The sequence below is a fragment of the Aquarana catesbeiana genome, linkage group LG13 (assembly GCF_042186555.1).
Source record: "Aquarana catesbeiana isolate 2022-GZ linkage group LG13, ASM4218655v1, whole genome shotgun sequence".
In the NCBI taxonomy this organism is placed as follows: domain Eukaryota; kingdom Metazoa; phylum Chordata; class Amphibia; order Anura; family Ranidae; genus Aquarana; species Aquarana catesbeiana.
This window is the reverse complement of record NC_133336.1, coordinates 195,396,448-195,517,674: the sequence shown is the minus strand read 5'-3', so window position 1 is coordinate 195,517,674 and position 121,227 is coordinate 195,396,448. Positions and strand designations below refer to the sequence as shown.

The 121,227-nt window shown below is 46.0% G+C and overlaps 1 protein-coding gene across 1 annotated transcript; it reads right to left on the bottom strand.

Moving 5' to 3' along the window:
• Positions 1 to 14,737: 14,737 nt before the first annotated feature.
• On the bottom strand, positions 14,738 to 95,109 carry LOC141117290 (uncharacterized). Its single transcript, XM_073610064.1, has 6 exons — positions 94,969 to 95,109; positions 67,579 to 67,893; positions 66,086 to 66,409; positions 62,334 to 62,480; positions 27,719 to 27,877; positions 14,738 to 15,180 (listed from the first exon to the last, which is right to left on the bottom strand). The coding sequence occupies exons 1-6, from the start codon at positions 95,015 to 95,017 to the stop codon at positions 15,071 to 15,073; spliced, it is 1,104 nt and encodes a 367-aa protein (XP_073466165.1). The 5' UTR covers positions 95,018 to 95,109; the 3' UTR covers positions 14,738 to 15,070.
• Between the last annotated feature and the right edge of the window lie 26,118 nt (positions 95,110 to 121,227).

The window sequence follows — 121,227 nt, the reverse complement described above, 5'->3', positions numbered from 1 at the left end:
GCTAGAGCCCATAGCTGTGTAGTAAAGAAACTCATACGCTTAAGCGGGCATACACATGTATATACAGCAATATATGTGTGTGTATATATCCCCAGAGAGCTCACCACTTACATCAGGGTTCCCAGAGAGCCCCCCTTACATTAGGGTCCCCAGAGAGCCTCCCCCTTAAAATCGGGGTCCCCAGAGAGCCTCCTCCTTGCATCAGGGTCCCCAGAGAGCCTCCTCCTTGCATCAGGGTCCCCAGAGGGCCTCCTCTCCCCTTGGGGACACCTGCAGAGACTCAGAGCTATGGGCCCCAGAATCGGGGCTATAGCCCCAATAGCCACCCCCTAGCGACACCACTGCATAGCAAAGTCCGTCCTGTCACTAGATTTAATTAGAAACCATTTAAACAAAAAGACCCCTGTTGAAGGGTGGTTGATTGAGTCAGGTTTCTAGTCCCACAGAGACAGCTTTAATTGGGATTGTAGCAAAACATAGCTGTCAGTGTGGAGAGATGATTCTAATCCACAGTTAGTGTCCAGTCTAGACATGTGCATTCGTTTTCGTCCGAATGCATTTTCGTCTGAATTTCAGAATCCGAATCCGAAAACCAAAAGATTCGACATAAACAAATATTTTCGTTTTCGTTGCAACAACAGTTCGATATAGATAGGAGATTCGACATGGCGCTGACAATAGCGATCTGTGTCCATCGAACCTGTGGTCGAATGTGCCTAACCTTAACTCTATTAGTCCAAGATTATTCTACATAGAGAGAAAAGATTCGACATAGAGAGAAAAGATTCGACATTACAGAGACAATAGCAAAAAAGGTCGAATGTGCCTAACCTAACTCTATTAGTCCAAGATTATTCGACATAGAGAGAAAAGATTTGTCATGAAGATTCGACGAAGCAGTCGCCGCGAGCGGACATTTACGGTCAAATGCTCCGCCCATAGGCTATAGAAGAATTCTAATGTTTGTAGGTTGACTAATAATAATAATTAATAAATATAATTATTACTAGTGTCATACATTAGAATTCTACTATAGCTTGTAGGCGGAACATTCGACCGGAAATGTACAATTGCGGCGTCGTACAGTTTAGTTGCTTCGTCTTCTTAGAACATTCGACAGACACCATAAGCCTTCAACGACAGATTTGACCTTAATTATTTTGGATTTTCGGACGAATGGATTTTTTAACGAAACAAAATAAATAAAAGTGAATTTCGGGAGTAACTAAATAAATTTATTTTTCGGACGAAAACGAAATTCCAAAACAAAATATTTCAGTGTGCACATGTCTAGTCCAGTCCAGTGCCACAGATATACAGTTTCCCAGAGTGGAATTGCAGGTATTCACAGGGTCTGACTGTTGGAAAAACAATAGCTCAATGACGCTGTTATGAAGCTGGCTAATACTGGCTGAGAGGTGGCAAAGTAAAGGGAGGCAATTAAAGGACCTATGGTCCGCTCACCCGACCATTCATGGAGCGATATAATCGCAGTCCTGTACGATCGTTCTCCGGTCCGGGGGGCTGTATGTGCTGTCCTGTATGCTCCGTTTGTTGAGTGGGGTCCGTGGGGCTCCAGTGAGCAGTTTGTTGTCAGCACTGTGTAAGTGTCAGGTCCTCTGGGCCACCATCCGCTTGTCTCAGCCGAGATAGTCGCCTCTGGCTTCAGGCAATCAACTGCGCATGCACAAGCGCGATGAGATACGTCGTCCACGACACATAGAGCGTCTATGTCGTGATGCCAAATCCGACATGTTTCACCAGTAACTCTGTTTTTTTTTTCCAAGGATAGGAGGGAGGGGCATGAGTTGTGTTTCTATTTATACTGCAGTTAATACCTCCCACTTTCAATTCGGGGGTTGCTATATAAAGAATCACCACTAGATGTCATCTCCCATATAGAACATCACACTATCTTTCTCTTCCACTACACTATTCAGAGGTACTCAATTGTGGGCATACATCTGCAGACACAAATCGATACGTTTTCAGCAAAATTAAAATTAAAAAAAGAACAGATTAACTTAATAAGTATCTCAAATAATAAAGATAAAGAATCAGACCTACACAACGATAGAAAGAGGCAGAAAGGATGGGAAATAGAAAATAAATAAAGAAAATAAAACAAAACAAAAGAAAAGAGCTGAATAGAGGTTATGCAACTATTAATTGCTATGCAGCATTTTCAGCAAACAGTGGCATATATCTCTATGGATTGATTAGGGGTGAAAGACTAGATATGTCTCTCTATATGTTTTATTACTATACTTTACTTTATATACAGCAGCTGCATTCAGTAAGACAAGAGATATTCACATAATGTGACATGCATCCAATGCGGCTCAAAACAATGCAGATAGATTATTCATTCCAAATAGGGCCTAAACTTGCATTATGTAGATTTACTTTAAAGTAGTCAACAAGTATGAAAGTTATGCAATTATTAATTTCAAGATAAGGTAACATAAATTTAGCTAAACCTGAAAAAAACGCATGTTTCATTATAAATTAGTTTAAGCCCAGGGGGGGTGCATATATGGATCTTGAGTAGTCAAATAACAGCTGCCTGAAATGTACAAAGAGATCACATACCTCAGATGTATATCAAATACAAACAATAACTATGAATTGATTAGGGCTGAAAGACTGTATATGTCTCTCTATATTTTTTATTACTATACTTTACTTTATACCCAGCAGCTGTATTCAATAGAACAGAAGATATTCACATAATTTGACATGCATCCAATGTGGCTCAAAACGACGCAGATAGGCTATTCATTCCAAATAGGGCCTAAACTTGCATTATGTAGATTTATTTTAAGTAGTCAACAAGTATGAAAGTTATGCGATTATTCGTTTCAAGATAACATAAATTTAGCTAAACCTGAGAAAAACGCATGTTTCATTATAATTTAGTTTAAGCCCAAGAGGGATGCATATATTGATCTTGAATAGTCGAATAACAGCTGCCTGAAGAATACAAAGAAATCACATACCTCAGATGTATATAAAATACAAAAAATATATATAGATAGGCCCTAATCAATCCAAAAATGGCTGGAGGCTAAATTCTGTGTTTAGGCCTTGAGGCATGAGTGTTTTTAATTGAAAGATCCACATCTTCTCCTTTTGGAGCAGGATCGTGTCAAAATCGCCCCTGCGTGTAGGTCAATTTAGGGTGTAGATCCCTTTGATGTGGATGCCAGCGGTATTGCCATTATGGTGATCTGCGAAGTGTAATGCAAGAGGGGACATGTCCTCTCTTTTTTGTTTGTTATCTTCTTTGACTGCATTTTTGATGCTTCTTAAATGTTCCCCGATGTGAACCCAGAGCTGCCTTTTGGTATTCCCAATGTATTATTTGTGGCATGGACACTCCAGCATATAAATAACCCTGGAGGTTGCGCAATTAATAAAATTCCTAATTTTGAATGAGACACTCCGAGTCGCATCGGTGAACATTGTAGTCCTCTTCACAAATCTGCAGGCATACATTCCCTTAAGGGGGGGGGGGCAAGTCTGATAACCAATCTGTCTTTCTTTTTCTGGTATATTCTGAATGTACATCTTTTAGATTCCTTGCTGTCCTGGCAATCATTTGATGGCGAGGTCCAACAATTTCTTTCAGCATCGGTGATTTTGTCAATAGCCCCCAGTGCTTTTGAAGTATGCCTGTTACCTTTTTTTCACTGTGCCCCATAATTAGTAATAATTCTTAATGGCGTTCGCTTAGATGTTAGTTTTTTGCTTCCATTTGTGAGCCAATTTCTGTGGAGTCGCAGAAACTGGCCCACTGGGATGCCTCTGATTAGGTGATCTGGATGATGATCTGGATGCCTGCAGAAGCGTGTTTGCCGCTGTGGGCTTTCTGTAGGTACAAGTCACCAATCGTGTATCCACACGTGTAATCTGCAGATCAAGGAAGGAAATGTCAGGGCTGGGCTCAGCCCTTCTTTCTCTGAGCTGGCCACTCAGCTGTCGGCTAAATAATTGCCAGCTCCTTTCTCTCCACGGTGACTCAGCTGTTGATGATCTGCTCATCACTCCTGGCTACTTAAAGCCGTCCAGCTCACTTCATCTCTGCCTTCGCCTTTGCTCACATCTCAGAGACTTTCTCCTGTGTTCCTGTTGAAGACTTGCTCGGCTGACGTCCCTTCTGGCTCCTGAACCTGCTTGCTGTACTACTATGTTGATCTCTGGCTCTCTGACATTGGCATTGGCTGACTACCTGATCTGGTTACTAAACTCCGGCTATGTATTGACTACGCTTACTCTGTTTACCTTTTTATTATTAAACAGGTGTGATTAACTGTACTTCTGTCTCGGTCTGATTCATGGTTTCTGACAGTAGGCGAAGGCCATGAATTCAGAAGATGCAGTCAGTCCACTTGTTGGTAATATTTTTTCCAGATTGGATGACCAGGATCACCGCATGGATCAGTTTGCCTTGGCGTTACAAACGCTCCTGAGTTGCACGGCTCACCTGGAATCTTCCACTGTGGCTGCTCCGGTGCAACCTGTGTTGCAGGCCGTCCCTGCTGCTGCTCCAGTCTCTGTGCAGGCACCCGCCTCAGAGTTTTACCTCTAAGACGCATGTCTGGTTCCGCTCTGCTTCCCCAGTGATTTGGGGGCGATCCAGTTCAATGCAGAGGGTTTCTCAACCAGGTTGAGATATACTTTGAGATGCTGCCCCAGGCGTTTCCCACAGACAGAAGCAAAGTAGGTTTCGTGAAGTCTTTGCTTTCTGAGAGAGCCTTGGCCTGGGCAAACCCTCTATGGGAGACGCAAAAACCCGTGGTCCTGAGTTACCCAGAATTTGTGGCTGCCTTCAAAAGGGTATTTGACGTTCCTGCACGCTCAGATTCTGCTGCCAAGAGCCTCATGTCCATCAAACAGAGTACAAGAACTGTTGCCGATTACGCCATTGAATTCCGTACTCTAGCAGCAGAGGTTGCTTGGAACAATGAGGCCCTCATGGCTGCCTTCTCTCATGGTCTCTCGGATAACATCAAGGATGAGATAGCAGCCGTGATATACCCACTGAGCTGGAGAGGTTGATCACATTTGCCATCCTTATTGACTCCAGACTCAGAGAAAGACTCTCTTATAAGGAGAGCTGGCACCAGCTTCCTGTACATTTGTCTCCGAGCTTTGCAGTCCCACACTTGCCTACCTCACCTCCCATGCCCCCTGATACCGAGTCGGTGTGTGAAGATGAACCCATGCACTTGGGCTTCATGCGTCTCTCTGCGGATGAGAGAGCCCTTAGGAGGAGGGAGAGATTGTGCCTTTATTGTAGCCAGGCTGGTCACTTGTCCTACCCGTCCAGGGAACGCCTGAACCTCGAGGTCCTGTCACGGGCAGACCTTAGGTGGCGTTGTTTCGTCTCCAGTTTCCCAGAAAGATAAGCCCCTGCTTTCGGTTACCCTGTCTTGGGCTGAGTCATCCGTCGAGATACAGGCTCTAATTGACTCTGGGGCTGCAGGCCTGTTCATTGATGCTGCCTTTGTATTGAAGCACTCGATTCCGCTGCAGCTGCGTGACACTCCACTTGCCATTGAGGCTCTTGACGGGAGACCTCTACAGCCTGCCCATATGACTCATGAGACTGTTCCGTTGTCCATGGCCGTAGGGGCCCTTCACCATGAGATAATCCAATTCCAAGTTATTTCCTTCACCTCAAGTTTCCGCTGGCTATTGGTTATCCTTGGTTACAGAGGCACAACCCTTCTTTTGATTGGCTCCATGCTGAGGTTCTGTCCTGGTCACCACGGTGCAGTGAGAGATGCTTCCCGAAGGTAGCCAAGGTCCTGCACACCTCTTCACTCTCCTCCCTGCCGGAGGAGTACCGCAATTTTAGCGACGTGTTTGACAAAGGTCAAGCCGGTACTTTGCCTCCACACTGGTCGTATGATTGCGCAATTGACCTTCAACCTGGTGCCATACCCCCTCGTGGCCGGGTTTACCCTTTGTCGGTCTTGGAGGATAAGGCCATGGAGGAGTATGTTGCAGACGCACTTTATCAAGGTTTCTTCCGCAAATCCTCATCTCCTGCTGGGGCTGGTTTCTTTTTTGTGAAGAAGAAGAGTGGTGAGCTGAGACCTTTTATCGATTATAGGGTTCTCGATCGTTTCATGATTAAGAATGCCTATCCCATTCCTTTGATTACGGAGTTATTTGACCGCCTCAAGGGAGCAACGGTTTTCATGAAGCTTGATTTGAGAGGGGCATACAATCTCGTCAGGATTAAGGAGGATGACGAGTGGAAAACTGCGTTTTAATATCAGGTCATTATGAGTATCTTTTGGCCTTTGTAACGCTCCGGCAGTTTTCCAGGATCCTCATATTTTCCAAGTCCCTGGAGAGCCACCACACAGATGTCTGTCGTGTGCTTCAGAGACTAAGAGAGAACAATCTCTATTGTAAATAGGAAAAGTGCGAATATCATTGTGAACAGGTTAAATTCCTGGGCTATGTCATTTCCACTGCTGGTTTTTCGATGGACCCAGAGAAACTTTCAGCGGTCCTACAGTGGTCTTGACCCATGGATTTACATCCTCTGCAGCATTTTCTTGGCTTTGCCAACTATTATCGGAAGTTTATTCGTAACTTCTCGTCTCTGGTCAAGCCCCTGACTGATATGACCAGGAAAGACGGCAACCCACAGAGTTGGTCTCCGGAGTCCATTAAGGCCTTTGAGAGACTCAAGGCTGCCTTTGTTTCTGCTCCTGTGTTGGCACACCCTGATCCTACGTTGCCTTTTATTCTAGAATTTGATATTTCTGAGACTGGAGTTGGCGCCCTTCTGTCTCAATGTCCTAACTCTGAGTGCGCTATGCACCTGGGTGGCTACTTTTCCAAGAAATTGTCACTTGCAGAGTGCAATTACGAGATTGGTGACAGAGAGCTGTTGACGATCATTTTAGCCCTGAAAGAATGGAGACATCTCCTTGAAGGTACCACTGTGCCGGTTCTCATTCTTACTGACCATAAGAATCTCACATTCTTGTCTGAGGCTAAGCGCCTCTCTCCCAGAAGGGCGCGATGGGCTCTTTTCTTGTCGAGTTTTAATTACATTGTCTCATTCTTACCCTGTACTAAGAATGTAAGGTCTGACGCCTTGTCTCGACAATTTTCCTCCACTTCCAAGATGGAGTCGGTTCTGGTTCCTGTGATTCCTCCTGATCGTGTTCTGGCTACGGTTCGCACCAGTCTTACTTCTCCTTTTAGGTGACAAAATTCTTGTTGCTCAGGTCGATGCTCCTCCTGAGGAACCTTGTGACCGCTGCTTTGTTCCCAAGAGTCTCCGTACTGCTGTGCTCCAGACTTACCATTCTCCCAAGGTTGCTGGCCACCCTGGGAAGAATCAACTCTTTTGGGCCATTTCCCAACAATTCTGGTGGCCTAGTCTACGTGCTGATGTAACCGCCTTCATAACTGCCTGTTCTGTGTGTGCTCAGAGTAAGACTCCACAACACCTTCCAGTGGGCCTCCTACAACCCATACCCAATGGAGAGAGACCCTGGACCCACCTGTCTATGGATTTCATTGTGGAGTTACCCAACTCCCAGGGCAACACAGTTATCCTTATGGTGCTTGACCGGTTCTCGAAAATGTTGCATTGTAGTCCACTCAAGAGGTTACCTACTTCAAAGGAACTGGCTTCTATTTTTGCTCGGGAGATCTTCCGCTTACATGGGCTACCCAAGGTGATTGTCTCAGACAGGGGTAGTCAGTTTGTGTCACGGTTCTGGCGAGCCTTTTGTGCACAGTTGAGTATTCAGCTTGCTTTCTCCTCTGCTTATCACCCGCAGTCTAATGGGGCCGCAGAACAAGCCAATCAGTCCTTGGAGCAATTCCTATGTTGCTATATTTCTGACCATCATAACAACTAGTCAGACTTCTTACTGTGGGCGAAGTTTGCACACAATATTGCCTTGAATTCAGCTTCCCGTTTGTCCCCGTTTATGGCGAACTATGGTTTCCAACCTTCTGTGTTGCCTGCCTCGTTTGTTCCACAGAGTATCCCTGCATTAGGAGCATCTCCGTGGCCTTCGTTCCACTTGGGCACAAGTCCAAGAGGCTTTGCGACATGGTAACGATAGGTACAGACTCCATGCTGACCGCAGACGCCTGCCTGCGCCTTCCTACCAGGTTGGGGACAGAGTCTGGCTGTCGTCTCGCAACCTCCAACTTCATGTTCCTTCTTTGAAGTTCGCACCGTGGTTTATTGGGCCTTTCCGTATTCTTCGCAGGATTAACCCAGTGGCTTACACGTTGGACCTTCCTCCTAGTATGCGCATCTCTAATGTGTTTCATGTCTCCTTATTGAAACCTTTGGTCTGCAATCGCTTTACCACCTCGGTGCCACGTCCTCACCCTATACAGGTTGAGAACCATGAGGAGTATGAAGGACAATCCATTGTTGACTCCAGTAAGTTCCGTGTGCGCATACAGTACCTGCTGCATTGGAAGGGGTACGGTCTGGAGGAACGCTCTTGGGTCTCATCCTCGGACGTACCTGCCCCTGTCCTCCTCCGTGATTTCCATAGACGTTTTCCCCTCAAGCCCGGTGGTCCTCCGAGGGGGAGGGGTCGTTGAGGAGGGGGTAATGTCAGGGCTGGGCTTAGCCCTTCCTTCTCTGAGCTGGCTGCTCAGCTGATGGCTAATTGCCAGCTCCTTTCTCTCCACAGTGACTCAGCTGTTCATGATATGCTCATCAGTCCTGGCTACTTAAAGCCGTCCAGCTCACTTCATCTCTGCCTTCGCCTTTGGTCACATTTCAGAGACTTTCTCCTGGGTTCCTATTAAAGACTTGCTCAGCTGACGTCCCTACTGGCTCCTGATCCTGCTTGCTGTACTACTACGTTGATCTCTGGCTCTCTGACATTGGCATTGGCTGACTACTCGATCTGGTTACTGAACTCTGGCTATGTATTGACAACGCTTACTCTGTTTACCTTTTTATTATTAAACAAGTGTGATTAACTGTACTTCTCGGTCTGATTCATGGTTTCTGACACTCTGTGGGACTAGCAATCTGACTCAATCAACCACCCTTCAACAGGTGTTTTTTTGTTTAAATGGTTTCTAATTAAACCTAGTGACAGGACCAGAGGCGTAACTAGAAACCTCAGGGCCCCAGTGCAAGAAATCATGAAGGGCCCCCCCCCCCCCCCCGAAAAGCATGATTTTGATACCAATGCAACCTGTGTCCCCAGTGTAACCTGTGTCCCCAGTGCAGCCGGTGTCCCCAGAGCAGCCTGTGTCCCCAGTGCAGCCGATGTCACCAATGCAACCTGTGTCCCCACTGCAGCCGGTGTCACTAATGCAACCTGTGTCCCCAGTGCAGCCTGTGTCCCCAGTGCAGCTGGTGTCACCAATGCAACCTGTGTCCCCAGTGCAGCCTGTGTCACCAATGCAACCTGTGTCCCCAGTGCAGCCCGTGTCAGCAATGCAACCTGTGTCCCCAGTGCAGCCCGTGTCCCCAGAGCAGCCAGTGTCCCTAGTGCAGCCCATGTCGCCAGTGCAGCCCGTGTCCCCAGTGCAGCCGGTGTCACCAATGCAACCTGTGTCCCCAGTGCAGCCGGTGTCACTAATGCAACCTGTGTCCCCAGTGCAGCCGGTGTCCCCAGTGCAGCCTGTGTCCCCAGTGCAGCCGATGTCACTAATGCAACCTGTGTCCCCAGTGCAGCCGGTGTCACCAATGCAACCTGTGTCCCCAGGGCAGCCGGTTTCACCAATGCAACCTGTGTCCCCAGTGCAGCCGGTGTCACCAATGCAACCTGTGTCCCCAGTGCAGCCGGTGTCACCAATGCAACCTGTGTCCCCAGTGCAGCCTGTGTCCCCAGTGCAACCGGTGTCCCCAGTGCAGCCGGTGTCCCCAGTGCAGCCGGTGTCCCCAGTGCAGCCTGGAGGGGGGGTGGTTGTGCTACTTGAGGGGGGTGGTTGTGGTACTGGAGGGGGGTGGTTGTGGTACTGGAGGGGGTGGTGGTGGTACTGGAAGGGGGTGGTGGTACTGGAGGGGGACCTCTTACTGATCCCATCCCCCCACCACCACCACTGATCTCATCCCTATACCCTCACCCCCATCTCCTGAACCCGTTGGACTGGTTCGTGAAACTCAGGACCGGAAAGGATGCTATGCTACATGTAGCAGGCGGAGGAAAAGGACTTGAACATGTAGTGAGAGATAAAGGAACAGTTGTTCTGGAGGACTTTGGAGAAGAGGCAGTCTGGAAGATCCTGGAAGATGACTCCATCATAAATGAAGAGTGAAAATAGGAACGTTACCTGGGCATGACACTAAATCAACAACCTAAGTAAAGTAATTTGTAGTGTATTCCTCTTGCATACATTATCCATGCTAATTTGCTGGGAAAGATAGATGGCTTGTGTATATTGTATGCATATTTTGTGGTGCTTTGTATGCTGTGAATTGTTTTTCCTAGGTTTTACAAGTGAGTACATCAGTTTTGTTTAGTAAAGCAATTTAATATACAGTACAGTTGTTTTATTTCTTCCTCGGGTTTACCACAAGAACTTTACCCATTTCCCATCCGGGCCAATTCTGGCATTTCTCTCTTACAGTGCCTTGAAAAAGTATTCACACCCCTTGAAATTTTCCACATTTTGTCATGTTACAACCAAAAACGTAAATGTATTTTATTGAGATTTTATGTGATAGACCAACACAAATTGGCACATAATTGTGAAGTGGAAGGAAAATAATAAATGGTTTTCATTTTTTTTACAAACAAATATATGAAAAGTGTGAGGTACATTTGTATTCAGCCCCCCTGAGTCAATACTTTGTAGAACCCCCTTTCATTGCAATTACAGCAGCAAGTCTGTTTTTGGATGTCTCTAGCAGCTTTGCACATCTAGAGGGTGGCATTTTGCCCATTCTTCTTTGCAAATGGCGGTTCTTGCAATTTTTTATGTCTGATGGTATTTCTGCAGCAATTTTTCAAACGCAATTATTTTGGAAAAAATCAATTTTAATGAATGTTTTATGCAAAAAAACACAATTTATAACCCACAATTTATAAAGATGTTGTTATGCTAAGTAAATAGATACCTAGCATGTCATGCTTTAGAATTGGGCACACTCGTGGAATTGCGGAAAAATATGGTACTTAAAATCTCCATATGCAACGCTTTAATTTTTTTTTACAGGTTACCAGTTTAGAGCTACAGAGAAGGTCTAGTGCTAGAATTATTGCTCTCACTATAACGTGATACCTCACATGAGTGGCGCGAACGTTGGTTACATATGTGGGCACGACCTACGTATGCATTCGGTAAATGAGGGTGGGGGTAAACGTGAAATAATTATAACTCACACGGAGGCACCATCCCTGGTAGAAACAAAGTTTTAACAAGACATGGAGTGGGACTTTGCATGTGCTTCAGTGGAGTGTGAATAATAATGTATAACACAATATTTTTTAAAAAAGATGTACAAATACTTTATTTACCATCTTTTTAAAAAATACTGTGTTATAAATTGTTATTCACACTCCACTGAGGCACATGCAAAGTCCCACTCCATGTCTTTCTACCTATGCATTCGCCTCTATGTGCGAGCACGGGGGGGGGGATGGGGGCGCTTTTAAAAAATTTTGTTTAATTGTTGATATTTATTTTATTATTTTTTTATTTTTAAACTGTGTCTTTCATTTTTTTTTTCTTTTGATCACTTTTATTCCTATTACAAGATATGTAAACATCCCTTGTAATAGGAATATGGCATGACAGGTCTTCTTTATGGAGACATCTGGGGTCAATAACATCCTAGATATGTAATCTCCCCTGGAAAGCATGAGATAAAAAAAACAACATCGATCTCTGCTGTCCAGGGGAAAAAAAAATGGCAGTGTTTACATCTGTCAGAGCCAGAAGCGACATCATGATGCCTCCTAGGATCATAGAGATGGCCGGGGACCATCCTGTCCACGGTCAGCTCTATGGTAATCCGGCGCCACTGCCAGATCGGGTCCCTGATTGCACAGGAGAGCCCAGAGAAGAGCCCGATGCCTGTAAAAGCAATCCAGGGGCTAGTCAGCGTCTAGGATGGCTCTTACAAGAGAGGGAAACGCCAGCTGAAAACAAACATATCTGGATAGTGCCTGTAGCTGCAACCATCATCCAGATATCACCACTTCAACCTAAGGACATCATATGACGACCTTGCAGCTGGAAACGGTTAAAAGACGCAAAGTAAAGCAGAGATAAAAGACAAAGAACTTGTTAAAAACAATGATCCTGGTTACCACTTTTTCAGATTTACAGAAAGAAAGGATTCTCACATTCACCCAAAAGGCATTAATTACAATTGTTCCACACGGGTACAAGGTTCCCTCACTACTGCACAAAAATGTGGCCACAGTGCTTGCCCCTCTGGAGAAGGCCCCATACTCCACATATTCTGGGGTTGTCCATGCCTACTCAATTTTTGGTCTCAGGCTCGGGACTTCTGTTTGACCAACATCCCCTGGGGGATGACCCAGCGGCCTTTCCCCTCCACCTGGCCACCCACTCTGTGAAGAGATACAAACGCTCTTTTCTGATCCATCTGCTGAACGTGGCAAAATCCTGCTTTCCTCTCTTATAGAAACAGACAACCCCAACTCCCATTAGAGTGGGGCTTACCAAAATCGGTGAGATCAGCACTACCAAAGAGATTGTTGCCTCCGCAATCTTTCGGGAGGAACAACAGCTTAAGACCTGGCTACGCTGGCATGATTTCACCTTTTCCTCGGAATACAGAACTCTGATGGAGTCCTTGTGAGCAATTGCTCCTCGATACCCCACTTGACATTGGTAACTCTGTTCCAGCCCAGGTGCCCCCCCCCCACTCATTTTCCCCTACTCCCTACCCCTAATTTTTTTTTCTCCTCGAGTCCCCTCTCAGAGGTATTTCTGCTACCCCTGCTCTTTTCCTTCTCTTGTCTCTGGGTGCTTTTCGACTCACCCGTTGGGCCTCTCCTTACTCTCTATTCCCTTTGTTAGTAGCAGTCAGACAGTTGAGTTCTGTTACATACAGGGCCGGGACAAGGGGTGGGCAGGAGGGGAGGCTGCTCAGGGCGCAATGGTTTATTGCAGGGATGTGGGCGCCCTGACCCTAACCCTAAGGGAAGGGCGCAGTTTGTCATCTTAGCCCTGGGTGTTGGATGGCCTTGTCCTGGCACTGGTTACATACAAGCTGAGGTCATACACTGTGATGTTAATGGCACCATTTATACTGCACCTCCCCAGACTCCCGGTCTCTAAAGAGCTCTGCCATCAAGCCGCATGCCTAAACCTGAGATTGCCACTTGAATTTCATCCATTCTCTGCCATATGTGAAGCCACTTCAGTGTAGGATCTCTTGTCCATGATCCCTGGCCTTGAAGTTGTATCGTGTTTGTTTATTTGCTTGTATACCACCGTTTTTTGTCTTGTCGGTCTGTATTGTACTGAAAAACTCTTTAACCACTTGTCGCCTACACTATAGCCGAATGACAGCTACGGCACAGATGGCCAGTTCTGGGAGGACGTCATATGATGGCCTCCCGTGATCGCGCCCGCTGTGGTGTGCTCTGTGATCACAGTGTCTGCCGGACGCTGCTGATCACAGATTGAGGTAAAGAGCCAATCAGCCGCTCTTTACCACATGATCAACTGTGACCAATCACAGCTGATCACGATGTAAACAGAAGCCGGTTATCGGCTTTCATTTCCTTATGCTGATGGCATGAGGAAGGGAGAAGAGAGGCGATAATCAACTTCTGTAAAAGGGACATGCGCACTGATAATCAGGGCACTGATTATCAGTGTCCTGATTATCAGTGCTGCTATCTGTGCCCACCGGTGCTGCCAATTAATGCCCATCAGGGCTGCCAATCAGTACCACCTATCAGTGCTGCCTATAAGTGCTACCTATCAGTACCACCTGTCAGTGCCCATCAGTGCAACCCATCAGTGCCGCCTATCAGTGCAGCTTCATTAGTACCTCCTCATCAGTGCCCACCAGTATAGCCTCATCAGTGCCACCTATTAGTGCTGAAGCATCAGTGCCTTCTCATCAGTGCCACCTCATCAGTGTTGCCTCATGAGTGCCCATTAGTGCCACCAGTGCTGCCTCATCAGTGCCCATAAGTGCAACCTCATCAGCACACATCAGGAAGGGGGTGAAAGTGCCCAGTAGGCAAGTGGTTAAAAAAGGAATTTACAAAAACAATGATCTTATATGACTAATGGTATGTGGTATAGTATGTGGCATCTAGGATCGACGTGTTTTGTAAAGATCCCGCTACTACCATATTAATCTAACTTCCTACTTGGTAATACAATTGTAGGTCACCTGAATATAGTAGCATAATTGCCCAATGCGGTTACATTATCATTTTGGCAATAATTCTTATCTGGAATTCTTAGACAATAATCTCCATCTTCCCAAGGTTCTTGTCTATAAATGACTGCTATGGTGAGACATCTCACACAATAAGCAGATCATAAACTTTTGTGCATTGCTAAAAATAGATAGATTTTGTCTTTAACCACCATTTCCCTACAAGAGTAGAGGAAGGGTGTTGTGATGTTTTCAGGAAGCTAAGTACAGCACCCTGCCAATCCCTCCCACCAGCCATGATCTGCCTACATTGCATAGAGAAGGACAAAGACTCAGTGATGACTTTAAAAGGTATGTAATGAAAGCAAAAAAGTTTTATTTCAAAATGTCATTAGCACGTTGATGAAGGGGGAGGGGAAAACCAACAAAGGCAAAATATTAGCAGATTAAACTTCAGCTTTAAATTTATCTAAACTTGATGCAAAATCTAAAAAAAGCTTTTGTTTTAGGTAAACTTTAGGTTCCTGTTGTTTCTTCACTTTCTATTGTTACAATAAAGAGTATTTAGCTTTGACTATTCGTCCCTAAAATTTGCCCATCTGTGATAAGCCAAAGAAAGCAGGAATGTTAAATTAGCGGAAGTAAAATCCGGGATTTGTATTAGGAGAGAATGCAGCATGGGGGCGGGGAATCGCTTGTAATCAAAGCCCAGCAATGATAGGTCTCCAGCCTTCATTTCAGTATTGTCTTGTTAGTCTTCATGTATTCAAAGACAATTCCACATATCAGGAATATAAGTAGGATGGAGAATACCAGACGGATTATATTTATTGTTCTAAAATCTGTAAAACAAATTGTACAATTATTAAAAAATTGATTAAAAATAAAATTATATATAAAAAAAAATGATAATGCTAGACTGACTGCTGTTTCCTTATACCTATAAATGTTGGATAACACTTAGATTTAAAGTGTACCAGTGCCCAGACTATAAATATTAAAGTTTTTTACAAATCCTTAAAAAGGAACTTCACCCCCCCCCCCCCCACTACAGTTTTTTTCACCCTGCTTCCTTTTCCGTTGACATGGTCACAAACAAACATACTCACCCGGGCTGCAAATCTAGCATTGTCTGGTGTAACCTGCTGCTTCTTGTTATGTAGGGCTATCTTCTCATCTGGCGTCATCCAGAGGCCGAATGTCTCTTCCTGTTTTGGTTATCCTGGAGAATGCGGAATGCAGCATTGACTGACCTGAACCCTCTTGGGTTGTATGTCAATGGTTTTCCAGGAGTCTAAAACGAGGAGTGGGGGTGTAATATTCTCACCTGGGGTAGATATTCTGGGTCCCACAGAAAAGCTACTTTAACCCCTGAATAAAAATATAATATCCAGTTGTGTAATGGGGGGAAAGGGGAGTGGGGGAAGGAAAATGATGGCAAGTGAAGGAACAGGGTGAAGTTGCACGTTAACAAGCAATAAAAGAGCTTCAGCTCTAGCCATCCCTGACCTATGTAGCTACATGTACTGTGAAGTTATTCATCTTCAAAAATCACAACATAGACTTAAAGTGATATTAAAGGCAAGTTTAAAAAAATACTTACCTGCTCTGTGCAGTGGTTTTGCACAGGGCAGCCCTGATGCTCCTCTTTTCAGGTCCCCTCCCTCCTGCCAAGTGCCCCCAGAGAAAGTAGCTGTCAGGCCCCTCCCTCCTGCCATAAACCCGGCTGAGACAGAAAATGCAGTTAAAATCACACCTTTAATGAAATGGCAAAAAATAACAGTTCAGGAACGAAGTCAAAAACTGAAGCCAGGGTTTGGATGTCAGAGCGGGTAACCAGATGAGCCGGGGTCAGGAAGCCAGAAGTCAGCGTAGTAAGGAGCAAAAACAGGAACAGGTATCAAGAGAAGAGTTTGGCAGGCCAAGTCATACACAGGAACACAACAGGAACACACTTGAGATCATATACCATGCAAGGGCAAGGGGGAAATGAGCAAAGCTGTTTAACCACTTCAAGACCGCCGCACGACGATGTGCGTCCAAACTTTGAACGGGGATATCGTTGTTATGGCAGCAGCTAGCTGCCATAACCCTGGTATCCCCGTTTTCGTGCGGCGGCCGGCTTTCAGATAAAAGTGGTCCCTGCGGCAGATTCGCCACGAGATCACTTTTATCGGTGGCGGGAGAGGGCCCCCCCCTCCCGCCGCGATCCGGTGCCCTCCGCCGCTTATCGGAGCCGTCGGTAGCGGCGGAGGCGATCGCGTCCTATCCTGTGGTGTGTCTGGAGACGAGTGAGGCTAAGATGGCACTCACTCGTCTCCATGACACTGCTGGGCGGAAGCGACGTCAAAACGTCACTTCCGTCCACGCCTCTTAAAGACACATTTTTTCAAATGACATTTTTCTAAATGACTTTTTTTTTTTATTGCATTTTAGTGTAAATATGAGATCTGAGGTCTTTTTGACCCCAGATCTCATATTTAAGAGGTCCTGCCATGCTTTTTTCTATTACAAGGGATGTTTACATTCCTTGTAATAGGAATAAAAATGACATCATTTTTTTTTAAAAAACAGTGTAAAAATAAATAAAATATTGTAAAATGAATAATAAAAATAATTTAAAAAATTTTTAAAACCCCCCTTTCTCGACGAGCTCGCGCGCAGAAGCGAACGCATACGCGAGTAGCGCCCGCATATGAAAATGGTGGTCAAACCACACATGTGAGGTATCGCCGCGACCGGTAGAGCGAGAGCAATAATTCTAGCCCTAGACCTCCTCTGTACCGCAAAATTTGCAACCTGTAGAATTTTTTAAACGTCGCCTATGGAGATTTTTGAGGGTAAAAGTTTGACACCATTCCACGAGCGGGCGCAATTTTCAAGCGTGACATGTTGGGTATCAATTTACTTGGCGTAACATTATATTTCACATTATAATAAAACATTGGGCTAACTTTACTGTTGTCTTATTTTTTTATTCAAAAAAGTGAATTTTTTCCAAACAAAGTGCGCTTTTAAGACCGCTGCGCAAATACGGTGCAAAAAAATAGTATTGCAATGACCGCCATTTTATTCTCTAGGGTGTTAGAAGAAAAACTATATATAATGTTTGGGGGTTCTAAGTAATTTTCTACCAGAAAAACCTGTTTTAAACATAAACACCTAAAATCCAAAACGAGGCTGGTCCTTAAGTGGTTAAATAACCAAAAGGGGGTGGCTGTAGGCTGTACTAATGAGGCAGGTAATGGTAACCAGGTGAGTCACTGTGGAAATAAGTGGCTGGTAATTAAAGTCCCAAACCCCCTCATATTTCCTGGTAATTAACCGACAGCTCAGCAGCTTCTGTGCACTGAAAGAAAAGAGCTGCTCGTAAATAGCAGGAGCCCAGCCCTGTCAGTAGCTTGCTCTGGGGACCCCCAAGCAGACTCACTCCCAAGTCGCTGCTGTGCGAGTTCATTCACACACAAAGCTGCGACTCCATCCCACCCCCTTTCTACTCCTATTGGCTGACTGGTTGTGATTGACAGCAGCGGGAGCCATTGGCTGTCTCAGCCAATGAGGAGGGAGAGTCCCCAGACAGCCGAGGCTCTCGTTTACATTGCTGGAACGTGCTGGGACTCAGGTAAGTATTGGGGGGGGGGGGACTGGGGGGCTGATGCACACAAAGGTTTTTTTGTTTTTGTATGCATGAAGGTATAAAACCTTGAGCTTTTAAAACCACTTTAAGTCTGGCTTCAGCCCATTTCCAATAGTATAGAAATTCCTGTTGTGTGTACATTAGAGGACAGACAGGCTGGAAAGTTTCTAATCTCTTTAGAAAGTAAGGGGAGAGGAGCGGAGGTTTATGTACCACTGTGAACTTTGAAGATTAATTTCTTCACAATACCTATAGCTACAGGGATAAATTGGAACTTGTTTGTATTTACTGCTTGTTCAGAATACTTTGAGACATTAACTGGGTACGGGTTCATAGTAAAGTAGAACCTATTGGAAAACCACCTTCAATCCCCCCACCACCACCCCCCATTGACTTTAATGCATTTTGAAAAAATGGCAACATTTTAACAAAATTTCCCAATGTTCGCTACTCGCTAAAATGTTGGGGAAATCAAAATGCTTAATTTTACTCAACCTCACTTATAGTCATCACTTACAGTCATGTAGCAGGGCTATTATCACTGCTGCTACTGCTTAGCTATGTGTGTGTGTGTGTTCAGTGGTGAAGCACCTCTTTACTTTGGTGTTCAGTGGTGAAGGGCCTCTTTACATTGGTGTTCAGTGGTGAAACACCTCTTTACATTGGTGTTCAGTGGTGAAGGGCCTCTTTACATTGGTGTTCAGTGGTGAAGGGCCTCTTTACATTGGTGTTCAGTGGTGAAGGGCCTCTTTACATTGGTGTTCAGTGGGGAAGCACCTCTTTACATTGGTGTTCAGTGGGGAAGCACCTCTTTACATTGGTGTTCAGTGGTGAAGGGCCTCTTTACATTGGTGTTCAGTGGTGAAGGGCCTCTTTACATTGGTGTTCAGTGGTGAAGGGCCTCTTTACATTGGTGTTCAGTGGGGAAGCACCTCTTTACATCAGGGTCATCTTAATAGCATCATGGGCCCCTGGGCAAATTAATGCATTGGGGCCCCCACAAACCTGCACTACCACTCACCAAACACAACCCATTTAAATAAAAGGGTCTGCGCTGCAAGTTCCCCACAACCGGGGGGTGATGCAGCATTTAGAGCAGGGGTGGGCAACATTTGAGAGGTGGAGATCTACTTGAAAATTATAAAAAAAAATAATGTCATTGTAAAAATATAAAGTTAGCCTACCTTAAAAGTTGACTTCAGTGAGCAACTAGTTTCAGGCCTAATTCCATGGCATGGTATAGAGGTCAGTCATAGATAGGGTGGTTGAAAAAAAAGCAGTGCAGCGCTCAAATGTAACCACTAATTATACAAAATAACAAAAAGGTCCCAGAGTGTGAGCGCTGCACTGCTTTTTTATTCAAGCTTGACCTAAGGATTGTTTTATAATGACCTTCAGTGTTCAGCTGCTTTTTGTTAGGATTGGTTTTGCACTGTCTGATTCTCTTTTTTACTATTGATAGGGTGGTGTATAGAGGTCAGTCATAGGTAGGGTGGTGTGTAGATGTAAGTCATAGGTAAGAATGTGTGTAGAGGTCAGTAAAGGTTGTGCAGTGAAAAGAGGCCAGTAGTAGAGTACAGGAGTCAGCAGTTTGTAGGACAGATTATAGGGGTCAAGAGAGCAGTGGATGGTGTCAGTAGGGCAGTGGACAGTGTCATACAGTAGAACAGTGTCAGTTAGTAGGACAGAGTATGATGTCAGTCAGTAAGGCTGTGGATGGTGTCAGTTATTAAGACTGTGGATGGTGTCAGTTAGTAAGACTGTGGATGGTGTCAGTTAGTAAGACTGTGGATGGTGTCAGTTAGTAAGACTGTGGATGGTGTCAGTTAGTAAGACTGTGGATGGTGTCAGTTAGTAAGACTGTGGATGGTGTCAGTTAGTAAGACTGTGGATGGTGTCAGTTAGTAAGACTGTGGATGGTGTCAGTTAGTAAGACTGTGGGTGGTGTCAGTTAGTAAGACTGTGGGTGGTGTCAGTTAGTAAGACTGTGAGTAGTGTCAGTTAGTAAGACTGTGGATGGTGTCAGTTAGTAAGACTGTGGGTGGTGTCAGTTAGTAAGACTGTGGGTGGTGTCAGTTAGTAAGACTGTGGGTAAGACTGTGGATGGTGTCAGTTAGTAAGACTGTGGGTGGTGTCAGTTAGTAAGGCTGTGGTCGGTGTCAGTTAGTAAGGCTGTGGATAGTGAGTTAGTAAGACTGTGGATGGTGTCAGTTAGTAAGACTGTGGGTGGTGTCAGTAAGACTGTCGATGGTGTCAGTAAGACTGTGGGGGGTGTCAGTAAGCTGTGGGTGGTGTCAGTTAGTAAGACTGTGGATGGTGTCAGTTAGTTATGCTGTGGATGGTGACAGTTAGTATAACTGTGGATGGTGACAGTAAGACTGTGGGGGGTGTCAGTAAGTAAGACTGTGAGTAGTGTGAGTTAGTAAGACTGTGGGTGGTGTCAATTAGTAAGACTGTGGGTGGTGTCAGTTAGTAAGACTGTGGATGGTGTTAGTTAGTAAGACTGTGGATGGTGTCAGTTAGTAAGGCTGTGGATGGTGTCAGTTAGTAAGGCTGTGGATGGTGTCAGTTAGTAAGGCTGTGGATGGTGTCAGTTAGTAAGACTGTGGGTGGTGTCAGTTAGTAAGACTGTGGGTGGTGTCAGTTAGTAAGACTGTGGGTGGTGTCAGTTAGTAAGGCTGTGGGTGGTGTCAGTTAGTAAGACTGTGGGTAAGACTGTGGATGGTGTCAGTTAGTAAGACTGTGGACGGTGTCAGTTAGTAAGGCTGCGGATGGTGAGTTAGTAAGACTGTGGGTGGTGTCAGTAAGACTGTGGGGGTGTCAGTTAGTAAGCTGTGGGTGGTGTCAGTTAGTAAGACTGTGGATGGTGTCAGTTAGTTATGCTGTGGATGGTGACAGTTAGTATAACTGTGGATGGTGACAGTTAGTAAGACTGTGGGTGGTGTCAGTTAGTAAGTCTGTGGATGGTGTCAGTTAGTAAGGCTGTGGGTGGTGTCAGTTAGTAAGGCTGTGGATGGTGTCAGTTAGTAAGACTGTGGATGGTGTCAGTTAGTAAGACTGTGGGTGGTGTCAGTTAGTAAGGTTGTGGATGGTGTCAGTTAGTAAGGCTGTGGGTGGTGTCAGTTAGTAAGGCTGTGGGTGGTGTCAGTTAGTAAGGCTGTGGATGGTGTCAGTTAGTAAGGCTGTGGATGGTGTCAGTTAGTAAGACTGTGGATGGTGTCAGTTAGTAAGACTGTGGATGGTGTCAGTTAGTAAGGCTGTGGATGGTGTCAGTTAGTAAGACTGTGGATGTTGTCAGTTAGTAAGACTGTGGATGGTGTCAGTTAGTAAGACTGTGGGTGGTGTCAGTTAGTAAGGCTGTGGATGGTGTCAGTTAGTAAGACTGTGGGTGGTGTCAGTTAGTAAGGCTGTGGGTGGTGTCAGTTAGTAAGGCTGTGGATGGTGTCAGTTAGTAAGACTGTGGATGGTGTCAGTTAGTAAGACTGTGGGTGGTGTCAGTTAGTAAGGTTGTGGATGGTGTCAGTTAGTAAGACTGTGGGTGGTGTCAGTTAGTAAGGCTGTGGGTGGTGTCAGTTAGTAAGGTTGTGGATGGTGTCAGTTAGTAAGACTGTGGGTGGTGTCAGTTAGTAAGACTGTGGGTGGTGTCAGTTAGTAAGGCTGTGGGTGGTGTCAGTTAGTAAGGCTGTGGATGGTGTCAGTTAGTAAGACTGTGGATGGTGTCAGTTAGTAAGACTGTGGATGGTGTCAGTTAGTAAGACTGTGGGTGGTGTCAGTTAGTAAGGCTGTGGATGGTGTCAGTTAGTAAGACTGTGGGTGGTGTCAGTTAGTAAGGCTGTGGGTGGTGTCAGTTAGTAAGGCTGTGGATGGTGTCAGTTAGTAAGACTGTGGATGGTGTCAGTTAGTAAGACTGTGGGTGGTGTCAGTTAGTAAGGCTGTGGATGGTGACAGTAAGTAGGGCAGAGGATGAGGTTAGTTAGTAGAGCAGTTATATGTGTGTACAGGGCTTACAGGAAAGCAGTCATTTTCCTCAAGTGCAGAGAAGGGAACTGCCGAGGACAAAATACTCTTCTTTCTCCAGGCGCTCTGATCCTGGTCAGCCCTCCTCTCTCATCCATCCCATGTAATGTCACACACAAGCGCCTGGGATGGACGAGATAGAAGAGCTGGCCTGGATCAGCGCAGCATACAAGGTAGTTCCTTCCATGCGCTGCTCTGCAATGTGGGAGGAGCGGTCTGGGGGTAGGCAAAGCAGAACCGCCGATCTACCTGTCACCTGGCTGTAATTGATGGGTAGATTACAGTCAATAAGTTGCCGACACTTGATTTAGAGGGTTAAAATAAGTGGTGAGGAGTGTGTGTCCTCTAATTTGCCACATGCTGCACACCATCCATACTTCTAGCACAGCACAGTGTCTGTGTCCACAGGACTTTGGGTGGGGCTGCCAGCGCAGGCACAGCTGGGATTGGCTAGTTCACATGGATTTGGCGCAAACATCATGGGCCTCTTCAGCTGCCTAAAAATATTCACTCCGAATCCTTTCTCTCGATATCTCACTCGCATTTGCATGAGTGAGATATTTCCACAATCAGCAGCAATGTGCACAATCTCCCGTCTTGGGGGCAAGTGGAGGTGGAGCCAGCGAGACAGGCATTCGCCAATAATCAGAGGTGACAGCTTGGAGATGGTAAGCAGAAAGTGCTGCCAGTATCCACTCAGTCAGCCCTGCTACTAAGACGAAAGCATTGGTGTCACTAGGGTTGGTGTCACCTGGTGTGGTAAAAATGGTGTCCCCCCCCTATTTTTGGGCCAGAGGTCAATAAGGCCTAGAGGATAGCAGGTTAGACACTTCCTAATAGCCCTAGGAACAGTAATGGATAATGGCCAACAGGCCCTCTTACCAGACCCAGCGAAACCACAGCAGTGATCCCTCCAGCTGGTTGTTCGCTCACTCTGGGTTGCCCAGGTCCACTCTGGTCAGTAGTGTAGCATGTCTATACCCTGGCAGTGGCTTTGACTTTCTCCCCCTTTGGTGGTGCGGGTACAGCGTGGCTCTCTCTCTGGTGGTGTGGGTACAGCATGGCTCTCTCTCTGGTGGTGCGGGTACAGCGTGGCTCTCTCTCTGGTGGTGCAGGTACAGCGTGGCTCTCTGGTGGTGCAGGTACAGCGTGGCTCTCTGGTGGTGCAGGTACAGCATGGCTCTCTCTCTGGTGGTGCGGGTACAGCGTGACTCTCTGGTGGTGCAGGTACAGCGTGGCTCTCTGGTGGTGCAGGTACAGCGTGGCTCTCTGGTGGTGCAGGTACAGCGTGGCTCTCTGGTGGTGCAGGTACAGCGTGGCTCTCTGGTGGTGCAGGTACAGCGTGGCTCTCTGGTGGTGCAGGTACAGCGTGGCTCTCTGGTGGTGCAGGTACAGCGTGGCTCTCTGGTGGTGCAGGTACAGCGTGGCTCTCTGGTGGTGCAGGTACAGCGTGGCTCTCTGGTGGTGCAGGTACAGCGTGGCTCTCTGGTGGTGCAGGTACAGCGTGGCTCTCTGCTGGTGCGGGTACAGCGTGGCTCTCTGCTGGTGCGGGTACAACGTGGCTCTCTGCTGGTGCGGGTACAGCGTGGCTCTCTGCTGGTGCGGGTACAGCGTGGCTCTCTGCTGGTGCGGGTACAGCGTGGCTCTCTGCTGGTGCGGGTACAGCGTGGCTCTCTGCTGGTGCGGGTACAGCGTGGCTCTCTGGTGGTGCGGGTACAGCGTGGCTCTCTGGTAGTGCAGGTACAGCATGGCTTTCTGGTGGTGCAGGTACAGCGTGGCTCTTTCTCTGGTGGTGCGGGTACAGTGTGGTTCTCTGGTGGTGCAGGTACAGCGTGATGCTCTCTGGTGGTGCAGGTACAGCGTGATGCTCTCTCTGGTGGTGCAGGTACAGCGTGGCTCTCTCTTTGGTGGTGCAGGTACAGCATGGCTCTCTCTCTGGTGGTGCAGGTACAGCATGGCTCTCTCTCTGGTGGTGCAGGTACAGCATGGCTCTCTCTCTGGTGGTGCAGGTACAGCATGGCTCTCTCTCTGGTGGTGCAGGTACAGCATGGCTCTCTCTCTGGTGGTGCAGGTACAGCATGGCTCTCTCTCTGGTGGTGCGGGTACAGCATGGCTCTCTCTCTGGTGGTGCGGGTACAGCATGACTCTCTCTCTGGTGGTGCGGGTACAGCATGGCTCTCTCTCTGGTGGTGCGGGTACAGCATGGCTCTCTGGCGGTGCGGGTACAGCGTGGCTCCTTCTTTGGCTTCCCCCAGCACAGTCCTCTCTTTTTCAGCACTCAATACCTCTGCTTTTTCTGGGTTCCAGGCTCTCTCTCCCCCCCAGCAGAGTACATGCATGCTGGGAGCTGTAGACTGCTGTGGACACACCTGGGGACGCCATCTTCCGGGACTACATTTCCCATGATGCCCCCCCCCCAGTGTCTTCTCATTGGCCCTCTGCTGTGGCCAATGGGGAGAGCGGACAGGAAGGTTTGCGACGTCGCGGCGAACCAATTACATTAGAGCCGCTCTCTCTTCTCCCGTTCAGCTGACAGGGGAAAGGGGAGGGGCCGAGCTGGGGGAGAGAGATACACCAGCAGCCCGCCTCTCCCCTGTCACATCGCTCTGGCAAACAGAGCAGGGGAAAATCGACCCACTGTACCGATGGGGGGGGGGCTTGACGGCACACACTACAGCTTCTTCCTGGTGTCTCCCCTCCCATAGCGACGCTATAGCAGACTCAAGTATCTTGCGTGCACTGTGCAGTGCAGTTACCAACCGTACCACCTGACATCCATACTGTATATTCAGATCGGAGCCGGCCCTGGTGGGGCCCCATGTGCCCTTTGGGCCCCGGGCCAGTGCCCAGGGGTGCCCGCTCGATAAGACGGCCCTGCTTTACATTAGTGTTCAGTGGTGAAGCGCCTCTTTATATTGGTGCTAAAATGGAGTTCCGCTTAAAAAAATTAAAAGTCAGCAGCTACAAATACTGCAGCTGCTGACTTTTAATAATCGGACACTTACCTGTCCCAGGGTCCAGTGATGCGGGGGAATGAAGCCTCGCTCGTCTCCCCCTCCTCTCTGCAGCACTGGCATTTTTACTGTGGGCGCCACGCTGTAGCTTCACAGCCGGGCACGCACTGCGCATCCGTGAGCCGCGCGGCGTGCTGTGAGTGGCCAGGCAATCATCTGGGACCTGTGACTTGTCCCAGATAATTGCCAAGAGGGAGGGGGGAGAGGTGAACTTGCTTCTGGCACCGTGGTGCGCCGGGAGGAAGTGGGAGCTGGGACCCTCTAAAAAGAGGGTATCCGCTCCCCCCCCCAAAAAAATGACATGCCAAATGTGGCATGTCAGGGGGTCACCCTCAGTTAATGCGGAAGTTCCATTTTTGGGTGGAACTCCGCTTTAAGGGGTGAAGAGCCTTCTTACATTGGTGTTCATGTTCAGTGGTGATACACCTCTTGACTTTGGTGTTCATTGGTGAAGGACCTCTTACATTAATGTTCAGTGGTGAACAATCTCTTTACATTGGTGTTCAGTGGTGAACAATCTCTTTACATTGGTGTTCAGTGGTGAAGGACCCCTTACATTAATGTTCAGTGGTAAAGGGCCTCTTTACATTGGTGTTCAGTAGTCCATTGGTACCATTTTGGCTACTCACCTTTTGACTGCAGCCCTGCTTGTATTAGGTGATGTATTTCAACAGCAGGGAGAAGATGCACAAAGAAAATAGAAAAGGAAAGAACCCGCCCCCCACCTCGGGCCCTATAACCTCCGAAATTGTGATAGTAGGTACCCCAGTAAACCCAATTGTAAAAATCACATTTAAGCTTTAAAATGTTAATGTTATTTTATATCATTTAAAACTACAACTTTCATTCTAGTAGATCGACATATAAGCTAAATGATTAGTATTCCTGTCTTACAGTACTGAATTTCTTGGTGCAATTTCCAACCAAGGCATTGTCAGTATGGAGTTTGCATGTTCCTCTTGTGCTTGTATGGATTTCCTCTGGGTTCTCACATTTCCTTCCACACTCTAAAGATGTGCTGGTAGGTTAGTTGGCTGTATATATTGGCCCTAGTGTGTGTGTGGGTGTGTAAAAGGTGCATGTGTGAGATAGGGACCTTAGATTGTAAGCTGCTCAGGGTTAGGGACTGATGTCAATTGAATAGTATGTAAAGTCCTGCAAAAGTTGTTGGCAATATACAGTATCTCACAAAAGTGAGTACACCCCTCACATTTTTGTAAATATTTTATTCTATCTTTTCATGTGATAACACTGAAGAAATTACACTTTGCTACAATGTATAGTGAGTGTACAGCTTGTATAACAGTGTAAATTTGCTGTCCCACTCAACTCACAACCATTAATGTCTAAAAGGCTGGCAACAAAAGTGAGTACACTCCTAAGTGAAAATGTCCAAATTGGGCCCAATTAACCATTTTCACTCCCCGGTGTCATGTGACTCCTTAGTGTTACAAGGTCTCAGGTTTGAATGGGGAGCAGGTGTGTTAAATTTGGTGTTATCGCTCTCACTCTCTCATACTGGTCACTGGAAGTTCATCATGGCACCTCATGGCAAAGAACTCTCTGAGGATCTGACAAAAAAGAATTGTTGCTCTACATAAAGATGGCCTAGGCTATAAGAAGATTGCCAAGACCCTGAAACTGGGCTGCAGCACGGTGGCCAAGACCATACAGCAGTTTAACAGGACAGGTTCCACCCTGAACAGGCCTTGCCATGTTCGACCAAAAAAGTTGAGTGCACATGCTCAGCATCATATCCAGAGGTTGTCTTTGGGAAATAGACATATGAGTGCAGCCAGCATTGCTGCAGAGGTTGAAGGGGTGGGGGGTCAGCCTGTCAGTGCTCAGACCATACGCCGCACACTGCTTCAAATTGGTCTGCATGGCTGTCATCCCAGAAGGAAACCTCTTCTAAAGATAAGGCACAAGAAAGCCCGCAAACAGTTTGCTGAAGACAAGCAGACTAAGGACATGGATTACTGGAACCATCTCATGTGGTCTGATGAGACCAAGATAAACTTATTTGGTTCAGATGGTGTAAAGCGTGTGTGGTGGCAACCAGGTGAGGAGTACAAAGACAAGTGTGTCTTGTCTACAGTCAAGCATGGTGGTGGGAGTGTCATGGTTTGCATGAGTGCTGCCGGCACTGGGGAGCTACAGTTCATTGAGGGAACCATGAATGCCAAAATGTACTGTGACATACTGAAGCAGAGCATGATCCCCTCCCTTCGGAGACTGGGCCGCAGGGAAGTATTCCAACATGATAACGATCCCCCAAACACACCTCCAAGATGACCACTGCCTTGCTAAAGAAGTTGGGGGTAAAGGTGATGGACTGGCCAAGCATGTTTCCAGACCTAAACCCTAGTGAGCATCTGTGGGACATCCTCAAATGGAAGGTGGAGGAGCGCAAGGTCTCTAACATCCACCAGCTCCGTGATATCGTCATGGAGGAGTGGAAGAGGACTCCAGTGGCAACGTGTGAAGCTCTGGTGAACTCCATTCCCAAGAGAGTTAAGGCAGTGCTGGAAAATAATGGTGGCCACACAAAATATTGACACTTTGGGCCCAATTTGAACATTTTCACTTAGGGGTGTACTCACTTTTGTGAGATGCTTTATATACTGTATACCTGTAATAAAAATGAATCCTATAATGATACATTTTAAAAATCTGGAGAACATTAGAAGATGAAACATTATGTTCACTTACTGTTCACTGTGAGTTCATACAGCTGCGAACATGCGTTTCTCTGTCTTATATAATTCACCGCATACAATCCCGAGTCCTCTCTGGTCAGTTTAGTTATAACGAGGTCACCATTAGGTGTAACCTGCAGCCGCTTGTTGAGTTCTTCATTAAAATAAAAACCTAAATTGACCAAATATCAATTGCTGAGGATGAATAGATCATGTATGTGTTTTTTTTAAACTATAAATACAATGTTTAGAAGTATAGAAATGTCAATGTTGAAATCTGGGCCATTAGTTGTGATGGCTGCATTAGTCTTCCTTTTTAGGTCAAGAACATTTTATTTAAGTACAGAAAAATCCCTGTTGATCCTGCCAGAACTACAGAGTCTTTGGAACTTTCTGTACTGAACTGAAATCTCCAATATTATCTGTCTTCTGTGAACTACACGACCCCTCCCCTCTCTATGTAATGGAGACAAGGAGAGGAGGCCTTTGGGGTCTTAAATTGGCCATAGATGGATCGAAATTCAATGGGCTCAGCAGTGACCCTCTGAATTTCAAAGCCACCCCTCCTTACAGTTGAACGGGAATGTTGGAAAAATGTTGTTGATCAGCAGATGCTCCATCTACCTTGCTTATGTGGATGGAGGAACCTGTTGTTTTTTTGTTTATTTGTTTTAGCTCAGCCCGCTTGCTGAACAAAAACAACTAACCTTCTATGGCCAGCTTTAATCACAAGAACAGCCCCTCCAGGGTGACAACACTGGTTCTCCATAGCTACAGTGCAGTGAGTGTTGTCACCCTGGCACAGGATGTGCGTTTCTGGCAGGATCACCAGGTAAAACCGAAAGCTAGAAAAGAAGAAAATGAATGCAGCCGCCAGAGATAAGGACTGACAAGCTGCAATACATTAAATGTATTCTGACAACGGAGAGTCCCACTGTCAGAATATGCAAGCAAAGAGGTGGGGACACCAGTGACATCAGTGTCCAGTGGTGTCTGGGTCTGGTATGGATTTCCTGGGGTACAGTATTACATGCATTTTTTTTCCCGCAAGGTACCCAATTACAATCCATGTGCCACCCAAGTATTTTTTTATTATATGGGTCCTGACCAGATCCCTTGGGCTGGAGAACCCCATTATCTCCTCATTATTACCTCTAATCAGAGTCCACCTGTGTTATAGGAGGAGTTCTTGTAGTTCTCCCATAAAGAGGAATTTGTCTCCCATGGTTGAGAAGTGGGATCTTTCATTCTATGAATAGTGTAGGACCCACTGATAATGGGGGACTTTGATGCAGTAAGTGGGCTTAAGCACTATATGGCCATTATATGGTGTGACCAAATCCCCATATTTTTGCTTAATATGTTCAGGTGCTTTTATTAGCCTTGCAGGATTCAATGTCATTTTTGTATGTGTGCGCTGTAATCTTTTGTTCTGTTGGTATGGTCTTATAGAAGCACCATTTTTAATGTAAAGCATTGTCTGGGTGGGCCCCCCAGGTCTTTGTTTGTCTTTTAGTTTGATTAGGGACACTGACTGGTGACTGTATGTAAAAAAAAAAAAAATGAATTTTTTCTTCATTTTTTTATTACATTTTTTTAATGTTTTTTTTAGATACTGTGACTAGAGCAATATGTATTACCATAGTAACACCGTAGTAGTATATAGCAGTGGTATTATATAGTAGAGCTGACCAGGATTTTTTTTTGCACACTATGATTGCTTATAACAGTGAATATCACTGTTATAAACAACCATTTTTACTGAATGAAATCAGTTTATTCACTGTTTACTATTGTGTGATTAGCTGTGCTTGGCCACAGCTAATTACATGGTACAGATGGGCTGTGATTGGCTCTGTCTGTACCATGTGATTACTGTAACCAATCAAAGAGATGAACACAATAGTATACAATGAATGGCATTAAAGGAAGCCATCCATTGTGTACAATTGTTATGTGATCTGCTGTGAATTGTCACAGCAGTCACATGGTACCGGCAGTGGGCCAGTACAGTCATCTGTCATCCGCTGCAGATCGCACCACAGTTCTGGGGCGGACCTCATATGATGACCACCCCGAACTTGAGCGGGAACTGGTTAATTTATCAACAAATGACATTCATTGCCAGCTTCATGAAAAAATATAAACAGCACACAAACCCTTCTAATGCCCTGTACACACGGTCGGACATTGATCGGACATTCCGACAACAAAATCCATGCATTTTTTCCCGACGGATGTTGGCTCAAACTTGTCTTGCATACACACGGTCACACAAAGTTGTCGGAAAATCCGATCGTTCTGAACGCGGTGACGTAAAACACGTACGTCGGGACTATAAACGGGGGAATAGCCAATAGCTTTAGTTTCTTAATGTATTCTGAGCATGCGTGGCACTTTGTCTGTCGGATTTGTGTACACACGATCGGAATTTAAAGGATCGGATTTTGTTGTCGGAAAATTTTATAGCATGCTCTCAAACTGTGTCGGAAATTCCAATGGAAAAAGTCCAATGGAGCCTACACACGATCGGAATTTCCGACAACACGCTCCAATCGCACATATTCCGTCGGAATGTCCGACCGTGTGTACGGGGCATAACTGTCACTAAATACATAGAAAAAACCTGAATCGCGCTATAAATGACTTAAATGGTGAATATATACCTAATGAAACCACATCAGATTGATGGGGTAAAAAATCCCATCAATGCACTGATTCGTGTAAATACATTTCTGCACAAACACTGGTGAAGTCGACAAAAATTATATACATGTGAATATAAAAAATAATTAATAACAGTGTAGAAAATATAAAGAAAATCTCTCATTGATTATGTGTAAAAGTCCACCCGTGCAAACAGCAGAGGCTGAATAAAGTCCACACAGAAAAGAATCTTCCGTTGTTGATTACCAAAGCAAATTGTGATCCACCACCAGTATGGAAGGGGTTACTCCTTACCAGATAAAAATGATCCCCCATTACAGAGGATCATAGAAGGCATGTCAGCTGTGTTGGTAAATGGAAAATTTGTGCTGAGCTGCTGAACTCCGGCTGTACCTCAGACCATCGTGGGGGCCAGTTCAGTGCCCTACGCATTTCGTGATAGGTACCTATCACGAAACGCGTAGGTCGGAGCAGGACGACGCGCTGACGTCACCTCCAGTCTGTGTGTGTTCTCCAGAGAGACGGGTCTGTCTGTATGTGTTCGGCCGACACAACAGACTTAAGGCTTTACTATCGATTGCTTATGTAAGTGTGTTTTTGTCATTTTTAGAATAAAAGTTAAAAGGTTTTTACACGATTGGAGTTTTTTTAATTTCATTTCATGTTATTACAAACCTGGCACTGAACTGGCCCCCACGATGGTCTGAGGTACAGCCGGAGTTCAGCAGCTCAGCACGAATTTTCCATTTACCAACACAGCTGACATGCCTTCTATGATCCTCTGTAATGGGGGATCATTTTTGTCTGGTAAGGAGTAACCCCTTCCATACTGGTGGTGGATCACAATTTGCTTTGTTAATCAACAACGGAAGATTCTTTTTTGTGTGGACTTTATTCAGCCTCTGCTGTTTGCACGGGTGGACTTTTACACATAATCAATGAGAGATTTTCTTTATATTTTCTACACTGTTATTAATTATTTTTTACATTCACATGTATATAATTTTTGTCGACTTCACCAGTGTTTGTGCAGAAATTTATTGACACGAATCAGTGCATTGATGGGATTTTTTAACCCATCAATCTGATGTGGTTTCATTAGGTATATATTCACCATTTAAGTCATTTATAGCGCGATTCAGGGTTTTTTTTCTATTTATTTGATGTATATGTGTTATATATTTTTTGAATAGCTGCTTTTTTAGTTATAGTTCATGTGGTATCTCTAATTTTTAGCGCGGTTTTAACTTACCGTATATACTCGTGTATAAGTCGAATTTTTCAGCCCCTTTTTTGGGGCTGAAAGTGCCCCCTTCGACTTATACACGAGTCACTGCCGTCTGCCTACATGATCAGCGTGTCATGCAGGCAGACAGCGGCCAGCGTGTGCTGCATAGACTCGGCAGCGGCTCTGGGCTCTCACAGTTCAAAAGCCGCGCCTCCTCGTCTGTAATAGGCAGTCAGTGTACAGCCTATCACAGACTTTCTCTCATCCTCGTCCGTGGTATGAGGATGAGAGAAGGTCCGTGATAGGCTGACCGCTGACTGCTGGGAAATGGAGTTTTTCTGGACGAGGAGGAGGCGCGGCTTTTGAACAGTGAATGGCCGCCGAATACTACACGGTGATCGGTGCAGAGCGGCGCACGGAGGATGCACAGGACACAGGTAGGATGCACACACATGCAAACAGACACATGCACACAGGTACATATACACATGACACATACACAGGACACAGGTACATATACACATGCACATATATACACAGGACACATGACACATATGCACAGGACACATGACACATATGCACAGGACACGGAGGTATACAGCTGTAGATGGGCATTGTTGACCATCTTTTTCCACTTACAGTAGCTGTGCATTTCTCACCCTCGTCTTATACTCGGGTCAATGCATTTTTTTGTGGTAAATTAGGGCCTCGACTTATACTCGGAACGACTTATACTCGAGTATATACGGTACTTTTTTTCTTGGGTTACATAGCAGACCCTTGGAGAGATCTGTGTATTATTTTTTCTTTTTTTTTTTACCTCATTGACCATCAATTTCAAAACATTTTTCCTTTGTAGATGTCAGTGCTGCTGGAAGCACTTTCTGTATACAGTGCCTTGCAAAAGTATTCAACCCCCCCCCCCCCCCCCCCCTTGGCATTTTTCATGTTTTGTTGCCTCACAACCTGGAAGTAACATGGATTGTTTCAGGATTTGCATCATTTAATTTACAGAACATGCCCACAACTTTGAAGATGTTTTTTTTTTTTATTGTGAAGCAAACAGCAAATAGGACAAAATAACAGCAAAAGTCAAGGTGCATAACTATTCACCCCCCTAAAGTCAAAACTTTGTAGAGCCACCTTTTGCGGCTATCACAGCTCCAAGTCGCTTTGGATAAGTCTCTGAGCTTGCCACATCTTACCACTGGGATATTTGCCCATTCCTCCTTGCAAAACTGCTCCAGTTCCTTCAAGCTGGATGGTTTGCTCTTGTGAAAAGCAATCTTTAAGTCTGACCACAGATTTTCTATTGGATTTAGGTCTGGACTTTGACTAGGCAATTCCAACACATTTAAATTTTTTCCATTAAACCACTCAAGTGTTGCTTTAGCAGTGTGTTTGGGGTCATTGTCCTGCTGGAAAGTGAACCTCCGTCCTAGCCTCAAATCACACACAGAGTGGTACAGGTTTTGCTCAAGAATATCCCTGTATTTAGCACCATCCATCTTTTCCTCAACTCTGACCAGTTTCCCAGTCCCGGCTGCTGAAAAACATCCCCACAGCATGATGCTGCCACCACCATATTTCACTGTGGGGATGGTGTTCTTTGGGTGATGTGATGTGTTGGGTTTGCGCAAGACATAGCGTTTTCTTTGATGGCCAAAAAGTTAAATTTTAGTCTCTGCCTTTTCGTAAACTCAAAATGTGCCATTTTGTTTTTTGCTGAAAGTAATGGTTTTCTTCTGGCCACTCTGCCATAAAGTCCAACTCTATGGAGCGTACGGCTTATTGTGGTCCTATGTACAGATACTCCAGTCTCTGCTGTGGAACTCTGCAGCTCCTCCAGGGTTACCTTAGACCTCTGTGCTGCCTCTCTGATTAATGCCCTCCTTGCCCGGTCCGTGAGTTTTGGTGTGCGGCCGTCTCTTGGCAGGTTTGCTGTTGTGCCATGTTCTTTCCATTTGGTTATGATAGATTTGATGGTGCTCCTAGGGATCATCAAAGTTTTGGATATTTTTTTTATAACCTAACCCTGACTTGTACTTCTCAACAACATTGTCCCTTACTTGTTTGGAGAGTTCCTTGGTCTTCATGGCAGTGTTTGGTTAGTGGTGCCTCTTGCTTAGGTGTTGTAGCCTCTGGGGCCTTTCAAAAAGGTGTGTATATGTAATGACAGATCATGTGACACTTGGATTGCACACAGGTGGACATCATTTCACTAATTATGTGACTTCTGAAGGTAATTGGTTGCACCAGAGCTTTTTATGGGCTTCATAACAAAAATACATACGCACATGCCAATTATCAGTTTTTTATTTCTGAAAAATAGTTTTATGTATATATTTTTCTACATTTACTTCACCAACTTAGACTATTGTGTTCTGATCCATCACAGATCATTCAGATTTAAAAAAAAAACATTGAACTAAAGGCTGTAATGTAACAAAATAGGTAAAAAGCCAAGGGGGGTGAATACTTCTGCAAGGCACTGTATCACATTGCTACATCCTTTCCTTTATTGGTCCACGGGATCAAAAGAGTTTAGTGGTCCATGAGGTCTAAAAGGTTGGTGACCAACAATCTATAGTCTATATAAATTTTGCAGCATATGGGATCAAGTTAGCTCTGAGGAAAAGGGCATGTCCCTTTAAAATGTGTCAGCTGCACCGTATCCAATGGATATGTATCTGGTGGTGTCTTGCATAATGTAACGCCTGTGTTCTTTTTTCTTTTGATAGTATAATGGTTTTCCATTTTTTTTTTTTATTCTGGTACAATGTTTTTTATTGACATAAAAAGCGAACCAGATAAGAAATTCCCATGGAGGGGACATGAGTGTGAAGCATAAGACAGAAGTTCATGCAAAAGTACAAAAATAAAACGTGTTATATAGAAATAAATTGTTGACTGACACGACTCTCAGGCCGGGTTACTTTTTGTTTCATTAAAGAATTTTACAGTAATGCACTAGACTGGTGCACCTTCTTATGTTTGTTTTTAGCACTGGTTTTCCCCAAACCGAAGAGAGCAAGGCTTTAGGGCACACATTGGTGATTCAAGTTGATGAACACATGGGAACAGTGGCGTAGCGTGAGTTGTCAGCACCCGGGGCAAGTCAAGTAATTTGCGCCCCTAACTCGTGTACTTTTAGTACTCCCTTCCACTAGTTCAGTATTAAACCCCTTACCCCATAAGCACATGTATGTAATTAAAAAAATGCCTCTGTGTCACTGCCCCCCCCCCCCCCCCCCCATCACCCCATGTATTATATATACACCGACCCCTCAACACCCCATGAATTACACACTGCCCCTCCATGTATTATGTATACACTGACCCCTCAACACCCCATGAATTACACACTGCCCCTCCATGTATTATGTATACACTGACCCCCCCCCCCCCCCATCACCCCATGTATTACACACTGCCCTCCCTCACCCCATGTTTTATATATACACTACCTTCCATATATTATATATTCACTGACCCTATATATTAAATATACACACACTAACCCCCATATATTATACATACACACACTAACCCCCATATATTATATATACAAACAAACTAACCCCCATATATTATATATACACACACTAACCCCCATATATTATATATACACACACACTAACCCCCATATATTATATTATATATATACACACACACACACACAAACCCCCATATATTATATATACACGCACACACTAACCCCCATATATTATATTATACACACACACACACACACACCAGGGGCAGATCCAGAGTCTAGTCCCGGGAGGGGCACTGCCAGAAAATATATTTTTTTGGGGTACATCTATCGGGGAAATGGCTGGTGTTGGCGCTTCAATCATCACGGCACCATGGTTGTTATGGTGTCAGGATGATTGAAGCGCATTATTACTATTATTACATTGTTATAAAAAATTAAATAGTTTAACTCACCATAATGCAGAATCAGTGGGAGCCCCGAGTGTGTCACTTGCCACGTCACCTGTCACCAGATGCAGATTGTCACTTTCCACGTCGCCTGCCACATGTTGCAGATTGTCACTTGCCATGTCACTTGCCACGTCGCCTGTCACCAGATGCAGATTGTCACTTGCCACGTTGCCTGCCACATGTTGCGGATTGTCACTTGCCATGTCGCCTGTCACCAGATGAAGATTGTCACTTGCCACCTGTTAAGGTGGTCTCTTGTGTCCCAGAGACAGGCAGCAGAGAGATGATGTAATCTCTCTGCTGCCGCAGCTGCCTGCATGGTGAGGGGGGAACTGCAGGGATGCAGGGCAGACGCCGGGCGGTGAGAGATAATGTCTGAAGGGAAATTTAGCTTAACCACCTCCATCTTATAATTTAGTTTCCATTTTGTGTTTTTCCCTGTATTTTATTTTACATATTACTCGGAGTGTAATGTAATCTAGTTTCGTTTCTCACATCCCTGTTATCTTTTGTGTTTCGTTTCCTGTAAAGCACGTGATATCTTAAACTTAATTAGTTTCACTTTTGTCATAAATTGTTTCTGTATTTTATTGGATAATTTGTATGACGCGGTCAAGGGGCGGTAGTTCTGAAAGCCCCCTTTAAATATTCACACCAAAGAATAAAGATTAGATTTGCTCGGCGAGACTTTGAGTTTTTTATCATTGTCTCAATGGGCTAATCTCACAGGCCTGTGGGGATTGTAAGGTACATCTTATGCAGACTTATCGAGGGTCTAAAAATATCCCTAGACAATCTACATTTCCCAACAATGTCATCTCTCTGCTCCCCCACCCGCCGGCTCCCTGATTGGCCAGCATGCCCACAAACACATCAAGCGGCACATCTCACCAACTGAGCCGCCGGGCCAGCCCGCTGTCCAGTGGAGTCACTAGGGTTGGTGTCACCCGGTGCCGAAAAAATTGGTGTCACCCCCTCCTCCACCAACTACCTCAGTACAGACCCCCCTCCACTAACTACAGACCCCACTTCATCAATATAGCCCCCCTCCCTCAGTACAGACCCCCTTCACTCATGATAGACCCCCCCACTAAGTACAGACTCCCCTCCATCAGTACAGACCCCCGCTCAGTGCGGACCCCCCACTAAGTACTGACCCCCTCCCTCAGTACAGACTCCACTCCCTTATTGCAGACCCTCCATCAGTGCAGAGTCTGCAGACCCCCCTCCATCAGTATCAACCTCCCACCTCAGTGCAGACCCCCCCATCAGTACATACACCCCCCCTCAGTGCTGACCCCCATCAGTATGGAATCCCCCTCTCAGTGCAGACCCTCCCATTAGTATAGAATCCCCCCTCAGTGCAGACTTCCCCATCAGTATAAAATCCCCCCCTCAGTGCCAACCCCCATTAGTATAGAACCCCCCTCAGTACAAACCCCCATCAGTATAGAATCCCCCCTCAGTGCAGAACCCCCATTAATATAGAATCCCCCCTCAGTGCAGAACCCCCATTAATATAGAATCCCCCCTCAGTGCAGAACCCCCATTAATATAGAATCCCCCCTCAGTGCAGAACCCCCATTAGTATAGAATCCCCCCTCAGTGCAGAACCCCCATTAGTATAGAATCCCCCCTCAGTGCAGAACCCCCATTAATATAGAATCCCCCCTCAGTGCAGAACCCCCATTAGTATAGAATCCCCCCTCAGTGCAGAACCCCCATTAGTATAGAATCCCCCCTCAGTGCAGAACCCCCATTAGTATAGAATCCCCCCTCAGTGCAGAACCCCCATTAATATAGAATCCCCCCTCAGTGCAGAACCCCCATTAGTATAGAATCCCGCCTCAGTGCAGAACCCCCATTAATGTAGAATCCCCCCTCAGTGCTGAACCCCCATTAGTATAGAATCCACCCTCAGTGCAGAACCCCCATTAATATAGAATCCCCTCTGCACATGTCAACCCACATATACATAAATTTTACAGACCTCAGAACAGCGCGGAAGATACACACAGCCATGTGTCCCTCGGGCTCCTCCTCCTCCTGTGTGGATGTAAGCAGAGAGGAGGGGGAGGCGGCTTCAGTCCGCTGCGCTGAGGCACACAGCGCAAGACCTGAGGAGCAGATCAGGTCATTGGGCAGTGTTAGCGGTGCGTGCCGCTACCTACGGGTGTCACCCCTCTGGCGGGTGTCACCCGGGTGCGGACCGCACCACCCGCACCCACCTAACAACGCCACTACCGCTGTCTCTCTCCTGCAGAGCCGCCGGCGGCTCTCTCACTTACGGAGCCGCCCGCCGGCTCTCTCACACTCACCCGCATTTCTCGCCCCCCCCCCCCCCGATCCGCCCCTGACACACACACTAACCCCCATATATTATATATGCACGCACACACTAACCCCCATATATTATATATACACGCACACACTAACCCCCATATATTATATTATATTATATTATATTATATATACACGCACACACTAACCCCCATATATTATATTATATATACACACACACACACTAACCCCCATATTTTATATACAGACACACTAACCCCCATATATTATATATATACACACACACACACACACACACACTAACCCCCATATATTATATATACACACACACACACACACACACACACACACACACACTAACCCCCATATATTATATACACACACACACACTAACCCCCATATATTATATACACACACACACACACACACACACACACACACAAACTAACCCCCATATATTATACACACACACACACACACACACACACACACACACACACTAACCCCCATATATTATATATACACACACTAACTCCCATATATTATATATACACACACTAACTCCCATATATTATATATACGCGCACTAACCCCCATATATTATATATACACACACACTAACCCCCATATATTATATATACACACACACACACTAACCCCCATATATTATATATACACACACACTAACCCCCATATATTATATATACACACACACTAACCCCCATAAATTGTATACACTAACCCCACCCATTACCCCATATATTTTATATACAATGAATTTTATATATGTACACTGACTCCCCACATATTATATATACACTGGTCCCCATGTGTCATATATACTGACCCCCCCATGTGTTAAACATACACTGACCCCCCCATGTATGATATGTAGACTGCCCACCCTCATGTAATATATATATATATATATATATATATATATATATATATATATATATATATATATATATACATACATACACTGCCCCCCATCATCCCATGTACTATATATACACAGAACCCCATGTATGAAGCACAGAGCAGAAAGTTCTGGGTACATGTTGGCAGTTCTAGTTTCCCAGTCTGTATTAATGTGCCCCCTTCCCAGGATGTGAAGTGTCCCAGAAGTGGTAGAAGAGCGGCACTTCAGATAAACTTCCTCCCTCCATCTCATTTCAGCCTGGCAGAGAAGGTGTCACCCCGGCCATCCCCATCCTACCTGATCTGTTTCCTAATCACTGCTGAGCCTGCTAGTCTCCAGGCAGCCCGGCCCCGGCACGGCAGTACACAGCCACCACTCACCTGGGCTCGTCTTGTCTCCCATATGCGGACTGCGGAGTGTGGTGGAAGCTCGCCCCGGCACAGCCAGCAATGAGCCCTGGACAGCGAGGTGGGAGCAAACCCGCGATCAACCGCCAAAGCCAGCTCTGCTTGCCGCCATGCCTACACATGATTGGAGCAGCCAATCGCAGAGAGTGTTCATCGCTGACGCCGGGCAGCTGGAGAAGCTCCGGCAGCACTAGCACAGAAACATGGAGAGCGGCAGAGGCGGGGGGCAGACAGTGGCACACTCAGTACTCCCAGGTGTGGAGTCGGAAGTCGGAATGACAGTAGTCAGGATAGCGGGAGTTGGGACATCTGCGCCCCTCTAGATATTGCGCCCGGGGCCACGACCCACCCGCACCCCCCACTGCATGGGAGCCTGTGTTTAGTAACATGGGTGTCACCCAGGGCCGCTGATAAGGCAGTATAGCCGGCCCTCCTGTACCGAGCCCGAGCTCCATCAGTTCAAAATGGGAGCCCAGACACCTGCTGAGACAGAGAGCCGGCTGTACTGCCTTGTGACTCCTGTGGATCCCCCTGCAGCATTGCTGGCTTTCTCCCTCCAGCTGCAAACTGTCCAGATTTTGGAGCAGCAGGGACAGCTGCAGAGTCTCTGCCTGAAACTTCCCCTCTGACATCATCTTTAGTGCCGGTCCGGTCAGAGCGGAGGATCACGGTGGCTGTATTCAGCTTCCACCCAGCTGAGTGCATGACAGCAGTCCGGACGCTGTCCACCGATCCTCTTCCCTGCCTTAAGCACGGACTCATCTGCCTCACTACAGTGCTCTGCTATTACTCCTGTTTGTGAGTCGAACCATTGTCATTTTTAATGTAGCACCCTGATGTTTAGGCAGGGTGGCTACTAAATTTATGTGCCAAGTGAAGTTGCTTTGGCCAATTGTTAGGGGTCAATTGATCTCACCTATAGGTGTGCTCAGTCTATTGCATTAGGGTGTGCACCCCAAAACTCAAACACATATGTGTGTGCATGTGTATATATACACCGACGATGTCAGTAGAGAAGCGGATAGTGTCATTAGGGCAGAGACTGGTGTGAGTAGGCTAGTGGATGATGTCAGTAGTTTTTAATTGCATTATTTTATTTTTTTACAATTTTATTTTTTTAATAATTTTTTTTTACATTTTATTTTAGGTGAAATATCAGGAGTAGGGATGAGCTTCGTGTTCGAGTCGAACCCATGTTCGACTCGAACATCGGCTGTTCGATCGTTTGTCGAATTGCGAACGATATGGGCCGTTCGCGCCAAATTCGTGTGGCGCGTCACGGCCCATAATTCACTGCAGCATTGTAGTGCATTGCTGGCTGATGATTGGCCAAGCATGCACTATGACCCGCATGTTTGGCCAATCACAGCGCCGCCTGAACAGAGAGCCGTAATTGGCCAAAGCCAAGGAGGCTTTGGCCAATTATGGCTCAGGGGATTTAGTACACGCCCCACACTATATAAGGCCGCCTGCACGGCGCCCCTGTGTAGTGTGTGTTCCGGCGTTCATTGAGAGAGAGAGAGAGAGAGAGAGAGACAGACAGTGACATTTGATTTGAGTTAGATAGATTAGGCAGAACAGTCAGTCAGTTAGCTGCACTTACAGTGTATGTATATGCATCCCAGGTGTTTGTGTATATATATATATATATATATATATATATACTGTATTCAGTTTAGCTAGATCCGTTTTTGTTATCTTCCTACTGACAGGCAGGCTTGTCTTGTTACAGTATATACAGCTACCTGAAGAAAATTACTGGTGTTCCTTTGATCCTATTAGTACCACAGTCAGGCAGCTAGACTATTTACAGTTAGTGCAGTGCGTCCTGCTCACAGTGTTCAGCTAAACCTACAAGTTAGTGCGGTGCGTCCTGCTCACAGTGTTCAGCTAAACCTACAAGTTAGTGGGGTGCGTCCTGCTCACAGTGTTCAGCTAAACCTACAAGTTAGTGAAGTGCGTCCTGCTCACAGTGTTCAGCTAGATCTGTTCCTGTTATCTTCTTACTGACAGGCAGGCTTGTCTTGTTACAGTATATACAGCTACCTGAAGAAAATTACTGGTGTTCTTTTGATCCTATTAGTACCACAGTCAGGCAGCTAGACTATTTACAGTTAGTGCAGTGCATCCTGCTCACAATGTTCAGCTAAACCTACAAGTTAGTGGGGTGCGTCCTGCTCACAGTGTTCAGCTAAACCTACAAGTTAGTGGGGTGCGTCCTGCTCACAGTGTTCAGCTAGATCCGTTCCTGTTATCTTCCTACTGACAGGCAGGCTTGTCTTGTTACAGTATATACAGCTACCTGAAGAAAATTACTGGTGTTCTTTTGATCCTATTAGTACCACAGTCAGGCAGCTAGACTATTTACAGTTAGTGCAGTGCGTCCTGCTCACAGTGTTCAGCTAAACCTACAAGTTAGTGGGGTGCGTCCTGCTCACAGTGTTCAGCTAAACCTACAAGTTAGTGAAGTGCGTCCTGCTCACAGTGTTCAGCTAGATCTGTTCCTGTTATCTTCTTACTGACAGGCAGGCTTGTCTTGTTACAGTATATACAGCTACCTGAAGAAAATTACTGGTGTTCCTTTGATCCTATTAGTACCACAGTCAGGCAGCTAGACTATTTACAGTTAGTGCAGTGCGTCCTGCTCACAGTGTTCAGCTAAACCTACAAGTTAGTGCGGTGCGTCCTGCTCACAGTGTTCAGCTAAACCTACAAGTTAGTGGGGTGCGTCCTGCTCACAGTGTTCAGCTAAACCTACAAGTTAGTGAAGTGCGTCCTGCTCACAGTGTTCAGCTAGATCTGTTCCTGTTATCTTCTTACTGACAGGCAGGCTTGTCTTGTTACAGTATATACAGCTACCTGAAGAAAATTACTGGTGTTCCTTTGATCCTATTAGTACCACAGTCAGGCAGCTAGACTATTTACAGTTAGTGCAGTGCGTCCTGCTCACAGTGTTCAGCTAAACCTACAAGTTAGTGGGGTGCGTCCTGCTCACAGTGTTCAGCTAAACCTAAGAGTTAGTGGGGTGCGTCCTGCTCACAGTGTTCAGCTAAACCTACAAGTTAGTGTGGTGCGTCCACCTCACAGTGTTCAGCTAAACCTACAAGTTAGTGGGGTGCGTCCTGCTCACAGTGTTCAGCTAAACCTACAAGTTAGTGGGGTGTGTCCTGCTCACAGTGTTCAGCTAAACCTACAAGTTAGTGGGGTGCGTCCTGCTCACAGTGTTCAGCTAAACCTACAAGTTAGTGTGGTGCGTCCACCTCAGTGTTCAGCTAAACCTACAAGTTAGTGTGGTGCGTCCACCTCACAGTGTTCAGCTAAACCTACAAGTTAGTGTGGTGCGTCCACCTCACAGTGTTCAGCTAAACCTAAAAGTTAGTGCAGTGCATCCTGCTCACAGTGTTCAGCTAGATCTGTTCCTGTTATCTTCTTACTGACAGGCAGGCTTGTCTTGTTACAGTATATACAGCTACCTGAAGAAAATTACTGGTGTTCTTTTGATCCTATTAGTACCACAGTCAGGCAGCTAGACTATTTACAGTTAGTGCAGTGCATCCTGCTCACAATGTTCAGCTAAACCTACAAGTTAGTGGGGTGCGTCCTGCTCACAGTGTTCAGCTAAACCTACAAGTTAGTGTGGTGCATCCACCTCACAGTGTTCAGCTAGATCCGTTCCTGTTATCTTCCTACTGACAGGCAGGCTTGTCTTGTTACAGTATTTACAGCTACCTGAAGAAAATTACTGGTGTTCTTTTGATCCTATTAGTACCACAGTCAGGCAGCTAAACTATTTACAGTTAGTGCAGTGCATCCTGCTCACAATGTTCATCTAAACCTACAAGTTAGTGGGGTGCGTCCTGCTCACAGTGTTCAGCTAAACCTACAAGTTAGTGTGGTGCATCCACCTCACAGTGTTCAGCTAGATCCGTTCCTGTTATCTTCCTACTGACAGGCAGGCTTGTCTTGTTACAGTATTTACAGCTACCTGAAGAAAATTACTGGTGTTCTTTTGATCCTATTAGTACCACAGTCAGGCAGCTAGACTATTTACAGTTAGTGCAGTGTGTCTTGCTCAGTGTTCAGCTAAACCTACAAGTTAGTGTGGTGCGTCCACCTCACAGTGTTCAGCTAAACCTACAAGTTAGTGGGGTGCGTCCTGCTCACAGTGTTCAGCTAAACCTACAAGTTAGTGGGGTGCGTCCACCTCACAGTGTTCAGCTAAACCTACAAGTTAGTGGGGTGCGTCCACCTCACAGTGTTCAGCTAAACCTACAAGTTAGTTGGGTGCGTCCTGCTCACAGTGTTCAGCTAAACCTACAAGTTAGTGTGGTGCGTCCACCTCACAGTGTTCAGCTAAACCTACAAGTTAGTGCAGTGCGTCCTGCTCACAGTGTTCAGCTAGATTTGTTCCTGTTATCTTCTTACTGACAGGCAGGCTTGTCTTGTTACAGTATATACAGCTACCTGAAGAAAATTAATGGTGTTCTTTTCATCCTATTAGTACCACAGTCAGGCAGCTAGACTATTTACAGTTAGTGCAGTGCGTCCTGCTTACAGTGTTCAGCTAAACCTACAAGTTAGTGGGGTGCGTCCTGCTCACAGTGTTCAGCTAAACCTACAAGTTAGTGGGGTGCGTCCACCTCACAGTGTTCAGCTAAAGCTACCTGTAGAAGGTTGGTGGTGTTCTCATACTACAGGCAGGCAGTTGATTTTGCTAGCTGCAGTATATATATATATATATATATATATATATATATATATATATATATATATATATATATATATATATATATATATATATATATACACACACATATACACACACATATATACATATCCCAGCTTAGTGCAGCTACAGGCCATTAGTATGTCTGGAAGGCCAAGAAGGAGAGGCAGACAGTCACAAGCCAATAAGAGAGGGCAAGCAGGCTCTGTGTCTAGTGCTGGTCATGGAGACGGTGCATCCTCATCAGCATGTGGCCGTGGGACACGCTTTGGCTTTTTTTCGGCAGCTGGCCGTGTTGAGCCACAACATGCGGAAGACTTGGTCGAGTGGATGACCAAGCCGTCCTCATCCTCCTCATCCTCTCTCACCCATGCCCAGGGTACTTTGTCTGGCAAAGCAGCAGCCTCTTCCCTCGGCTCAATGTCATCAGTGACTCCTTCCCTAGCCCCACCATGTCCTCCTGAGGAGTCCCTCGAACTGTTTGACCACAGTGTTGGGCACATGCTCCAGGAGGATGCCCAGCGTTTGGAAGGCTCTGATGATGATACTGAGCTCGATGAAGGCAGTAACATGAGCGCAGATAGAGGGGGTGCCCAAGAAGGACAGCAATCTGGCAGTCATGCTCCCCCTGCTGCAGCATACTGCCAGGTTTGCTCCAGTGATGAGGAGGGAGGGGATGATGAGGTCACTGACTCAACGTGGGTGCCTGATAGGAGAGAGGAGGAGGAGGAGGAGGAGGAGGAGGAGGCGGCACATCACCAACGAGGCAGAATGCCCTCCAGGGGCCAGCCTAAGGGCAGCACATTGACTGCATCACACCCCAAAGCTCCACATGTGCAGGGCGCTGCAGTCTCTGCGCGTTATTCAAAAAGTTCTTTGGTGTGGGCCTTTTTTGAGACGAGTGCATCAGATCGCACCACTGCTATTTGCAACATATGTCTCAAGCGTATCTTGCGTGGCCAAAACATCTCCTGCTTGGGTACCACATGCTTGACCAGACATATTTTGACCTGCCATGCAGTTCGTTGGCAAGCGTATCTAAAAGACCCACACCAAAGAACAAAGAGGACCTCTCCTTGCTCCTCATCAGCTGAGATCTCCAACCCCACTATACCTTCAGTCCTCTCTGAGACCTGCACTGAGAGGAATGAAGGTGTAGAATTAGGTGTGTCACAGCCAAGTACTTGTGGGCAATCTGCTTTTGGTACACCGACGTCAGATTGTACCAGGCAAATTTCCCTGCCCCAGCTGCTGCACCGCCAAAAGAAGTTTGTTCCCAGCCATCCACATGCGCAGCGGTTGAATGCTAGCTTGGCAAAGTTGCTAGCACTTCAACTGCTGCCTTTTCAGTTGGTAGACTCTGCCCCCTTCCGTGAGTTTGTGGAATGTGCGGTTCCTCAGTGGCAGGTACCTAAACGCCACTTTTTCTCACGGAAGGCGATTCCGGCTCTCTACCGGCATGTGGAAGGCAATGTCCATGCCTCTCTGGACAGGGCGGTCAGCGGTAAGGTGCATATTACTGCTGACTCATGGTCCAGCAGGCATGGACAGGGACGTTACTTAAGTTTCACGGCGCATTGGGTGACTCTGCTGGCAGCTGGGAAGGATGCAGGACAAGGAGCAGTAGTGTTGGAGGTTGTTCCGCCACCACGCCTCCAAAATGCTAATGATTGTCACACCTCTCTCCTCCACCCCCTCCTCTTCTTCCTCCATGGCCTCTTCCTGTGCTTTGTCCTCGGAACCAGCGGTGCTCCGTAGCCGTTCAAGGGGCTATGCAAGTACGCAGGCCAAAAGATGAAATGCGGTGCTTGAGCTGGTGTGCTTGGGGGACAGGAGCCACACTGGGGCAGAGGTTCTGTCAGCTCTGCAGGGGCAGGTTCAGAGGTGGTTGACGCCACGCCAACTTAAGGCAGGAATGGTGGTTTGCGACAATGGCACCAACCTCCTCTCTGCCCTCCGACAGGGACAAATGACCCATGTGCCCCGTTTGGCTCACGTCCTTAACTTGGTGGTGCAGCGGTTCTTGGGCAGGTACCCGGGCTTACAGGATGTCCTGAGGCAGGCCAGGAAAGTCTGTGTGCATTTCCGCCGGTCATATAATGCCAGTGCTCGGCTGACGGACCTCCAAAAGGAGTTTAACCTGCCCAAGAACCGCCTAATCTGTGACATGCCCACCAGGTGGAACGCAACGTTGGCCATGCTGCAGCGGCTGCACACGCAGCAGAGGGCCATCAATGAGTACCTTTGCGACTATGGCACCAGGACAGGGTCAGGGGAGCTTGGTTTTTTTTCCCCCACGCCAGTGGGCCATGATCAGGGATGCATGCACTGTCCTGTCACCATTTGAGGAGGCCACGAGGATGGTGAGCAGTGACAGTGCATGCATCAGTGACACTGTCCCCCTTGTCCACCTGTTGGAGCACACGCTGCGTGGAATAATGGACAGGGCACTTGAGGCAGAACAGAGGCAGGAAGAGGAGGACTTCCTTAGCTCTCAAGGCCCCCTTTATCCAGACAGTGTTTCTGCATGCCCGCCGATCACATAGGAAGAGGACGAGGAGGAGGAGGAGAAGGAGGAAGATTGTGTCAGTATGGAGGTGGAGCCAGGCACTCAGCATCAGCAGCAGTCTTTAAGGGATCAGTCCCAAGAAACACATGGACTTGTACGTGGCTGGGAGGAGGTGGCTGCGGACCATGTCGTCCTTAGTGACCCAGAGGACTCCGGACCGAATGCCTCAGCAAACCTACGCTGCATGGCCTCCCTGATCCTGCAAAGCCTGCGGAAGGATCCTCGTATTCGTGGTATCAAGGAGAAGGACCAATACTGGCTGGCAACCCTCCTTGATCCACGTTACAAGGGTAAGGTTGCGGACCTCATCTTGCCATCGCAGAGGGAGCAGAGGATGAAACATCTTCGGGAGGCCTTGCAGAAAGGTCTGTGCAACGCGTTCCCAGAGACTGGGAGGTTACAAACTCCTGTTTCTGGACAACGTGTTGCTGAGGCTTCGGTCAGTCAAAGAAGGAGCGGTGGAGAAGGTGGCCGTCTGACCGATGCGTTCAGACAATTTTTTTGGTCCGCAGCCCCAAGGTATGATCGGTTCCAGCAACCATCGCCAGCGTCTGTTTTACATGGTGCAGGAATACCTAGGGGCAAGATCTGACTTGGACACCTTTCCCACCGAAAATCCTCTGGGTTACTGGGTCTTGAGGATGGATCACTGGCCAGAGCTTGCACAGTATGCAATTGAGCTACTGGCCTGTCCTGCATCCAGCGTTCTTTCGGAACGCACATTCAGTGCTGCTGGAGGCTTTGTAACCGATCACAGGGTGCGTCTGTCCACCGACTCGGTCGATCGACTGACCTTTATAAAAATGAATCAGTCTTGGATCACCACCAGCTACCAAGCACCTGATGCTGATGTAACCGAATAATTTTTTTTAAAATCTCAGATCCCTTCAAAGACTGCCTATGCTGATGCTGAGTGACTATCCCTGAGTAATTATCCTCTTCCTCCTCAATCATCACGCTGATAGCTTGAAAGAACATTTTTGGTTCTGGGCGCCACCACCAATGCCTAAGGCACAATTTTTCAGCCCCTGTTTAACAGGGGCGTGTGATTACAATTTTTGATGCAATACTTTGCAGCAGGGCTCGTTCCTGCGTTCCAACTAGAGTGTCTGAGGGGTTGCAGTGTTGTGGCACCAGCACCACCACCACCACCACAGGCCCAATTTTTCTGCCCCTGTTCAACAGGGGCATGTAATTACAATTCTTGATCTAATATTTCACAGCAGGGCCCTGTGAGGGCTTACGTTGTTGTGGCCACACAACACCTAAGGGCCAAATTTATGCTGAGTATATAGAGCAGGCCCCTACTTTCAAACATCTAACTTACAAACGACTCCTACTTGCAAACGGAAGTAGACAACAGGAAGTGAGATGAAATCTACCCCTAGGAAGGGACATTCTCTCCTGTAAGAGTTAATATGGGAAAAACATTTCTCCTTTCCACTGATGCTTTCCAATCCTTGTTCCACAAAAAAACCCAAATTTTCAAAAAACATTTGTCATTGGGACAAAAAGTGAGGTGAAATCTTCTAAAGAGGAGGAAAGACAGCAAAACAAATGTCACAGGGGTGATAACCCTTCCCTATGGTCTCCAAAAAGCTTAAAAAAGATTTTTTGGCTGGAGCTAAACACGTTAAAAATGTACCCGTTCAAAATGACAAACAGATTCTACTTAACAACAAACCTACAGTCCCTGTCTTGTTCGCACCGCCTGTATACTGCTGTTCAGAGTATATAGAGCCTTGTGGCCCCACACCTTTCCTTATTTTAATTTGGGTGCCGGGTTCCCCTTAATATCCATACAAGACCCAAAGGGCCTGGTAATGGACTGGGGGGTACCCATGCCGTTTGTCTCACTGATTTTCATCCATATTGCCAGGACCCGACATTACATTAAACCCGCAAGCAGTTTTAAAATAGATTTTTTTAAAAATGACATTTGGTGCAGGGACTGTTGTAAACACGGGAAACACGCGCCACTTTACAGGCATACTATAGACACCCCCCAGGTACGATATTTAAAGGAATATTTCACTTTTTTTTTTTTTTTCATTTAACCATCATTAAAATCACTGCTCCCGAAAAAATGTCCGTTTTTAAAAGTTTTTTTGCATTGATACATGTCCCCTGGGGTAGGACCCGGGTCCCCAAATCCTTTTTAGGACAATACCATGCAAATTAGCCTTTAAAATGAGCACTTTTGATTTTGAACGTTCGAGTCCCATAGACGTCAATGGGGTTCTAACGTTCGTGCGAATTTTCGGTCCGTTCGCAGGTTCTGGTGCGAACCGAACCGGGGGGTGTTCGGCTCATCCCTAATCAGGAGTCTAAAGTGGGGGGAATCTGTGCCACACAGGGTGATTAGGGTGTGCCTAGGCACACCTGGCATACCCTGTGTGCACACTTGTGATCTCACCCCAATTCTGGAATTGCTGCACTTCTCTCTTCTGTCGCTGGGTGGCCGGGTGCCTGGTGACATTAGATAAAACAAGGGCATTGCAAGGACAGATTAGGAATAGTTAGGGTGTAGCTAGGGATTTTGTTGGGTCCCTTGGCCTGTTGGGAGAACCTATATATTTGGGTGGAGTCAGGTGATCGGTGTTCTGTGCCACCTGGACGGCTGTCTGGGTGGACGTGTGTTGTGCTGCCCCGGGCTGCTAGGCCAGAGCCTGAGGCCTATCCCGGGGACATCTGGCTGCTAGGCTGTCTGAGGGCCTATCCAGAAGCAGGAGAGCAGCGTAGGGTTGGGACTGCCGCTTGCAGGCCATCCAGAGGGGACGGTTCTGCTGGCTGGAGAACCTGTCGTGATCCTAGGTAGAGGGGAAGTTGTCGCCACTAAGGGACCATCCACCTTTTTACCAGGGAACACAGTGAATATAGTAACTGAAGCAAGTACCGGAGCAGCATTCTTGCCAACAAGGGATTGTGAAGAATTGAAAAACTTCAGCAGTTGTCAAGCCAGGGACCCAGCCAGAGGAGGTGATGCTTGCAGAGCAGTCTTGTATGCCAAGCCAGGGACCAAGCAAGCCAGTGGGGTGACGCTTGAGGAGTATCTGTGAATGCCAGGGACACGGGGGTGAGGCTTCAGAAAGATACTGAGTGAGAAGGTTGGAAGAGCTCAGGGGATCCAGTGGCAGTGGATTAGCAAGTCTAGTGAGAGAGACTGGGAGCCCAGTAGAGTGAAGATCTACAAGAGGAGATTGTAGAGAAAGTAAAGAAGTTCATTACAATTTGTGTTAGAAACTGTTACAAGACTGTTGCCAGATGTGGTGTCTTGCTGGATGCCTTTCCCTGCATGGCTGTCTGCCTATAGAAGTCTCAGAGTCTGCCAATTAATATTGCAACTACTAAAGGGTGTCCTGGCCCCAACCCTCTCTCCCACAGTTCTGTTCAAGAGACAATAAATCTCTTTGCATTCAAGAAGTGTCTGTGCTCATTAATATACCTTAACTTGCACCCACCATGCCTCGTAACCCACTCTACATGGAAGGATGTCAGCTGTCCCCAACTCTGGAGGTTCTTATTAGACCAAAGGGGGCCCGGAACTCCTCTACATTTGGCGCCCAAAGTGGGGCAAAGGCGTTATCCTCGCAGCAGTCACCCATAGCAACTGGCTATAGCTCTATCAGGATTTCTAACAACGTGGGGAAGAACCAACAAGTCTCATTGCTCATGGGAGAGTACCAGCCTGGTCTTTTGACACTTCCCGGCAGTGCTGCTATGGTTAAAACAGACTCCATTACAGACTTGGCGCACTGCAGAAGCAAACGAGCGGGCGCTAAAGTTTCCAGAAATTATCTTCACCGATCTGTTAGCGGGGGGAGGAGCCCCCGCTCTGCAGAGGAGGATAAGGAAGTGTCGGATTGTGGGTTGGAGAAGATGGCACAGTTTGGAAGTACAATGGCGGATTGGAAAATGTACACTCCAGGTGTTGGCCTTAGTCTGAGCGAGTCAAAAGGCGCTCTGACTGACACCGGAGTGCGGTATATACCAAAGGGTAGTCTTGCCCTGTACACGGTTGGAGGCTATGATGCCTTGAGACTGATCTGTGGGAAGTGTTCAGATCTGGCCACGCAGCTGAGGCCTTGGATCGTCTGTGGATGTTGCGGGAAACACCTAATCAAGGTAGTCTCACCAGCCCAACCTCCGCGGATACTGCAAGGAGATTGGGACAAGAATGTTGCTATCCCAGCTGGGAGTGATATTAAGTGTCCACCTGCCGTCACCCGAGTCATGCTTGAAGTTGCTCTCCCTGTCTCAAAGGCTGCCCCAGGACCCAGCGCTCGCTTTGGTGTCAGAGTCACCGAGGGAAAGAATACCGGGGTCAGGTAAGCCTGCAAGGGGTGAAAGCAGTGTTCCGGTGCGGGACGTGATACCTGTAGCCATCAAGAGAGACAACACGGTTGTGCCAGTTAAAGCCAGTGCCAAGCGCAACTATCTCCCGGCAGAAGAATGCTCCACCATATCTAATTCTGACATCCCCTCTGACATGATGTCTGAACTACTTTTGGACATCCTGTCTTGGACTGGGAGGTGGAGTGACAGTGGTGAGGAGAAAATTAGTGACATAGAGGAGGATGAAGTTCCCTCTGCTACTGCTGCTAGTGTTAAAATTGAGCTGTCTGCCAATGCAGCTCCATCGGTATGCATTACTAGATCTTTTAAAGAGGATCGTTGGGCCTGATGGGTCCCCAAAGTTCGCCTTACCAAGCCAACGCCTGTGGCCAAGTCTGATTGCGAGCCAGATGTTGTTGCTGGGTACACAGTTAAGCGTGCTCCAGACGCACGGGTCCTACCTGGGTATGGAGACAATAAGACCCTGCCCAGGCTGTCCAAGGTACAGCGAATTGTCATTAAAAAAGTAGCTGAGGAATACGGATACCTGTATCCCTACATACCAGATCATCTAGAGGAAGAGATCTTGGATAAAGAAACCCAATGGGTAGATGAAGCTGTGCAAAGTTTCCTCCGAATCCCTTTGTGGGTGGATTTCCCAAAGCTCTCACCTATGATAGCTGAGAGATACACACCTCGGCATATGGCCGTAAGATCAATCTGGACAGTGAGATCATCCGCAGGCCAGACAAGAAGGACATTAAACACTACATCACCACAGTAAATACCAAAGGAGAGGATTTGAAGTTGCCAGATCCCAGGTACTACTGGTAATTGCTATGGGACTACACTTGTACAAAACCCTGTGGATTACAAATGTGTGCTTTGTGGAGTTAAGGAAGCCATGCTGTAAGCCACTTCACCCCTGCACAGAAGTTGTTGCTATTGGAGAACTTTCTTGCTGGCTGTACTGCCGAGATTGTGCTGGACTGAATGCTGCTTTGAATGTTGCGTCTCCCCTCTGAAAAGTAACCTGTTGATGTGACTTTCAACATGTTTGCTCTTCAACCAATGAGGAACTCTTTTTCTCAGTCCCTGGCTGTTATGTGGACAGACTGAGACTACCAGCGCTGGGACAAGGCCATTTGGTGCCCAGGGCGAAGATGGCAAACTGCGCCCCCCCCCATTTTTACGAAAGAATAAATGTCGTTTCAAAACAAGAATATACTTAAAACAATACAAATTCAATTAGGTTTAATGCGATAGAAACAGAGTTCACTCACACCTTTCAATTATATGTACAGTCAGGTCCATAAATATTGGGCCATTGACACAATTCTAATCTTTTTGGCTCTATACACCACCACAATGGATTCCACCACTGGTTCACAGTGGAAGGATTCCCCCGTCCACCTGGAATGTGTAGATGGGGGAAGTGGAACATTCTTTTTTTTTTCATTCAACCTAATAGTTGAATGAAAAAAGTAATCAATGTATGGGCTGCCCAAGAGCTAAGACTAAGATAGTTTAACCTCTTGACATCCACGCTATAGCCTAATGAGTGCGCCACAGTGCGGACCTGAATTTCCGGGAGTGCCCTGTGATCATCAAGTCACTGAGTGTCGGCCCCTTACAATGTGATCAGCTGTCAGCCAATGACAGCTGATCACATGATCAAAACAAAAGCTCTGTGATCATTTTTTTTTTCTCCTCACGCTGACAGCGCGAGGAGAGAAGAAAGCTGATCATCGGCTCATCTGCAAGGGACATCGGTCCCGAAGAGGAAGAGGCAATTATGCCTCATCTGTGCCACCTGCCATTGCCACCTACCAATGCCCACAAGTGCCACCTATCAATGCCACCTAGCAGGCTGAGATTAGAACCAATAATGGGCAGGCTGAATGTACCAAGTTGATCGATCAAATTGGGTACAACCAGCCTGCCGGATTCTCTTATGATTATCACTAGCGGTTGCTATATCTGCTAGTGATAATCACTGTTTGTTGGGACAATACAACTGCTCAGCAAAAGGGATCCCCCTGTCAGCACAAATCTCTTTCCTGCAATCTGTGGTTGCTGGAAAGAAATTTTGTACCATATCAACAACAGAAAGAGGAGACAAGGGAGTCCCCAGAAAGCAAAAAAGGGGAATGGTCAACTACGGCTTATGGTACAAAAATGCAAAAAGGCTTTATTAAGGGTAGGGGGTGGGGTTATTTACATATACAAAAAATTCCAAATATATGTAAGATAAACAATGTATCTAAATAACACAGTCCGTCTCACTACACTAAACCAAAATTAAAAACCATGCTGCAACATTGATGAATAAAACTGCAGAGCGTGCCTGCAGGCCAAAAACGCATGCAGTGTCCATTTGAATCCAAAGAAAAAAGTATAGCACCAAACATTACATGGAGTAAGCTACTGATGGGATATCAAGTCTTATGTGGTCTAGTATTAACTGTGCATCAGATTGAGCAGTACTGAGAAAAAAAAAAAAAAACCCACATATATCCACATAGACAGGACCTTACATAGCTGAATTAGGTGGGGTTTTTTAAAAAAAACCTCTATTAGAAGGAAATCCTCCACAAGCAGCTTCCAACCTCAGTGCACTAAATGTGTGTTTACACCAGTTGTTTTGGAAATGGAAAGACCAGCGTTCCTGTTACTAGGTATGTCCAGTGCACAAACACTATTTCCTCAATGCAGCATAAAAGGAGCAAAAGGACAAACCACTCCAAAGAAAGGGCTTAGTCTCTTTTCCAATCTAGACCAGGATGATATTTTCACAGTTCATCAGTTTCAAGTGTGTCAATCCATGCAGGAGGGTGAATGGCAAACAGATGCAAAGACTATTGATAAGCAGGTAAGGAGGGAAAGAGAAACTGCCCATTGGGCTCTCACCTCTTTCAAGTACTGGGGATGTCCTCAGACTCTGCTGTCTTGCTGTTTGGCATGGAGCGGCTCACAGTCAGTTCAGAGCAACATTAAGTGTGTAGTCACAGCACACCATTCTCCTCAATAGTAGACACTGCAGACTGTGTGATCACATGACCGGTCACATGGTTAGGAAGAGACCAGGAACTTTGCATTCAATTGCTGATGCGGAATTAGCTTGTGAAGTATGGTGCTGTATGCAAATCACAGGGAAACCCTTTTACATTGCTGGAAAAGGAAGCATGTTGAAGGCCTGCTGACAAGCCCTGCAGGGGCTGCGTTGACGTTTCGTACGCCTCCGCGTACTTCTTCAGAACAATTTGGCATTGAATTAAGGTTGATTTAAATAGGGAACACTGTCCAATCAGATCAAACCATGCCAAATAGCTATTTTCTGCCATCTTGTGGTCACATCAGGTAATGCAGTGGAAAAAAGGTGCCAATCAGTTGCTCAAACGAAAAAGTACTTATTTGCAAGGGGGGAGAAAGAAATACAATCTCACATATCACCAGGCATCAAGTAAAGAGCGCAATAGACATTGTAATAAATTTCCTCATAAGGTGGAATGGCCCTCATGGTCAGAAATAAATTCTATCAAAAACAACCAAAACAAGAGATCAGCCGGGGAGCCTTTATAAAACACTTCAAACCTAATGTTTATGGTTCAAGAAAGACACTCAGGCTTAGTTCGTGGTTCAAGCCATTAGGTTGAAGAGTACCAAGCCTGAATATCCATTTTTTCTCTTTGCGTAGGAGTACCCTGTCAAAGTCACCCCTACGGTCTGTCAGAGAAAGGGCATAAAAGCCCTTTACCCTCAGACCTGTGGTTTTGCCCTGATGAAAATCCAAAAAGTGTTGAGCCACTGAAGTTTCTTCCTTTAGCCTGATACTCTTCAGGTGTTCCCCGAATCTAACACGCAGCTGTCTCTTAGTTTTGCCTACATACAATTTATGACATGGGCATTCGAGAACATAGAGTATTCTGGTTGTGGCACAGTTAATGAAAGACCGAATCTCAAATTGTTGACTACCATCCGAATGTCTAAAGGTTTTTGAGCGGTCCACATACTTACATGTGCCACAGTGGCCACACGGAAACATGCCGTTGACCCGAGGCATATCAGTGAGCCAACTTCTATTTGAGGGCCGTACAAACTCAGATTGCACCAGCATGTCATTGAGGTTTTGGGCTCGTTTAGCAACCATTGACGGTCTCTCACCGATAATTTGCCTCGACCCAACAGCCCGCAACAGTATGTGCCAATGTTTTGAGAGGATTGTATTAACCTGGTGCCACTGGGACCCATAGGGGGTGATAAATCTCACCAGTCCCTCAGTCTCCTGTTGTGTCTTTTTCTGGGGTAAGAGGAGGTCAGCTCTCCTCTTATGTCCTGCGATGCTCATTGCTCGCTTGAGGGTACGGTGGGGGTATCCCCTTTCCCTGAATCTCTGGTAGAGTTGTTTAGGATTCGGAAAAGTAGTCCTCCTCAGTAGAGCAATTTCTGCGGATTCTCATTAACTGTCCAACCGGGATCCCACGTATCAGAGACTTGGGGTGGTGGCTATCCGCCTGTAGTAATGTATTTGCGGCTGTTTCCTTTCGGAAAGTACTAGTAATCAACCTACCACCCTCAAGTCGGATAGATAGGTCCAGGAAGGAGAGTTGATGGGGATCCGCAGTATAAGTTAGATGTATATTTCTAGTGTTGTTTTCTAGCTCTGCCATAAACACCTCCAGTTCATCTGAAGTCCCTGCCCATACCATCAGGACATCATCGATGTACCTCAGCCAGCAGCATGCATGGCCGAGGTACATCGATGAAGCATAAACTTTCTCCTCCTCCCACCAGCCCAGGTGCAGACACGCATAGGCCGGGGCCCATGGGGCTCCCATAGAGGTGCCACGCAGCTGCTGATAGTTAGACCCAGAGAACTGGAAAAAGTTGTGCTTGAGTGCAAGCTCTAGGAGATCAATGATGAATTCATTTTGGGCTCCCATTTCTGGGAAGTGTTTCTCTAGGAAGTGATATACCGCCAAAATGCCCCACTCGTGGGGAATAGATGTGTAAAGCGACTCCACATCGATCCCCACGAGTAGGGCACCCTCCGGGAATTCTAATGCACTAATCTTATTCAATACGTCCCCTGTGTCACGTACGTACGAAGTCAAAGACAAGACCATGTCCTTGATTAAGGAATCTATATAATTCCCCAGTCTCTCCAGGGGACCACGAATGGCGGAGACAATAGGTCTTCCTGGAGGGGCCTTTCTATTTTTATGGACCTTAGGGATTATATAAAATGTTGGTTTATTGAAGTCCACCACTCTCAAGAATTCCAATTTCTTTTTAGAAATTAAATTGGCCTCAAATGCCCATTGTAATTTCTCATTAATAAGTTCCACCAGGTCCTGGAATGGATCATGGTGTAGTCTTTTATAGGTAGATTCATCATTTAGGAGTCGTCGTACCTCCCCCTCGTAAAAATCCACCGAGAGGAGGACGACATTACCTCCTTTATCACTCTTTTTGATAATCACTTGGTCCGCTTCCCTAAGCTCTTTTAATGCCTTCCTTTCCTCATATGTGAGGTTATCACCCATGATGGTTTCCCAATTTAATTTTTTGAGGTCCTCCTCAACAAGGTCGAGGAACACCCCAAGCCATTTGTTCTTCCGAAATAAAGGCATTTTGGTTGAACTGATCTTTAATTTGGGATCTCTTTTCCACCCCGACATCTCTGGAGCTTCCTCCTCACCAGAGGACTGCCCTTCTTCTTCCATCAATATCATTAATGATTCTAGGGCCTCAGTTTCTCTGGTATCTAGCTGTAGATCATTTAGGGGAGTTTTGTCAGAATAGATCTCCTTGAGGTATACTTTCCTCAAAAAAAGGCAGAGGTCCTTATATACCCCAAAGTGGTCCATACTCGTAGTAGGGGAAAAGGATAGACCCTTGCTTAATAAATCAATATGTCGTTTCTCCAATTGAAAATCAGAGAGATTAATGATTTTAAAATCTTCTACTGGGTCATTCAAATGGAGTGCATTTAGCTGGGGCGTTTTTGGCTCCGAGTCGTTGTCCGCTCTGTTCCTATTGGGTCCCCCCTTCCTTCCTTCCTTCCTTGTCTTCCTTTTCCTCGATTCCCTCCTCCTCCTGTTGTCCCTTGTTTGCCTCCCTTTAGTATACCCCTGGACGGGGGAGATTTCTGCTGGTCCAGTAGGTCTTTGTCTAAAAAAGACACGGTATGGCGTGTTTCGTCTTCACTACCAGAAGACTGGGCACCTGTCTCTGTATCAGAGCAAGAGGGGAATCTACGATTCCGCGATCTACTTCTGCTTCCCCTTACTGACAGGTCAAAAATTTCCCCTTTTGCCCAGTCATCTAAATCCCTCTTAAATTTGTTGTGTTTGGTAATTTTAAGATTTTTTTTGAGTTCTATCGACTTCCTTCTTGAGGAAATCGTTGAGTCTCTCAAAATCAGGATTATCCTTCAATGGCTCAAGCTTTTCACTAGTCTCTTGAATCTGGATCTGTAACGAGGTCAATTGATCTTTCTCCTCCTCTACAATCAACCGCATTACTTCCAGGCCATGTTTAATACATTGTTCTTTCCACTTAGTTAGGAATTTCTCAGTATGAAGGTGGGTAGCCGGCACTACCCTCTCCCTTAGTCCCCGTGGGACAATACCCCTTTCTATATAAGACTCAAGTGACAAAATGTCCCATTTTCTATTCAGGGATTTAATAATTAATTTTTTGTGTTCCTTGAATAAGGGTTTTAGGTCGTCTTGCACTGGCGGCTCCACCCCCACTGAACTCCCATCAAAAGTGGCCCTTATTTCAGCAGCAAAATCATCCCCAGGTATAAAGGCCATTCCACCACAAAGGGAAAAAATATAAATCAAAAAGACATGACAATTACAAAGAGGCACCAGTACGGTATTAGTGGAGAGAGATATAACACCGCCACCCCCTACACTTGGAGCCAAAAACAAGGGAGGGGATCCAGACTCAAGGAGGACCGTAGAATGGTCAAAATAGTAAAGCAAAAAATGGGGGGTAAAAAGTCCTTGAATCCACACTCACCAAAGTAGCAAACAGCAAATGGAGTACCAGCCGATTCGTCAATATGTGACGGGATACCTGCCCTAAAAGCAATGGCACTATATCAACAACAGAAAGAGGAGACAAGGGAGTCCCCAGAAAGCAAAAAAGGGGAATGGTCAACTACGGCTTATGGTACAAAAATGCAAAAAGGCTTTATTAAGGGTAGGGGGGGTGGGGGTATTTACATATACAAAAAATTCCAAATATATGTAAGATAAACAATGTATCTAAATAACACAGTCCGTCTCACTACACTAAACCAAAATTAAAAACCATGCTGCAACATTGATGAATAAAACTGCAGAGCGTGCCTGCAGGCCAAAAACGCATGCAGTGTCCATTTGAATCCAAAGAAAAAAGTATAGCACCAAACATTACATGGAGTAAGCTACTGATGGGATATCAAGTCTTATGTGGTCTAGTATTAACTGTGCATCAGATTGAGCAGTACTGAGAAAAAAAAAAAAACCCACATATATCCACATAGACAGGACCTTACATAGCTGAATTAGGTGGGGTTTTTTAAAAAAAACCTCTATTAGAAGGAAATCCTCCACAAGCAGCTTCCAACCTCAGTGCACTAAATGTGTGTTTACACCAGTTGTTTTGGAAATGGAAAGACCAGCGTTCCTGTTACTAGGTATGTCCAGTGCACAAACACTATTTCCTCAATGCAGCATAAAAGGAGCAAAGGACAAACCACTCCAAAGAAAGGGCTTAGTCTCTTTTCCAATCTAGACCAGGATGATATTTTCACAGTTCATCAGTTTCAAGTGTGTCAATCCATGCAGGAGGGTGAATGGCAAACAGATGCAAAGACTATTGATAAGCAGGTAAGGAGGGAAAGAGAAACTGCCCATTGGGCTCTCACCTCTTTCAAGTACTGGGGATGTCCTCAGACTCTGCTGTCTTGCTGTTTGGCATGGAGCGGCTCACAGTCAGTTCAGAGCAACATTCAGTGTGTAGTCACAGCACACCATTCTCCTCAATAGTAGACACTGCAGACTGTGTGATCACATGACCGGTCACATGGTTAGGAAGAGACCAGGAACCAGGAACTTTGCATTCAATTGCTGATGCGGAATTAGCTTGTGAAGTATGGTGCTGTATGCAAATCACAGGGAAACCCTTTTACATTGCTGGAAAAGGAAGCATGTTGAAGGCCTGCTGACAAGCCCTGCAGGGGCTGCGTTGACGTTTCGTACGCCTCCGCGTACTTCTTCAGAACAATTTGGCATTGAATTAAGGTTGATTTAAATAGGGAACACTGTCCAATCAGATCAAACCATGCCAAATAGCTATTTTCTGCCATCTTGTGGTCACATCAGGTAATGCAGTGGAAAAAAGGTGCCAATCAGTTGCTCAAACGAAAAAGTACTTATTTGCAAGGGGGGAGAAAGAAATACAATCTCACATATCACCAGGCATCAAGTAAAGAGTGCAAATTTTGTACCATCTATTGTCTAACTGAAAGTGAAAGTTAGTGAACGTCTTGAAAGAACATGGGGGGGGGAGACAGATGGGGGATGGAGATAAGGACAGTTCAGTGATCACTGTGTACTGCAGTGTGCACATGACTCACCCAGGTCCAGGCTGGAAGATCAGGCATCTTTGGCACACAGAGGAATCTGCAGCTGCTGTTTTCATATTTCCCGCCCACACATCCCCTCACTTCAGATACATCTGCACATCAGGGATAGTGTGGGCGGGGCAGGAAGTCACTGGAGGAGCAGAGGTGGGAGGAGCTGTATTCCTCCCTGATCTCCCGTCAGTGAGGTGGGGAGGTGATGTGTTCGCTGGGCTGTGTAAGTGTCACAGACACTACAGAGCTGCAGCCACCAGTCTCACATTTTACAGACTTATTCTCCTGTCCTATGGATGGGAGAAATCAGTCTGTTTCTTCACGGTTACTGAGATAATGGGAGGCTTGTCCGCCCCTCCCCTGCTGGTTCAGTCCTTTCTAAAGTCGCTCTCCTCCCTGTCAATGAGAGGGAGGGAGCAGATCGGGCGGCCGTGGCAATGCGACCGTCTCTCGTATTATGCTCAGAGTCAGCGAGCAGAGGGAGGGGAAGAAATCCGCCCCCCTCTCACACTCCGCCCAGGGCACCCGCCCCTCTCGCTCACACCTTGTACCAGCCCTGGAGACTACCATTGCAAGGGGACCTATGTTCAGAAGTGCAGCCCCTTGCACCATGGCCTGGCTGCTTGTTGCTTGAATGCAGCTGTGTCCTCTGTCCCCGGAGTTATCCTTAAGGAAGAAGGGAAACTGTTCGGAAGTACTGTTCTACCCCGAATAAAAAAAAATGATGGACCGTGACACGTCAAGGACACTGGGGTGCTTAGCTAGTCGGGTAGAATTAACTGTGGCAAAGGGGCAAATTCTTACCTTCCATTTGGATGATGGACTAATCAATGTACCAGGATTGTTTCTCGTGTTGGTCATCAGGTGGCGTGAGCGGTGCCGACCTGAGAGAGCTTTTATTCATGTTATGAGTACTTGATAGAACATGCTGAGGAAAGTTTTTTTTTTTGCAGATTAGTTGTGGAAGGGGATGGCATTCTCGGCTGAGAATGGGGCCCACTTTCATTGCTATGTGTATGATTTAGGCATATTGTAGGGTGTACTTACACTGCTATGCTGTCCTCGGCGAGGGCAATCAATAACTTTTGAAGTTTACTTATGTTCATATTGCACTGTATTATCCTAGGGATAGGATGCATTTGCATCGCTGTTTATTTTCTCTTTCAGGTGTTTCTGCACCATTGCGTCTTCCTTGGACAAGGAGAGACAATGACCCAACATGGATAATAATGATAACTATTCATGCTCTTTATTACTGTATATATTAGATATTTAGTTAGGATATAAGGACGTTGTTCATATTTTCCCTCAAGTGTTTGGGTGGTACACCACACGTAAATTGTACATAATGTCTGATATTTACCTGACCTGTGTGGATTACCATTCTCTTATGTATATGTTAGACATGTTTATTTCATGTAGTATGCCACGTGTATTTATTATTATTGTTTTCCTTGTTTCCACAACCGTCCCAGTTTTTGCCAGGACATTCGCTCTCAGGCTTGAGGGTTCAAATTATTTTTTTCTGCAAACTCCAAGACATCGTTTCCTAGGCAGGGCGAGTTTGTAGCACCCTGATGTTTAGGCAGGGTGGCTACTAAATTTATGTGCCAAGTGAAGATGCTTTGTCCAATTGTTAGGGGTCAATTGATCTCACCTAATTCTGGAATTGCTGCACTTCTCTCTTCTGTCGCTGGGTGGCCGGGTGCCTGGTGGCATTAGATAAGACAAGGGCATTGTAAGGACAGATTAGAAAAAGATAGGGTGTCTCAGCCAATGGGCAGGGATGGGGAGGGGTTTTTGTTGGATTCCTTGGCCTGTTGGGAGAGCCTATTTATTTGGCTGGGGTTAGGTTATCAGTGTTCTGTGCCACCTGGACAGCTGTCTGGGTGGACGTGTGTTGTGCTGCCCCAGACTGCTAGGCCAGAGCCTGAGGCCTTTCCCAGGGACATCTGGCTGCTAGGCTGTCTGAGGGCCTATCCAGAAGCAAGAGAGCAGCGTAGGGTTGGGACTTCGGCTTGCAGTCCAACCAGAAGGGGCGGTTCTGCTGGCCGGAGAACCTGCCTTGGTCGGACGTAGAGGGGAAGCTTCCACTAAGGGACTATCCACCTTGTAACCAGGGACCACAGTGAGTAGCTAAAGCAAGTAGCAGAGCAGCATTCTTGCCAACCAGGGACAGTGAAGAATTGGGAAACTTTAGCAGGTGTCAAGCCAGGGACCCAGCCAGCGAAGGTGACACTTGCAGAGCAGTCTTGTGTGGCAAGCCAGGGACCGAGCAGGCCAGTGAGGTGACACTTGAGGAATATCTGTGAATGCAAAGCTAGGGACCCAGCAGGGAAGTGGGTGTGACGCTTGAGGAAGATACTGAGTGAGAAGGCCGGAAGAGCTCAGGAGATCCAATGGCAGTAGATAAGCAAGTCTAGTGAGAGAGACTGGGAGCTCAGTATAGTGAAAATTTACAAGAGGAGATTGTAGAGAAAGTAAAGAAGTTCATTACAACTTGTGTTAGAAACTGTTACAAGACTGTTCCCATAGGAGACAGCATTCCTACACATGCAGATGTGGTGTCTTACATAATTTCTGCCATGGCTGCAAAGCATAGCATCACAACCATAAGATTTTAACAAAAAAATTATTTGATATTTTCGGGGGTGGGGCCCTGTCAAGTAAGCTGCCCCATGATTTCTAACGGCAGCCCTGGTGTCACCTCAAAGCTTGTGGCGCCTTTTCTACATTTTCTTTGCCATGTTTTTGCACATGACCATATTTGGTCAACAATGTCCCCAGCATCTCCGCCTCATGTGATTGCGGGGTGGGAAATTCCCTGGCCACAGCGGATTGGACCAGTGGACTTCGTGACAAAATTTTATTAACAGAAATAAGCACATACCATGGTTTGCTTGAACCAAATTAGCACGCAGTGTTGACCATGCAACTTCATCTGTGATGTCCATCTGATCCACGGGCAGAGTAACCTCTCCACCTTCTAGACCTGATACAGCAATTTTTTCTCCACAAGTTAGCACAGTGACCATATCTGAGGAAGAGAAAGAGTGTTATTCAGTTTCAACAACTTTTAAACATTGTGTTTTGACAGCATACTGCAATTGTACATGACTAGTGTATAGCTGACGTCCCGTCTGCCCACCTGAAAAACCATAACCCAACCTTTTTACCTTGACTTACCTAAACGAAAAAGTACACCGTTCCATCTGGAATAAATGGCCATCTGGCCCCTTTATTAACATATAACAAATTTCCATAAAAATAACTCAATTTTAAATATATATATACCCAACACAATACACACAACATTGCAAAAACATACTCCTAAAATCAGGGAGGGTGGGTGGGAAAAAATCCTGCTTCTGTGCTGCCTCCACTCCTGTTGCCCCCAGACTGGGCTGACCCCTCCCCCCACCAGGGACAAAATGATCTAATGCCACACCTACCACCTCCCCACTGACCAGCTCCCCCCCCCCCCTTTCACCTGTACCTCTTTTTAGTAGGAATTAACCTGTGCTACCTCCACAGCTGTCTCCCGTCATGCGGGCCCTTCTCCCAGGTTCCCTTTTGCTGTAATATCCATTGATAAATGAAAATGACTAAAGAATACTTCTGGAAATAAATTGATACAAAATCACTCTCAGTGCAAATAAAGACCAATGTTAACAATCCTTTTGTAGATGCTCCAAGCATCCTCAAGTGGACAGGACCTCACTTTTCAAGATGGACCTTCAGATTCAGAGCCAATCAATATTTGGTGGAAATTGGATCTGACACATACAGCAGGTAAAATAAGAATTGAACATGTCACCATTTTCTAGGTAAATATATTTCTAAAGTTGCTATTGACTTGAAATTTTCACCACATGTTGGTAACAACCCATGCAATCCATACATACAAAGACACCAAAACAAATAAGTTCGTAAATCAAGTTCTGTGTAATAAATTAGAATGACACAAGGAAAAAGCATGGAAAGCTGAAATTTATCAGTAATTAGAAAGCAATCCTGCCCCTTGTCAGTGCAAATTAATATCAGCTGGTTCAGTCTCCACTGATGGCCTATAAAAAGGTGTCTCATTACCAAAGTGTCACACAAGAAAGATATCTTGATGAGTAAAAGCAAAGAGCTCTCTCTGGGGGGGGGGGTGGCTTTGGTGAGATATGAGGGGTCCAAACAGACCACTCACATCTCCCCTTTGAGACAGGAAAGGTGACTGAGGACACAGATTCCCCAGTCCCTTTCTCTGCAGCCTCAGCTGCACTGAAGATCTATGAACAGGAAACAGAGGCTTCCTGTTCATTCATAATTTTTCATTCATAATTTATCCACAGTTTACGATGCTCAGTTATGAATGGACAGTCAGCGATCACTGACTCTGTGCATTCAGAAAAGGAAGTCATACTGTCTCCATCTGTCAGCATGGAGAGCGAAGGAAGGAGCCGGTGTGTATATATATATATATATATATATATATATATATATATATATATATGTCATTTACCGGCTCCTTCCTTAGCTCTCCATCCTGACAGATATGGGGGGGGGGGGGACTGAAGGAGCACAGAGGGGGACCAGAGGAGGACCCAGTGAGCTGGAGGAGGACCAGGGGAGCCAGGGAGCTAGAGGAGAAGCTGCAGAAGGACGCCGAGAGCCGGAGGAGGGACATTGGATGGGCAGTCAGGGATGATCGGTGCAGCATTTGGGGGGGGGAGAGTTACAAGCACAGATCTCCCTCTATGGCTTTTAATGAAGCAGCTGACAGTCACGGAGGGAGAGGAGGAGAAGCGACTGTCAGCTGTTTCATTGAAAGCCACACAGGGCGATCAGTGCTTGTAACTCCAACCACCGCCGCACCAATCATCTGTGAGGCTGCCCGTGCCCCCCCCCGCGCTGAGCTCAGGACGCCGGGCCTGGTACAACAGGGCTGTTCTGGCTTATTAGCGGCCCTGCCTGGGGACAGACTTGGTCAGGGGACAGTTTCCTCTGTCTGGGGACATCTGGTCACCCTACTCTATTGCTTCTCCATGGACAGATGGACCACCCTGAGACAGGAAGTGGGTTATTGGACAAACCACAAGGTAAAAGTAAAGTAAAAGGATTAAAGTAAAGGATTAATAGGCCAAGGCTCTCTCAGCTCTCTCCCTCCTCACTCGCTCAGATTGCAAAAAACACACAGGAGGGCGCCAACACCTTGTGTATTACCATAGATACATTTGAGTCGATCAAAAAAAAAGGGACAAATGGGTAGTCCCAAATGGTTGGAAAGCTGACATGTTTCGGGGGTCATGCCCTTTTGCTGAGCTCTGAGGAAAGGGGCATGGCCCCAAAAGGCATCAGTTTCCAATGCTTTGGTCCTAGGATGAGTTTTAATGTGTCCAGCTGGAGTGCATCAGTATTACTTGTATTCATATATTAGCATGTGAGTACCCATTTATCTAATAATTGTATCTATAGTAATGCACAAGGTGTGTGCTTTTACAGCTTGTTTGTAAGACTACCCGGTCTGTGGAGGGCTACACCTTTGAGTGGCATGATGGGTAGAAGCAAGATTGAAGAATACCCCTGATTTTAGCGCTGGAGTGTTTTTTCGGGGAAACTGGCTCAGGTACAACAAAGCTATTGGCTCCTGCTGCTGTCAATCACAGCCAGTGTCAAGGGAGCGGGGGGTGGGGCCAAGCCCTGTTTTTTGTGTCTTAAGGACACACAGAGTGGGTCTCAGGAGTGAGCATGCATACGGCTTGCTATGGGGGTACTCGGCGTGGGGGAGGAGCCAGGAGAACCAGCAGGCCACCCAAGAAAAGGACAATAGGGGCTGCGCTGTGCAAAACCATTACACAGAGCAGGTAAGATGTTTGTTATTTTAATTTAAAAAAAAAAAAAAAAACAAGCTTAAGCCCAGGTTCACACTGCTGTGGGAATGAAATTGTGTGAGTTCAGCTGAACGTCAGTCCGATGATTTCATTAGCGCATGTCAGTCCGATGATTTCATTAGCGCATGTCAGTCCGATGATTTCAGAGACATCTGTGTGGTTTCCTGCACAGATGTCTATTGAAATCACACCTGAAATCACCAAAAGTAGTACAGAAACTACTTTTGGGAATTGGTGCCCCGCAATGTTGGCATCGCACCATTTCGGATGGTGCCATTGCTGGCAATAGCCGCTGATTTGGCATGCGATTTGACATGTCAAATCGCATCAATGTGAACCTAGGCTTAATGTCACCTTCATTTATTCCTAGCTAGATCCTCCTCAGTTCTTCTATGTTCCCTCAGCCTTCAGCCAGTGTTAGTTATTCACGGAGACAGGGCTCAGGAAAGGCATTGTGTCCTTCAAAAGACTGGAAAAACATCCTCTGCAATTAGCTGAATTAAAATTGATTTGGATTCAACTTCTGTTTTATATTGAAGAGTTAAACTGCCTGTGGATGGTGCCAAGTCAGCAAGTGAGCATACTGTCCTGACAGACTGGATATAAGGAGGTATTTCAATGCATAAAGCGGCTTGTGAAACAGAACAGCTGTAATGGTTTTATACTAATAGGAATGTACATGTAAAATCATAATGATTTCACTTTATGTGTATTTCTAATGTGATGATAATACATCATTTTTAAAATAAAATCAGTAACTTACCATTAATTATGATGAGATCATAACCCTGCACACATTGCATTGATTGCTGTCTTTCTATAAATGCTCCATAATGTCCATCTATGAATCGAGTTCCATTGGTTATAATTAGGGATCCGTCAGCTGCAGCCTTTAGCCGTCCATCATACCGATCATCTTTAATTAGAACAGGTTTGCCTGGCTCTGTTACTGCAATAACCGTTTCACCAAACCTATCCCATTCCACCCAGGTGATGGTAGTGTTGGCACCGTAACCAGCAGACAGAGTGACATCTCCTCCCCGTACACTAAATACACGTCTAATTTCTCCACATAATTTGGCTTTTCCTGATAAGGAACAAAAACTACATTTAGCTACAACAGGATAAGAAAGATTCTTTACATCCTAATTTTCTAGAGAACATTCTCAGAGATCTACATTAGGCTTCTATCACACTTGTGACAGAATCTACTACCCTCTCTGAAAAGTCGATCCCCAGTGGATCGCTCTTTGGAGGACAGTAAAAGGAGATTTTTTTTTTATTGCTGAATGACTGTTTTGAATTGCAGGAATGCATCACAACTGCAAACCGAGTGCTTGGCTCAAGGTTACAGCACGGCCCCATTTACTTACATGAGAGAGTTTGTCAGGCATGTGTCACTACCTGTCGAATTCTCCATGTAGTGTTCATATTGCTGCAACATCAGTAGTAGTTGAAGGTGTGGTAAAAACGTGGATCAACCGCCTGTTTTTACTGCCCCTCTGGCCACAAGTGTGAAAGGAGCTATAAGTCCCACTAGATTGCTGGAATATTGGTCCATTCCTAAATTCAAAAGAGAAATTGTGACTGCGCTACAACATAATATTATAATTCAAATGATAAAAATTTACATCCCAATTTAATTAAGTTTTATGAAAACATTTTTACTATTGTAGTATGGTTTGGAGATAAATAGGATTTTTCATAAAGGGCATGTGATATAAAAGATGATTGTTAATGATTTTATATATATATATATATATATATATATATATATATATATATATATATATATATATATATATATATATATATATATATATATATATATATATATATATATATATATATATATATATATTGAAAAAGAATATATACCCAGAGTAGCACCGCTCTGTATTAGTCACTGAGCGGAAATAATGGGCAGTAACCTCTAGCAACCAATCAGCAAGCAGAAATGCTGTAGCCTCTAGCAACTAATCTTTAGCTGTAATGTGTGCTGTAACTTCTATTAACCAATCGGTGAGTGGCATTGATATGCTGTAAGCTCTAGCAACCAATCACAATCGCTGCCTGATCTCTTGCAGTAATCATGTAGCAGAACATTACAATAACAAGCATGAATTACTACCATCTAGTGGCAGAACTTCCAATTACAGTATAATGTATGAGAATTGTTGTTGCACCTATGTCTATATAAACAGCATGCTAACACAATACTTTCTTTTTTTTTTTTAAATAAAAGCAAAAACTCACCTTTAATAAAGAGTTGATAACGCTGCACGCATTGCCTTGATGTCTGCCTTTCTATAAGTGCTTCATACATTCCTTCATCGTGTTCAGAGACATTGTATATATATAAGGATCCATCATATTCAGATTTCAGCCGTCCTCTATACCGATCATCTTTAATTATAACACTATGGGGCTTTGTTACTGCAAAAACCTCTTCATTACCCCCCGCTGTCCAGTTGACGGCAGTGATGTCATTGTAATCGACCGGCAGAGTGACATCTCTTCCCTCTATACCAAATACATGTCTTCTCTCTCCACATGGTTCCATCTTAAACACTGATGATAAGGGATACAAACTAGATTTAGATACAACATAGAGAATTTCCTTGCAGATCTATGTTCTAGAGCAGTGGTTCTCAACCCTGTCCTCAAGTACCCCCCAACAGGCCATGTTTTGGGAATTTAAAATACCAAGCCATTGACTCTAATTTAAAGACACCTGTGCAAGATAAAGGAAAACCTGCAAACATGGCCTGTTGGGGGTACTTGAGGACAGGGTTGAGAAGCACTGTTCTAGAGAACATTCTCTGATATCTACATCAGGCTAAGATAATGAAGGGCAACAGACACACAAGCCCTATGTAGTTTTCTTTGATAAAGAGGGTCCCGGAGCAGAGGAAAGCAGGGGATCAGCGCAGGGACAGCATGACTTGTGTGGACTGCACAGTCACGCTGTAATACGCTGATTTGTTTCCCCTTTAAGAAAGGGGGAGGGGCTGTAGCAGGGGAGGTTGCCTGAGAGAAGTTTAGTGGGGAAGAAGGGGGAAGTGACGTCAGTGGAGAGCGACGGGGAAGAAGATTCAACACGCTCCTACATCGCTCCACTGTATTTCCCCTCTAATGGCAGCGTTAACGGCGGCGGCGATGCTCGAACAGCTACAAGCGGTGGCCGCAGCACAAGGGGCAGACTGGCTGCAGGCTCAGGTCGCAGCCATCATGAGTGAGGACAGAGCGGCACCGAGCGGGGGGGGCCCGGAGGCTCCACGTGCGCGCCGTTCCAGGCCGCCAGAGTGCTTCAGCCCTGACTCTGCTCCTGGGGGTCAGAGGCCACAGCATCAGCCCAGAGAAGGATCGAGCCAGCCATCCCCCAGTGCTCAGCAGGCTCGGGGAGCCAGAAGAGGTGACGGCCAGCGGTCACAGCGCAGAGGTCGAAGTGCAGGGATGAGGGAGACCAGTGCAACCCTCGGTTCCCCCCCCCTCAGCGCGTCGCAGATGTCAGGAACAGCCGGATGGTGAGTCGCGGGGGTCTTCGAGCAGTCAGTCAGACCGGCGGGCGTCGTCAGTCGATCGGGGGGCTGGTCAGGCGGCCAGCAGCCCTATGCCAGCCAGAGGAAGAACCGTGAGGAGCGCTGTTTCGGTGGTGAACAGAGGCAGAGGGAGAACAGCTGAGGCCCGGTACGGTCAGAGGAACAGAAGTTCGTCTACGAGGCCAGGACACGGGTCTGGTGTTGCGGCGCAGCGTGCAGGAAGAGAGCAACAGCGGAGACCCCCGGCAGCTAGAGCGGGACCCTCTGGAGTGCAGTCAGCGGTCGTTCGTCAGGAGGAAGTCAGCGACAGATCGGAGGGGGAGCTGTCCGGGTCAGAGAGGGATGAAGACCAGGGACATTCGGCAGCGGTGGATTCCGGAATGGCGGCTGTTGGGCCCAGTCCTGGGCAGCCCGGTGAGTGCAGCTCTACTTTTGCTATTTCTTCTTTGTTAGAAAAATTATTAGAGCAGGGCAGAGAAGGGGCTTCCTCCGGGGGGGGGTGGTTCAGGGGGGGTGAGTGTGGTTAGGTGTGAGGGGGCGAGCAGTAGGGGCTTGCAGGATTTATTGGCTGGTTTGCGGGATTTAGTACAGCGTTTTGAACCAACCACGAGGGACAGATCGTCACCGGCGCGGGCGTGGGCCACACCACAGGAAAAGGAGACGGCTGTGGTAAGTACGCCTGTGCCGGCGGTCGCGGTCGGTGGAGGTCCTGAGACAACGGCAATTGGTGCGGGGTCGGCTGTTGTTGAGCTGCCTGGAACGTCAATCGGCGTTTCGGTCACGGACAGCCAGGAAAAAACAGGGGAAAAGAAGGCGGAGTCAGTCAGATTGGCTGATGCTGCAAAAAGTGAAGTGTATGTCTGCTTTGAAGGCCCATTGGGAGCACATCTTAAAGCAGAAGTAAAGGAAAAAATTTGGAAAGGGGAATATGTGGAGATATTCACATTATTGCCTTTAGAGAAATTCAATCTGGATAGATTGAAACCAGAAGAACGCAAAAAAGAGGATGAGGAAAAACACAGGTATCGGCTGATTCCGCATACTTTTTCTAATTGGCTGCAGGCGTTTGCTATCCTGGCGAGTGTGGTTGGGGAAAGGCCCCCGAGCACTGCTCGGCCTTGTTTGTGTACTTAGATGCTATTAGCGAGGCACACCGGACATACGGCGGAGTGGCGTGGCTGCGTTACGACGAGCAGTTTAGGCAACGGATGGCCGTCCAACCGTCACTACGCTGGGATCATAAGGACATCAGCCTGTGGATGAAACTTATGACTGCGGCGAGGGCTCCGAACCAGTTTTTTCAGGTAGGGGTCGGAGGTAACACAGCTCCAGGACAACCGACCGACAAAAAATGGGGCTTCTGTTGGCAGTTTAATGAAGCCACCTGTAAGTTTGGTGCAACCTGCCGGTTCAAGCACATATGCTCTGGTTGCGGGGGATCTCATGCCCTGTCCAAGTGCTTCAGAAGAGTAAAAGGGCATGGTGGAGAGCCTGCGAACAAAAGGGACGACTCAAGTGCTGGTGGAAAGGATGCGTCCTTTTCTCAGTAGATAGTTTAATTAAGGATGATGTACTGCCACATAAGAGTATAGAGGTAGATTACTACCCAATTCACCACATCCCAATAATATATTGAAAAAGTACAAGAAAAGGGACCCTGGGATTGTACGGGTGGGGGGGTAGGAAATGTTGATAAATAAATAAGTATGGGGGGAAGGAAAAAGTAATAGGTAATGTGATTGGTATGACAAGTGCCCAAAGGTAATATAAAAAATATATACTTTATTTGAAATGTACCAAAACAATATTTAAAACAATGAACAGTCCATACAAAATACCTAGACCATATAAATGAGCATTCTGGATAAAAGAAGCATACATATATGTGGTACGTAGGAACCCAACATGTTTCGGATAGACAATGCAATTCCTTCTTCAGGGGTTTCCTGTAAGGATTATTGTATGATCTGGGGGAGGTACATAGGTAAGGCATACCAATTATTAGTATACATGTACAATGGACGTATATCATAGGTATAGATAATGAAGAGTCAGAGTCTATAGAAGCAAAGGAGAAGGAAAACAAGGGACTCTAGAGAGACAAAGAAACCAAAAACAGTAGGAGATAATGAGGGGACTTACTCAATTCAAAAAGTTAGCTGCATATCGCAGCTAGGTTGTCGCCTGACAATCTGTCAGCTAGTGCTTTAAGACATCATTGCCATATCATAAGTTGCACATCACAGAAGGCCATGTGTGGATGTAAGTGGTAAGAGGTCAAAAGGTTAGGGGTAGTCTGGAGACTTTATGATGTGTGTCAAAGGGAGATCTTTGAAGCCACTCAGATGCGGTAAGGCACGCCAAAACACCAGCGTCCACGAGGAACAACAAATGCAAGCAGGGGAATGTGCGTCCCTACATATAAAGAAAAAATATATATATTGTGGTAAAAATATCAATGAGTGAAAATAATTGGACAGCAGTCCACCAAGAGGAGAGTGTCCAATGTTCAGTATGTATGGTTATATCAATACAATTGAAATCCATCTAAGCCTTGCTGTTATATTGGGGTTGCATCAAAAGGATGTGGTACAAGCATATATAATAGATCTATGCGGCACCCAGACCAATATCAAACAAATGTCAGGTGTATTAGTTTGATTTAAGTCAGCTATCCTATAATCCCCATGCATTATAGCACATATAAAGAGGTTATGTTAAGGAGGAGGGTCAGTGGTACAAATACCAGTGTATGGAGCTTTCTAACAATGTAGTAAAAGGTGAGGATATGCCACTATATAAAGATGTGCATAACATTAAGATGTTAAGGTTTTAGTACTTACTTAAAGTTGGTAGAGTATAAGGGGCAGCGACCTCCTCCTAGAGATACGATCTAGGTATGCAGCATAGCACTGTGTCTGCATTTAGAGGTTTTTATAGATAGGGGATATATATGAAATACACCTGTATTGGGTGGGGAGTGTATATTCCTCGTAATTAAGGCTAATGCATTAAGGAGCAGATGGGGTTCGGCGTCACTACCCCTCCGCTGATCAGTGTCAGCAGAGGAGGTATTGTGCGCCGGAAGCTGTTCCCCCGGAGCAGCGGCGTACAACGCCCTCCGCGTCCTAAGGCGCGGTGACGTCAGACATCGCAGCACCGCCGACACAGGAGAGGAGGACTCAGTGTGGGCCGTCCCAAGGATCGGCCGTATCGTGCATTTGCGAACGGCAGATCCAGTGGGCGGCCCGGAGTCCTAGGTACGGCCCCACTGACAGAAGCACTGGAGCCTACCCGTGCCGGAGGACATGATGCCGGTGGTTGGCGTGACCTGACCGATCACAGGGCGATCGATCCCATATGTAATCAGGCATCCAGACATGACAGTTCTATAATGTAGATACATAAACATTGCTAACCATGTAGAAAAACAACGAAATAATAACAGGCCATGTACAACTATGGATATGTAAACAATTACATACATAAAACTTGAACCATCAGAGATGCATAATAACACATGCAGATAATGATTATACAATATATATACAATGTCACAAAGTACCATATAGTGGAATACAGTTTAATTATAAGGGTACAGGTGATCATGTTGGCCTCTATGTACAGTATATGTCTCATGTGATAAAGCATAACATCATATTGATACAGTGTCAATAATTTCTACAATAACATCTTTTTAAAGAGAGATCAATTTATGACATATATTAATAAATTTCATGTATGAGGTATGTCTGTGATTGTGACTATGAGGCGAATTATTGCTACAGAGCAAGTCTATCAGATCAAACTCGATATTTATAAGTTCCCTTCGTAACCCCCTGATGTAAAGCCTTGTAGAAACGGTTTGAAGCTTAGTATTTCATTTAGGCCTGGGGGTGAAGTGGCGTTCAAGTTTGCAATCCACCTCATTTCACGTTGGAGAAGCAACTTATTTGAGTCTCCGCCTCTAGAAGTTTGGTGGATGCGATCTAGAACCAAGACCGAGATCTTGGGGAAGCGTTCATTATGCATTAATGCTATGTGGCGACCCCATGGGGAGTCTGGATCTTTTGATTTCATAGCTGCTATGTGTCGGTACAGGCGACAGGCGACAGTACAGTATGTACAGTATGTGTCGGTACACATCTCAGTAGATACCCCGAATGAGAGGCAGCACAGTTATTAGACTCAGGTTTTGAGAGTGGTTTTAAAATACCGTGTTCCTTGGATGCGGCACCCCCCTTAGCAAAGAATTTACGGTCGGCCCTCATGCATCCGTCAGTGGTTGCTAATAAATTGGAAAAAGAGGTACAATTGGGGCGCATGGTTGGTCCTTTTACCTCGGCCCCACTTCCGGGATTGGTGATTTCCCCTTTGGGAGTAGTCCCTAAGAAGGAGCCAAATAAATTCAGGTTGATTCATCACCTTTCTTTTCCAAAGGGTGCGTCAGTCAACGATTCGATTGCGCCAGAAATGTGTGCGGTGACGTATACTTCCTTTGATGAAGCGATATCATGGGTGCGGCGCGTACTGCTGGCGAAAGCGGATATTGAATCTGCTTTCCGGCTTTTGCCGGTTCATCCGGATAGTTTCCGTTTGCTTGCCTGCACATGGAATGGGGCGTACTACGTGGATCGCTGCCTTCCGATGGGATGTTCTATCTCATGCGCTTTCTTCGAAAAGTTTCTTCGAAAAGCTCATTTCTTGAATGGGTGGTTAGGGACGTGTCGGGGATCCAATCGGTAATCCATTACCTGGACGATTTCCTTTGTGTTGGCCCGGCAGGTTCCAACGTTTGTGCTGTCCTCTTAGGGACCTTGCAGCACATAGCGGAACATTTTGGGGTCCCGTTGGCACCGGAAAAGACGGAGGGCCCTACGTCCACCATCGTTTTTCTGGGAATTGAGGTAGATTCCATGGGGATTGAGTGCCGACTGCCGGCAGACAAGCTTGAAAATCTCAAGGCGGAAGTGCGTGGGACCATTGGCAAGCGCAAGGTGCAATTGAGGAAGCTCCAATCATTATTGGGCAAGCTGAATTTTGCTTGCCGAATAATTCCCATGGGCAGGGTTTTTTGTCGGCAGTTGTCGGCAGCGACTGCGGGGGTCACGGCCCCCACTCACTTTTTGACGCTCAACAGGGAGCACAGAGAGGACTTATGGGTATGGCATGAGTTCCTGGAATCATTTAATCTGCGCACTTTGTGGATGTCAGGTCCCATCAGTAATTGGGATCTCAAATTATTTACGGATGCGGCAGGTTCTACGGGCTACGGGGCCATTTTTCAAAGAACTTGGAGCGCAGCCCGCTGGCCCCCAACATGGGTGGCGGCTGGGTTGTTGAAGAACCTGGTCCTGCTGGAACTGTTTCCAATTGTGGTGGCAATGGAAATATGGGGAGAATCCTTTCGGAACTTGAAGGTGTGGCTCAACTGCGACAACCTAGGTGTTGTACAGGTGATTAATCATTTGTCAGCCAAGTCTTTGCCAGTTGTTAGGTTGCTGAGGCATTTAGTATTGCGCTGTTTGAAACTGAATGTTTTCATCTACGCTGTACACTTACCTGGAGTGGACAACACCTTAGCTGATGCACTGTCTCATTTTCAGTGGGACAGGTTTCGGGAATTGGCACCAGATGCGGAGCAGCAGGGGGTTACCTGCCCGGACTGGATGTGGACCGTTGCCTTGGGAACGTGGCAAGGTGGATCCAAAACTCCGTGAGTAAGGCCACTTGGGACGCTTACTCCAAGGTATGGCAAGGATGGCTGGCATGCTTAACTAGGCTGGAAATCGACCCTGCGAGCCGGGAGGTACCTCAGGCGATGCTATATTTTATTAATTTGGGATTTGAGCGGGGCATCTTGGCAGCCGCCATCGATAAGAAAATGGCGGGTTTGGCCTTTCTTTATAAGTTGCAGGGGCTGCAAGATCATACAAAAGATTTTTGGGTGAGGCAGGCAGTGAAAGGTTACAGGAAAGCGCACAAGTGGAGAGATGGTCGACGCCCGGTGTCTTTTGAGATGTTGCACGGACTATTTAGACAGATAGAAGGGATTTGCAGTTCAAAGTTTGAAAGCGCTTTATTCTGCGTTGCATTTGCATTAGCGTTCTTTGGGGCGTTGCGGGTGAGCGAACTGGTTAGCCCGTCTAAGCGTGCAAACGTAGGACTACAATGGGATGATCTGGAGTATTCAAATGATTCAGTTAGGATTTATATCAAACGGTCAAAAACTAATCAGGTGGGGAAGGGAGTACAACTGGAGGTTTTCTGGATTGCGGAATCACAGATATGTCCGGCAGCAGCGGTGGCAGCGTTTAGAGATTTAGAGATTTTAGAGTTTTGATTCATGCAGACGGGTCGTCCTTGTCGAAATTTCAATTTATAGCCGTGTTCAAAAAGTGTTTATCGGCGGCCGGCTATGACCCCACTAGCTACTCGTCCCATTCTTTCCGTATAGGGGCGGCTATGGAAGCTGCCAGGGCGGGTCTTAGTTCCGAGGCAGTGAAGCGCATTGGCAGGTGGGACTCAGATAGATTCAAGCTTTATATCCGCCCACATTTATTACAAGCTTGTTGAATGGGGGGTGGTTTTTCTTTCAATTTTGGGATTTAGGGTTAAGGTTGGGTGATTTACTGTTCTGTCAATCTTGCTTTACAGGTGAGTCGGTGGCCCTGGTGTGGATATTGGGCCACTCATTCGTTTTCTGGGGGGCCAAGCGGGCTGATGTTCGGCCGAATGGTAGGCAGCTGGGTATCCCAAGGCAGGAGGCACGGGTAAGGTGGATTGGGTTATCGGGGATGCTGTGGAATAGGGTAAGGTCAGAAGTTCACAAGTTTGCTCGGTGGGACAGGGCTCCAGATTTTTTAGTTCTTCGTGTGGGGGGGAACGACATGGGGGTTAGGTCCATGAGGGATCTCATCCGAGATATAAAATGTGATGTTTTACGCCTACAGGTGGCATTTCCTGGGATGGTGACAGTATGGTCAGACATGGTGGGGAGGAGGTCATGGCGCTGGGCTTTGTCGGATAAAAAGGTTGATAGGGCCCGTGTAAAAGTAAACAAGGAGGTCAGCAGGTTTGTTATGAGGAATGGGGGTGTGACCATAAGCATAGGGAGTTGGAGGTGGATACCTGGAGGTACCTTAGGAGTGATGGGGTGCACCTTAATGATGTGGGCACTGATCTTTGGGCACTTGGTTTGCAGGAGGGGGTACAGCGAGCTTTGAAGGTGTGGATTTGCGCGCAAGGGTAAGGTTTTACCCCTTGCGTGCAGTGGCAGTGGTTTGGGTCTGTGAGGAGGAGTAGATTGATGGTATGGAGAGATAACATGGTTGGTACCCATATATAATATGGGCTGTTTTATGTACCTTCCGGTTACGAGGGGTTAACCAGGAAGGGGAAAAGTTAGGTCACTGAGAAGGTTGTGTACTGTCTCACAGTCTGGGGTTAGCGACTGGAGGCCTAAAAAGTTTACGAGTTTTTTACGCAGTGACCTGTGGGTGTGTTCCCCTCCTAGACTCCAATAAGTTCTGAGAAGTTATTATTAAAAGTTATTTAAAAAGTTATTTATAAATGTTATTTATTGATTTTATATTTTATTAATAAAAGGCCGGCAAGGCCATTTACTCCACCACCTTGTCACGTCATTTGTGGGAGCATTTAGAGGGTTTTAGTTTTGATAAGGGGTAGATTTTAGGACTGAAGTTAAGTCCTTCACAGGTCATGAATCATCAGCTTGGATTCTGCAATTTCCACATAAGGGACACAAATTGTTAGACAGCATCATTGTTATTATTTTTTATTTTTTGCTGGCTGGTTTGTGTTGAGTAACATTCTATTTTGTTTTCTGTGTCCAAAGCCCTTTTATTTCCACCTTGCTCTAAATGCTAGTTAAGAATTGGGGAGGCCGAGGCTGCCATTTTTGTTTAGCCACCTGAGGGAAGAGATTCATAAGATCAAATCTTTAGTATGTAAATCTCAATCAGTAACTTCACTAGGATCATTTAATAAGAAAGCTACGAGCTAAAAAGTCCTTACGTCACTTCCTTCCACAGCGTCACTTCAGATGCTTTTCGATAGGACCATCTATTGAATTACATCACTATTACATCACCCACTGGGTGGTCTGAGCTTTGAAGATCTAGAGCCAGGGTTAACAACCCGTCGATCACGATATACCTGTCAACAGTGGGCAGGTAACAGGTAGATCACGAACAGGGGCCCATGTTGCCAGCGCTGTGCTTTCTCGTACAGCTGCAGAGCACGCAGGTGCACGTTCCACCAATCTTAGGCTGGGGAGACAGAGACATGCGTGAGGCTGCAGGGCGGGGAAAGCCTTTGAAATAGCTCGGGTGGGTTTAGGCTCTTGAGCAAACACCTTCAAGCTGCCCTTCCACTGATACTTTGTGTATTCCTGTAGCACCTTCTACTTTAGGTAGGTGCTTAGAGTTCGATTTTTGGTCAGTGCAGGGAAATTTAGGCAGGCCTAGCTGTTTTGATCTGTGGGGCTGGGAGTGGCTTAGTGTAGGCTGGTGACTCACAGATGGCATCACCTTTTGGTTACCTCCCTCTGGCCTCTAGAAGATTCTAGAAGCGGAGAGGAGGGAGAGAGGGGGAACTATCTGGGGTGTTCTAAGGATCCCTTAACAATCCCCAACTTGGACTGGCAGGGGGCAGGCCTTGCTGGAGAGGAGTTAGTCGGGTGGAAGATGTGGAGATGGAGTTCTAGACTGTCGATGGGCCTTTGAGGAAGCTCTCCATTCTGGGGGGGTGACTTTGGGCCTGGAGCTTGGGAGTGGAAGGGACCCTCGTACAAACCACAGGGGTGTCCTGACCAGGAGCAAGAGAGCACAGTGGAGAGTACTGCCAGGTAAGTCCATACTTGCCAACAGTCCCGATTTTTTCCCGGGACAATTCCGATTTTTGGACCCCCGTCCCGATTGGAGCTCGTCCCAATTAAAATCCTGGGATTTTGCTTTTGTAAAGGGAAATCTGGGCTGTTTTTGGCAAAAACATTTTTGGCTACAAAAAGATGGCCGCTGCCTCAAGGAATGTTTTCCCTGTTTCAGTAGAGAGGGGAGGGGCAGCCAATCAGCTTCTCTCTTCAGTGTACAAGTAGACAATCAGTTGTACACTAAAGCCGATTGGTTGCACGAATTGGGGCCCCTCCCCTCTCCCCTGAACACACAGGAAAAGCCGGGAACTCATGTAGCTGTGGCCAACCCTCTGCCCCGTGTCCGACGAGGAGAGGGGACACCAGATGTATGGAGGGGCTTCACTCATGGGGACACTGATGTAAGGACTCAGGCTCCGCTGGGGACACTGAAGTAAGGAGGGGCTCCACTGATGGGGACACTGATGTAGTGCAGGGCTCTGCTGCTGGGGACACTGATGTGAGGGGCTCTGCTGATGGGGACAATGATGTTGGGCGGGGCTCTGCTGATGGAGACACTGATGTAAGGAGGGGCCCTGCTGATGGGGACACTGATGTAAGGACTCAGGCTCTGCTGATGGGGACACTGATGTAAGGGGGGGCTCCGCTTATGGGGACACTGATGTAAGGAGGGGCTCCGCTGATGGGGACACTGATGTAAAGAGGGGATCCACTGATGGGGACACTGATGTAGGGAGGGGCTCCGCTGCTGGGGACACTGATGTAAGGAGGGGCTCCGCTGATGGGGACACTGATGTAGTGAGGGGCTCCACTGATGGGGACACTAATGTAAGGAGGGGCTTCGCTGATGGGGACACTGATGTAGGGAGGGGCTCCTCTGATGGGGACACTGATTTAAGGAGGTGCTCCGCTGCTGGAGACACTGATGTAAGGAGGAGCTCTGCTGATGGGGACACTGATGTAGGGAGGGGCTCCTCTGATGGGGACACTGATGTAAGGAGGGGCTCCACTTATGGGGACACTGATGTAAGGAGGGACTCTGCTGGGGGGCACATGATGGCATCTGGTGGCAGGCTGCGTGGCAGGTGACACACTCAGGGCTCCCACTGATTCTGCATTATGTTGATTTGAATGATTTCATTTTATATTACAATGTAATAATAGAAATAATGCGCTTCAATCATCTTGACACCATAACAACCATGGTGCCAGGAGTAATTGAATCGCTAACACCAGGTGTTTGGAGTATCTTTATATGCTGATTGTTAAACTTTCTGGAATACACATATTTCTATTGTGGTGTAGGATCTGGGCCTGCTGTCCCTCCATCCCTCCTTCTTTCCTTCCTTCTTTCTCCTTCGCTCCCTATCTCTTTCTTTCTCTCTCCCTCACTCTTTCTCCCTTTCTTTCTCACTTCATCCCTCGTTCATCTCAGACTCTAACCACACTCCTTTGTGCCACGCCCCCTCTAAGCCACGCCCAATATTCCACTTAAACCACACCCATTTTTTGATACAGCATTTTTCTTTCCCCATTATACCATGCCTACAAATGAATGCCCTGCCCCCTAATTATAATAAGACTCCGCCTACAGGCAAATTGTGTCCCTATAAATTTTTTTACAATCTTGCCAGTTATGGAAGTCTCCAGGAGGGATATGCCAGGTGTCGGTGAATGACACACAGCCAGGAACGCTGAGGGGGGCATGCCGGAATGGATTGGGAGGATGCAATCTGAAATGGATGTAGAGCCAGTGAGGACTGTGGTGTCATGGGCATTGATAGCAGGCAGCTGCAGCCATGAGGACTGGCAGTGTCTGTTGAGGACTTACTGGGAGCAGTAGTTCACCAAAGAGGGCAGCTGGCACTAAAAATTTCCATTGCTACACCATAGTGGCCCAAGGTCCCTGCTTGTATTAAGGCATTTCTACTACAGGCCTGGCTGAAAACAGAGGCAGGCCCAACCATGTACTAGCTGTGCCTGAGGAGTTGTGCTAGAGAGAAAAGAGGAGGAATAGTCTGCAGGAAGAGTTGTGCAGGAGGAGTGTACAGTAGTTGTTCCAAGCTAATCAAGAATCTTTTCTGGGCATTCCATGAATTCCATCCCATCCAAGTTCTAATCTCTCAATAAAATACAAAAAAAAAGCTGATGGACTTTTTCATTGTCTTGGAGTGACTGGAAGTGAATGCCCGGCTGAGCAGGGTGACAGGTGGACCACATCACTCAGCAGCCCCTTAGGGGTACTGCTACATTTGGGGACTCGTTCCGGGACCACCTGTTCAAGGTAACCTGCCAGTTGTTGCCTCTAGCAACTGAGGTTGATCGAGTGGGGGAACTCTGCTTTGTTCCATCACCATTGAGGGGAAGGACTTGTGTGCTCTGCCTGCTGTTTCAGTCCTATAACAAGTGCCTTTGTCCTTAGCAACCAGCGAAGGCCAGCTATTTAATTGCCCTTGCTTACATAGTTGCCCCAACTGGTGCTGCGACGGTCACTTGCACCAATCCTGCAATTCAGGAACTGTTCAATATGTGCTGTCACCCGTGGCAACCATGCCGGGTCATTATGCCTATGGATTACAAATACGTCCAGCTTTCTGCTATTACTGGACGTCTCACTGTGAATTACAAATAGGTCCAGCGTTCTGTTAATGCTGAACATCTTGAACTGTTGCTCCAAACTCATAGTTGCCAACATTGCAAAAAAGATATGTGGGACACTTTTTTGGCTGTAGGCGGAGCCGTACAATAATTAGGGGGCGGGGCATTCGTTTGTAGGCGTGGCTTAGTAATAAAAACCGGTGAAAATGGGGCGTGGTTTGCGTGAAATAGTGGGCGTGGCTTAAACGTGCGTGGCTCAAATGGGGTGTGGTTAGAGTCTGAGATGAATGAGGGATGGAGAGGGAAAGGGGGAGAGAGGAATGACGGGACAGCAGCCCCAGATCCTACACAACAATAGAACTATGTGTATTCTAGAAAGTTTAACAATCATCAGATAAAGATACTCCAAACACCTGGTGTTAACGCTTCAATCATCCTGGCACCATGATTGTTATGGTGTCAGGATGATTTAAGCGCATTATTTCTATTATTACATTGTAATATAAATATAAATCATTCAACTCACCATAATGCAGAATCAGTGCGATCCCTGAGCGTGTCACCTGCCACGTCGCCTGCCAAGTCCATCCTTGTATCAGGTGCCACCAGCAGAGTCCGTCTTTGCATCAGGGGTCCCCAGCAGAGTCCGTCCTTGCATCAGGGGTCCCCAGCAGAGTCCGTCCTTGCATCAAGTGCCCCCGGCAGCGTCTGTCCTTGCATCAGGTCTCCCCAGCAGAGTCTGTCCTTGTATCAGGTGCCCCCGGCAGAGTCCCTCCTTGCATCAGGTGCCCCCAGCAGAGTCTGTCCTCGCATCAGGTGCCCCCAGCAGAGTCCGTCCTTGCATCAGGTGCCCCCAGCAGAGTCACTATAGACCCCCTCAGTGCAGACCCCCTCCATCAGTGCAGACCCCCTCAGTGCAGACCCCCCATTAGTGCAGACCCCCCCTCCATCAATGCAGACCCCCCATCAGTGCAGACCCCCTCCATCAATGCAGACCCCCTCAGTGCAGACCCCCCATCAGTGCAGACCACCTCAGTGCAGACCCCCCTCCATTAATGCAGACCCCCTTAGTGCAGACCCCCCATCAGTGCAGACCCCCCTCCATCAATGCAGACCCCCCTCCATCAGTGCAGAAGCCCTCAGCAGGCCCCCCTCAGCAGACCCCCCTCAGTGCAGACCCCCCCTCCCATAACATGTCCCTTACAGCGGCAGCCGGTGCAGTGTGTTCAGTGGAGAGGGGAGGGGCTGATCTGTGCGAGAGGAGAAGCCGATTCATTGGCTGCACAGATCGAGCCACCTTCCTCTCTCTACTAAACACAAGGGGGAGCGTTCTAGCGGTGGCGGCGGGACCGGCCGCCATTTTACTGAAGCCTGTTGCCAAAAAATAATAAAAAATAAGTAGAATGCAAACATTCCCGAATTTCCCTGGGCAAATCCCGTTTCGGGAGGGACAGCCTCCGATCGGGACGAGGGTCCCAAAATCGCGATTGTCCCGGGAAAATCGGGACTGTTGGCAACTATGCAAACTCCTGCTATAGACAGTAAAGCAAGCCTGAGAGTGTCTACTGTTGCCCGGGGTGATCGGGGTAAACCTGCGGATGCCTGCGGAAGGGACTGTGCTAAAATTGTTTCTTTCAGTAGGACATTGATGATTAACTTTACTGTTGCCAACGGCAACCACTGGGAAAGTCAAGAGTCATCTGTCTACAGTTGCTCGGGCACAGTTGGTGTCGGGCAACATGCCTGGACAAGTCCTTCTAGCATCAGCTTACCTGCAAACTTCAGTGAGTCTAACAAGGGATTACTGCAGCGTGCCCAGGGAGGAGCCTGCCTATCAGTTTCACAGGCGCCACCCCATCTGGAAGCGAGGGGCAGTGCCATGCCCTGGAGGAGACCAAAAGTTTCCTGCTAGCAGCAGACACCACGAGGCAGAAAGAAAATGGCGGAGGGTAGTCGGCTGCTACCCATCTTACAGTGGTTGCCTGCTACGCAGGAGAGGGCACTGGTGGACACCGGTGTTTGACTGGAGCCTCGCGGAGGGTTCGCCCTGGGAGTGATTGATGGAGTGGAGCGACTAAACCTGCTTTGTCCAGTGTGCTGGGTTCAGCTGCGGTGGTCACTGCCTGGGCCCGGTGCGGCCATTGTGGGGAGCCTCTTACCTGACTGGGGCCCATCCAGCAGGAGCTGACATACTACACGGTAGACCTGCTTTCAGGACTTTGTAGTTTGCAACAGCAGAGGTACCAGGCAGAAGAGGGCCTAGAATCACCCCCTAAAGGCAGAGTGGAGTTGCAGCCAGGCGACTCCTCGGTGAAGGAAGAGGACATCAGCAAAGAAGACACTGCTGTGACCAGTGGCCTGGCCAGGGACCTGGTGACTGTGAGTACTGCTGTGCAGGAGCCAGATGCAAGCCCTGAAGAGCCAGCCAGCTCTAAGCCCCTTGCCAACCCAGCCCAGAAGGAGCCATCAGTGGAGGGAGGTGCGCCTCCAGATAAGCAGGACAGGGAAAGTGAGGGCCAGGTCGTTGAGAAGTTGGCGGAGTGGTCGTCTCCTAGCGAAGAGTCTGGAGAGGAGTGGGAAACCAGAGAATCCTAAGTCCCTAACAGGTGGACCAGAGCCAGCAGCAAGATTTGAGCAAGCCGAATGAACCTGGAAAAGTAGCAGACAGCTCTTTTTGAACAGGCTTTCCACTACCCAGACCAGAGCGCCCACCTACCGTCAGTGGGTCATGAGGGCCCAGGATGCTTGCGTCTTTTCTGGAAGAGGAAATCCCAGGGAACTGCCTAGGTTCTCCCAGTTCCAGAGAGAGATGCAGAGAAGGGTAGAGCTGGAGTGAGGCCTGAACTTCCCGTATGTGACCACCCAGATCATGGACATTGTGGAGAACTCCTGGGGAGAGTAGGAGGATGACCCGCTCTGGGACTATCTCTATATTACCTTGCCATTACGGACGCCAGAAAGTGAGGTCTGGGTCTGTTTCAAGGACATTCAGCGAGAGTGGTGGCTTGGGAGACCCATTTATAGAGACAGGGTGCTTGTTGTCAGGGCAAGTCGGCCCACGCTGAGCTACTCAGTTTCCAGGGAGGAAGAAGGAGGAAGACGGAAGAGGTTAAGTGACCCTCGCTTCTATGCTTAACCACTTCGCCCGGCCTATACCAAAATGACGGCCGGGTGGTGATTCAGTTATCCTGACTGGGCGTCATATGATGTCCAGCCCTGCGATCTGTGGAGTGGCGTGTCAGTCTGACACACCGCTACACCGATCTCGGTAGAGATGGAGGCTCTTTACTACGTGATTAGCCGTGTTTAAGCAACAGAATAGCATCCAATGAAGCCCTAAATAATCAACCCCTGCTCCACTGATTACAGAGGAGCTAAACTAAATTTGCCTAGCAGCCTACTCTACACTTGCGGTTTGCTACATATATAATCATTATAATCTTGTATTATATTTATCTTTGAAATCTTACTGGAGTTACAATATGTTGGAAAGCTGATGCAGATATGACTTCTACCAAAAACATTATACTGGGCACATGGCTGAGCCTTTATTGTTTTGTTTTGTTTTTTGTAGAAAATAAGAGAAACACAAAGGCAGGGGATTGTATCGTAGCCGTGAAACATTGCATTAAGTTAGTACTAAACACTACCATCTTGTGGCAGAAATATTAATCACATTATAATGTATGAGAATGATTGTTGCACCATCCTGTATAAACAGCATGCTAACACAATAATTTTTTTTATAAAAGCAATGACTTACTGTAAATGCTGAGATGATAACGCTGCACACATTGCCTTGATGGCTGTGTTTCTATAAATGCTTCATAAATTCCTTCATCGTAGTTAGTTACATTGAACATACCGTATTTATCGGCGTATAACACGCACAGGCGTATAACACGCACATTCATTTTAAGAGGGAAGTTTCAGGGAAAAAAACTTAAATTATAAATAAGGAATTTTGAAGCAAAATAAGGGTCAGTGCCCATCTGCAGCCTCACCATTGCCATCAATGCAGCCTGCTCAATGCCCATCTGCAGCCTCACTATTGTCATCAATGCAGCAGCCTCACTATTGTCATCAATGCAGCAGCCTCACCATTGCCATCAATGCAGCAGCCTCACCATTGGCATCAATGCAGCAGCCTCACCATTGCCATCAGTGCAACCTGATCGATGCCCATCTGCAGCCTAGAGGGGACAGGGAGAGGGGTGGGATGAGCGCTGACAGATTACATACAGTGAGAATCTCCTATGATAGAACAGTGGTCCAATGGCGGCCCAGGAGACTGAACTTCCTATTACAGAGGCCACCAAGTAAACAGGAGATTCTCACTGTATGTAATCTGACGGCACTCGTCCCGCCCCCCTCCCTGTCCCCTCCGAGGCAGCTAAAATTGAAGTATTGGCGTATAACACGCATACGCTATTTGCACCCGATTTTCATGGTGAAAAAGTGAGTGTTATAAGCCAATAAATACAGTAATTAAGGATCCATCAACTGCAACGCTCAGCCGTCCTTCATACCGATCATCTTTAATTGTAACATAATTGGGCTTTGTTACAGCAAAAACCTCTTCATTATGCCCAACTACCCAGCTGACAGTAGTGATGTCAGTGTAATCGACAGGTAGAGTGACATCTCCTCCTTCTGTGCCAATCACATCTCTTCTCTCTCCACACAGCTCAACATTTAACACTCCTGATATGGGATAAAAATCATATTTAGACACAACATAGAGAGATTCCCAGCAGACTTATTTTCTAGAGAACAGTCTCTGACATCTATATCAGGCTAAGATAAGGGGAGGGCAACAGACACACAAGCCCTTTCTATATGTACTGTTCTCACCATTGGCATGTCATGATACTTGAATTCTGCAATTCCCACCTGAGGAAAGGATTCATTAATTGACAACTTCGTTAGTACTCCATATTATTTCTTAAGCGGTCCTTTTTTTTAAAAGGTGACGTCAACTTTTTTTTTTTAAGATTTGGACAGATTGGGTAAAGTTTGTACACTCCTTTGGGTTTTTACTGCTAGATTAGTGGGGTTTTGGGCTTTACTGTAGTCAATTGTCCCAAAAATGTTTTTTTTTTTTTTTTTTGATACAGCAAGCTTAAAGTGGTTGTAACCCTAAAAATGATCCTGTTATTTTAAAGCAGGATATACAGCATAGTGCTTGTGCAGTGTCATTTATCCCTTTCTATGCTGTAAAATACCTAACTGATTATGTCTGCTCCTGTGTCTCCCTTAGTGTGCTGACCACAGTAATCATGGCTTATGATCCATGATACCGTGGTCAGTTTATGTGCCTCCATCATCCCGCAGTCTCTCCCTTTCCCCCTCCCTCCCTGCCTGTCAGCTTGGGAGTGTGTGTGTGTGTGTGTGTGTAAGCCATCTCATCCCCGCCCCTCCCCTTCTGAGGCTATGACTGTAAAATCGTAAATCCTGGAATCCCCTCTGTTACAGCAAGATATACTGTGCAGTGTATGTTTTTAAAATTATGCAGCAAAATACTTTTTTTCAGAGCAACACTGTGCACTCACATGGCCTCCTGCTGCTCTCCTCCTCTCCTCACGGTTGACGTAAGAGTGAAATCTTGGCCCCTCCGACTGTAGTCCTCAGATTGGAGAACGAGAGCGCTGGGAGGTCACGTGACCACACAGCAGTCTGTAAAATAAGGTATTTTGCCTCATAATTAAAAAAAAAACACATATGCTGCACAGTATATCGTGCTGTAACAGAGGGGATTCCAGGATTTGTGATTAGTGACTTTACAACCGCTTTAAAAAAAATACCAACTTATTTTTTTTTTTTTAAAAAGCCCTCTTCATCAAGGTTACAAGTACAAAAGATAAAATAACATAAAGCAACAGCTAAGCATATACAAATCGTTGATAGAGGTCCCTAAGGACTTATAAGGGTGTCATGAATGTTGTTTTTGTGGAAACAGGTTTTAAGGTGCTTTCCCTGTGGTATCTTGTCCTGGACCATCTCTCCAATATAATCCCGGGGTCCTCCCTTTTTTTCTTCCAGGCCTGTGGACAGGTGGGCACAATTTTCCATATTTGGTGAACATGTGCCAAGGTTATTCAAATGTAACTGAATTCCAAACTCTCCCCTTATCCTCCTATAGAAGGGGTAAAACTTTAAGGGACAGATTGGTCAAATCTGACCAATATAGTCCTTCTCATCCGATCACCACATTTTTAGGACCACAAAATATAGTGTAATTTCCATGCTTGTCCTGTATACAATCTAACTCTATGATGAAGGGGAAGTGTATATCTCACCCACATAGAGGATATGATATACAGATTAAAGGCTATCATACGTGCCAATCGTCATTTTTGATGTCAGTGAGACTACCCCGAAGGTCAAAGACTGTATAGCAAGGCATAAATATTCAATTAGAGACAAGTTGGTACAGTTGCCATTAGCAAGACACTTAGTGGAAAAAGGTCATTTGGTTTCTCAACTAAAATATGTGGTGGTAGAAGGGATAAATAAAAATAGAAGAGGTGGAAATCGAGAGCTACTTTTAAGGAAACGGGAGATGCATTGGATTCTTTTTCTGGATACATTGCACCCCAGAGGGTTAAATAAAGATATGAATTTATATCTGTTTATTTTATCAATTACTAATGGGGATGTGTAATATTTTTATAATCTTACTAGGTAGTTATGGAATTGATATATGTAGGTATTTTTGAAACGATCACACGGGATTCTATATGGTTATTAAGTTGTGTTATATTCATATATATTTCTGACAGGCTGATAATTGGAAGCTTCTGATGAAATGTCGGGAAGGCAACTGTTCTGTTAACCATTTCTTCACTATTGAAAACTAATGAAAGAAGGACTGGAATTGCTCTAATTGATGATTAATTACATAATTGATTCCAAATGTGCCTTTGAAACATTTACTGTAAATTGATGTCTATGTATTCAAATATTTAGATGTATAGATCTAATGAGAGGCTTGAACTTGTAAGCCGGAAACGTTTTTTTTGACAGCTTGAAACTGGCTTTTAAAAATGCCTGTTTAGCCTCGTTTAGTGGTGTTTTGTCGTGTTCACGTCTAGGAGCGTTTATTTAAGATAACATCATAAGACCCTCCCAAAGCCCAAAAAACAGTATTGTTTAACTATTTCAGTCATTCTGTGAGACCAGAGTGAGTAGCAGCAACTGAGAGAGCAGCAGTGTCCTTGTATCTACCTCAATTTCAGTGCTTTTACTATGGATCCCATAATGAGCATATGTGAGGAAATGCTTCTGACGTTGCTGTTGATGAGGCTGGAAAGACGTCGGAAATTGCGTGCGAGGACCAGAGTTAAAGATTACTGGACTCATCCATTGATTGTGCAGCGCATGTCTGTAAGATATTTTTCCAACATGTATGTACAGCTGTGTAATTTTCCTGATAAATGTTTTAATTTTACTCGCATGTCCATTGCCACCTTTGACCTTCTCCTTGAAAAAGTTCGGCCCAGTCTGACACGCATGGACACGAACATGAGGAAGAGTGTGCCACCAGAGGAATGCCTTCTTTAGGGGGAAACCCTAACCCTAACCTTGTTCTTCAGGGGTAAACCCTAACCCTAACCTTGTTCTTCAGGGGTAAACCCTAACCTTGTTCTTCAGGGGGAAACCATAACCCTAACCCCCTAACCCTAACCCTGTTCTTCAAGGGGAAACCCTAAACCTAACCTTGTTCTTCAGGGGGAAACCCTAACCCTGTTCTTCAGGGGGAAACCCTAACCCTGTTCTTCAGGGGGAAACCCTAACCCCCTAACCCTAATGGGAAACCCTAACCCTAACCTTGTTCTTCAGGGGGAAACCCCCTAACCCTAAATATCAACATTCTGGACCACAAAATTTACATTAACAATTTTCTCATTTTATTTCAAAAAAATTTAGGTAATAAATAAACAAATAAAAAAGCCAGAAATGAAATTTCATGCAACTATGTTTGATCAAGTCAGGGGTCAAGCTCAATGGTGGGGTCATCTGGTTCAAATCTAACAACATATGGGTCAAATTCCAATTCTACTTTGGCTAACAGGAATGCTAGTGGTGTATTGGATTGGATCATGGGCTCCTTAGGGGTATATAAAATGGTCTATGAAGCATTGCAAGCAATTACAAGTTTTTTTTTTTCAATTTTTGCGGTTTTTCATCATTTGCTATCATTTAAGTTTTGTAATGTAAAAACGAAAACGCGGCTAAACGTCGGTATCGGGCTTAGCTGCGTTTAGCGCCTGAAACTATGGAAAATTCGGCGTCTGAACTAATTTTTTTGCCTTCAAAGAAATGCCAATAAACGCAACTGCCTAAAAACGACATTAAACGAACCTGTGTACATGTACACATAAGATGACATTGGATGAGTTCAGGGGCAACTGAAAAAAGCATCCAACTGCCTCTGAACGTCCGTTTAGCAGCAGCAGTGTACATGAGGCCTAATAATGGAATACTTCCGATATGTATGAACATTTGGTTCAATAAATTTTATGTGCAATAATTTTTTTGACTTCTTTTATATATGGCCAGTGGGATGACCAGATTACTTTGCACTGTTTGATAACTGTGTGCTCTGCTCTCCTGTTCTATTTTGTATATACACACACACATATACATATATATATATATATATATATATACAGGGGCGGACTGACAACTCATGGGGCCCCCGGGCAATAGGGGCTCATGGGGCCCCCTTAGTCCCCACCCACCCACACACAAGCCACACCCTCACAAAGCCCCACGTATATATTGCACTGCTACATTACATGCATTGGTCACAGAATTTCTCTACTTCATGTTCAAAATAAATGTTTAAAGATGAAAGAAAAATAAACTCACTTTAACCACATACATTTACTGCAGGGCTGCGTCTCCTGTGAGCAGAATCATGTACAGGTACTTGATTCTGCACTTGCGGGTCTGCATGCTGTTTGACCTGCTGCCGCTGTGATTGGACACACCGAGAGCTAACCAGCGGGTCCGGAGGACCCCATGTCCGCCAGGCCCCGACGATCGTTTCCAACAGAGGCAGAACTGTGGTCTGCCTATGTAAACAAGTCCCCAGAGAGCCTCCCCTTACATCAGGGTCCCCAGAGAGCCTCCCCTTACATCAGGGTCCCCAGAGAGCCTCCCCTTACATCAGGGTCCCCAGAGAGCCTCCCCTTACATCAGGGTCCCCAGAGAGCCTCCCCTTACATCAGGGTCCCCAGAGAACCTCCCCTTACATCAGGGTCCCCAGAGAGCCTCCTCCTTACATCAGGGTCCCCAGAGAGCCTCCCCTTACATCAGGGTCCCCAGAGAGCCTCCTCCTTACATCAGGGTCCCCAGAGAGCCTCCTCCTTACATCAGGGTCCCCAGAGAGCCCCCTCCTTACATCAGGGTCCCCAGAGAGCCCCCTCCTTACATCAAGGTCCCCAGAGAGCCCCCTCCTTACATCAGGGTCCCCAGAGAAACCCCCCATACATCAGGGTCCCCAGAGAGCCCCCCCTTACATCAAGGTCTTCAGAGAGCCCCCCTTACATCAAGGTCTTCAGAGAGCCCCCCTTACATCAAGGTCCCCAGAGAGCCCCCCCATACATCAAGGTCTCCAGAGAGCCCCACATACATCAGGGTCCACTCCCCAGAGAGCCCCCCCATGCATCAGGGTCCCAGAGAGCCCCCCGTAGATCTGGGTCCCCAGAGAGCCCCCCATAGATCTGGGTCCCCAGAGAGCCCCCAATAGATCTGGGTCCCCAGAGAGCCCCCCCCATACATCAGGGTCTCCAGAGAGCCCCCCATACATCAGGGTCTCCAGAGAGCCCCCCCAAACATCAGGGTCCCCAGAGAGCCTCCTCCTTACATCAGGGTCCCCAGAGAGCCTCCTCCTTACATCAGGGTTCCCAGAGAGTCCCCTCCTTACATCAGGGTCCCCAGAGAGCCCCCTCCTTACATCAGGGTCCCCAGAGAGCCCCCTCCTTACATCAAGGTCCCCAGAGAGCCCCCTCCTTACATCAAGGTCCCCAGAGAGCCCCCTCCTTACATCAGGGTCCCCAGAGAGCCCCCCTATACATCAAGGTCCCCAGAGAGCCCCCCCATACATCAAGGTCCCCAGAGAGCCCCCCCATACATCAAGGTCTCCAGAGAGCCCCCCCATACATCAAGGTCAACTCCCCAGAGAGCCCCCCTATACATCAGGGTCCCAGAGAGCCCCCCATAGATCTGGGTCCCCAGAAAGCCCCCCAAAGATCTGGGTCCCCAGAGAGCCCCCCCATACATCAGGGTCCCCAGAGAGCCCCCCCACACATCAGGGTCTCCAGAGAGCCCCCCCAAACATCAGGGTCCCCAGAGAGCCTCCTCCTTACATCAGGGTCCCCAGAGAGCCTCGTCCTTACATTAGGGTCCCCAGAGAGCCTCGTCCTTACATCAGGGTCCCCAGAGAGCCCCCCATACATCAGGGTCCCCAGAGAGCCTCCCCCCATACATCAGGGTCCCCAGAGAGCCTTCCCCCATACATCAGGGTCCCCAGAGAGCCTCGTCCTTACATTAGGGTCCCCAGAGAGCCTCCTCCTTACATCAGGGTCCCCAGAGAGCCTCCCCCCATACATCAGGGTCCCCAGAGAGCCCCCCCATACATCAGGGTCCCCAGAGAGCCCCCCCATACATCAGGGTCCCCAGAGAGCCCCCCATAAATCAGGGTCCCCAGAGAGCCCCCCATAAATCAGGGTCCCCAGAGAGCCCCCCCATACATCAGGGTCCCCAGAGAGCCCCCCCATACATCAGGGTCCCCAGAGAGCCCCCCCATACATCAGGGTCCCCAGAGAGCCCCCCATACATCAGGGTCCCCAGAGAGCCCCCATACATCAGGGTCCCCAGAGAGCCCCCCTATACATCAGGGTCCCCAGAGAGCCCCCCATACATCAGGGTCCCCAGAGAGCCCCCCCATACATCAGGGTCCCCAGAGAGCCCCCCATACATCAGGGTCCCCAGAGAGCCCCCTCCATACATCAGGGTCCCCAGAGAGCCCCCTCCATACATCAGGGTCCCTAGAGAGCCCCCCATACATCAGGGTCCCCAGAGAGCCCCCCATACATCAGGGTCCCTAGAGAGCCCCCCATACATCAGGGTCCCCAGAGAGCCCCCCCATACATCAGGGTCCCCAGAGAGCCCCCCATACATCAGGGTCCCCAGAGAGCCCCCCCCATACATCAGGGTCCCTAGAGAGCCCCCCATACATCAGGGTCCCCAGAGAGCCCCCCACACATCAGGGTCCCTAGAGAGCCCCCCATACATCAGGGTCCCCAGAGAGCCCCCCATACATCAGGGTCCCCAGAGAGCCCCCCATACATCAGGGTCCCCAGAGAGCCCCCCATACATCAGGGTCCCCAGAGAGCCCCCCATACATCAGGGTCCCCAGAGAACCTCCCCTTACATCAGGGTCCCCAGAGAGCCCCCATACATCAGGGTCCCCAGAGAGCCCCCCATACATCAGGGTCCCCAGAGAACCTCCCCTTACATCAGGGTCCCCAGAGAGCCCCCATACATCAGGGTCCCCAGAGAACCCCCCATACATCAGGGTCCCCAGAGAACCCCCCATACATCAGGGTCCCCAGAGAACCCCCCATACATCAGGGTCCCCAGAGAACCCCCCATACATCAGGGTCCCCAGACTTAACCCCCCCAGAGGTTCCCCTGTACCTGGCTGTGCACCTCCAACCCAAGGGGGAGGTGGGAGGTGGCGATCGGCAGTTCTATGGTGCCTGTGGATCTCACTGGGGCTTGTAGTCCTCCTTCTAATTCTGTACAGTGGATAGGGGAGGGGCCTCTGACCCGGGCAGCAGTCGGCAACAGCGTACAAGCAGAGAGTGAAACTTGTAGCTGCCCGGGTCAGAGGCCCCTCCCCTTTCCACTCTACAATCTGGAGGAGAAATACAAGTCCCCGGGAGATGCTGCAAGCACCATAAAGCTGCTGATCGCCGCCTCCCACTCTCCCCACTGCATCCCAAACTGAAAGAGGAGATGCCCGCCTCATCCCCCCGCACCCCCCCCCCCCCCCCCCCCCGCGGCAGTCGGCAGAACGGCTCCACTGCAGCACGCCCAGCAGCATACCCCTAGATCCGACGAGCATGTCTCCCGGGCCCCCTACTGGCTGCGGGCCCTCGGTCGGCGTCCGATCGACCGAATGGTCAGTCCGCCCCTGTATATATATATATATATATATATATATACGTACACACATTATATTGCCAAAAGTATTGAAACGCCTGCCTTTGCACGCACATGGCCCCTTCCTGTTCCAACATGACTGTGCACCAGTACACAGAGCAAGGTCCTAAAAGACATGGATGAGTTTGGGGTGGAGGAACTTGACTGGCCTGCACAGAGTCCTGATCTTAACCCGATAAAAAAACTTCCTTTTGGATGAATTAGAGCAGAGAATGCGAGCCAGGCCTTCTCGTCCAACATCAGTGCCTGACCTCACAAATGCGCTTTTAGAAGAATGGTCAAAAATTCCCATAGACACACTCCTAAACCTTGTGAACAGCCACCCCAGAAGAGTTGAAGCTGTTATAGCTGCAAATGGTGGGCCAACTCAATATTGAACCCTATGGGCTAAGACTGGGATGTCATTAAAGTTCATGTGCGTGAAAAGGTAGGTGTCCCAATACTTTTGGCAATATAGTGCATTTTATATATATATATATATATATATATATATATATATATATATACACACACACATCCCTTTTTTAGGTTTCATGAAAAAGACTTGAAGCTCTCTGAAAGTCTTGCAAATGCCCTGAAAGCTAACAGTCTATACAACTCCTTTACAAGCTGAAGTCGGTCTTCATAAGACCTTCTAAGCAAAGATCTTGACCAAGAGAGGCTCTACAACACCCAAGGTAAGAAATGTCTCATTTGTCTTTTCTTTTTGTTATGTCCTTTATATTACTTATATTATTGCTAATTTACCCTATGCCAGTATATTAATTGAAATCATCATAAAAAATTTCTACCGCCAAGGATAAAACATGTATTACCCCACTGTAAAACACATTATTAAAGAAAATTGCATGTGACACACCAACCTCTCATAAAATTATTTAAAAATTAAAGAGGACCAAAATGTTATAGTACGTTCACCAATATTTCATCACCTTCTACACTAAAAAATGCTACTGGAATATTTACCTTTCTCAAGCTTCAGGTTCCTTTTGGGTTGTAGTGCCAAGATTGAGCTTTGTAATAAATAAGTTTGCAGCGCAAAGCTCTGGAATATCCACAATTTATCACAATTTGTACCAAATATATATTAGTTCTAGAAAAGATGGACTTTATGTGATTCAAAAATCTCAGCCCTTGACTGGAACAATCTACCCCTCCTCTTATATGTGGAGTGACTTAAATAATATTCATAATATGTGAAATAGAGTGAAACTGAAAATTCTCTATATAATAATCTAAATAAAGTGCTTATTTGCTGGTTTATAATTTTTCCAGCCACAACTGTTGGTGAGTCACTTTAGAACTTTTCGGATGAAAGGAGCACATTAGCCATCTGAATTTAAGAAGTGTTGGATCACGTTGTTTCAGCCTTTTTGATTGAGAATTGGGATTTGGATTTCAGGAATTTTTTGGACTTTGTTTTGCATGGTTGCACTTTGGGGGATATTAAGAAATTTTTGTTTTAAGAAAATATTTCAATAATTAACCATATATATACAAAAAAAAAAAAAAAGTCAACACATAATTATGACACATATATGGTCTTGCACAGTTTAAAGATTAGGTGTATATAAATTCAGTCGTTTAGTTTTATACACTTATTTTTCATTGTCATTTTTTATTTGTTTATCATATGGTAATTAATAGTTTTTTGCATTTTTTCACACACACTATTGTCCACGGACTTGAGAGTATTGTTTTCAACACATTGAATGTTGTGTTATTATGGACATTTATTCAGTGAATAAGCTTTTGCACTTTATTTAGATTATTATATAGAGAGTTTTCAGTTACACTCTATTTCACATATTATGAATATTATTTAAGATACTCCAGAAATAATAGGAGGGGTAGATTGTCCCAGTGAAGGGCTGAGATTTTAGAATCTTTTCTAGAATTAATATATATTTGCTACAAATTTTGAATACAATTGTGGATAAACTTATTTATTGCATTATCTACTAGTATTCTACAAGGACTGAGCAGCAGCATTCTTAATTGTGACTCACAATTGTCCAGATAGTTCTGTGGTGCTGATTCCTCTTTTCTGTTGTGCAAGATTGAGCTTTGGCAAGTTGTGGGATCAATGTGCAGGCAGAGTTACTGATTGGTTGCCTCCGCCCGAACAGCCTATCATTCCAGCACAGGAATCATGGCAAATACCATGTCTACAACTAGAGGATGGTAGGACAGAAGTTGGTGATGGTATTCCAGTGAGGACCTTTATCATTTTAAGCCCACAAAATGGGCTCCTTGAAACCTTTGCTTCCTAATAAGTTTTGCTCATTCTTGCCCTTCCTGTAAAAAATTCTAATGCCTTAACATCATTTATTTAGTAATTAGAATGATCCAAGGAGGACATAACTGATGACTCACCTGTTGGAAGGTACCAAAAAACCAACACAAATAAAAGTAGGAGATTCATCTTGATATGGCTTCTAGAGGTTAGCGAGGTCTACTATGGCAGGTTGTGAGTCCAGTGAACCAGAAAACTTGTTTTGTGTTCAAAACCTTTCAACAAACTGCTGAGATGTTGTTAATGCACCAAACCTAATTTGCAGGTTGGGTAAATGGTGTGTCTGGGTCATTTTCCATTTCAGTGCCCAATTCTGAGAGCTCAGACCAATGAACAGACCACACAGATACGTGGCATGTGTATAGAGATGGTAATAGTTAGCTTTGAGGTTGAGGCTAACCAGCTAAAATGTTTAAAAAAGCTTTCTTTTCTGGAAAAATATGCTTCAAGTCAGACATGTATTCTCTCTCTCATCTTGGTTTCTACATAATAAGTTCCTGCAAAGGTCTATGGGTATGAGCAGAATGTAGTGACTAATAGCAAACAAGTGGGTTTCATATTTTAAGTTGTATTTTAACAAAACCGCTAAATACACTTATACACTTTAGAAATGTATGTTAAGTATGTGAACTGTTTTATCAGCCAGAATATTTGTCATTTTGTGCAAACCCAAATTCTTAAATCCAATTTGTTAATGCAATGACAAAAAGGGAAATACTTTTTTTATATGTAGCGCCAGGTACTGTTGGATTGGCCCCTTTAAAAATGTCTAAGACTGGTAATGTAGAATTACAGGCTCATACAAGCCTGTCTGCTATCTCTCTATGAGTATTATATGCCCTCCCTCCATTGGGCAGCATGGGGTTGTAGGGGAAGAAGTGCTGCTGAAGAGGATTATGGGAGATGTATTTCTGTTGTAGATTGGAGGTATTGCTCTAATGCTGGAAAAGACTACAGTACCCAGGAGGCCACGGCACTGGAGGGAGGAGTGGAGGGATTCTTAGTGCACTGCCCGGGAAAGTTTGAGGCAGTTGACAACAGGACGTGGACGAGTACACACCTTTGGGGTAGCACTCCCAACTGATCAGGGTCTCTGCTAGGAGCATGGCCTGTGTAGCACCACTGCCAGCAGTAAGGGGACATTGCTGCAACTGCCGCTCGTCCGTTCCAGCATGCTCCAAAGAAAGCAAGCGGGTTGGCTGATCATCTTCAGCATCACCATCATTCATTGTGCGGGTTTGCAAGAGCTCAAATCATCGATCCATGACGGGCCCCTCCTTCATTGGCATTCAATGTTGAAGTACAGGACTGGTGAGAGGGTTCTTAACCCTATGTAAACACTGTATGGCAGGAACTGATTCTCCTTACTGCCCACCATACTCTCTCCCTCCCTGTGGTAATGTTTTCTTTAAACACACTTTGACCAGAGCAATATAATGTTACCATTAACATTGTAGTACTCTGGGAAGTGATCAGTATTTTTTTTTGTTTTGTTGTGATTAGCTGTGATTGGCCAGAGCTAATCACATGGTACAGATGGGCTGTAATTGGAACAGTACCTACCATGTGAACACATTGACTCTGACTATCTCCTGTATCATGTTCACAGTCTCTCACCATCTCCTGTAGTATGTCTGCAGTCTCTGACCATCTCCTGTAGTATGTTCACAATCCCTGACCATCTCCTGTAGTATGTCTGCAGTCTTTGACCATCTCCTGTATCATGTTCACAGTCTCTGGGCATCTTTTGTATCATGTCTGCAGTCTCTGACCATCTCCTGTATCATGTTCACAGTCTCTGACCATCTCCTGTAGTATGTTCGTAGTCCCTGACATCTCCTGTAGTATGTCTGCAGTCTTTGAGCATCTCCTGTATCATGTTCACAGTCTCTGACCATCTCCTGTAGTATGTCCGTAGTCCCTGACATCTCCTGTAGTATGTCTGCAGTCTCTGACCTTCTCCTGTATCATGTTCGCAGTCCCTGACCATCTCCTGTAGTATGTCGGCAGTCTCTGACCATCTCCTGTAGTATGTCTGCAGTCTCTGACCATTTCCTGTATCACAGACTCTGATCATCTCCTGTATCATGTTTACAGTCTCTGACCATCTCCTGTATCATGTTTACAGTCTCAGACCATCCCCTGTATCATGTTTACAGTCTCTGACCATCTTCTGTATTAAGAAAGAAAGTTGACCACCACTGATTTATAGTTACAATCTTTACCTTTAACCACTCGCCAACCAGCCGCCATTGTTTGATGGCGGCAGGTTGACTCCCCTGCAGAATCACTGTAGCTGTACGGCGGGCACTTTAAGGGGTATAGGGGGCGTGATGTTGGAGCTACTGCACATGCCCAGCAGCCACGATGTCTGCTCGGCACCCGCAATCTCTCCAGACAGAGACAGAATGGAGATTAGGGATGAGCCGAACACCCCTCTGTTCGGTTTGCACCAGAACTTGCGAACAGGCAAAAAATTTGTTCAAACACGCGAACACCGTTAAAGTCTATGGGACACGAACATGAATAATCAAAAGTGCTAATTTTAAAGGCTTATATGCAAGTTATTGTCATAAAAAGTGTTTGGGGACTTGGGTCCTGCCCCAGGGGACATGGATCAATGCAAAAAAAAGTTTTAAAAACAGACGTTTTTTCGGAAGCAGTGATTTTAATAATGCTTAAAGTGAAACAATAAAAGTGTAATATCCCTTTAAATTTCGTACCTGGGGGGTGTCTATAGTATGCCTGTAAAGGGGCGCATGTTTCCTGTGTTTAGAACAGTCTGACAGCAAAATGACATTTCATAGAAAAAAAAGTCATTTAAAACTACTCGCGGCTATTAATGAATTGCCGGTTCGACAATACACATAAAAGTTCATTGATAAAAACAGCATGGGAATTCCCCACAGGGGAACCCCGAACCAAAATTTAAAAAAAAAAGGACGTGGGGGGTCCCCCTAAATTCCATACCAGGCCCTTCAGGTCTGGTATGAATATTAAGGGGAACCCCGGCCAAAATTAAAAAAAAAAAAATGGCGTGGGGTCCCCCTCAAAATCTATACCAGACTCTTCAGGTCTGGTATGGATTTTAAGGGGAACCCCGCGCCAAAATTAAAAAAAAAACGGCGTGGGGTCCCCCCAAAAATCCATACCAGACCCTTATCCGAGCACACAACCTGGCAGTCCGTAGGAAAAGAGGGGGGACGAGAGAGCGCCCCCCCTCCTGAACCGTACCAGGCCACATGCCCTCAACATTGGGAGGGTAGTTTGGGGTAGCCCCCCAAAACACCTTGTCCCCATGTTGATGGGGACAAGGGCCTCATCCCCACAACCCTTGGCCGGTGGTTGTGGGGGTCTGCGGGCGGGGGGGCTTATCAGAATTTGGAAGCCCCTTTAAAAAGGGGACCCCCAGATCCCGCCCCCCCCGTGTGAAATGGTAAGGGGGTACAAAAGTGCCCCTACCATTTCACAAAAAAACTGTCAAAAATGTTAAAAATGACAAGAGACAGTTTTTGACAATTCCTTTATTTAAATGCTTCTTATTTCTTCTATCTTCTATCTTCTTTCTTCTATCTTCTATCTTCCTTCGGTTTCTTCCTCCATCTTCTGGTTCTTCTGGTTCTTTTGGTTCTTCCTCCGGTGTTCTCGTCCGGCATCTTCTCCGCGGCGTCTTCTTATCTTCTTCTCCTCGGGCCGCTTCGCATCCATGATGGCATGGAGGGAAACTCCCGCTGTGTAACGCTTCTCTCTTCATCTTTTTCTTTATCTTTTTCTCTTCATCTTCTTCTCTTCATCTTCTTGTCTTCATCTTCTTTTCGGGCCACTCCGCATCCATGATTGCATGGAGGGAGGCTCCCGCTGTGTGACGCTTCTCCTCTTCTGACGGTTCTTAGATCTCCGCCATTACTATTAAAAAAAATAATAATAAAACTTATTAAAAAATATTCCCTATTTTGTAGATGCTATAACCTTTGTGCAAACCAATCAATATTTGCTTATTGCGCTTTTTTTTAACCAAAAATGTGTAGCAGAATATATATTGGCCTAAACTGATGAACACAATTTTTTTGGGAGGGGGGGGGTATTTATTATAGCAAAAAGTAACAAATATAGTGTTTTTAAAAATTGTATTTTCTTGTTTATAGCGCAAAAATTAAAAACCGCAGAGGTGATCAAATACCACCAAAAGAAAGTTCTATTTCGGGGGATAAAAGGACATCAATTTTGTTTGGGTACAGCATTGCCTGACTGCACAATTGTCAGTTAAAGAGACGCAGTGCCAAATATGACCTGGTCATTAAGGGGGTAAATCCTTCTGGGGCTGAAGATGAAAACAGAGACAATAAAAGCTCTCCTCTCTTTGCCACCTCTGATTCCGGGTATGGTGAGAGCAGTGAGTACTTTCCTCTACACTTGGTGGAGTTGCCCTCCTATTGAACGACTCTAGGACACAAGTTTTGAGTTATATAATGACTGTGACCTCACAAATCATAGAAACAAGCAGCCTTGCTATCTCTGATTCTGAAAACGGTGAAAGTGGTGAAACATTCCACTTTGGGACCTCTTTTAGTAGCTGCCAGGCGAGTCATCCCACGGCGCTGGAAGTCCCCGGTTGTCCCTACTCCGGTGAAGTGGTTTGAGGCTCCGAACGATCTTATATGAATGGAACATATGATTGCGCGGGATAATGACAAATCTGAATAATTTTCAACAAGCATTGATGTCTTGGTGGGTTTTCATTGATACACCCATATTCAAACAATATTTTTCTTAACCGGTTCAGAACCGCCAGCTACACTTATACTGCGGCAGGATGGCTCTGCTTCTCTGGATCATGTGAATGTACATTAATTACATGTACATGATTTCTTATCTCCAGGTAGGGTGAGCATGTGCCGATCAGTGTGTTCCGGCCATAAATCAATGATTTATGGTCAGAACTCACTGATCTGCTGACCGAATGGCAGAAGAGAGCACTGTGTAAGTAAACAACACAGGGCTCTCTACAGACAGCAGTGATGTGCATTTTTTGTCCCTCCATGCACTTCGCTCAGTAAAAATCAGCACACAGAACACACACTAAACATTGTTAGGCGCACATTTAACCCCTTGATTGCCCCTAAATGTTAACTCCTTCCCAGCCAGTGTCATTAGTACAGTGACAGTGTATAGTATTATCACTGATCTCTGTATTAGTGTCACTGATGATGTCCGTGGCAGTTAGTCAGTCCCCCCCCCAGGATCAGTTAGTGTCAGATTGCTCACCGCACTATCACAGTCCCACTATTAGTTGCTGATTACTGCCATTACAAGTAGGGATGCACCGATACCATTTTTTTTTTTACAATGAGTACAAGTACCGATACTTTTGTTTTAGTACTCGCCGATACCAATTACCGATACCTACCGCAACTGTTTTGTTTTTAACGTCAGCTGTCAGCAATGGTAGAAAGCATTAAAAAGTTATTTACAGTTTAAATAAATAGATTTTTTTTTAATTTAGCGCTTTTTCAATGTGAAATGATTTAAATATATGTTATTTTATATATGTGTGAAAATATTCACTAACAAAGCAAACAAAAAAAAGTTTTAATTGTTTATCGTTTATAAAAAATAGACATGAACAAAAGAAAAAAAACAGGAAAATAATAATTAAATGGAGGAAAATAGGGAACTAATTAAGGCTGATTAAAGTAAATTAATGGTTATTAAGGGGTTAAACAGAGGAACTTTTGTTCATCCCTTTGATCTGCAGATGAAGAAACAGAAAAATACAAAAAGAAACAATGTTTCTTTTTATTTCAGTGCTTCAGGGCTGAGCAATGTTGTTAATAAACATTGCCGGCTGCTTTTTTTTTGACAGCTCCAATTACCGGACTTCTTTAACACTGGGGAGACCCACTGACAGCTTAAAAGCCGAGCCTGAAAGTATCAGTTTCAGGTATCGGTGCATTTGCACAAGTACCGATACTTGTGCAAATACTCGGTATTGGTGCAACCCTAATTACAAGAATAAATAAATACATAAATAAGCATTCCAATATATATCATAGTTTGTAGGCACTATAACTTTCACACAAACCAGGTAATATACACTTATTTGGGTTTTTTGTTTTTTTTTTTTACCAAAAATATGTAGCAGAATACATTTTGTCCTAGATTTAAGGAGAAATTTGATTTTTTTTTTTTTATTGGATATGCTTTATAACAGAAAAAAAATAGTTTATTTTGAATGTTTTTTTTAAATTATAGCACAAAAAATGAAAAAACCCAGTGGTGATCAAATACCACCAAAAGAGAGCGCTATTTGTGTGAAAAAAATATATCAATTTAATATAGGTACAGCATTGCATGACCGCTATTGCCAGTTAAAATAACACAGTGGCGAATAGCAAACTATGCCCTGGTCATAACGGGGGTAGAATCTTCTGGAGCTGAAGTGGTTATGTCATCTGCTTTCTTGAAATCAACGAATACCACAATACACTTGGGTGTGGCATGTCAAGATGGGAAAAATGAAAATGAAAAAGCATGGAAGGGGATGGCAAAAAAAGAAAAAAAAAAAAAGGAAAAAAGGGCAAGGAAGCAGGGTGGGGAACCTGCCGATTCCTTACACTGTTTCCTCGCCGCTTTTTCCCTTTTTTTTTTTCTCTTTTTTTCCCATCCCCTTTCATGCTTTTTAATTTTCTTTCTTTATTCCTCTCTTACTGGTTTCAAACTTTACCTTGCTTATGTAGAATAATGTAATAATTAATGAGGCTCTAAGAAATGACATGTTTACTATTTAAGTGGTCGTGGATTTATTTCACTTTCTTTTTATCTCTGATAATGAGTATGCGTGTTTACTTTAAAGGGATATGTTGACTTTGATACTCAAACTTGCATGTCAAACGTAATGATTGTTGTTCAAACACCCAAGATGCTGGAGGAAGTTACACTCACAATAAATACTGTTTATGCTACACCCCCCCACCTATATTTTATTGTAGTGGTACCTCCATATGGGCTGCTGAGAATTGTGGTGTGTCTGTCACCCTGCCCAGCCCAGCATTCACTCTCAGGCACTCCGAGACATAAAGCAGTCAGTGAACTTAGTTTTTTTTGTTTTATTAAGGGGTATAACTTGGAAGGGGATGGGAGCTATGGAATGCCCACCATGGATAAAAGAACAACAATTGGTTTTGGGACAACTATGAACACTCCCTGTACATACTCCTTCAGCTTTCTCCTGCACAACTTTCTTGAAGCTCATCACTCCTCACTCCACCAGAACATCACTTGCTGCAGACTGTTACTTCTAGCCACCTCCAGAACATCACTTGATTCCCCAGGAACAGTTAGCAATATTTGTTGGTTAGGTCTGACACTGATTCAGCCAGGCCTCAGCAAATGCTTTTTTCAGGCTGGGGCCATGGGCCCCAATGGTGTATCAGAAAAGTCCTTGTGCTAGCTGCCCTACTACAGCTACTGATCCTAGTTAGGCCCTCTTCAGGCCCTGTCAGCCCTCCTGGCTGCAGCTGCCTCTTTCCATTGCCCTTCCACCACAGTCCACACTTCTGGTTCTGCACCCATCTCAGACTGCAAACTCCCAGTCCTCTCAGGCATGTCTCCCCAGTCCTTCTGACTGTGCCTCACTCACCAGCCCTCCTGGCTGTGACCAGTTGTCTTCCCTGGAGTTTCTTAGCAGTGCTCTCTCCTGCTGTCCTCTCCTTGCTCTCTCTTGTGCCTCCGGTCCAGGACCAATTCATGTGTTCCTGAAAGTGGTCCAGACTGCACCTGGGCCCAGGCCCAAGGCAATCCCCCTAGACTGGGGAGCTCCCTCAAAGGCCCGGACAGCCTCTGCACTCTTTCCCTCCAGCTCTTCCACCCAAAACTTCTCCCCACCTGGTCTAACCCTGGGTATTTAAGGAGGCCTGCCCCCTACCAATCCAGGTTGGGGATTGGTCAGGGCTCCCTAAAACACCCCAGGCAGTGCCACCTCTCCTTTCCTTCTATTTTTCCAGAACTTTCCAGCAAACTCTAGAAAGAAGAGGGAGGTCTCAGTGATGCTGCCTGTGAGTCACCAGCCTCTACCCTGAGTCACTCCCAGGCCAGAACAGATCAAAACAAACAGGCCTGGCTGCCAGCCAGACCTGCCTAAATTTACCTGTCCTACAAAATATCCCACCTTTTAGCACCTACCTACCTAGAGGGTGCTACATTATAATGACAGTTTTTCTCTAACATAGATCTATAGCGAGAAAATAAAAACTCTTTTCTCCTCTCCCTTCCCTTCACTTCCCTTCCCTCTCCCCTTCTATTCTCTTCTCTTCTCCCCTTTTCTTCTCCTCCTCTCCTCTTCGCCTCTCTTCTCCTCTCCTTTTCTCTCCTCTCCTCTTTTCTTCTCATCTCCTCTCCTCCTTTCTGTATTTAACACCAGCTACAGTACTAAGGAAGTGACCTGGTAAAAAAAATCTCTGGCCTTATAAAAAAAAAAAGTTTTAACACATGGATCTGCTTTAGTGGGTCCAAGAACAGATGCAGTTTTAGGCAAAGCACAGTGGAATACATCAGCACTGTTAGCATAATAAATATGTACATAATAGCAACAATGAAAGTAAATTTATTCCCCAAACAAGGGTTAGTCTTTAAAATATTATAATAGGGTGATGCTATCTGGTCATTAGAGATCAGCAGAGGTCTTCTTTATTATGGTGCTTTTCTGCATTTCACAGCGGCATAGGTGACATCCTATAAAAGTACAAGAATGATATACATTGATCGATATAAATCATTTCTTATTTTATCTATTTTTTATAGACTTTATTTTAAACCTTTTAATATATGCCCTCCATAATCCTGTTAACCATAGAAAGCTTGCAACCTTAAACAGAGTCACTGCACTGTACACATGGATCAACACCTAAGGGCATTGATAACTCAAATGTGATCTGAACATCTGTCCTCATAGATGTCAACCTTAACCAGCAAGCAAAAAATGTAACTTGGCTTTGACACTTTTCAACTATGGCATCTAAGTATGCACCTACTGCTTGAGTTACCTTGCCAGGGCCAAACTCTGAGCAAAATCTTGCTTTCCCTGGTACCTTGCCAACTCAGGGCTACTGCTGGCCCAACATCTGAAGAATATAATTCTCTGTGCAATTTTTTGGAATGATTGCCTCACGCTACTGCTTACTGCTCTATCCTGCCACCCTAAGGCTCCTACCAGACCCAAAATCTGAAGAATATTTTACTATTCCTTGTACAATTTTTGAAATGAGGACCTGGCCCTGCTTGTGCACCAGGATATGCCTACTGCTCTAGTTACCTTGCCTACCAGGACCTACCAGGACCAAAATCTTTTGCAAGAATATACTGTATTACTATTCCTGGGACAGTTTTTGGAATGAGCGCCTCACCATATGTGTGTACTAGTTATCATGCCACCCCAAGGCTTCTACCTACTGCCAGGCCCAAACTCTGAAGAATATAATTACAATTCCTTATACAATTTTTTAATGAGGTGTTCACCCTACTTGTGCACCGACCTATGCCTACTGCTCTAGTTACCTTGCCACACCAGGACTCCCACCAGGAACAAAATCTGAAGAATATTGTGATGAGAGGCTCTTTGGGCGGGGGGGCCATGGAACCCAGCTTCCATTGGAGAGGTTGGGAAACCCTTGTTTCAGATCCCCATGTCCCTCTTATGTGTAAGTCACCCTGTGTCTATTAGGGGCACAGGGTGATCGAGAAAATGATGACACTGCGAATGTCGTTTGGATTACTTCAAATGGGACATTGTATGAGCTTTTGCCTCATAGCCTGTTGCAGACTATTGCCATGCCGCCTGCAATTCCTGATTAATCAAAACATTGCTTAGATGTGGATTCCATGGTCTTCAATGTTGGAGATGGACAGTCTGCTACTGAGGTCTCCTGCTATAGTCTGTTGCCTACTAGGCTGAGGAAGATCACTGTTTGTATTGTTAATTGTGCTAATTGGAATAATGTTTGTCTCTGCTAGCAAACTCTTGTGGGTTGTGTTTATACTTATAATAATGTGTATTGTACTTTGGGAGTTTCATGCCGGCAAGTCTGACCTGAAGTGGGGGTATCTGATTAATCACAACATTGTCTGGGTGGGCATTGAGTCACCTAGGCTGGTTAAATGACAAGTTAATTAGCTCATGTTAATTATGTTTCTGGTTACAGTTTGTATTGTTAGGGTAATATGATCAGGAGGGGCTGTCCTCCTGTGGGATATAAAAGTATGTGTCTGAGTTTCAAATAAAATGTTCCATGTGTTCAGACAAGCTATTGTCGGCTAGTCTTGTACGATCCGCTATAATATCTGATATCGAAGTTCCAACTGGAGGATGCGGTGTACTGACAGAAGCACTCAAGCAGAGTGTGTGGAATCGGGTTCTGTTACAAATATAATTACTTTTTCTAGTAAAAATTTTGGAATGAAGATCTTGTCCTACTTGTGGGCTGCTATGGTTTTCTTTTTTTTTTTTTAATGTAGTTTTATTCATTTTTCAGTCAACAAAACTGAGAAAAACTGAACAGGGTACATATACAATTACAGACCAGCAATACATACAGATATAAGGGCAATTTCGTACATAGACACATAAACATCGTTTGCAAAGCCTGTCTTAAGCACAACTCCAACAGAAAACAGCTGGTGAATTCACAACATAAGGTGCAAAATGGAAATGTAGCCAGTATAGGTAAAATAATAAGGCACAAAACTTACATAGCTTGACCAGGACCACTAAGGCAACAGAATATAAATCAACCTCCACCTCTATGTTGTCTGAGACTGCAGAAGTCCAACTCGACCAAATTCTATTGCATCTTTTTGGACAACCCCTCGTGGTGTAAGTCATTTTGTACATAGGTAGGGCTTTGTTTATTACATTGATCCACACATTTGCAAGCTAGGAAGGTCTGGTTTCTTCCACTGTAAAGCAATAGCTTTTTTAGCATCAAAGAAGAGGAACCTCAGCAAAGTTTTTTGGGAATCACGAAGGCCCTCATCCTCAAGGTCTCCTAGGAGTCATCAAAGGGGGGTGCATATATTGGGAAAGGCTAACTTCTCTTCTGTAAAATTAGTAATCATAGACCAAAGCCGCCGCATACCTGGGCAATCCCATATCATGTGAAAAAGTCTCCAGTGGCAACGTGGCACCTATAGCATTTTGGGGAATCCAATCTACCAATTTTGTACAATCTATCACCTTATTCCTGACTGTTCTGACCCCAGAAAGCTGGTTCCCCAACACTTCCACCCAAGAGTCATCTTGCAATACTGGTATAGTCATCTGCCATTGAGCTTTAATCTTGTCTAGATGAGGATAGTAAGACCCCTTTCACACTGGGGCCGCTCGTGCATTAGTGCTAATTCCAAGGAATAAAATTTAGAAACCAACTTAGAATAATCCTTTTCGAATAACAGAGTTTCCAGTTCCAATGGCTGAAGTAGGACATCCTCCTATCCAAACTGGGCTGCTACTGCATGATGATGTTGTACATAAGGGAAAAAATAAGTGTTAGGAATGCTGAGTTCAGCTCTCAGTGCTGAAAATGATTTAAATGTCCTGGAAGAAAACAGCTGATGAGCATACTTAAGCCCAGCATGGTACATCAGGAAGCTTAGCGAGCTCTGCCAGATTCATGTTGAACCACAAAGGGGCATTTGGAGATTGTGTAAGAGAGGAGCCATGTATCTTATGATTACAAATGTGAACATTTTTGTAGGAGAGCTTCAGAACACTTGCACCTGTAGAGGAGTACGGTCCGTTTCTGCCTGCTGCTCTAGTTATCTTACTAACCCAGCGCTCCTGCCAGGATCAAAATCTGAAAAATATATTACTATTCCTTGTACAAATTTTGGATTGAAGGTCTCATCCTACTTGTGCATTGACCTTTGCCTACTGCTCTAGTTACCCTGCCAACCCAATACTAATAACATTTGAAAAATACATTACTGTTTCTTGTAGAGGCTCAACCTACTTGAACTGGTCTATGCTTACTGTTCAGCTCACACAGTGTTCATATTCTTCCTAAATCTCAAAAAAGAGATAAGAACTGGAGCGCCTCATCAGAGTATTAAAGTCCAAAAAATGTTATTTCAAATATAAAGTTCAAGCAGAATTTGCTTGTATAGCCGACTCTTTTCAGCCTCTAGGACACCCTTTTCATCAGGGCTTGATAAACAGAGGGAATGTCTAAGGCGGCCATCCTCAACTAGGGTTCCTCCAGAGGTTGCCAGGGGCACCTTGAGCTTTGGCTGACTGACCTCTTATTTGATGGTCCTGCATAGTTCAGGGATCAACACTACTTGCATTTTATTTGTTCTATTAATTTTATTTGTTCTATTTTTTTTCTATAGGTTGAACTAGATGGATTTGTATCTTTTTTTTTCAACCTGACTAACTATGTAACTATTAACTCAATGATCTTTTTAGCTGTCTGTAAGGATGGCAGTTGGACCACCACTAAAGGGGAACATTTTTCCCACTGGTCAGCAATGTAGGGGGCACTTTTCCCACTGACCACCAATTAATTGTAGTTTGCAATGGTTCCCCAACACATAGTTACATAGTTCTATAGTTAGTCAGGTTGAAAAAAGACACAAGTCCATCTAGTTTAACCAAAAAATAAAACAAAAAATTATTTCAAGGGTTCCTCTGGGGTAAAAGGTTGAGAAATGTTGTTCTATTGAATAGACTTTAGGCATTAAAGCCACAGAGTTGTTATAAGGCAGCTCTTAAACATGTTCCTCAACATCTAATGGTTCAATACTCTGGTGTGACCCTCCAGTCCTTATCTCTTTTCCCAGTATCAGTCCAACGTGGGCTTGGAAGCCCTTTGGTTTGGGAATAGAGCCAGTCTAGTGTTGCCACTATCTGCACACCACCATCTGGAAACACTACTTTGGGTACCCATCACCACCCATTGATCCTTCCAATTATTCTTCTGCTGCTGATATTGCTGATATTGTAAATCTTGTACTTAACCAATTTTTTAAATATTGAAGTATACTCACAGGTTCTCTGGTCAATGTTGAAGACCCTGGAAAATGAACATACAATAAATGTACACAATATTCACAATTTACTACTTCTCCTAGTCCATAACAAGTGCATGGACAGACTTTATTGAGGCAATGAAAAGAATATGCCATCTACTGTGCAATTGGTTTAGGCTCAACAAGTGTCCCGCAATGATGCCAACTGCCCTTTCTGACAAACTGATATCCACTAGTGGGCTATGAAAATGTAATTAAAACAAAAGTGAAAATGTGAAAATATACTTTGTGGTATACTTTACAAAAAAATAGTTCAGAATGGGAATTTATTAAAAATGTGCTGTAGTTTTTCAAACTTTGCTGTGTGTGTATGTCCCCCATTATACACATGAATTATAATTATGTTGATCCATAGTGATAAACAGATTTTAAATTCATATTTTCAACAGGAAGGAAATTCTGATTTTCAGGGCCTACTTTCCATGATCAAAAAGTAATCCATCCCCTTCTCCAGTCACTGATTCTTTATCCCATCAGTTCTCAACTTTTTTATACTCGGGCCCCATCTGCCAAGTCCTGCCTAAGCCTCATCCATTTCATCCCACATTTAAATAAAAACAAAGAAAAACCGCGCTATAAAGTATTATACAAAATCGTGAAAGTGTATAGTCCTATACAGAGAAACGTCCAACAATCATAAGGTGAGTAACGTGAAATTCTTCAATAGTCCATATGTTGTAGGGTGAAAGTTCAAATGAAACACATCTATGTGGTGAAATGCTTACCAGAAAGTAAGCCAAACGGGCGAGTGGCTTAAAACCCAGCCTGGGCCTTTAGAGAATGATCCCAATGAGACAGGATAGGTCACACTCGTACCGTGTATTCAGATCCACAAAGGATTACCCAAAAAAATATATTGCAAAACATAGCGTAATACTGATAAAATAAAAAACTCAAAAGAAGAGAATAGTGCAACACTCAACAAAAAACAAAATCACATATGTTCATAAAAACATCCAGTGTCATAAACACACATAGGATCGTTAGGTGAGTGCCATGCAATCATGCAATAGAGTGTATATTCCCAAATGGGAAAAAATAGTGCGTGAACCTTACAAAGAATCTGCTTACCAGATATTATAGACAAGTGAGCATATAACTATCCCACAGATGAAAGGCATGGAAAGAAATCCCACTAGGTGCAGCAAGCCACATAAAAATCCTGCTTACCAGATGGCAAACTATTGTGAGCAGATTCCACACAGCTGAAGACTTAACACCATAAGGAGTGACAAAAGGGTATAAAATTCCAGCGAACCTTATGAAAATCCTGCTTACCAGATGTCAAATATAAGTGAGCAGATTAACATAAACACAGACCGAACTTCCTGGCAGGAACAGCGTGGATACGTCCTGGCAATCTTGTCCCGAGCTCAGCAGTGGATAATGTATAAAGAAGCAGCCAATAGTGTGATACTGTATCAAACTAGGATTTATTTAAATAAAATAACACTTACAATAAAAACGAAAGATAAAAGCGATGCCGGCCAGCACTCAGACAATCTCCCGTCCTCAACAGGGCGATGTGGTGACGTCAGCACGTCCCTCCCAGACGTGTTTCGTCATACGTTGTTGTTTTCAATGGGGAAGTTTCTCTGTATAGGACTATACACTTTCATGATTTTGTATAATACTTTATAGCGTGGTTTTTCTTTGTTTTTTTTTTTTTTTTGTGCCTCACTTATAACCGCAGCTTTTACCTTATTTTCCAAGCGCAGTTTTTTATTTTCTATTCTTATATCCACATTTAAATATATTGCAAAATATAACAACATTTTTTTTATGTTATCAATTCGTAGCAAATAAATACAAAAATATATGATTTGTCTGACACAGGGCATAAAGCCATATGGAGGCTAAACAGGCGGGTTTTAAAGGAAATGTATAATAGTTTTTTTACATTGCTTTACTTATTTGATTATTATGATCAGACGTAAAAAAATTATTTTAAAAAATACTCATATTTTAGACATTTTTTATTTCGTCAAGTATGGAATTATAACATATATAATAGTTTGCTATCTTGCCACCAGATAGAGCTATAGAGACTCCTCATATGCTTTCCATATCTTCTTACCACGGTGTTGTAAAAGGCCTATGTCTACAGGGATCAGTAGCTCAAGCCAAGATCTGCATACATAGGTGAATGAGTCAGGGCGGGTTTCAGTCATACAAAGAGAGAGCTTACAAGCAGGAGACTACCACTGCTTTCTATGTGTCCATGCCATATAGATTTGTAAACAGCAAACCAGAACATGAACTCCTGCACAGGGATTACCTTTAGGTACACGATGCAGAATAAGGTTGGTGTAAGTGACTTCAGCGTCATCGGCTGACTCTCCAGCAACATCTGGGAAAGAGGGAGATGATAATGACGTATTCTTCTGTATTAAATTTGTACAATGCAACATATATTTAAAGTAGAACTCCACTTAAACATAAAAAAATAAATACTGTAGCTTAGCAAAAGTGAAACTAAAAAAAAAAAAAAATCACCTTTGAAAATATTTACCATCAATCCTCCTCAGTGTCCTAAACCTCCAGGTTGAATGACAGCATAATTCAACCCACTTGCTGTGAGCTAGGGATGAGCTTCGAGTTCGAGTCGAACTCATGTTCGACTCCAACATTGGCTGTTCGCAAGTTCGCCGAACAGCGAACAATTTGGAGTGTTCGCGGCAAATTCGAATGCCGCGGAACACCCTTTAAAAGTCTATGGGAGAAATCAAAAGTGCTAATTTTAAAGGCTAATATGCAAGTTATTGTCATAAAAAGTGTTTGGGGACCCAGGTCCTGCCCCAGGGGACATGGATCAATGCAAAAAAAAGTTTTAAAAACGGCCGTTTTTTCAGGAGCAGTGATTTTAATAATGCTTAAAGTCAAACAATAAAAGTGTAATATCCCTTTAAATTTCGTACCTGGGGGGTGTCTATAGTATGCCTGTAAAGGGGCGCATGTTTCCTGTGTTTAGAACAGTCTGACAGCAAAATGACATTTTGAAGGAAAAAACTCATTTAAAACTACCGGCTATTGCATTGCCGACAATACACATAGAAGTTCATTGATAAAAACGGCATGGGAATTCCCCAAAGGGGAACCCCGAACCAAAATTTAAAAAAAAAATGGTATGGAATTTGGGGTTCCCCCTAAATTCCATACCAGACCTGAAGGGTCTGGTATGGATTTTAAGGGGAACCCCGCGCCAAAAAAAAAAAAAAAACGGCGTGGGGTCCCCCCAAAAATCCATACCAGACCCTTATCCGAGCACGCAACCTGGCAGGCCGCAGGAAAAGAGGGGGGGACGAGAGTGCGCCCCCCCCCCCTTAAACCGTACCAGGCCACATGCCCTCAACATTGGGAGGGTGCTTTGAGGTAGCCCCCCAAAACACCTTGTCCCCATGTTGATGAGGACAAGGGCCTCATCCCCACAACCCTGGCCGGTGGTTGTGGGGGTCTGCGGGCGGGGGGCTTATCGGAATCTGGAAGCCCCCTTTAACAAGGGGACCCCCAGATCCCGGCCCCCCCCCCTGTGTGAAATGGTAAGGGGGTACAAAAGTACCCCTACCATTTCACTAAAAAAACTGTCAAAAATGTTAAAAATGACAAGAGACAGTTTTTGACAATTCCTTTATTTAAATACTTCTTCTTTCTTCTATCTTCCTTCATCTTCTGGTTCTTCTGGTTCTTCTGGCTCTTCTGGTTCTTCCTCCGGCGTTCTCGTTCAGCATCTCCTCCGCGGCGTCTTCTATCTTCTTCTCCTCGGGCCGCTCTGCACCCATGGCATGGGGGGAGGCTCCCGCTCTTCTCTTCATCTTCTTCATCTTCTTCTCTTCTTCTTTTCTTCTTTTCTTCTCTTCTTCTCTTCTTCTCTTCTTCATTTTCTTCTCCGGGCCGCTCCGCACCCATGCTGGCATGGAGGGAGGCTCCCGCTGTGTGACGGCGCTCCTCCTCTGACAGTTCTTAAATAACGGGGGGCGGGGCCACCCGGTGACCCCGCCCCCCTCTGACGCACGGTGACTTGACGGGACTTCCCTGTGATGTCATGGAGAATGCCACAAGGAAGTCCCGTCATGTCCCGTGCGTCAGAGGGGGCGGGGTCACCGGGTGGCCCCGCCCCCCCATTATTTAAGAACTGTCAGACGAGGAGCGCCGTCACACAGCGGGAGCCTCCCTCCATGCCAGCATGGTGCAGAGCGGCCCGGAGAAGAAAATGAAGAAGAGAAGAAGAGAAGAAAAGAAGAAGAGAAGAAGATGAAGAGAAGAGCGGGAGCCTCCCCCCATGCCATGGGTGCAGAGTGGCCCGAGGAGAAGAAGATAGAAGATGCCGCGGAGGAGATGCTGGACGAGAACGCCGGAGGAAGAACCAGAAGAGCCAGAAGAACCAGAAGATGAAGGAAGATAGAAGAAAGAAGAAGTATTTAAATAAAGGAATTGTCAAAAACTGTCTCTTGTCATTTTTAACATTTTTGACAGTTTTTTAGTGAAATGGTAGGGGTACTTTTGTACCCCCTTACCATTTCACACGGGGGGGCGGGATCTGGGGGTCCCCTTGTTAAAGGGGGCTTCAAGATTCCGATAAGCCCCCGCCCGCAGACCCCCACAACCACCGGCCAGGGTTGTGGGGATGAGGCCCTTGTCCTCATCAACATGGGGACAAGGTGTTTTGGGGGGCTACCCCAAAGCACCCTCCCAATGTTGAGGGCATGTGGCCTGGTACGGTTTAAGGGGGGGGCGCACTCTCGTCCCCCCCTCTTTTCCTGCGGCCTGCCAGGTTGCGTGCTCGGATAAGGGTCTGGTATGGATTTTTGGGGGGACCCCACGCCGTTTTTTTTTTTTTTTTTTTGGCGCGGGGTTCCCCTTAAAATCCATACCAGACCTGAAGGGTCTGGTATGGAATTTAGGGGGAACCCCACGTCATTTTTTAAAAAAAATTTTGGCCGGGGTTCCCCTTAATATCCATACCAGACCTGAAGGGCCTGGTATGGAATTTAGGGGGACTCCCACGTCATTTTTTTTTTAAAATTTTGGTTCGGGGTTCCCCTTTGGGGATATCCCATGCCGTTTTTATCAATGAACTTCTATGTGTATTGTCGGCAATGCAATAGCCGCGGGTAGTTTTAAATGGCTTTTTTCCTTCAAAATGTCATTTTTTCTGTCAGACTGTTCTAAACACAGGAAACATGCGCCCCTTTACAGGCCTACTATAGACACCCCCAGGTACGAAATTTAAAGGGATATTACACTTTTATTGTTTGACTTTAAGCATTAATAAAATCACTGCTCCTGAAAAAACGGCCGTTTTAAAAAAATTTTTTTGCATTGATCCATGTCCCCTGGGGCAGGACCCAGGTCCCCAAACACTTTTTATGACAATAACTTGCATATTAGCCTTTAAAATTAGCACTTTTGATTATTCATGTTCGTGTCCCATAGACTTTAACGGTGTTCGCGTGTTCGAACGAACTTTTTTCCTGTTCGCATGTTCTGGTGGGGGGCTCATCCCTACTGTGAGCCCAGGGCACTACTGCACTAAATTGTTTTAGAGAGTGACATACAGTCCAACAGGAAGCATTCTGGAAGCAAAGAGGAAGGACTTGTGATGTCAACAGACTGGCCAGAAGACCTTGGAAAAGAGATGTGTGCACACGTGTGTGTATGTACAGTATATATTAAATCAGCCATGATGTGCCTGCATTGCATACAGAAGCAGAAAGACAGAGAAATTATATGTCTTTTGGCCTAAAATAAAGTATGTAATAAAATTGAAAAGGTTTAATGTAAAATTTCTATTAGCATGTTGATGTGGAGGGAAAGAAGGAACCAATAAAGACAAAAAATAAGAAGAATAAACTTTAGCTTTATCTCATATTTTAGAGAAACTGCCTTTGGGCTTTTGATAGCATATTTGTACTACATCCTAGTCATTGGTACTCCTTTACTATATAGATAATGGTCATACATGTTGGAGAAATTTGAGGCTCCGGTTGCAGTCCTCTTCGTTGATGCGGACACCCAGCGGTTGGCCAGTGTAGCTTGTGTCTGTACTTGAAGAGCAGGAAAGTGGCAACCAAGAGCAAGACCAGAGGAGTCACAATGATTATTGGTATTGTGTGCTTGCTACTTTTCTCTACATAAAGGAAAATAGAACAGTTTTTAGTTCACGAGAACAGATACTGCATATTAGTAGATGCACACAGGACAAGGAAGGGGAGGGGGCACCTGTCCCAGATGCTGTTTTTTTAATTTATTTTTAATGTGGAGGGGTGGGGTGCTGGGAGCTGGTCAATGCTTTGTTTTCCAGTGTTGCCTGATTGATAAGAGTGAAGCATGGAGTGGAGTGGAGGTGTGGTCCCAGGGCACTGGATGACCTTGTCCCGGAACTGGATGTACATACCTACAGTATCTCACAAAAGTGAGTACACCCCTCACATTTTCGTCAATATTTTATTATATCTTTTCATGTGACAACACTGAAGAAATGACACTTTGCTACAATGCAAAGTAGTGAGTGTACAGCTTGTATAACAGTTTAAATTTGCTGTCCCCTCAAAATAATTCAACACACAGCCATTAATGTCTAAACCACTGGCAAAAAAAGTGAGTACACCCCTAATTGAAAATGTCCAAATTGGGCCCAAAGTGTCAATATTTTGTGTGGCCACCATTATTTTCCAGCACTGACGGAGCTGGTGGATGTTAGAGTCCTTGCGCTCCTCCACCTTCTGTTTGAGGATGCCCCACAGATGCTCATTAGGGTTTAGGTCTGGCCAGTCCATCACCTTTACCCTCAGCTTCTTTAGCAAGGCAGTGGTCATCTTGGAGGTGTGTTTGGGGTCATTATCATGTTGGAATACTGCCCTGTGACCCAATCTCCGAAGGGTCTGGGCTGCAGTCTGCTTGTCTTCAGCAAACTGTTTGCGGGCTTTCTTGTGCATCATCTTTAAAAGAGGCTTCCTTCTGGGATGACAGCCATGCAGACCAATTTGATGCAGTGTGTGGCGTATGGTCTAAGCACTGACAGGCTGACCTCCCACCCCTTCAACCTCTGCAGCAATGCTGGCAGCATTCATACAACTATTTATCCAAAGACAACCTCTGGAAATGACGCTGAGCACGTGCACTCAACTTCTTTGGTCGACCATGGTGAGGCCTGTTCTGAGTGGAACCTGTCCTGTTAAACCGCTGTATGGTCTTGGCCACCGTGCTGCAGCTCAGTTTCAGGGTCTTGGCAATCTCCTTATAGCCTAGGCCATCTTTATGTAGAGCAACAATTCTTTTTTTCAGATCCTCAGAGAGTTCTTTACCATGAGGTGGCATGGTGAACTTCCAGTGACCAGTATGAGAGAGTGAGAGCTATAACACCAAATTTAACACACCTGCTCTCCATTTACACCTGAGACCTTGTAACACTAACGAGTCACATGACACCGGGGAGGGAAAATGGCTAATTGGGCCCAATTTGGACATTTTTACTTAGGGGTGTACTCACTTTTGTTGCAGGTGGTTTAGACATTAATGGTTGTGTGTTGAGTTATTTTGAGGGGACAGCAAATTTACAATGTTATACAAGCTGTACACTCACTACTTTACATTGTAGCAAAGTGTCATTTCTTTAGTGTTGTCACATGAAAAGATAGAATAAAATATTTACAAAAATGTGAGGGGTGTACTCACTTATGTGAGATACTGTATGTAGGTTAACTTTTTTCTTAACTGACAGTAAAACATCACCTCTTATCTGAACAAAGACATCCTCGCTCTTCTTAGAAATGTTGGATGCAGATCTCACTTTACAGAAATAATTCCCAGAATCCTCCAGTTTGGCGGACTGGACTCCATATTGATCAGATAAATTGAATTCCTGAAGATTCCGTCCATCTCTGTAGAAACCAAACTGCAGTTCTGTCCTCTGTCTGAGGGGACTGAGACTTGTGTCACACTTCATGGTCATGTTGTCACCTTCTAAGACTTCCAATGTGCTTACATTTAGCACCGGGGTGAAAAACAGCTCTGCAAAAAATAAATAACTATTTGCTTAAAATTGATGAGCGTCAAAAGTCAGAATATTTGGCGAGAATTGTCTCCATTAAATCTGAATTCCAGGTATGGATTTTTTGCAGTTTTAAAGGCACCAATGCAAAAAATCCATATCTGGTATTCAGATTTGACATCAATAAATTTAGTCAAAAAGCCCCAACATTTTAACAAAGGTATGACCAATTGTGAGGTCAATAAGGGGGTCAAATTTTGCAGAAATTTAAAAAAAATGTGTCTGATCATCCCTATAAATTGCTAGAAACTTGAACAGAATCTGCCAGAAACAATTGTAATGTTTGGATGACAGTCTATAATTTTGCACAGATTGCTTTTTACCATAAGGCTGGAGGTATATTTTGTGATCGGTTTGGGAATAAATCATATTCACCTTTTATCATAATAAGGATGAAGTGACTACTTTTCCTCACTTTGCCATTTGAAGATCTCACATCACAGAAATAATTCCCAGAATCCTCCAGTTGGATGGACTGGACTCCATATTGATCAGATGAACTGAATTCCTGAACATTCCGTCCATCTCTGTAGAAAGAGAGTCCCGGAGCCATGGAAAGGAGAGAAATTGGTGGAGGGACAACATGACATTGCTGGACGGCACAGTGGCCGCTTTTAAGAACAGGGTTTCCCCTTTTAGAAAGGGGAGGGGGCTTGATGAGGGCGGCGCTCAGAGCTGGTGAGAGGAAGGGAGAAGGGGAAGTGACATCAATCGTAGAGCGGAGGAGGAAGCGATTGCACGCTCACCCTCGCCGCTCTGTAACCTCCTCTCCTCGTTTGTGCAGCAATGGAGGGCTTTAGCACCCAGCTCTGAACGGCGGTTCACGCAGAAGGAGCGGACTGGCTGCAAGCCCATATGGAGGCGGTAAGGGAGCGGCAAAATGACGGTGGGGACGGCGTCACCTCGTGCGCGGCGGTCACGGCCGCCTGAAGTGCTATAGCAGGCTATGGTGGCTCTCGGCGGTGGCAGCGACAGGAAGAGGGGAGTGAACTCCCCCCCCCCGACCCCAGCACACGGCGGAGCCAGAAGACCAGGTATGGGCAGCAGATCGGGACCTGTGAAAGGGACAAAAGCGCGGCGGGGGGAGCTCAGTGCAGCGCACGGCTCTGCTCCCCCTGGCTCATCACAGATTCACAGAACATGCGGCCGGGGCTGCAAGGGTAGATCTGGGCAGCCAGCCGGCCCACCGAGAGAACACCTAACTTCAGGATGGGGGGGCCAGACAGCCATTACGGCCCACAATCCCACGCGGCACAGCAGAGGGTCCGAGAGGAACACAGCTATGTGGGGAGCGACGGCAGAGGTCGGGCGACGAGGACCCAGCCACGCAGTAAGCACCGGAGCCCGTCATGGGGGATAACGAGCAGGTCTGACGGGACGGGTTGGAGAGCATGGCGAGAGCAACACCACAGATGCGCGAAAAACGGAGTGGGTCCTTCCGGGATGCAGCCTACGGTCGGTAGGACGAAAATGGGCAGCGACGGATCGGGGGGCATAATGTCCGGGTCGGAGTGTGACGATAGCCAAGGACATCCTGCAGCGGTGGTTCCAGGAGTGACGGCTGGTGGGCCCCCCGCCTGGGCAGCCTGGTGAGTGTGATTCGTTACTTGATACTAATTTTTTCTGCTTAGTCTACCGGTCGGGGACACGTCTACTCCCGTACTGACAGGACTCCGGACAGGGTCCATCGGGGTCTAGGTAAGTTGGGGAAGCGCTGCGAGTCGGGCATAAGAAGTAGTCCGGGGCGGGCATGGGCACCGACACATGACACGCTTACGGTCAGGGGGCGCCCTCAGGGTGGAGGAGAGACAGCTGCGACAGCTATGGGGACGGCCTCGGCGGTAGGTGAGGCCCCCGGTTTATTACACAGGCTCAGTATAGCCAGGGCAAGTCTGGGGAGGTTGCAGCCAGTAGAAAGCAAGATGGTGGACCAGGAACGACGGGTATAACGGTTTAGTCCCAGTTCCTTGGTAAGTGGCTACGGGCGTTTGCCAGATGGGCGAAGGTAATAAGGAAAAGACCCCCGAACAATGTTCAGCTCGGTCGGTTTACTTACAGGCCTTCAGCTAAAACACACAAGACTTATGGCGGTGTGGCTTGGCCAAGGCATGACGCATTGTTTCGGCGACGCATGGCCGTAAGATTGGCCCTACGCTGGGGCCCATTAGGTCGTCTGCGGGGGGATGAAGCTATGGCAGCGGCGCAAGCTCCTAATTCGATTGTCGGGCTAAATGAAAATTTGGAAAACACGGTTTAGTCCAGCACATGGGTTCAGGCAGTGCGGGATACTATTCTCTGCACAAGGGTGTCGGACAGGATGCTTTCTTTCATCAGCAGTTCCCGGACCAAGCAGCGTCATTTTGTGGGGGAGGGTTTTTGTAGTAACGGTTTGTATTACTTCGCGCATTGTCGGTCCATCCCTAGGCTGAGAAGTGACAGGCGGCCCGGCGTCATACAGCATTGGTTTTGGGAAAATTGGGAAGGAGGTTGCGTTTAGGCTTAGGGCCAGACACCTTTAGCAGGCCGCTTCCGGAAGGGGTGGCCTCTCCATGGTAGCTGGTTGCCCAGAATGAGCCCGCTAGGTACGAATTTATTCATCACCTGGCCATTAATCGGTCTGCGATTCAATTGCCTCTGAAGAGGGGGGAAGAGTATACTTCCTTATATGCGGGAATCGATTTGGCTGTTAGGCTATTGCCGGTACATACGGCCAGCTTTCGGCTGATGGGCAGTACAGGAACTGGGGCACAGTAGGGGATCGTGGGTTGCTCCATATAGGGTGCCGTTTTTCGAAACGTTCAGATCCTTCTTATGATGGCCAGTCGGGGGATTTTTGGGTATCTCAGCGAGCATGCCTTACCTGGATTGGTTGTCTGTTTGCCCGGAGGGTTCCAATATCTGAGCCGCCGGTGTGGGACGTTCTAACATCAGGTGGTACGTTTCAGGGCGCCCTTTGCTATGGGGACAACAGAGGGCCTCGCGGCAAACATTACATTCCCAGTAATTGCAATGGATTCTTTTGGTATGGAAGGTGGGCTTCCGGGTCACAAGCCAGGGAGGCTATAAGATGTAGTCCAAGGGACCTTTAGAGTACGCAAGGGAAGAGTACGTCAGCTACAAGGGGTGCAGAAAAAATTGTTGTTGCCTGGCGCAGCATAATCCCCTTGTATAAAAAAAAAAAAAAAAAAAAAAAAAAAATTTTTTTGTTTTAAGGGCGGCGGCTACTGCGGGATTAGGGGCTCCCGCTCACTTGGTGAGCACTACGAATTATTGTTGGGGGGACTGGTGGGCGCGACAGGTTTTCCTAGAATCGATCAATGGGTGGGTTTTTGCTTGTCATGTCTCATCAGCGATGGTGACTTGGAACTGGTCACGGATGCTGCAGACTCCATGTGGCGGTAGCCTGGTTTTCAGAAGGCCATGCTTGTTTTCAAGGCCGGGTTTTGACAGCACCGGGTTTCGGTGCGATTGTCAAATTGGAGTTACCTGACAAATTTGGGGGGTAATCCTTCTGCAACCAAAGGTTTGTGGTAACCGGGATTATCTTGGGGTGTTACAGGGTTTTATCTACTGACCAGGGCATCCGTTCAGGTTGTTTTGGTTTGTGGGGTCATTTGGTACTGTGCTGCTTACAGGGGATACATTCATCTACGCTGGACACTTATCAGGGATTGATACCACTTTGGCTGTTGCTTGGTATCGTTTCAGTGGGGACAGGTTTAGGGAGTTGTCTTTAGAAAAGGTCCTACTTTGGCACTGCGGTAAAGAGGTTAACCAACTTATAGTAAGGCTACTTGGTACGCCTTCTTTAAGGCTAGGCAGGCATGGTTCGCTGGCTCAACAGGAGGTAGGTCCCTAGGAGGTCATTTCGCAGCATACGCTGCTCTCTATTATTAAGATGGTATTGGAATGGGTATCTCGGCAGCTGCTATTACCGCAAGTTGGCGGGTTTGGCCTTTCTTGTTAAGTGGCAAGGGCAACGTTCCACATCAAAGAGTCTTTAGGTTAACACAGACGGTTTAGGGGTACAGGTCGGGGACAAGGAGAGGGATGGGAGGCGCCCTTTCTTTTAAAGGTTTACAGGTTTTGTATTTTGGTTTGCTAACGGTCTACAGCTCTCTTTATGCAAGAGCTTTATTGGGACAGCAGCTGCACTAGCGTTCTTTGGTCGAGACAGGCGGCCAGGGGTCTAGGAGTCCTTTCTTCTACATGAGGACAGGTGTGTCCTTATCAAGGTTCCAGCGTGTAGCGGTTAGAAGAGGGGTGTTGGTGGCTGGGTACGACCAGAAAAGTTTATTTTCTCATCCCTTTCGGATGGGGCAGTCACGGGGTAGTCCATGCGGGTCTGCTATAGGAAGCAGTTTGGAGGATTGGTACGTGGGACTCGGTTAGAATAAGTGGTACATTCGCATACATTTTATGCGGTATTAGGTTTTCATATACTGCGGGCTAGGGTTATACGGCCTTGGTGATTGATGTTCTATGTGGTTTGTGCTGTCAATTTTTATTGTTCACAGGTCGCGAGGCGGGCCAGTTTGTATACTTGGTTCCTCCTATGCGTATTGGGGGTTCAGAAGAGCGTAGGTTTGGCCGAACGGTAAGCGGTAAAGTATTCCCAGGTTGTAGGTGCAGATCTGGGGCATTGTTGCCCTGGCATGCAGTGGGACAGGGTTGGGGGAAGTACACAGGTTCCCCCGTTTGGAATTGTCCCCGCATGTTTTTCGGTTGCACGCGGAGAAAACAGTGTGGGAGGTATATCTATTATGTACCACATTCGTTACGTAATAATGTTTATGTTTTTACGTTATTAACGGCTTACCCAGGTATGGTTGTAGTACGGTCTAGATATGGTGGGGCAGATGGTCATGGCAGTGGGCTTGGTCTAGTAAGAAGGTGGACTGTGTCCGCTTAAGGAGGTGAGTAGGTTTTTTCGCAAAATGGGGGTTGGCCATACGGGGAGGTATCTGAGGAGAGTTGGGGTGCATCTTAATGATGCGGGGGACTGTTTTTAGGCACTGTCCCTTCAGGAAGGTGTACATTGAGGGCTGAGGGTGTGGGGGTGCACTCAAGGGTAAGGGGTTACCCCTTTTCGTGCTGTGGCAGTTTTTGGGTCGATGGAGAAGGAGAAGATAGAGGTTACATGTATGGAACATGTTGTACCCATCCATGGGATGGGGTGGTTTCTGGTACCCATCCATGAAAGGATGGG

Excerpts from the sequence above, each read along its gene's own strand:
- LOC141117290 (XM_073610064.1), bottom strand. The coding sequence starts at position 95,017 with ATGAATCTCCTACTTTTATTTGTGTTGGTTTTTTGGTACCTTCCAACA. Across the intron at positions 62,481-66,085 it reads TGATCTCATCATAATTAATG|ATATGGTCACTGTGCTAACT; the intron begins GTAAGTTACTGA and ends TCTCTTCCTCAG. Across the intron at positions 27,878-62,333 it reads TTTGGTTCAAGCAAACCATG|GTTTTTATTTTAATGAAGAA; the intron begins GTATGTGCTTAT and ends TGGTCAATTTAG.